A 111,289-nucleotide genomic window follows, 5' to 3' on the forward strand; every position below is an offset into this window, starting at 1 on the left:
ATAAATGATTTTATAGTTGAATGGCTTTGAGTTGCTGGACGTCCTGAACTTCCTGCTTCCACATCTTCCTAAACCAAATTTAAATTTATGCATTACAAATATTTTAGAGTACAGAAGCTCTTCCACAGTAAATTTGTTCAGCCAGCAACAGGTATAATAATGCTTGAAAATACTCCGGAAATTCTTACCAATTGCAAAATAAAACCATAACTATTTTACTGTTATAGAAAGGAAAAACGTAAATCTTCACTGTGATATTAATATCCACAGATAAAAGAACATGAATCTACCGGGCTTCCTTTAAAATGGTGCAAGAAAAGAAAGGTTACCTCATCTGACTGTGTGCTTTCTACTAAATTTGGTATGTCGTCGTGTAAAGTGCTTTCGTCCATTTCGTCTGAAGCTATTCAGCTGTAATTTATACAGATTTAAGTCATATGATAGAGGCAAAAATTATTACTTAATGAAAGGTGTAAAGTAGATACGGAACTTTCATCTCAAATTGTCCGAACGGAATTTTCGTCTCAAATTGCCGGAAATCCTGTGGTGTTCATCCAGCGAGATCTTTCGAGACTCATGTTATTTTCAGCATACAATAAAGGCGGAAAAATGCTGAGTGATACATATAAGGGTAAGGTAATTATGGAATATTGTTGAAGACAGTGAAGTTACCTGCTGTTTTAGGAAGTGAAGTTAGAAATTGGTTAATTTCTAATAGACATAGACAATCTGTTTCCTAGATAAATAATAGATTATTACTGATGAATAGAAGAAATGTTCTTCAATGACTGTTTGATTTATTGTTGATGTAACAGTAATTTCAAGATGGAATTTTTGTTCGATGCTCTAATTGAAGAGTGTGAAAGTGGAGAATAGAGGATAATAATGATCTTTGCAAGCAGAGTCAAAATGATTCTACCGACTGTGCATTATTGATGTCAGTGAATAGCAATCTAACTTTTATATTATAATTTCTTGGTTCTAAATAATGGCTCAACATTGTGTTTACACTGATCGAACAATAACAGAAATATGATGCGTAGAGTTTGAACTATCTGGAATAATCTCTCCATTGATTATATTGTCAGTGGTTGAGTACCACCTTTTGAACCTTTGTCACTCCTACAGCGAACAAATTGTCCAATCAAATTTTGTGGCAGAAAATTTAAGTTATAAATCATTGTTTAAAATATTAAATTTGCTCAAAATATCTATGGAAAAAATTTTGTCGACAACAAAATCTGGCTAGACAAAGAATTTATAAGTATCAACAATTAAGCATAAAAGCAAATGATTTAGACATCCGATTTTCCTTTTTTTGAAAACTTAAAATTTGATAAGGATGTTGGATTAATAAAATTTCTTAGTATATTCCATTTTTATTCAGCTTGGCGAAAAGGATGACTGTCATGCTGAAGTTTGTCACCTGGTTGAGACTGATGGGATGCATTATAGAAATAGCAGTGGGAGTTTATCGTCGAGTGGCACCGGTTCTGTTTAATTGTATTAGAAAATGACTTAAAAGAGATGTAACAGCAAAATAACATTAAACTAATCGCTAAGTGGGCTTTAGTAGCCATAAAAGTTGATAGGTGCATTTAAATGATGAAAGTTGAGTAGACATGCGTTATTTGGCACGAATTTGTAGAAGTGAAGGAAGGGACTTCAAAGCAGTTGAAAGACAGTGTCTAAGACGAATGGTGTAGAATTACCACTTTTCAGAGAAACGGAAGAAAAATCATAATGTGAAGACCGCTGAAAAATGATTTCAGGATGATAAAAGAAAAACGATAAAATGGGAGGTGTCATAATAACGACTGTTTTACTTGTATCGAGTAAAATAAAGGATCGGCTATTATAATATACATATATATATAAACACATACACACATACATACATACACATATATACACACATATACATACATACACACATAAAGACTATGAAACAGGAATTGTGAGGATTGAATTTGGCTAGAATATGTTCCTCCTGATGCTCGACATTTTCTCTCATCTTTTCTCTCCACTTACTTTCTCGATCTCGTTTTCATTCTATTCATTTCACAGCGATCATCTCGGACGGAAAAATCACTGATCACTCGATCACTGCTATAGCATTCCCTCTTGCTTCAGTCCTCAACATTTCCAGCAATGCATATACATTCACAGCAGTTTATATATCTTCGTGCTTTCAACTATAATTAAAGTGTAAAAATTTTATTATGTATGTATGTGTATGTATGTATATTAATTTATGTACATTTTAGAGTGTACTGAAACATATATAAAATAAATACACGATTATTAACTATCCGTGTTTTTGCTAAATTTAAACTGCATTGGGTCGCGATACATCCTGAAAATGATTAAAACCTGTTTCAAGTACCAAATAATCTAGTATGTATACTGCAAACTGTGCTATATAAAGAAATAAGAGAAATGTTTTTTGCTCCAAAAGGTGCTGAAGCATAATGCCAGAATTTTTGAACCTCGATTGTTTATAATTTGAATGGCTTTTATTGAAAATGAAGGCATTTTAAACGTAGGCGTCAAATGCATTTCCTGAGCATTCCGCATTTCCAGAGAGACCTAGTTACACTTTTTTAAGCATTTAATTCAGCATTTTTTTGTTTATTTTTTTAATTATTCAAATTTGATTCAGTGTTGTAATTTGAAGACTTGGTCAACCAACTGGAAGCGGATTCCCCTGAAAATAGCTGTCAAAGAGAAAAGTTCTAGAGCAATAAAATGAATTCTTCCTAAAAAACTCTTCATAATAATACAAGATTCATATAAAATATAAACATAGATGTTTGAGTGCGATGTTCTTTGTCGTTATGACATTATGAAGTAAACTTTAAAAACGATGAGAAATATAAGTGGTACAAATTACTACTAAGTTTCTGACTTTTGAAAAATAGAAATTAGAAATAAAGGTAAACTACAAAACTGTTTTAAGTGATCGCCGCCAAGTCTTTGCTTCTAAAATTTCCAGGACAAACATCCTAACCCACACAGTTTGTACCTTCGTCTTAAGACTAATTTCCCGGAAGTTCAGTAACAAGTCTGACAATTGATAAATCGATCTGCTTTAGTCCTTATATGAACCGAAACGTCAAACCGAATTAACGGTACTGCATAATGCATGAGCATATACATCTGTATACGTCCCGCTGCTTAATAGTTAGCGTTCCAAAAATGTCCCCATATCAATCCTCGTATTTATTTTTTGTCACGGTCCACTGTTATATCAGTGTATACACGCTGATAAATGAGTTATGACCTTATCCTTGAGTACAATATCATACCTCATAACTACGAAAGTGTTCTAAGTGATCGGCATCAAGCTTTTGTTTCCAAACCACGACAAACACTCTGAACATAGTTTGTACTTCCATCTTTTGATGAAAATTATTGTTTCTTATACATATATGAATTCACAAAAAAGTGTTTTGACAATTCAGTAAGTCCTGACAAAAATCATTTAAGAATACTCCAAATCTTATAAAGTTCGTTTACAAGTACGCAACTTGGAAGAATAGGAAAAAAATTAATCCTGAATGAAATGAAATTTGCGACACTATTGAAAACATCTCGGAAAATAACAAATGACAGAATGTACAGATGACCTATTGTAGCATTTTTCTGCTATATGTCATGCTCAAAACATTTTCAGTGGTTTTGTAAAGTTCTCTTCAATAAGCACTTTTTCACTGATGTTTTTGGCATGAAAAAAAAGTTTTATGGGCGACTAAACATTTATTGTGCGTTTAACGCTGAGATCAAATATACTGTGATCTATATTAACAAGGGATTAAAAGCAGCTTCTTGACAAAACTAAGCAAGGCTTGACGAAATCTTTGAATGAAAAACGTGCGATTGATCACATGGCTATCATTGACTACGATATATTTTTTACAAGTTACGAAATGAAACATTATTAACCAGCGTATGTTACATTAAATTCAGAAAGAGCCAAATGGGCCATAAATCATTTCACAATAATGACAAAACTATCGTTGTTAGCATTATTGACTGTAGATAAGAGTAGTATGATGACAGAATCAGTTAGGCGAAACACCATCACGCTGAATTTCACGGAATTTCGTTTCTAAAACATGAAATCTCAAAATAGATCTAAGGTCAATTAACGTGGATGAAAGATCGAATACAAAAAGTCTACGCAAAAAGTGCCAGGTCACTTACCCAGAGTGGTAACATAACGTTCCAAAACATTAGCAGCCTCTTCCAATTTTCTTGTATTTTCATCAATTTCATCGATCTGTTGCAAATATGGACGTAACGACTCATCTGCAAAAAAATTTAATGTCTCTGTAAAGTCCTAGAAATAAAAAAAAAGAAATTTCTTCGATAACCTCAAACAACTACTGAGATACAACAAAGGATTACATCTAGAATTCAGTTGCACGAGCTTCTCTGCTACACCATTTGCCACCTGCTTCATGTCATCGTAACGCTGACTTGTAGCATTATTCATGTTCTTCAAAAGCTTATATTCCGCAATGGTATCTAAAACCCATAAAAAGTGTTAGTATAAGCTTATTTAAATTTATAGCTTCTGGACAATATATTCATCTCCGTAACTGATACCTTCGATTTGTCCTTGAAGATATGCTGCAACTTTATTATACATATTGTCCGCTAATTGTTGAATATGTGTTGTTACAGTCATCGAATCAGGAGTTGGGGAGATGTCTGCACTGGTTGAAACTCGTTCATTAATCATTTTTGCCATATCTTCTACAATTCAGTAATCAGAAATCTCAAACTTGCTTATTCAAATTCATCCAACGAGTAGTACGGTTAGTCACTGGGAGGAAATCTATAATAACTTAAAGCATCTTTCCACAACCGAAACAGATTCCATCTCGAGAACCAATCCCAATGACAGTAAACGAAACCACTGTTGAAAGGAGCCTTTCCAGGTTCCTTTAAAACAACACTGACCGAATTTCTCGAATCATTTTGAAGCAAAAATAACAACTAGTAAATCATGATTCCGAAAGTTAAAGCTAAGTTTCTTTTTCTTTGCATTCCGAGCTAATGTATATCATTGTATTCATCTAAGAATAATATAAAATGTTATAAATGAGGGGAAAACGATTCAACCACAAGACAGTACTGATTAAATTCCGTCATTTTTATGCGACTATTACTGTCAAAGGTAACACTAAAATGATCACCACAAGAAGTTTATAAATCAAACTTAAAAATACAAAAGAACATGGATTGAAATAACCAGGGAGATGGAAAGGATAAAAAATAAAAATAATGGTTAAAATATTACATTCATAATGCAAATAAATCCGCTGCCCGAACAGTAGCTGATATAATGCCTTCATCATCAGGCAGCATTGACTATTCAATTATTTATGGTACAAATCAAATTACAATATAATAAATGTAATAAAAATTAGTACGGAACCAGTGACTAAAGTGAACAAAGTGATACTGCATGATTACGCAGATTTTATACAACAGAAGCACAGAACAAACAGGAAAAGAAAACATGTCATTGAAACCTAACAGAACATCACAGATTAACAATTTCTAGAAAAGTATGAACTTTATGTTACAATAACCTAGATTAATCACATTGAATAACAACTCCAGCTTCAAAACAAACAACGCATAGAATGCCGAAAAAAAAAAGAAAATCAAACACAGAGAAAAAATGAAACCAATTTTTGGCAAGTATGCCCGTATCATTTCATACTTTTATGGAAATCTGTAGGTATTTCCAAGAAATCAGTGATATGTTTCATGAATAGCGCTGTAAAACAAAAACAGTGTAAAATGACATTTCCATATTTGTTCTGACAAAGCTTATTTATTTATTTTTTATTTAGAAATCATGTAACGGAAGATTAGGAAGCCGTAATTTGATTGGATTTCTTCTTAGTGTATCCTGACGACTATTTATCACGGCGGTAACTTGACATCCTGAAAATGAATTCCAAATGCATTTTCTTCCTTTCAGTCGTACATTATTATCGAAGATTTCTACTATAAGAGCTAATACCCTTGAAATAAATTTGACAATTTTAAAATTTTCGAAGCTTCCCACTCCTTCTCATAAACGTGCAGAATAAGATTAATTACCTGAAACTGCCTCTGAATAACTGCGGTTCTTATGTTCCACGAAACTTTCCTTTCCACCAGGTTGAAATTGATTGGTAGTCAAAATCCATCGCAAGTTTTTCTTCGGAATTTCTTCATGTTCAGGTTTTTTCGAAAACTGAACACTTCCATTAAGTACTTTCACCTTAGCATACTTTTCTTCAGTAAGAGCCTTCACTTCATCAGCCTTTGGGAGTGCAGCACTAGCAATGGGAGGAAGTATTGCAGGATTTTTTGGAACGATATCTGACTTGGCCTTATTACACTCCATTTTATGAACCGAATTCTCAAAATTTACTTTTCTTTTTTTTGCAACGTTGTCCAATAACTGGGTCTTGATTTGATACGACCGTTTGATAACGACACCACTGATTCCACTAGATCTTTTCAATAGATCATCCTTTCTATAGGAATTAGGATAAGGCACATACGTCTTCCTTGAATAAAGTAATGATGGTCCAACCCTGGTCTGCAGAGAACTTCGACGACTTCGTGAAGACATAAAAAGTGAAATACGCTCCACACGATCCCGTCGTCCTGATAAATCATGGTGTTTCACTAGCTCTTGACGACAGTATCGCGAATATTCATTGTCCACCACATGATGACTTGCTTCACGATGTGCATGCACTACTGATCGGCGTTCTCTACTTGATGCGAATGGAGAAAATTTTCTTAATGGTCGTTTCGAGTCTGAAATACCACTCATGTTGCGTAAAGACAGTCTCGCCATCATGAGACATGCAATAAAAAAAAAAAAATAACAACTTTTAAAACTGAAACTTTTAGGATTAAAGAATTAACGCACCGCAAAACAAACCTATTACGACAATGAACATTCAATTACAAAATAACCGAATGAAGTTCGTATGAACAGATATACTTACTGAACATTTAGAATTTTATTGTGAATGATAATAAACCGGCTTATGCGACACTCCTAACTCATCTCATGAATATATCCACCCAGCCCCATGAATGGTTCAGATCTAAAAAACGACTTAAATTTCAAAATCGTTTCCTTCTTTCTTGCCATCTAAAAAAGATTTCTGTCGTCTTTTAGGTTTTTTTCTCTGAAACTATCGGCCAAGACTTGACGAACATTCAGTAACAGGAGAGTTTGTTGGCACCTTGACAATGCCATTTTCGTTGGTTTGCAGTATTTTCAAGAGATCGGTAAACTGTATTGTCCTCATTCATACTTCGAAATCACCAGTGTTTTTCGAATTTAATCGAGTACCGCTTTGATATAAAAAATTAGAGCGATTTGGAACACTCCGTCATCCACATTTGAGACAGTATGGAAATGAAATTTCAACTGCATCGTGATATTCATGGCATTTCTTTTCACAAAGATTGAAAGGGAATGGACTACAAACATTCCCATTTCCAATTTTTCTATTTCATAAATTCTTCATTCATTACTCATCCATTCTTTCTTGAACTCATCCCAGAATGGAAATCAAGACACTCTTTGGTGTTATGTTTTGACAGACTCGAATCTTTTATAGACCAATCTATTTCTCGAAAAATAAAAACTTTCCGTTAATATGATTCCATATACCGCTGATTTTTGCACTCACAACGCGTCTTCTGCGTAACAACAATAATAACATCTTCCATCCATCAAGAAGATCTTCTAAACCAACAAAAGTTCATCCTTTGCTATTTGTACTCTGTGCATTCTTCCTTAGTTTCACAATCCAGTATTGTGTTAAGAAGAAAAGCTTCCATATGTTCCTTGAATTAATAATCCTTTAACCTTTATCAATCTTTGTCTTTTTCCATATCCATCTGTTGATGCATATTCCTTGATTTTTTCATCCAGTATTGCTTAAAAGATTATCAGCAAAAACTAGAATAGTAATTTTCATATGCTTAAAACTATACGAATCAATTTTTCCTCATTTTCAGTTTCGTCTGCCTGAGCTTTTAAAAACAATCCCACAATTTTACTTGGGAGTCGATTGTGGAATAGCATTTTTCGTACTTTCAAAACAACCGAAGAAAACTGAGTAGAATCATGTCGCTGAAATAAACTACGGAGCACATATAATAGTGCAACATTTTTCCAATGTGCTGGCGAAAATAATACAGATGACGAATAATTGTAGAATAGATTTCCAAAGATGCAGCGACCATATACCATCAAGCTTATCTGGAGTCTTGCTGTGATGAGATGATCCATTGCTGTTACAATATGGTTGCGTATCCCATCTGTTGGTCCTCTTTTCCATTTCCACTGCATTCCATTCCTTCCACTGATCCTGTTGTGAGTCATCTTTTGCCTCAGTTACGTCTGCGTCCAAGCTTGCTGCTAATCGTACGGCTTCCTCATCAACATCGCCGGAAAGATAAGGCCAATCTTCATCATCACCATATATTTGTAGAGCCATTGATGATGTTAAGCTTACATGATTAACATCGACCCTATAAATTAACCTTTTATTTTCTTTCCTATAATGATTACATAATAAACATCAGCATGTGACACTGAAAATTAACTAGTTCGAGAAAATTCCAGAAAAAAGTAAGCAATGCGGTAGCATTGTAGCATAATACCAATATCTAATCCAGTTAATTTAAATTCAATTAGACATTCGTCACCTATTCTCTCCCTTTCCTGGTGACTGGTTTCCTGACTCTGAGAAATCAGTGTCATCTCCTTCGCCTGAAAATCAAATTTTGTTTTTAGCAGTATTGGAAAAGACTAAAGAAATATACAAAAGTCGGTTCAGACTACAACACAAGAAACATAAACAGATACTAGAAATATTCTTACAGCTATCAACTTCTAAAAAATTTCTGTCGATAGTAAGTTCATCCGTATTTCCCATTCTCCTAGATTTTGCATCTCCATAAAAATCGTTCCGTGTCACATCAGACGTTTTCTCATGAAAACAATATCTAGGAGACATTTGTCTGACACCAGAAAAGCGACATCGTGGAATATTATCATGCTTCTTGCGGTGATTTGCACATGATTCTGATTGCATCCCAGAGTGATGAGTTTTTTGGTTGATCTCTAGTAAATTTTCGCTCTAAAATACAAATAGTCAAAGGATTATTTTTCATCACTGAAGAAAAAATAGGAAGATAAAGCTAATGGTTAAAAGCTTCAGTATAACATCAGTCAATTAATACAATACAGATTATAAGCTAACATATTGCAACTCGAATAAAAAAAGGACCACACCGTGCTAGATTCCAGCGATTCTCCTTCTTCATCAAGACAAATTAAATCATCAAAGAGCTCTTCCTGTAAATACGCATGCGGTACACATAACAAACAAAATCTAGAAGGGATGAATAACAAATATTAATTGGTGATAGATGCTGCAAAAGTGTACTACTATCTTGCAAATCATTAATTTAGGAAATAAATAAAAAGTACCATTCTAAAGTTGAAGGAACTTCGTCCCAGTTATTAGACGACTTCCGGACACAGCTTACAGGACCGTATCACTGTAACAAATCATAATCCAAGCAAAAACAATCCAAACACGAGCCTTCACGGCAAGCATGAAGAAATTTGGCAGCATTACCATTCAAATATCTTTTTAAGGTAGCATCAATCATTCATAAACTATCACTTGTCTACATAACTACAGTACATATAAACACATATTTCAAAATCAGGATCGGATAAATGCAAAAACCCTTACTCCTTCCACAAATTAAACACTAAGACGGAGTTTTGCGAAATGATAAAGATTTGATAAAGATTGATAAAGATTATCATGCGAAATGATAAGAAGGATAGATATGACCGCGAATAGAAGTTTAGAAATTGTTTCACGGAACGGCATGCAGTCATCCATAACATACAAACTTGTATAAATATAAGTATAAAATGAAAGCATTATTAATCAAATAAGCATTAGTTGAAGGATAATATAAAACTTGAACACATAAGAAAGTACATTGATTGGATTGCTGCCTGGAAAAATTTGTCTATTTCCTATTCTTCTGAAACAACAAAATCATCATATATGAAACTTCAGCAGAAGATGAGTCCAAAATTTCTCAGAAGAGTTCCAAGATAATTTATCTAAGTGTTGGCAAAGTTAGATGTACTAAGTTTACAATGACTTCGATTTTGTAAGTTTCATTCTGCTCCTTCCAACTATCCAATCCTTACAGTTTGCTTATAAATAATTACAGAAAAGAAAAACTGCATTCCCTGCAAACCAACCCATCCGAAACTTTGTCCATAAATGGAGGGCAAAAACTGCGTACCATAGACAACGGAGACACATGTAAACAGCGGAAAACACCAATGCCAAAACTGTTTCTATTTAAATCTACCATGCTTAAATGCCCATACATGTGTTTTACACCTATCTTGTGCAAACCGTATCTCATACGGCAGCCTACGGACTTACGGACTGAGGAAATTTTTTTGTTTTCCGACAACACCCACACATGGCAAAAGCAAAGTTCAATCAACAATTCCTTGTTTTTTCACACGCTCCGCGATATCTAAGACCAAACCAAAGTATTGTGGACTGCATACTGCTAAAACAAAAATTCATCCTGTGGAGTGCATAAGGATCAGAGCAATTAAGGAAAAAATAGCAAAGTCCAGGTAAACATCTGATGGAAATTCCTGTTGGGTATCGTCAATAACTTACGTCAGGGTTGAAAAAAATTTATTTAACAAATAAAACATAGAATGTTACCACAATGGTATTGCCGATATAGGACAGAAATCATCCTGCTAAAAATATATTCGCTACATAACCATTTATAGATAGAAGCATGACGAAGAACCACAAGAACAACAAGAATGTTTAAAGACCTAATTAGTACTTTTTTATGAATCATTGTTGAAAAAATGCTAGAACATTTCAATACGACTATGACAAAAACCGGTAAATTTTGTTGGGTGGGTAGTGCACAACAAAAAAGATTGTCAGACAACAAACCGCCGATTTGAAAAGAAATAGCATAGAGGTCGGTATCTGCATAATTATCATAAGCGCAGTTATACAATATAAGTATATTACTAAAACACTTAGAAATTTGAAGCCAAAATTTCAATCAGTTCCGTTGACCGAGTTTTCACCAACACTTACATATTAAAAGACAAAGATCGTTATCCGGTAGATGCCGAGATCATAAATCCACATTGCATTTTTCAGCAGCTTTTTTCTACATATGTAACCACACTGGACCCAGTGGTGGTGCCTTCATCTTACTGAAATCTAAACGCTTATCGAGATCCTCATCCAGTTCACCAATCACTGCTCTGAAAAAAAAAAATCACAGATAGTAATGAACACGAATTACATCAATATGATCTGATTCCAGGATCGAGTTCCACACTTCGAAATTTTGAGTTGATCCAGTTTCCATCATCATTTCCGGAATAACTACATTCCCTTATGCAAACGCTAAGACGATTTATTTGGAGTATCAACAAATCATTATGTTTCCAATCACTATATAATCAGCAGGTCAAAAAGTGACACATCCAACATGCTAACCAAGTACGCTCTTCGGATCACCTTTCGAAAAAATGAGACTCAGAGGGGTGCTCCGTTTTCACAATGTCAAAAAGCAAAAGTGGTGGTCGATGTCGTAATCGAGGGACATCAAACGAGAGAGCAAAACACAAATAAAGCTTCCCCGAAAACTGACAACTTGATCGTACATAAACTTTATTATTACGATGACATGGAAATATGACTACTACCTACACAAGTAACTTTTTCTTTCCACAAGTAGTAATTACAACTAACACATTATCGCCTCTGACAATATATAAACCAAGCGGAATTTGTTCAACGCCCGAGTCTTCACTAAAAACACGTTCATGTGAATCTTCCAGTACCAGGTTGATCGTCTGGTCGAAGCCTTTCATCAAGCCGACTATATTTCGGCCATCACCAGTAATCACCGAAATTACTTTGTTGATGAACGAATCCAATGTTTGTGTCATACTAAAATCTGACCAAAGAGGCAGAACCAAATGAACTGCGAAATGGAACAACAGCGAAGAAGTGAGGAACACTAACCTAATTACAATATAGTTTTAGCTCAGTAAACCGATAAACAATTTAACTGCAATTTCTCAAAACCTTTTAGATGGTATGACTTCCGTTCAAAAGCTAATATGCCTTCGACACAAGAGAAAATTAAATATTTCAAACAGGCATTTAAGAACTAGCATTGGAAATGATTTCCCCACATTGATAAAACGGAGATCATCCTCAAAACATCAAAGCAAATTTTCACACTTCAACACATCCCAACTTCAAGTGACGGGCGAGCCGACTTCCCCACTGATAAAAAAACTGCAATATCCACAATCCTGTAGTACACGAAAGACTGAAATAATCAATAAGAATCATAAATGCTAAGAAATATGAGTACAGGTGAGTCAGAGCTTCTCAACCAGAATTCCGACCATAAATTGCACATATGAGCGTCTCTCATCCCTTTCACTTCAAGATAGCTTTACCACAACCATTTTCTTGAAATGTTTACAGAAAATTACTGAGCAGTCCATCTGGAGCCGCAAGCCGAACCAAGAGTGATAGTCACTGCCCGAAGACATTGCTGTGAGGATTAATAACCTCTGTTAAGAGTAAACAATAAAAGGACTAAATATAACTCTACAACTTTCAATTTATCCAACATCAATTTGCTCCACAACTGACAACGTTAGTAACCATGTTTCACACTATCGACTTTAGGAACAATGAAAGTGTCTCAAAATGAAGCGTTAACGCAAGCAACCAAAATGAATTTATAGAGATAAGTGGAAATATATCCTGGTACAATATAATCTCATTTAAAAAATTACTCAAAAGAATATGCCTCAACAATCCACACACACACACATACATACATACATGCACATACACACATACACACATACACACACACACACACACAAGGATTCAGACAGACAAACATGTACCCACACACATCCACAAACACACACACAGCACACGTACATCTTACACTTTGTGACATGTTAGAACATCGCTGAAGGCGTACAATTCTGCTTCGGATAAAGTGGAACAAAACTTACGAAACAATGCAAAAAAAGCAGTATTGAAAAGTAAACAACACGGGGAGTAGGAGGAGAAAGAATACATCACGTAATGGGGATAACAACGATGAGAGCAAAGAGTACAAGGAAAAATAATGGAAAAAGTTGCTGGACTGAATTCCAAGGGGAAGATGGGAGGAAATACTAAAAGCGGCAAGGAGTAGAATAAAACAGAAGAAAATAAGGCGTAATCAAAATGTTTCACATCATAATATGAAATCAACGTATTGTTGCCTCTTTGTTAACAAATCTCTGGATCTGAGTTAAAAAATAGTGAAACAAGAACTTGATGCATAAATCATTTCAATGTGCTAATACAATATTTTAATCAAAATTATAGGACAACTCCACCATATCTTTTCAAAATCCCACTCTATTTCCTTACCGAAAAAGCGAAGAAACGCTGCATATTAAACTACAGAACGACAAAAACGCTCAGAGCGAAACAAAAAGCATCAAGCACCTTGAGCATGTGAACAATAAACTGCGCACCGGCCTTTAAGCCATTCTTAAATTTAACACTTACATATTCAGTGAAAAAACTGTAGAATAAATTTAAACAAAAAGCTGGGGCTTTAACTAAATCGAGTGTTTAACAGAAACTGGACAGTCCATTTTCCTCGGGAATACAAAAGCAAACCAAATACACCAACAGTTCTGTTTCATGACAAAAGAAAACATAAGAATGGAAAAGAAATGACAAATGGGAAAAGGGAAAAGAGGTAAGGGAGATGAAAAATGCCTGCAGTAATCCAGTAATAAAAAAAAAAAAACTGTACCGCGAGGGCATAGTCAACATTTCCCTGTGGCTACTATACTGATCTCATACTAACACCAGACCAAACACTGGTAGTTCCTAAAATCTTGGAATTTTAAATTTTGGCTTTTCGAAACCTAACGTTCGGCTACGGCACGTCATCTTTTTTGTAATTTTATATTCATGTCAAAAAAGAAGGGGCAATTAATTCAAAAAATAAAAACAACACAATGCAACTAAATATAAAATTTGATTGGACAAACATAAAATGGAAAACTAGAAAACAGGATGCACGCACTTATTTTCTCACTCAAAAATATTCTAAATAAGAAACCGAAATTCCAGGAAACTAGCTAACTGCTCAAAAAACAGAAATAAAAATAATTGACTGACAAATACAGAGATGTTGCGAATTGTTGAAGGCATCGTTGGCTGGGTATGCATTTAATCAATATAAAAAAACTCAAATTTCTGAGAGACAAGATGCAGAAATTCACAACGATACAGTACGGTTTAGTACAACACATAAGCAGCGTACATTAACGCTTTGCAGTGTTAAGATGACTTTGAGAGGTAATACGAGAGACTCGAAGGTTTCTGAAACAAAACTGAAATAGACTGTTATTTACTTCCTGTCACTTTCACATGCTGACACCTAGTTAGTGTTGAAGGAATATTAAAAATTCAAATTTCCTGAAATTCACTAAGAAAGTTTTAAATGTTTGCAATATAAAATGGACATATCATTTTTGCATTCCATGTTTAAGATATAGCTAAATGCTTACTAAGAAAGAAAAAGGAAAACCACTATCGTAAGGACCAGGGGCTTGACCTAAGAGGGTAAAAGGACTTTAAAAGATGTGTGGGTGAACACCAACACTTCACGAAGGCTTACAAGATAAGCGTACAAGCAAACATGAACTCAGCCAACACTTCACAACAGAAATGTAAGAAAAAAGGTTCATAACACCTACTGGTGAAATGGCTGAGATCATCGCTTCAATGCTGTGCATAAATGGAGAAAATATAAGATCCACAACGCCAAACAAAGTGGTTTGATGAAACAGTAAAATTACTGGTACATTTGTTATTCTGGAAATTCCAAAGAAATAGAATGTTTGGGAGAGAGAAAAAAAGAAAGAGTGACTAAATTATTGTGAAAAAATTCGATTTGATTTCAAAAATGCTGTAGATTCAAAACTGAATGAATATGTCAAAAAGACAAGTGAAGCATTATGTGGGATATCTCACTCAAAACCATACTCCAGGATGGTAGCAACAGAGAACCTTTTAAAAAAGAAACAAAACAAAACAAAACAAAACAAAAAAAAAAAAAAAAAAAGAAACTGCATATAGTGAGAGCATTACAACTGCTACAACCACAAATTAGCTTACTGAAGCAAAAACTAATAATTTTGCGACATACATTTCTTCCAATTTGTTAAAAAACCAATGAAAGATGGTACCGTTATGAGGGATATTTTAGAGATAGTTAACTTTTATAATGCGAAGAACTGTTGATTAGTGCTCAATGTCCAAGTTACAGAACTTTTTTATCAACGACAGATCAAAGATATGAATTTGGGAAATCATCGACAAAAAGAAAGAAGACCATTACAAAAATACAAAAACTCTCGCCGCTTTAGTGGAATACTCAGTATTGTTGTTGTTGTGGATAGCGCTGCTGACTTGCCCCACGTTGGGTCATTCCTTGGGAATAAGCATCATAACCGCCGGCACCTAAATTAATTGTAGACTCCATAAATATGAAATCTAGAATTCCGCAGCGTACTAATAACTTTTTCAAAAAAGAAAAAAGCAAAACTCACAATTTGCACGAAAATAGAAATTTCAGTAAAACGCCCTTCTATGTTGCCTATCCGAATTAAAATGAAAAACTCTACCATAATAGCCACCGGCCTGTCCCTGTTGATAATATCCAGCGGCAGCAGCATTACCATACCAGTCACCCCAGCCACCTGCAGTTCCAGTACCCCCGCCATATGCACCAAACGCTCCCATCTGACCCCATCCAGCTTGTCCAAACCAACCATTCATAACACCTGCTCGACCAGCTCCATATCCAGCTCGCATTGCAGCACCACCTCGACCACCCGGGAAACGCTTACCTTGAGGAACAGCTTTCTTGACATCGCACTGCAAATGAGTATAAAAGAATCAACAAACAAACAAACGAAGACAACGGGACGAAAAACAAAAGTGGAGAACTAACATAAAACATTATATGTAGAAAATTAAGTAACCTCGCGTGATCCAAACATCTGTTTTGGTGTAGCCGATGCCCGTTCAGCCGCTTCCTCTTCTTCAAACACAATAAATGCGAAATTTCGTCGAGCTTTTGTTTGCTTATCGAAAGGCCATTCAATATCTTCCACTTTTCCATACTGTTCGAAGTGAGCACGCAGTTCTTCTTCTGTAAAAAATGGCAATTAAATCCGCGGTGGCTCACACTATCCCCACATGATACATACGCTTCGGTCCCACTGACTGATGATGAATGACCCAGTTCGAGATTTGATTACTGTATTTGGAAATCATACGCATGATTATTGACGACACAGAGAAATGAGTTTAAACAATATGAAGCAGTTTGCTTTTGAACTTGGAACAGACTCAGCAGTATAACTGTATCAGAATACCAGAATAAAATAATATCATGGATGAAATATCTGATAATATATATCAACCTGGATGGTCAGCAGGCAAACCACCGACAAACACTTTCTTATTCTCTCGAGATTTTGCTGGCTTAACTTCAACGGTCTTTCCCTTGAGCGATTGTTCTCTTGCATTGAGTGCAGCTCTACAAGCCTCACCGGTTGTGAATTCTACAAATGCAAAGCCACGAGAACGACCCGTATTTCGATCATATTTCACCTGAGCCTGTGCTACCTCACCATACTGCGAGAAATATTGCGATAAGTCTTCATTTGTAACGTCGTAGGCTATTCCACCAACGAATATTTTTCTGTAAATAACAAATCAACGAAAATACTCTATCACATTATCTTGCACTTCCCTGAGGAGAAAGTGAACTAAGAGAAACGAAATAAATGCATACTTGTCTTCATTGCCTTTGCCCAGATCTTTCAAACCTCCTTCGCTAACAGTACCACCATTAACAGTTTCTGAATTCTGAGTTTGTTCTTCCTGATGGCTATCCTGAGTATCCATAAGATTCTATAAAGATAACATGAATTTGTCACATTACCTTTCTAATATATGAGATGTATGTTTCTCTATAGAGAGGATGTCATGCTTTTATCAGCTGTGTTTCACTGCCTTTCATTAATTCAATAATAACCGACAAAATAGCTTGTCAGACAAGGATATTTACACAACTTTGAAAAACGAAGAATATAATAAGTATTAAATGCAAACAACTGACCTGTTTACAGAAGTTATCCAATTACCAAAACTTGAATACAGGATAAGGAATTTAGATAAAGAAAGAAGCCTTATATAAATCAAAATTTACGAAAGCTTAGTCGTTACGGACTATCTAGAAAATACCCTGAAAAAATTGTCATTTTTAAACGAAATGCACTATAATCGACAACGAAAAAACATATGAAGGACGTAATGAACATAAAAACAATGAAAAAAGGAAAAAACTACTGGAAACATCAAGAACACATTATGTGGCTAAGGTTAAAGCCTACACAGCAGCTGCACTAAGCTATGTATCTGATCAAAGCATAAAAAGAAATCCTAATCCATTCTTAGGACTTATTACCTTCGTGCCAGGCTATATTTATTTAATCAAAACTCATACTATACCTCAACACAATTAAAAACTCAAATTTCTAATGTCGAACAGGCGGAAACAGGAACTATCAGAATCAACGCCCTCAAGTTGGTACATGCATCTGTATAACAGACACTCCAAACTACATTGTGCCATAGAGAGTACGACCCACTGCCTGCCTCCCTCTTCGATCACAAGCAACGAAGGGCTGATTTTAATTCGCAATAAGCTATCTTCAAGAAAGGGACAAAACAACAGCATCCAGAGCTTTAATCCAGAAAAATGCAACTAATAAAAAGAGAACTAGAGGGATACAAGGCCAACCAACAAAAAATGATTCAGACACAACTGCTTCAAGAAAACATTTCTGCAGATAGAAAACAAAGAACCAGCCATAAGCACACACTAATTTTCACGTAGAATAATCCAAAAGCAATGTAAAAAATTCAGCCCACCATATAATAAAAGGTATAAAGTGGAACAATACTAAGAATATAAATTCCAAATACTCATCCCAATTCATAACTAGAAAATAACTATTCACTGTTATTTCTCTTATTCTCATCATCTGACCATTTTCATGCTCTGCCTTACCCATTTTTGATTAACCAATGAGATAATCTCAAATAAGCAATCTTAGGTCATGTTAACAGTAATATATAGTGGAGTGAGTCATGGAAGTCACATTAGTGTATATTTAAATAAAAAATAAAGCCTCATGGGTGCTAAAACCAAATATGTTTGTAACCTGACAAAATGAAGACATGAAATGCCGCAAATCACGCGTGCACGCACATAATCAAATGCATGAAAAACCAAAATAGCAATCTTATTACAGTAGAGAACTGGTGCCTAATGAATTATTTCATCAGAGCGCTTACCGCACATTCCATAATGTAAATGCTCCAAAACAACACCAACAGCTACCGAAACTCTAGAATTTCTCACAGATTTATTGATATTATAGGTAGCCTCAGCGTTCACACTAAGATAACCACGATAGAACAGTGTCTGCTCATCAGGTATTGTATCATCTGCCATAGTTTACGTCCTCACACAACAACAAAAACAACACCTTTTCTTGGAACCACAAACACGGTTAAGCAACAATCCAGAACTCCGCTGCGCCTACACCCCGTATACCCTACAACACAGTAAAAACCATACGCAACGCGCTATACACGCGTAACCGTTTCTATCCCACCGTACCCCAAAGTCCTCTGTATGGAACCCGAAACATTGCTTGCAGCTTACTAACACTCAGTTCACTCCTTACCCTTCCGAGCTTGAATAACACACCCACCAGTTATTATTATCTGTTGCTATTAGTGAGCACACATAAGTATGGTTACGTCGTTAGTTCATATCAGGCAAAATCTATACCGAACGAAAACTTCGCCAACCTTCGAGTCATCTCTACGCAACTAATGCCACGTTAAAGGCAATAAGCAGAAATAGCAATCTACTACAGCGGTCTGATTCTCCGCGATGGTGTATAACGATCGTTGCATATAAAAATGTAGGCAGACCTGCACACATTTATGTATATACACGGGCAGACATAAACTTACCCATGCGTTCACACATCCACTACATTCATCTCCATGGTTTGGTCGTCCCTTCTCTATTGTTAATCAAGCTTGTTAAAGAGGAGTAAAGGACATTGGACATTCCAGTGGCGTCAATTGCGAACAAGTTATACGTGTTTGTATACTCTCACCAATTAACGCATCTAACTTGAAATTTGTGGAGCATGACAGTAGAAACCGGAATAAAACAGCTATTCCCTAACCGTAAATAATTCCAGCAAAGACGATCACGACTGACCGATTCGGGATTTGTCGGTTATCCAATGCAAGGTTTTTCTAGCTTTGATGTTCTGACACACCAGAAATAGTTAAACCTTTCCGAATAAAAATATACTATTAAATAAGTCATGATTCCGACACGTCACCGTTCTCTTATTTATATGTGGCTTGGTTGTTGATATATTCAGGCCTACTTAGTCACTGCACGACAACTTCCACACTCAAATTATTGATATGTGAACAAATAAAAAGTGGTTACATCTTGAAATCTGATACTTCCGCAGGAAAGGTGACCATTTGATCAGAGTATTTCTACTATCGGTAGAGAATGACGGTTCGTATATCCCCACTATTGGTGAAAGAATCAAGAGAAAATGTTCATTAATGGAAATACGGATTGCAATGCATTAAACAGAAACTTATGGATATAAACGAATATACTTCCATTAGCATATCTTTATTATATATATGTTGCAATTTTATTAAAACGATTCATCACAAAGCACTTCATCCGTTTCATCCCAGCTGTGGTAATGGTACGGTACGGGATTAATAAACATTCGTTCATCGTACACAACATCTTCTAGGAACAATCCTTGGGGTGGAGCCGCTACCATCCCGGAATTATGGAAATTTTCAGGATTTGGATTGTTTAGGAACCAAATCAAACGTTCCCACTGCAAACGGCCGTAAGCATGCTCGACAATGGTGCGTATCATATGTCTTATCTAAAAGCAATATCAGCACCTTAATATCATCTGAAACAAAGTATAACAAATTTTAAATCGTTCGCTTTAATAAGTTATGAGTTCTCCAATTCCTCTAGGTGAGGCACTGTTATAATGATGTCATAATAATTTTCCCAGTTTCTTCAATTAATGAAGTTTGCTGTTTTATTTACTTCATTAAGTTCTTTGCTTTAATTTAGACTCCTATTTTATAAAATAAACATATACATAACTGCTTCATGTCGCTAGTTCCCTATATCCTTCTCCGACCCTAATCCTCAACGAATAATTTCAGTCGTTATGATGCAAAAAATGTAACACAGCTTACTTGTGATCGCAAAAATGATCTTGAAATAACACTAATCTCGATTAAACTGAAACCGTTAACACCACCAAAACGACTTTCTCCTGCAAAGCTTAATTGTCTTCAGTTCAGTTATCCTGATTTAAGAAAATATTTGATTAAGCTGATGCGTTAGCGAGTGGTATGAACAGATATTTTTTTTTTTCGAAATGTTTTGAAAATCTAGCACGAATTAGCTGCGTATTGCACAAAGCATTAGAATAAGTTTCCACCACAATTTAACATTGTCAATAACTTATTGTTACTGCACAATTATTGCACGAATGATGAGTGATGCAACTCATCGCTTTACTTTTGCACCTTGTGCTGCAAAATCGTATGCAATCTTTTAGTAAATAAATGGACCAGCGAAGTCATAAAAAATATAAGTTACATTTACCTCCAGAAATACCAACGTGTAGCATATGTCTCATCGTCGGAGTGCGACTTTCAGTTCTCAAGCGATTACGTCGCGGATATTTCATGAACGACGCCATATTATGTGTACCATGAAAAAAAAAAGTACACTTTGTCTGAGTTTAAAGTAGAAAGTGGAAATAGTACTGCAACAAATATGACAGAATTTACAATTTTAATGATTTATAATGAGTTTATAATTTAAAAATGATGAAAGATGGATCAAAAATCCACTTGGAATAAGGAACATGCATCTGCGGCCTTCCGCATATCAAAACCATTCGGCAAGAACCACATATATGGCCTTTCGGCAAATTGCCACAACAACGGTTGTTCTGTATTTTTCAACCACTCTTCCTCGTTTTCCGCTATGGCTAATCGATATTTGTATTTTCTACAAGATTTTGGGAAAAAATGAGCACATGTTCATTAGTAGTAGTTTCACCATAAAGTTCAGGAATACACAAACTTCAGTCCATTTACTTAAAATACTTTTTTAAACCTGGTTTAGTTTTCATCTTTTATCCTATTGAATTTCACTAAAATAGAAAACAGATATACCTGTATGAAACATTTCTCCTTGAACAAAAACCTTTTGAGACAGGGTGAAAGTCAAGAATACGGAATGATGTACCAACAAATTCATTGGCCCTATGATTCCAGTCATGTAACAGATTACTTTTGCTCTCATCCGCATTTCTAATAGGAATTTGCATGATAAAAGCGTTTCGCATTGCATGTACTCCCGCATCAGTTCTGAATTGACCATGTCACCACAAAAAAATGAAAAAAAAAAGAAATTTCAGGACCGCCCAACGTCTCAGAGATTACCGAACCACATTTGCAACGTCTAAGATTGCTGAATTTATGTGAACTATTGACAAACGACAAACCTGCTTGATGGAGATATTTTTAATTGCATTCCAATATCTGGAAAAGTATCACGCACAAGTGCTTTCAGAAAACTAAGCACACTATGATTGATACTACCATTAGCAATGGACAAAAATCGAGCACCATCGTAGGATGCCCATAGCAAATACCGATATACTCCACCTTCGCACATCCTTCTGAATCATTTTAGTCAACACGAAGCAACGACTTCATAAACAACCTGCCCAAGTTGTCAAGTGAAAATCCAAAATACCTTAAAACTTTACTGTGCAAAGAATATAATATGTATCTCAACAATTATGGCAATTTCAGGATCATGTATACTGTAATGGTCATTAATGATTTACCTTAGTGGTGTTCACCGAGGAATGAGAGCAACACGTGTTTCAATTCTCACACAATACATGAAATAAGTGATCTTACCAAATAATCGTACTTTAAATGATATAATGATCAGTTTTTGTTAAATAACATACATCGTAATCACAAATGTGGACATTATACGAATATAATAATATAAGCGACAACACATTATCCAACACTAATATTAAATTTAGCAAATATTGGAGGTAAATTAATTCGGATAAAAATAAAACCTTAGTGACCGTAAAAAGTGAAAGGAGGAAAGCACAACCCAAACAAACAAATCAATATTAAATGAAACAAAAATGGCTGCGAACATACTAGCACAGTGATAAAAAAATGCTGTAAATAAACGGTTTTATTAAAAATAATACTTCTTTTATTAATAGAATCTCTCAGGAGAATTATAAGACTAACAACCATTAAAAGGCAAATCATAACTCTTATCAAACCTGTCTTATAAAGAAAAATGAAGGGAAAAAATTCAACAAATTTACAACAGTAAAACTCATAAATCCGTAGTGAACTTGTTATTGTGCAGGCTCCCTCACACTTCAATAAAGACGTTTATCGTAACTGAAAACAGTTGTTAATTACTTCTGCACTTCAAGATTGTTGTGATTATTTTTCTCCAAAGTATGGGTTTTTTTTTTTTTTTTTAGTATGTAAATAAAGTGTTGTTTCTAACAATACAACTTGCTGAAATTGTTGAAAAAATCTGGACAAGCTTACGAGTGCAAGGAATGCACTCCTCCCTCAACTTGAGCATTCGATGATCGACGTTCAAATCTGACTTCACCACGAGCAATACCATTCCTGGAATAACAGTACTTTACTTTTTACAATCATCCAACAATATCCCCTACCGCACAGACACAGATACAAGAGAGTTAAATATTACTACTGCGAAAAATAAGGTGAAAGAAAGAATATGAAAAACAAAATTTGACTAAAAAAAGAAAAACCTGAGTTCATCTAAATTTTTCACACCGATATCCTGAAAGCCGTGTTGAATTCCACGCACCAAATATGGAACGAATTTGTGGATGCTACCTCTATCCCTCATTGTAGCAGACACCCCCTGCGCAACCTTTATCGAATCTGACCTACTAAAAACAAGCTCATTTTTAGTAAAAATATAAAGTAAATAACATTTTTGATGTGAAACGAAAATTTAATTATATGAACGTTTATGCTTCAGACTTCTAGAATGATAAAAATCTTCTAGATTGGAAAAGCAAACTATAATATTTCAGAAAAAAAAAATACCTGCTAAAATACCTATCTTGACTACCGACATTTGCCTCCATAGCATCCAGTGAACCCATTCCACGATAATTTTTAAGACGCACACCGCTTGGACCCCAGAAATATTCTCCGGGTGCTTCTGTTGTGCCTGCTAAAAGACCACCCATCATCACTGTCGATGCACCAAGTGCCAATGCCTGAAATTTCAAATTTTTTCCTTGGAATCACAAAGTTATGCTGAAAAACTGAGACTTACAAATCCATCACAATATTACCTTCGTGATGTAACCAACATCCCTTATTCCACCATCAGCGATGACGGGAATCCCACGAGTTCTAGCGTATTTTGCAACTTGATACACCGCTGTGCCTTGTGCTCGTCCAACTGCAGTAACTGAAATAAGAGTAATACAGACGTGAAAATATCGCTATCCCTTTTATTTAAACACAATCAGCATAATATAAAAGTTAAGGCCTCCTAAGTCGATGATGACACTGTCTCCGAGGAGCACGTACAACAGCGAAGGTCATATGTTTATGAAATCAGATCAAAAATGTACATACCTTCTTGAGTAATACAAATTGAACCACTTCCCATACCAACGCGAATGGCATCTGCCCCAGCATTGATTAGGATTTCTGCTTGCCTCTGTGTTACAACTGAAAATAAAGAAATGTTTTGGAAAAATACACTAATCAAATGTATTATTTCCAGTATCAGACGCTCATCTTACATTGTCGTTAGATTTATAAAAAGTCAAACTTGAATAAACAAAAAACATTATAGGTCCCAAAATATTCATCTGCCAAATGCACACCTTGCAGACAATATCAGCAACATTCTACATTATGCCAAAATGCACCGGAGAGAGAGAGAGATCAGAACGAGACAAAAGGCTATCTTGCTCAAATACAAAATAGAGTTCTCGATATACGATACAAAGCCTCAATGACACAAAAAAAAAAAAAAAGGCTCAAACTATTCCAGAAACAAAAATGTATGATAAAAAACAACATAATGCAACTTGCCATTGCCTGCAATTATCTGTGGCGTCTCTGGATAATTGGTCTTTATCCACTTCAAAAGATTCACTTGATACATGCTGGCACCTTGTGAAGAATCCTACAAATATAGAGACATTCACAAAGTAATGCGGTTCGGTAAACAATGCAAAGATTCAAAGTTCGAGTATAATATCCTTTGCAAAATACTGAGAAATTACATGACGACAAGTAAATAATTTTCGTCATATCTCAATTTCGCCATATATTTGTTTTCCTACTTATACTATTTTTTATAAAACAAGAAATAATGAATAAATACTATGCACATCCCTAAATTTTACAAAAAATCGAAACAAGCGAAGTAAAAATTAGAAATTGACGTGATGAGGAAAACTTTTTGACAACTTTTCTTCCGATTAAGTTTCTTCCGCCACCAACTTAACTCCTTTTGCGTTCTGATATCTCTTGGGAATTTATAACTAATACAATTGAACGATAATCGTCCCTATCTCACAAAGTCATTCCAGATAGCAGAGAATGAATTTTTTAAGTTGATTCCCATAATTTTGAAAAAATATGGTTGTAGAACTGTCTGTAATAGAATAAAGAAATGAATGATTCTACCCAAATTTAGGTAGAACAATTTAGATAGCTATATCCCTGCAGTGTCGCTTCTAGATTTACTCATACAGTTATAAATGTTACCCTAAACATGACTCTTTATTAATAAGACTACCTTTGTGATCCCACGGAAGCAAGATATAAAGAAAAGATGGTGAGCGAAGTCAATGTAAAATTTATCACTTACAATGACAAGAACATCAGCACCAGCCGCAACTAATTTCTTTACCGCTTCTTTTGCGGATTCTCGGGTATTTATAGCTGCGCCCACTCTTAACTGTCCCTTCGAATCGTAAGAACTACATGGAAAATCTCGAGCTTTCTTTAAATCAGTACGAGCTATTAAGGATACCAGTTCGTTTCTGCTGTTCACAATAGGTAGTTTCCCTGCAAAGATATCCGGTTAGTGAAGACATACAAATAGTAATAGGGAACGATATTAGATCATGAAATACATCTAAGACAATGGCTATTTCAAAATTGTTATCGACCATTTGGCCATCACTTCAACAACAAAATGCAATAAATAATGACTTACCTTTCTTCTCATTTTCTAAGATTTTGTAAGCATGTTCTAAAGTTAGATCTTCGCTGCCCGTTATAAGCCGGTCGAATGGGACCATTACTTCACTTATTTTCGTAGTCGGATATTTGCTCTCATCAATAAAATCTACATCACGAGAAGTTACCAAACCTACATTTTAAATACGATTTAAAGTGAACAACAAGCAAACAACACTTGAAGTACAAATAAATTTTATAAAACCAACTGTTTTAAACACCGGCAAAATCAATCTCTAGACACCTAAATTAATTTTTCCTCCAGATGATTCGTCTTGTAAATAATCAAATTTAGATGATGAGAAATTTTTTGACAAAAAGACATACCTATCAGTTGGCCACCAACATGTCCTGTTGACGTAACTGGTGTTCCTGTGAAACCATATTTCAGCTTTATCCTCATCAAATCTAACACTGTATCCATTTCTTTTATGCAATGCGGATGTGTTATAAACCCTTGCTTATAACGCTGCAAAATTTAGGTATGTTTTAATCCTACTCTGGTTATAACAAACAATTCCCAAGCACAACAAAAAATATTTCGTCATTCCTGAAAATATCTAGTCATGTCAATATTTGTGCATAGGTCTCCCTGAAAAACTGCTTAAAATACTGAAATATTGCGAACACTCAAACAATAACAATCTAATTAAAACCTTAGTGAACTACAAAAAAAAAAAAAAAAACACTGATGAGGTTAGAAAGTTAGATGAGCAAACCTCACCTTCACTTTGATAACTTCTTCAGCCTGATCTTCCACGGAGGCGAAATTGGCGTGAATTATACCAATACCACCATGTAACTAAAAAAAAAAAAATGTTGACACTGTTTTATTACAAAGACGTTTGCAGGAATAAATCGACTAATACGATCCAATCTTTATGTTAATGTCGATTACGTCAGCGATTCCTTAATATATTAATAGTCGACCCAATCCTTCTGAACACATATGAAATTTGCATATTACCAACACTCCACTAAAGCCATCCGCTGATTCGAGCATATCCTTAAGCCATACTTACTAGTTAATACTTGTAAAATGATTCCATCACTATAGCCTAACCAGCAAGTACAGATGAAGTTTTAATGTTCTTTCAGAAGGATGACATACTGTTATGCAAAGTTCGACTGAGTCAGATATACAAACAATTTACGCCATACTGAATTAGCGTATATCAGTTATCAATAATCTAAATGGTATCTAACTGCCATAGCAATCGCCATTTCGCATTCGGTTACTGTATCCATCGGTGATGACACCAATGGTGTTTTAAGCGTAATACCACGAGTTAAATGCGTTGTTAAATCCACGGAAGAAACGTCAAAACCGATATAACCCGGCAATATATTGAAATCACTGGAACAAGTATGCTATGAGTAGGCAAATTCCATTCCAAAATGTTCGTTTTCACCTAACCATTCATAAATTTCTCTTATCATAAATTTTTAATTCATAAATTTAACCATTCATAAAATTTTCTCTTATCATAAAATTTTTTTTTTTTTTTTTTTTTTATAAATTTTTCCCTTATTTCTTATAAACATAAGAAAAAAAAAATTTTTTTTTCATTTATTCCTCTAAAATTTTGTTATTATAAAAAAATTAGTCTGAAAGAGAAAAGCAGAAGGAAAATACGAGTACTTGTATGTCAACCCAACATTATTGCTCATAAGTTCATCAATTGTCTGCCCATCTTCATTAATTCTGATAGCATTGTCACCATCCATCTTTATAATCTGCTGTAAACTGTCAAATTTGTTGAAAATAAGCTTCATGTCTTCTGTGAAGATACAACAAAACAAAGTAAGAGAGAAAATACAGGCAATTATGTCCATAACATCGACCTAAGAATGTGAAGATAATTTATTCTTAAATATGGGAGAAACCATGCCCGGAATTTACGGTCAAGCAACAGTAAAAAGGTTGGATTATTATGTTATCCATTATGATGCATATACCGCTGCTCAAGAAAACTGGAAGAAGAAATAAGCAAACCAAGTCTTGTGATCTTGAAGAAAATTTTGATCCCATAAAAAAATCATTCAAATTAAATGTAAGTGGAATGCAGACTAAATTTATAAGTTAATGATGACAAATAAGAAAACACTAATGTGAAATGCTGAAGAAATATTGGATCGGTATTAATACTACATCCAGTAATATCAATACAAATAACGGAAGTTCCTTATGTGATACGCCTAGTCACAAGGAAAGTTGAAGGGTATGGACACATTTCCACAATGATACTTGTAACAACTGATGGCAGACCAAAAACTACAGTTAATTATCGAAATGTGCCTCCCCACCACTGCAACCGGATCTCTCTAGTGCGCTTAACTTAACGGGATACCGGAATTTTGTACTAATACCTTTCCAGAGGACTGGTCACTGTTCACACATAGGATTGTGAAATCATGTACTGCTTCTATTTCGTTAGACGGTGTTCAGGTTGATTGGAGATATAACATACATTACGTCGTACTGAGAGGTCTAACCATTGTCACGGAGTTAGCAGAGATGTCACTTCCAGAGATGTAAGTAATGACAAGAAGTTAGGAGGAAATTATTCGCAAATCCCACTAAATACTCGATTTTACATTAGATATAGATGGTTATGTTACTCAACTTGTTGGACTTAATTACTTGCTTATATATGTGCGATCCCCATATTTTGAAGATAACCAAGACGTTCTAATTGTCAGACATATCTTATGGCTATGGTAAGCGAATACAAAACTTTAGAAGGAAATTTAATTCACATCATGAACTCGTAAGTTGAGCGATATGAATGGATATAACAGCGCCAAGTATATTAATAGTTCTTAATTAATTGAATGTGCTATTATAAACTAATAAAAATAACGTTACATGCTGAACAGGAGCTGAATTTAATGTAATCAATAAGCTTGCAGAGAGGAGGAAATATATTGAACACACGAGTGAAGGGATAGAGTTATTAGCACATGTCAAAGGAGTAATGAGACAAGATTGTTACAGCAGTAGTATTTCTCACTGACAATGCCGTCCGTTATTTCTCTTCGAACTTGTTGCTATGGTAACTTAGCATTGAAAGAGCCGAAGGAATCTTTGTCGCAACGATTCCTGCATTGCTTGCAGTTCCCATGGAACATCAGCATGCGCCCAAAGATCCAAAGATGGCATCATCTTAGTTGAAAACAACTCGGCTGAAACTACCTGCCTCGGGGTCGATGTTAACCATCTGATTATTTGTAAAAGTGTTCAAGCTGTATAAAGTATGCTACAAGAAATCTCAACCAGTCCATCTGCTCTTACTATATTACCTTTCCTGTCTCATAAACCTCTCTAAATACTACACCACTTCACCCTGAATATTCTAATAACAGGGCAATTTCAATAATAACGAATCAGAAACATTTCTCTATTATTTGCTCTCTTTGCAACAACAGAATTACGCAAAGACTTGAAACCACTTCCCTGGTCATGAGGTTAACATTTTCAAAATGAGTGGTCAATGAATTGCATATATATGACCTGCGTCGAAAAAAATTTACCAATAAAAGTCATACCTGCACAAGTGTACATCTATAGCTGGACTTATTTTAATGCAACGAAACTGAATCGGATATCTCCAGGGCAGTAAGATTCCTACAGGAGTGCTACCTTACAAAAATATCTTAAATTATGGAATGAAGTTCTCCTGAATAGTTATCTGCTACATTGGGTAATTTATCACATATAATAACTAAAATATATAATTACTTTACATCAACGGGAACATTTAAATAATGAAATACAGTAGTATATGAAACCAGAAACGTTAAAACAACCAGATTAGAATTAAGTCATCAAAAGTATATGTATACAAGAAAAAAAAAGTCCCAACTTACCTATAATAGAATAGTGGTGGATCCATCACTTTTAAAAATGCATTAAGGCTTAAGAAACTCTGACTTTTCCCAGTTAGATATTAATTAACAAAAACTTCCCTGATTAAAGATTTTACATGGAAGCTAAAGCTAGAAAATTACTTAATATTCAAAAAATGTGTAGAGGAACTTGGCACAAGCATGAAATGGAAGAGAAGTAAAAAAAAAGCCATAAAAAAAAGACATAAAGGGACAGATTCTCGCTGTATATAATTCCTTAATTTGGGCTAACGAATTAAATAATAAATTATCAAGAAAACAAATAATGCAAATAAGACAAGATAACATGTCAAATGTTTGCCACCAGTTTTAGCAACTCGATCCAATTTCCGCATCGTTAAACCAAGCAAACCCTTCGACGCATCGAAATCCGTTTCCATTTCATTTAACAAACGATTTTGTTCTCGTACATCATCACCAATTGCTATTGTTATCTTCTTTAATGCAGCCACCTTCCCGGAGAGCTTCTCAACCAAGGCATCATTACGACGTTCCATAAATATTCCATCGTCATTTTCACCCATCACGTTTACACCATTACTGCTTCCTCGATATGTCATACCAATATACCATCAAATAAGTGAATTTCTTTACAATACAGACAGTTATATCTGAAAATTCAAAAACTATCCATACAAAAGAAAAACAGCAAAACATTTTCTGCTCATTATAGTTTTTTTTTTTTTTTTTCTTTTTTTTTTTCTAAACTGTGCCACATTATCACAACATTCCTACATCGCAAAGAAAACTTCCAACTTTACAACATCAAAGTCTTATAATATCAGAAATGAAAAAATATACACAACTGCCAGAGACTAACCGTGTAAACTGCAAATTAATACTGGAAAGTTATAAATGACTGCATTCCAGAAAATATTAAAAAAAAAAATGCAATGGATTATTCTGAAAAGTTTGAGAGTCACCAAACGCTTACACTCTACTACAAGCAGAAAATCTGCAAAGAACCATACGTGCATAGCATATGCAAGTAAATAAAAGCAAATAATTATTCAACATTTAATAAAATTTATGCTCTTACAATTCATCAAATATAGTAACAAAAAAGTGGTAAAATTGGATTCTAAATCTGTTTTAACAACATACTTTCAAACTCATGTTTAGTGAAACAAAAGTTCAATTTACATCTGGTAAAGAAAAATGTTTTCAAAATTTTGAGTTATCAAATTATTCCTGTAAGATTCCAGAAATTGTGCTAGTGAATATGCCAAGCTAATTGAGTTATTTGTCGTTTGATTTTAATGAAAATAACAAGCTAAAATCAGACACAGTCTTAATAAATATCCATAAAAAATTAGGAAACCGTTAATGTAGTCTACGAAAAGAAAGGCTAATAATTTAACAAATGAAATGGAAAATAACTGATAACAGAAAATACAACAAAGACCCATGTTATATTATTAGCTATACCGCAACATTTCTTCACATTTCAGTCAGGATAAAAAGGAGCAACAAACATATCGTGTGACTCAGCAACATTTTTTAAAATGAGTAGTAATCTGTGATGTAGCTAACATTGGAGAAAGGTTTTTTTTCCGAAATTAGTGCTTAGTTCAAATGAATTTACCAGTTACATCGCTCACGATACCTAATCTGAACTTTAAAATGTTTTCATCATAATCCGCACATATAATGTTACCTACAAGGCATAAATTACAGAATCCATTCTCTCCTTTGCTTCGTTCAGCTTCTGTGCATATGACTTCTCTGCATCGGCGAAAGCCACTTTAGAAAGTTGTCCTTTAACGAAGCGCTCCGTCTAAAATTATACACATTTTAAATTTTCATAAAAAGGAGGAAAGTCTTTCATTATTTTATGTCACGTATTTCTTAAGAAATTTTCTCCAGTAAACTAACCATAACTGTTCCTTCTCGAAATTTAATGGGGCAGATACTTCGAAGAGCGTTAATACGCTAGTTAAAGTCAACCGTTTGAATGAGCGACAACTTGGGAACTGGCGCAAGGGAAATATTAAAACTCCAAATGTTAGATTCCCACGAAATCAACAGGATCACTTAGAGACTCACAAAGTAAAACTTTATATGAAAATTTACGCACTACAGCACATACAGTAAAGCCTGTATGACACTGTTTTGAAAAGTATTTCCTTGGCGTTTCAAAATTCCGGAGATAAAATCTGTTAGGGAAGTTTTGCTATTTTTCTATTATTAATGTACCGACGGTAGATAATGTAGTTTCAAATTCTAGGTTTCATTTTACGTCTTACCATGATGTAACATTCTAATGTACTTAATTTTCTTGCTTTATTCACAAGGACCGAAAAAACACATTATCAACAAAACAAAAGTACTATTAGCAACAAAAACATAACAGTGATGGCAGTTTAGATTTATTTCAAAAGATTAAATCTTACCTGCCCTAAATAATTGTTTATAAGATCCATCGTTAGCTTGTGGACTTTACTGACCTCGTTCAGCTGAAATTAAATAACGACTCGATCACTACAGCTATAATTCAAAAATACTAATTGGTTTGAATTATTTTGTGTTTACTTGCTAGAAGGACACAACTTCCATTCCTTACCACGTATAAGGAATAACACATAATATTCTGGTGAATAAATCAATAAAAAATCTAAAATTATTACAACTTCCTTTAAACAGCTATAAATTAATATGATATATACTCCACTATCTCTTCAAATGCGGTAATTGCGTGAAACGAAAATAAGGAAATACCTTGTCAGATATATCAGCGTTTGTAGATTTCAATTCGCTTTGCAGATCACTGATAGCGTGTCCAACATTTTTCAGATCATTTTCTGCCTTTTTTCTTGCTGTTGTAAATGCAGCCAGATCCTGAAATTGCAACAGCTTCTTCTAAGCTATAAAACAGTATAGTATGAAATAAGCTATAAAACTGCCGCCTCTACTTTTCTTATATGTTTAAAGAACATCAGGAGGCAAACAAGACCTTATTGTTTTTGAATTTGTTTACAGCATCCGTGAAATGGTCATAAATTTTTAATCTATCAGCATGTAGGTCCGTTAGTTGTTCCACCTGTCCCTGCGCTTGCAAGCGACTTTCTGTTGCAACGTCCTCAAAATGCATATAGAAAAGTACAGTACTTAATTTTGGGCTTGCATTAACAAGATGTTGGAAGAGAAATAATATAGAGATAAAGTACACGAAAGTGGGGAAAGACACTTTGTTACTTAACAGCAAAAACTTTAAACAATAAGTATAGACCATAACTGATCAAGGAATTGTAAATGTCATTCATTTAGGCTACGACTAGGAAGACATTTTTACACGAGAGTTTCTGGAAAAGGATCAGTGGAACTAAACAAATAAATCCCAAACACAAGAAAGCCACAAATAAAAACCACTGAAAGTGAACAATTTACAGGTGAGATTGTGAAATCCAGTCGGACATATATGATGACTGCAATAAACAGGGCTGCAAAGGCAGCACAAGCAAGGAATGGTTCTCTCCAAAGCTGCATGCGGTCAAATTCGTAGTGTAACTGCAAAATCATATTGTGATAACTAACATATGAAGCAAAACTACATTACTTCAATCAATGTAAAGCATGTCGACTTGTATTTCCGTCCCATTATGATTCATGGCATAGCTACGAAATCTTCGGAAAAATACCCGAATAAAAAACATACAGTGAACATTTGAATATGAAAGTCAACGAGGTTATCCTTTTCGACTGTGATAACAGGACGGCCAGTGGTGTCCAAGTATGTGAAATGCAACTCATCCGGAAGTCTCGTCACTGGATATGGTGTTGTCAATTTAAAATTCCTGCAAAAAAATATTTGGTGAAGAGTTATAACAACTTTAGTCATTTGAATGCAACTAAAAATCGGGAATCAAAATAAAATTAGAACTAAAATAAGAAGTGTAAACACTTACTTGCTACCTTCTGGTAATATAATTTTCAGCTTCAAGTTTTCAATAACAGCGTCGTCGAACAGATGATCGACAATACGCATCTTCAGTGCAAATTTATTGCCTGATGAATAAAGATACTGGTAAGCTGGAACATTGTAACCGAGTACGTAATCCGTCTTCCATCCACCAAACAATGGAAAACGCGGCTGTACAATTAATTCAACAACATCTGGCATTTTTCGCACAGCTGAAGTAGAAATATTGCCAATTTCATCTCGATAATAAATATCCTTCGCCGATGCTGGTAACAAAGTCTGCAATTAATCCCTTGAATTAAGTTAAAGTATGTAAGGACAAACACTGGGAAAATACATACCTTATATTGAGTTACTATTGGTCTTTTACTGCCCCTTCGATCCATTTGAAAATCAAGACGAGAAAATGAACCCTGAAAAATGAATATTAAAAGATATTACAACATCTTCAGTATGAAAATTTGAACCAAATCAAAATACCTTTAACTCTGCTCCTTTATGGATAACACTGATCGCTTCTTCCACAGCAATATTACCCCAATGTGAAACTTCAATCACTCTGACAACATCAGTTGCTACAACGAACGGAGTGTTGTTTTCACAGTGCACAATAATTTCCGCCTCAAACAAAGTTTACAGTTCAAAAAAAAAGTTGTTCTAACCAGAAAAGGTGATTTTAATGTTTCGATTTCGAAAATTCGTTATATGTAACTAAAAGTCTTACCACTGCATACGGTTTCTGATTTATATATGGACCATAGGTTATTTTGCCATTATCAACTGATGTTGGTAAAACTGTTGTGTGAGATTCAAGTCTTCCGCTAGGTAGAAGTATCACAGTTTTCTCTTGCTTTACTGGATATATACTTGGAACATGGGCATTTCCTTTGTAAACAGCAAACCTAATTTAAAAAAAAAAATCAATTATGTCGCATAAAAAACTTTTCTCTAAAGTAAACGTCAAAGTTCATTTAAAGTGATCGGTACTATACTGAAGGCCTTATCCACCACCAACCAAACTGACGCATACTACAGATTATTTTTGAAAATGTGTAACAATTTTTTCGGTTTCAACAAACAACACACAGTAAAATTCAGTTATGCGAGTAAGAAAACAGTTCTTCGAAAAAACAAGAAGCTTAACAACTTAATGAAAACCTACTGGGATTCCGCCTGAGTGATCCTCTTTGGATGTAATTCCAAATATTCTGTTAGTTGATACTCCACAGTAATAAAAATTTTGCCGTTCGGTGGAAGAGCATTTTGGAATTCAATCTATAAACACAATTTAGGGCACTTTCTTTCCTTAGTTACTTTTCATAGCACATAACAACTAGCAGCATATAACATCCAAACACTGGAAATTTTAGAAAAATGGAATGAAAACCTCGTAGGCCACAAATCCTTTTTTTATACTGCCCTTTTCATGTTTGATATCCGACATTTTCAATTTCGTATCTTTTTTCGAAACAGTTGCAGAAATGTACGCGAGTCGTAAATATTCCTTTTCATGGACTAAATGTTCGAAACTGCTGATTTCCTTCCCACCATCATTTGTTACTTCATATTTATCCGTTACTTTTACTACCTGCAAGAAAAACTCATATATATTGGCAGCAACAATTAAGCTTTTATGTAAACTACTCTAGCGGAAAAAGCAAGTTCTTGTCTGTGATTTTTTTGTCAATTAAAATTATTCAGATGTAATCGTTTCAATAAAAAAGGCTATAATCAGCTAATGGACTGAATGCGGAAGTTCTTTAACATTATAAAACTTTGTTGTAAAAATGCTGCTGATAGTCTAGCGTATGTTCATGCTATATACTGGAAGCAATGTTGCACTGAATGACTGGTGAGCTCGAAAAAAACAAATCAAAATTAAAATCAAGTTGAAAACAGGTACCTGTGTTGATATGTCAATCACTCGTTCTACAGAAATTGTAACATCGCCGGAAAGCAATTGAGTACTATCAACTAAAGCGGAGATAACTTGTAAAGCAAAAAAGTTTTTCCACAACGACATCATCATATTTCTCCAGAATTTCCTTCCCGGATACTAAATTCGTCAGCAGCTAATAACAACAAATGTCATTACATATCAGCAACAAAAATTACGTAGATGATGTGAATTTTAGATAACTTGAAGAAAAGATATAAAAAAAGACCTGTGTTAGCCAAAAATTACCGCTCTACTACTTCTATTCTGTAACTTACATGATTAATTGTCAACGAGCAAACTGTAAACTGGATTAGTTTCCTCTGGTTAACCTGGTCATTTGAAAGACTACTTCCAGATAGGGGCACTGCTAGTTAAATTGATTTACTTTTACTTGCTGGTGTTAGAATTCTTCATGCCAAACTATTATCATCTTAGTAAATACTAAGCAAAACGAAGTGGAGTAGAAAGAAGAGGCTTAGAAGAGTAATGCATGTATCACAATGGTCAAAGGATATCACACGTGACACACACGTCATCCAAACTCTACAATAGTCCCAACGTTGCATAATGGTTATGGGACAGAAAGAGGAGAATGAAAGAACGACGGAAGTGAAGAGAGTGCGGGAAAGATAGTATTGCGAAAGGCATGAAACTGCTGGATAGTAACATGATCAGGGATCATGGTGTGGGTTGGGTCTTTCATGCGGGATTATGTTTGGGAGTCCCTTCCAGAAAATTAAAGGGACTATTTCTGAAGATGATAGATGTGCGGAACGTCTGGTGTGTGGTCGAAGTTTTGATCCCGCTATGTGATAAACTTCGTCATAAAATACGTTTTAGATGTCGGAATAGTTGGATGTGTTATTAATTAGTCTGCTACAGCTGAAATGGGATATGGACTGTTGCTTGCTGCCCAGCTTGCCAGTTATAGCCCTGTTTGTACTGGAAACTTTAGTCTGTTTGTGGGAATGCTTATAAACTATTATGGTTTTTGTTTCCAACAGTTCGTTCTTTGTTGTTACTGTTAGGTTATTGATATCAAAAATTTCAAGTACTCTTCAATAAAAAGTTAATAATAAAATAATTTATGCAGAATTATTGATGGCCATGCGAATTTGTAAGTCAAAAAAAGGAATTGTTGTCCACATTGTGTAGAGAGTTAAATTTGCTGCATGATTCAGAATTTGCTTAATACTGACTTTGTCGGATAAATTGTGTGTTGGAGTTGGAATCGGAATTGGAAAATCATGAATTGGAATTTAAAAAGATAGTTGATTCTTTTCTGATGACGGTTCACTTTTACCCCAAAGAATTTACATCAATTTTTACTTTTTTGTATAAACTGAAAAAACGAGTAAATTGTTTTACTTTCAAGAAATTTTGTACATTTGGAATGTAAAGTGTCCAGTCAAATAAAATAAGCTGATCGTTAATTTTCAGAGAAATTTCTCGCAAATCATTGCTGATGGAGATAATTTGTCCTTGTAGTTCCTGAAACATATGTCCGTGTTTTTTCCAATAAATCAAATGAGTTGTGAAAGTTAAAGATCTAAATAGAGAAGAATTCTAATAAGTAGGTAGCTCAAAGTCTAAAGGAAAATCATCTTTCCCAAATAATACATACGAAAGTTACACAAAGCTGGAAAATTTCATTTTCGAAATCTGATGAGAAACGAGTTGTTGGATTATTCATCTTTTTGTTTTACAATCCAATGAATAGTGAAGGAAAATATGGGGGATGAAGAGAAGACGAGTTTTTCCGAACTGGTACCAATTCTAAACTAGCTGAATAAAATTAATGGTTATGATATAATTATAGCGAATCGAAAATGATACAAGCATCATGGCATTATCTCGATCTAGATTTTCAGTAGAAGACCAAATCCCCCATACTACCAGTTAACCATTTAACTGCGGTACCAGGTAATACAAGAGCTGAGCTTTGCCGCAACTTTTTCCATGATGATTGATAGCAAAAGAAGTTCATTCCTATTCTCTGCCTACATGCAAATTTGCAGTGCTTCAATAATAAGAATTTCAAAAACTACCGTCTTTTAACTTAGCCAAGTTTTAGGCAATGGTGGGATTCGCAATACTTCTCTTTTGAGATGTTTTCTTAGAACGTTATCTCTTAAAAACTTCAAAATTCCCCAGCATTATTAACTATTATTAAAAACGATTCTCAAATACTTCCGAAACACATGTCATATGATTGTATCTCAACTCAATTCTGCTGTATATGATGACAAATTTAACTACTCTAGCACAGCATATCAGCTACCCAGATGAAAAATTAAAAACTTTCAAATATTTATGTGGTGTATCAATCTCAGATGTTAAATTCCTCTCATGATCTTCCTATCTCGACGTTGTTAATAAAAGTTTCAAGTGGTGAATGAGCAGTGGGAGAAAAAGTTTTGCTAGACTGTTAAGTGGAACGAAAAGGGGTGAATCCTGGAATGCCGTTGGCAATGTGAATCCGAGTCATCGTCAGCAAGGTCGATTAAATCAGTAAAAAAGCTGAAAAAGAAAGCAGTAAAAAAGCAAGTTAATAGCAAAATAGAACCGGATCTATCTCGTCGTCTTCTTTTCCCATTTTCTGGTCCATTTTGTGTAGACTTCACTGTCATACGTGTGATTCAAATGAATTATACTAGCTATTTGATAAAACTTCCATGGTTAGTTTGATAGGTAGTGGGAGGAGATTCATATTCTGTATATAAGCTCCAAAAATTTTATCACATAAATCATTTACTTCTTCAACATCGTAGAGAAATATTTCTACCCAATATCGTAGAGAAATATTTCTACTGCAGCTCTTCTCTATGGTCTTTAAAGGAAAAACTCATCTACCTTAGCATCCTTGTTTTTCCCGTTTGTTCTGGATATTCAACTAAAGTTTTGATAAAAACAGATTTCATAAAAAAAAAAAAAAAAAAAACATCTTCATTTTATAGATTTTCGGATTAATAACAAATATAATACACACTTGATTACTGCATTGAAAATTGGGATCTAGCTGACTGGAAGGATTTTTAAATAACATCAAGTAGTAAAGCGTTTAGATAGAGTAATTTCTTCAACGTTTTAAACCGTGAACTGTTGTCTAAACGACATACTTACTGCAGTGCTTTGTTAAGATCAAGCTTCTAAACCAAAGTCGCAATGAGCAGAGGTATGCTAAGCGTTATTGCCCTGTACGTATGCATTGATATCAGCAGAGGATGTTTTTCATCTGGAGTTTGTGATGGTGGTTACGGTTGCACACAACCGGTGGTTCCTGTATGTTCTGGCGGTTGTTCTCCTGGATATGCTTGCGGCCAATACGGCTGTTACTCCAGAGCACGTGCACGATCCTCGAAAATAGTTGATGATGTGATAAACGACAAGCACACAGATGATGCTATTAATGCGGTAGCTTCTTCCCCTGCTGCAAAAGTATCTTTAAAATTATGAAAATTTGTAGCTGAGTAATTGATGTAAATATAAACATTCTCGATAGGGAATTTTTTAATTACTACAACTACTCAAAAATGTATTTTTCAAATGGTACTGAACTTCTTAATTTTAATAATAAACCAAAATCTGTAATTAATCCTTTTTTCTTAAAAAATTCCCCAAATCAAGTTTTTTTTTTTTTTTCTCTAGATGATTAAGATGTAGCCGTGTTTGGTATTCTTTCACGTCATCATTAAGTGATCATCACTCAAAAGGTTGTATTAAAAATGAGCAATTCTAATTTTTCACTGAAAGAGCGCTTTCTGCGAAAGAGTTAGAATGTGAAATTATTATATAAATTGTAATCAATTTCTTTATTTTCCTTCCTTGTAGCGCCAAGAAATAAACGCTGAACAAATGACTAATGAACAGTTCTATGAATGCTGTCTTTATCAACAGCTTCCGGATAGTTGCTTAGAAAAGTGTTCATATGCTACGTATACAAAAAATACTTTGCAGGTAATGATTTAAATTTAAAAATCATGTCTGTTGAATCACATTTTTGCATATTTCATTTCTCAAGGAACTCCGAAACTATAAAATGTGACAGTTCAAATGATTCATTATCAATGAAAGCTTTGATGGTATTAAAAATTTACTAGTTCTAGATTTAGGCCATGTATCTTCATTTTGATAAATGTCCACTGTCAGCATTAGCTGATATATCGTATTGTGCTGCCGGTGGACTGGATCATACAGAATGCTGCATACGTAACGATGTTGCAACAACATTTGCTGGAAGGAAATGTCTCACATTTTGCGACCAAGTATCAATTTTATCTCTGAAAAATTTTAGGATTTCGAGTCTAATTTATGCTCCAGCCCAATATAATACTCTGAATTTCAAAATAAATGATGGGATTTTATCACTTTACAGCGACCTGGAAATGTGACGAAACTAGACTTTTCCTATCTACCCTGCTATGAACGCTTCGAAAATATCAAGAGTTGTTTTATGGAGCATATTGGTATCAAAAATAGACCAGCAACTGTTGATATAGAACTTGCACGAACATTCGAAACTTGAAGACGAAATAAATTTCCTTTCATACTCAGTTTTGGTCAGTAAAAGTCCGGTACTCTTTGAAAAAATCGTACAAACAATTAAAATCCTAAATTCATTTTTCAAACTTGAAACCTTCCTAAAACTGAATTGCTTTGAAACTCGCTCATCACATGAAAACTCAAACAAATTTTATCTATTCTTTCCACATTTGTATACTCCAGTCTCGAATCACAATTGAATACAGTGTTAGACAATTTTGATACTTGTTACTTCACTTTAACTTATTTTAAGTACGCTAAATTTTGTTCACACTACCGTTTTATCAAAGAAATACTGTATTTCAATAAAATAATCGTTCTTAAGCTATGTGACATGACGAAATTTATGAACTGTATTCCACAATGTCTCAACTTTTGATTGGTTTTGCTTCCATTTTTTTTTTATTTCTTGATAAATTTTGACGATTCGTTTTATCACTCGTCAACGCATATATTTCACATTTTCATCCATAAATGCAAAAATGAGACTTACCTAAATAATAAGAATCTATAAATTTCAGTTTTTATATTTATTTGAAATAACGTAAATGTAATTAGATGCGCAATTACAGAGTAATATCTGAATTGTTGAATAAATTTATTATTAGCATAGCTAATGTAAACTGCTAAATGTTTGTTAGATTCACTGATAAACAAAAATTACGAACAGTAAAACTGGACTGCTGGAACTATAAGAAAAAACGAAAAGAAAACAAAACATTAAAATAACCGATACTTTTACGGAGACCACACGTTGAATGATATACATTTAGAATATTTCTGGGATCTATCAGGTATGAAGAGTTTTTGAAAAGTATAAGAAGTCCAGATAATGCATTTCCTTACTGAATTACATGTTGTATATCAATGAGATGTGGCACGAGGCACTTAGTCGAGTTCATTCTCGACATCTGTAACTGCAAACGCTTCTGTTTCATAAGTGGAATCATGCTTAGCCAATATTCTCAACAGAGGCCGTAGTCTCATCCACCACTGATCTTTCGGTAAGCGATGCTCAAAATCGGTCTCTTGAGCCAATTCTTCAACTGGTGTAAATACCATTCTTCGATCCTGGAACAAAGTTTTGCTTCTTAACATATATTTTAAAGATTGCTTAGTAATTTCGTAATTTTGAACAAACTACCTTTAGACCGAGAAGTGTAGCGCTGTCTGCAGCAGTTGCACTAGTTATTCCACTTGACAAATCAATGTACTTCTTTGCTTGAACTAAAATAAATTCTAGAGCGTTTGCAGCAAGTTTCGTACCCATGTTACGATCAAATGGCGCTGGATTACCACCCTGTTGCGCATGTCCTAGCACATTGATTCTGTAACAAAATCTCCATTCCTTGAAACAGCCTTTTTTTAAACAATATAAATGTTTATTTGTAAATATAAAGTTGTAAATGGATGACGATCCATCAGCTGCTATGCTCGCCCTGCTTAGTGACGTATATTCACTTTATAAATCCAATTTTTACACTGATATTCGCAAACTGAAGTTGGCTTTGTCTTTTTTTAATTTTCATAATATGGCTTATAGCGAATAGAACAACTTTTAAACCAGTGGCCCACATATAAAATACTTCACATGATGTAAGGCATTTCTCAGCTACCTTGTTGAGAACTGTCCTCTGCCCTCTTCCGAAAAAAGTTGATTAACAAATTGTGTAGTATAATTCTTGTTAGCCAATTCACAACGAACAATAAGATACCGTTGTACACCAGTGCGCATTTTTCGGGCAATAACCTCAAGAACAAATCGAATCACACCGATATAAATTTGTTTAAAAAAACTAATTATTTTAGATTTTTCCCAATTAAAGTGAAACAATGTAAACTTAGGTGCAATGAAATTTGTGGATTGTATTTTATATTATCTTGAGAAATGACAACTTGCTCTATAAACTTGCTTAGTTATTTCTCTAACAAATATTTTGACGGACAAAATATAGAATGGAGAAACGATATATTAAAAAAATACCTTAACATCTTCAATGATATCGCTGACATTGAACTTCTCTTCAAATATATAAGCATTATCAGCTCCTGATGCAAGAGCTGAAAGAGTCGCCAAATATCCACAAAATCCGCCCATTGTTTCCACAATAAATACGCGTTTTTTGGTACCCGTTGCAGACTGCTTAATTTTATCAATCACTGCACAGATTTCATTAACTGCAGTGTCGGAACCCAAAGAAATCGATGTACCGGGTACGTTATTACTGATAGTACAAGGTATTACGCAAAGTGGGATACGAAGTGATGAATATTGGCTACGAGCATGTGAAAGCATCAAGCAGGAGTGATAAGCCTGAAATATTAACTTTTTTCTTAGTTTTGATTTTCAACTAGAATGAACTGATTTCATATACTTGCTGACAGAAAATCCATTTCTGTCATTTCTGAATTGAAAATCTATCCCTGAAATACTAATTTTATTCTTCATTTTTCCGTTAATTTCATCAAATTTGTTATTTTATAGCAACTGTCATATCATATCAAAATTTCTTCCACCAAATACAATAAGCAGTCAGTTCTTTCCCTCCAGAAATCGAATGATTAAAAAGTACCTCGAAACCTCCGACAATCAATAATCCATGAATTTTGAATTTTTCTAATGTTGCTGCAACTTGGTCCATATTTTTATCCGGTAGTTGTTTCTGAGTACCCAAGAATGACCCACCATACATGACCCAACCATTTACATCTTTCCACGACATTTCCTGGATGCATAAAGATAATTTCAGCAAAGTTTATTAAAGCGAATCAGATTTTCGTTAATGAAAAAAAAGCCTTACTTTTAGATCCCCGTTTGCTAGCCCTTCAAATGAATTTTTAACACCATACACTTTACAGCGACGATAAATACCCATGCGAACGAATGAACGCACTACTGCATTCATTCCTGTAAATCTCATGTTCCATTTGCAATTTTACAATGTTATAATTTCAACAGCTCATCATTATTCGCTACAAAATAAACTACATCAGCAAGATTCATCAAATTAGTGACGATTTGAAAGTTCGATTTATCCTTAATGTAATTGGCGAATAAGCAGTACGAGACTTGTTCCATGTCAGATAATGCAAAAGAACAGACAGTATGGGAAGTATTCAATAAATATAATAGCATAAATGTATCAATAAAACATAAGATAAAACCTCCAGCAGGTGCTCCAACATTTATGACTGCGACGTTGTATGATGATGACTCATTCGATGGCATATTGCTTTTGGGTTCTAATTTTGTTAATAGACGATAAGTTTCCAGGTTTCTCTGAAAGCTTCGTCCCCGTAGTTTCACGGCTGTGTCCCAGTCGTGCGTTTCCATCGCTTTTTGAACCTACAGATGTATTTATTTCTTATTCGTTTTTTTTTTTTTTTTTGATTTGCTAAACAGAATTGTAAAACTGGAAGAGCTGACGATATTTGCTAGATTTATGAACAAATCATAGTTAAAAATTTATCATAAGGTAAGTCCAAAAGTTTTTATAATAATCTATTTTAGTAGCTGAAGACTAACTGCTTGGGTACGATGAACACATTGCATGAGCGGTACTCGAACAATAGCATTACCATCGATGGACACTACACAGGGTTCTGATGCCGGAGTCATTTCCATGAGTGCAAGCACAGCTTCAGCACCCATTCGACATCCAAGAAGTCGATCAAAAGCTGATGGACTTCCACCACGTTGGACGTGACCTAGCACGGTTACACGTGTATCATAATGCAGCTTCTCTTTTATTACATCTTGTACCTGAATTCCTCTTGTTCAAAAACTGGAATATTACAGAATTTCACTTCATTTTTAAGTTTTTTCAAAGAATCACAAGACTTATGGATTAAGCAACAGATAGCCTAACTTGAATTTTTTTGCTAATGGTAGTTCCTTTCAATAAAGATTACCTACCTGACTGGCTGTAATAGCCTTACCATCTCGATCCAGTGCCCCTTCGGCAACTATGATAATATTCAACCGTGATCCTTCCTGTCGCATTACTTGTAATTTATGACACAACACTATTGGCCAATCTACCGGTACCGGCCATTCAGGAATAAAACAGAAATCTGCTTCCGATGCTAATGCAGCTACAAGTGCCAGATAACCACAATGCCGGCCCATCACCTTTAAACATTTTATACTTCACTTTTAGAATAAATAAATTTTAGAAATAAGAGACAGTGAAATTAAAAAATATCTCCATTGGTAAAGAATACGTAATAAGGTACAAGTGGGAATTAAGCATAGTTAGCGAATATGTATTGTAAAATTGATGCGGGCAAAAAGGAAAAATCTTCTTTGATTTTACTTTTGACTTGCTCCTGTAATTTATCACTCAGTTCTTATAAAGAACAATATGTCACCTCAATGACAAAAGTACGTTGATGGCTGTGCGCAGTTGACACTACAGAATCGATAGCATCAATAATTCGTTGAAGCGCAGTATCGGTACCAATCGTCATATCGGTCCCACAAAAATCATTATCAATGGAACCCACAAGGCCAACAATCTGGAAAAGAAAAATTTTTAATGTGCATAGTTTCTCTTTCTCCCTGAAAATTCCTATCTTTTTCAAAAAAAAAAAATGGATGTTTAAAAGTGGACTAAGAGAAAAAACTTGTTATCCAGCAGAGAAAGACAGAATGTTTTGCGATTTGGATGTTATCAGTTTAAATTACAAAAAGAAAAATTATAAATCTGCAAGCTTTTCACTTGAATACTTTTGCACGATTCACTTTCTTGTTGACTTATTTTTCCAGATGCAAACAATTCTTGAATCAAACTTGGCCATTCTTGACGGAATAAATTTGCACCCGTTAGCGAGCCATCACCTGCATGTTAAGTTCACTTATTAAAAAATGAATCTGTTCAGTTGTAAGTTCCTGTTATTACTGAACTATAAAACCTCTGATCGGAATTTCATGTAACGACAAAGCTTTGAAGATAATTTGACCATCAAATTTTGCAACTTGAAAAGTGAGATGAGATGATACCTCCAATGCACACTAAATGAGTAATTTGCTTTTTGATGAGATTTTCAGCAGCACGAAGTCGACCTGGACGTTCACGAAAATCTTTGCAGCGAGCCGAGCCAATTATTGTACCTTAAAGGTATACTTTTGAATTAAGAATGATTTTATGATCAACACAGAAAGAAAATCGTAAAACACACAATAGGTTTTATCAATAAACAACAAACCGCCTCTTTGGATGATGTCTGATACAGAATCCCATTCAGCTTCCTTGATATATTCACCACCATCCACCATACCTTGGTAACCTTCATAAATGAAATATACTCGACAACCAAGGTAAAGGCCCATCCGGACAACTGATCGCACTGCACTGTTCATTCCTGCAATTTTTTTTCAAATTTGTAATTTGCACAACATCCATTTCTGGAAGATCAATTTTCATGCAGATATTTTTCCATAATATTTGATCAAGAATTATTAGTGACACTAAGGACGATTAAATATTATCAATATGTTTTATAATCACAAACCAGAAGCATCACCACCACTTGTGTAGACAGCAATCGATTGTCCTTTATAAAGCTTTGGAGCAATTAGAATGCCCTCATGACCTTCGGTTGGAATTATGGAATCTGATCGAACTTTTGAGAAATGTCTCCTACGAACTGATATTTCCTTTAGAGGACCCAGATCATCGTCATTTTGTACTGCTGCGTTTGCTTCAGCTGGTTCCGCAAATGGCGCAATCGGCACTGTTGTCAGTTGTGTGGAAGATGAAACAATACGTTGCGGAATCGGAGTTGATTCGGGTTGTGTTGCCATTTTCTGTAAGAATCATTAATGTTTAAAACATCTCAATTTGGAAAAATAAAAATCATACTGCAACCAAAGAGCGCTTTGGTTGCAGCGCTTTTAAATAAAATGTGTCGGTCCAATGATTCTAATTATTCATGTGATTTAGTGAGTATTCCATGTAATATACAGCCAAGCAATGTGTTTCTACTTGGATTTTGTGGATTTCGATATGATTATCATAAAATTTTCAGTCTTGAACATTTTAAACTATTTTTTATCTACAGAACTATATTTTAGAATGCAGATTATGTAAGTCTATAAGTGTCGTAGAATCAAAACTGTTTGATGCTAGAGTCATTCTTTGAATCATTCTTTGCAAACTAGTCGAAAATTTTTATAAGAGGAGACAAAATTACTACAAAAAGACGCCGAAGACAGGAGACGAATTCTTTGGCCTAAATTACTATGTAACTTTATGATTGTATTCATCACGATTTTACATATTTTTCCTTATTTAATTTTTAGAATCCGTTGAATGGAAATTTTCATATCACATATCATCTATTAGTTGGATCTTTAGAATCTTAAGTTTCGATTTTCAGGATCTAAAAAAGCGATAAATGTTTACGATTCATCAACTTTACTAATGATGTATGAAGATATTTTGTTTGATTCGTTTAACATGCACACACATATACACCGTACGCATAAAGGAATGAATATAAAAAATACATACTGTTTTGACAACATTTTATGATCGTTTAATTTTAGGAAGTCCTAGGAATGTTAGTCGGTTCTATAAGGCTTATCCTTACAAACAGTTTTATAAGGATACCTGGATTTCCTGCTGCAAGCACTTTATCCTACGGAAGAAGAAATTCCAAAACTCTCAAAATGTGGGTATAAAAACTACACAATGTTATGAGCATCGATCAAATTTAACTGTATGCCAGTTATGAATGAAATATTAGCAATAAAGAAAAGCTTCCGCATAGTAACAACTTCCAAAAATTTACCCTTTCTTCCTGTTTTTGACCCACAGCTTTGGCAGCTCAAAATGAGCAAACTTACTTCAAAATGAAAAAACAAATGGAATATGTTTTGTGATGTTTAATAGACACAATGAAAACAGTAATGAAAGAAATTTTTAAAATGTAACGGCGAATGAATGCATAAACTAGTAAAACACATACTTTAGTTTGTAAACAGAAGACGGAACGTTAGGGTGAAAAAAGCCTAAAAGACCTTGTTGTGTATTACTCTCAACGTCAAAATAGCAGTTTGAAATGAAACATAGCTCTAAAATTTGCGTTCCACCTTACATTGCCGATTGTTTTAAGGGAGAAGAGATAATCTAGAGAAAATGCAGTTGAAATGTTTTCGAACCTAAAGTTTTTCAAAAAAAGTTGTTAAGAAGTATTAGCACTAGGGAAGAGATATAGCTGATGGCTAGATTAATCAGTGAGGCTTTCCGATACTCACTCTCAACTAAATACTTTCGCAGTGTTAGATGATGCTAGAGGACTGCAATGACGTTAGCAACAATGACTTTACTGAAAATCATAAAGTTCTATCACTGGTTTTCATGACAAGGAATCGACAACGGATCGATATTTTTAAAGCCATTTCTTTTTCTCAAAAATTTATGAGATTTTGGCATAAGGAACTTGTTCTGCTATGTCTTTATGAAATGAGTGTCGCAAGGAAAGAATTTAAAATGTGTTGCATCTCACTGGCTTATTTCACATATTGCCAAAAAAAGGATTTGAACGACTTTCAAAAACTCAAAATACTCCAAAATAAGTAGCGATGTGATACGTCATTATTATATGTGTATTTGGGGTTTTCAATACGCTTCTATTTATGAACTCTTATTAATAAGATATCAGTTGGAGAGTAAGATTTTATAAACCGAATCATCCAGAAAAGATCGATGATAGCAGCCGTCACTAAACCATTCCGTTTAAACATTATTCACTGCAAAAAAAAAAAATGAACGAAGTAAATGAAATAGCGAAGAAGTAAGATAAATTCATTAAACTGCTTCTGATATATGAAATTTTGAAGGAGTATTTAAAGCTCTACACAATATTTCGCGGAGAATATTCAGTCATACAATGTCGGAATATGGGCTTGTTACCCTCAAAAATAGATTCTTTCACTACATCAATCGACGAGTCACTCATATGTTCACTTAGTGGAAAAATTCCATTTACATCTATTTTGGATAAATTTTGTAAAGCACATCAGCAATGTAGAAAGCAGCCATTTCATAAAATGATAATTGAAAATTGTATCTATACTCAAACGAAACCTATATGCTTCTTTGTTACATCAATAAGACGAGTTAATGACCATGACAGGTAATAAATTGCTAATGAATCGTCATGATCCAATTATCTATCAGATATGTAAAGCAGTAAATTTTGTCGTAAAAAAAAGGCATCTATATGTTTTTCAAGTGTAAGGTGATGGAACCGTTTTTAATTAACTTAATGATCTCCATACAAAAAGCGTACTGAAAATTTGATTTCCAAAGATTGCTATTTGTAAAAAATTCCGGCAAAGTTTTTGCGGAATTGGTAAAATTGATTCCATTTTGTTAATTGCTGAAATGAGTGTTTTATTGGATTAGTTGGAATGCACGAAACTTGCGTTTAATCAAAATTCGATAGTTCCAGTGAAGACACTTCTCGATAAATATTTGTGAACTCCAAATTTAAAAGGCGTCTTTGGTTCTTTATTTAAATTGAGAACTCTGTTAAGACGTGCATTTTCATGACGTGTCAGATCACGATGATGTGTTGCTGTTAGGTTTGTACATTTGATGGGTAGTCTTTGTGATGGTTGTAGGGGTGTGTGGGTGGGGTTTGGGTAAGGAGTTTGTGGATTATTTCTTTCACTTTTGTACTGAGGCAAGGGGAGCAGGCATACTTAACATTAGACCTCTTTGTTTCATATATTTTTACTTATTATCGGATCAGAAAGATCTCTTATTATTGTTATCATGTTAAAGTCGTAGGCGGAAAGAAAAGGTACGAATGAGACAGTGATGGAAGAGAAGGACAAGTTGTCACCTCGCATTTATCGTCGAATGGAAGACAAAAAAGCTTGGAATGCGTACTGGCAGGTTGTTTTACTTTATTCTGAGATGTATAAGTATATGAAAGTGATAAAGATTTAAGTTCCTTGTTTTTCAGAGATAACATTTTCCTGAGATTGCAGAAATCTGTATTTTGTAATTCTGTTGTTCCTGGAATGTTGGTTCTAGTTATATTATTCTATTATTTCATTTCAGTTGCGGAAGCTCGAAAGTCAAGGGAGCTATTATATCCGGCTTTTGTACTATGCCCATAAAGCAGTAGATGTGCCGGTTACGTGGTTCAGAGGTATTTTTGATATCAGCCTAGATGAAAATTATTGTTTACACGAACATTGTAGCATATTTAGCTTGTCATTTTTGTTCTTAACTATAAGCGTTGTTTTAGAGAAGATAATAGAGCCAATGAATGACAGATATCGTTCACCGTACTATCATCGTAAGTTGAATCGAGTTCCGGGGATTGATGATTGTGCTGTGGATGATTTGTCATGCTTTTATGAAGCCAATACACAATTCCGACTTGACAAGTTAGTTCTATAACTACCTTTACATGAAATTCAATCATCAGACTTAACAAATATTTCTAGTTCTTTTACTTTCCTGTTCACTTTATGTTTTAAAAAAAATAGTAAAGGTTGGTCGACCAGAACATCCTGGATATTCTTCGCCTACGACTTTCCAGATGTATGGATTACAATGCTCCGAATTTTGTTCCGTGTGCAAAGGTAATTTTTTTCAAGGTGATGCACGTGATTTTGACGCTTACTGAATACGGACATTAGAATTCGTTTTGTTCTGACAGTTTTTTGAATTCTCCTGTAATAAATAATAGCTTTACTTACATAAACTGATACGTAAGAGTAAAATTTTTCAGTTAATAGATGATGTAGAAGAGAACGAGTTAAATTTCTTCATAAAGTATGGTGAAATCGGGCAGGAGGGTGATGTTCGAGATGCTTACATGAAACAGAAACATCGAATGATTTGGGAGAGACGACATCCAGAAATAATGAAAGCACGCGCAGAAGCATGCGAGGTAAGTACTAACATTTGGTTGGCATTTTTCATTTTTCTTTCGCTGTGTGCAAGTGCTTCTTACTATATACCATACAAGTAGTCGTGTACGCGCAATCGAGATTAAGGAGAGAAGAAGGAGAAAACAGAAAGGGCTCATTTACAGTATTATAAAAAATGAAGTACTTCATACTGTTCTGTCAATGAAGATTTTGAAAATCGCATTCACTCGTGAATCTTCATGCAATTTTTAGGAGCACAAAAGAAGAGTTGCTAATGGCGAGTTCGATTATTCTTTCTGGAAGAAAGGCTTCTGGCACAGCGATAAGAGCAGAATGGAGATGCCTAATGTTGTCCATCACAGCAAACCGAGCATTGAAGGTGACAAACCATTATCGTTTGACTGGCAGTTCTACAAGAAAGCTAAAGATGACCCGGAATTCCTACAAGAGGAAAAAAAGAGGCAAAGCAAAGCAACAATGTTCGGTCCATGGTAATGCTAAGGTGAATTGTTTCTCAGTTACATATTGGCTCCATATAGTGTTTAGTTGGTTTTTTTTTTTTTTAATACCTGCTGTGTCCCCCAATTTTTTTTTTTTTTTTTGAAATGATTACTCGATTTAGTAATGTTTAGATTGTATTTTCGGAAACTGTTTTTTGCAGTTTAGGAAAGGTTGTCTGTCTGTACACTTTGGAATTCGAGGATGAAAATACCAAATGAGTGAGAAAATTCAAGCTGAGAAGCGGATATAGTTTGGAAATTTTCCGTTTGATGTAGTTCATATAAGCGGCAGTTCTTTACCTTGACAAATAGAGACAAGTTAAACTAGTCTGCACTCTGTCATAGTTGTTAATGCAAGGATTAATGTTCTAAAATGTACACGCCACAGTTTTATTCATTGTAGAATATTTGCTATCAGCTATTTAGTACGATGGGGAAGCATAATTTCTAAATTTCTGCGTTGTACAATAAAATATACATTCACTGCTCAGCATGTAAATTGTGAAGTACAGTATTGTTTTTGCTCTTCAATTCAATTAAATTTGTGTAAAAACTTCACTTCCAAAACAAAACAAACAAATATTGTCGAAATGAAACAATATACAGAATACTTAGAATTATTCAAACTTTATCACCGGGAACCCAACTACTGCCAAGTCCGAAAGATCTTAAAGTTCAGTGGTACCACTGACTTTCCCATTTTGTAGCTTCTGTAGTTTGCGTTGCGGAGATGCTGCAGTATGGTTCTGGAAGGGAAAAGAATTTATAAATAGTGAAACTACGCAATAGACTTATTAGCACGTGATCTTTAATACTGTTCACAAATAAAAATAAAAGACACCGTTGAACTGTTGGAACTACTATTTACGGTAAATATGACTTTACCTTGAAAGAACTCCTCTTGCTACGCGCAAAGATCTCTTCGTCATCAGCTGAATTTTCCTCCTTGTTACTATCTTCACTTCTAGAGTGTTTGAATCGAAATTGATCAATCTTTGAAATTAATCCAGGGAAACATTTACGCATCACATCGATCCAAGCATTTTGTAACATCTCACAACTGAAGTAAATTACATATCACTCTGTAACAAATAGCTGAGAGCGAAGTGTACACAAAATCTCAAATACATCCTAAATTCCTTGCTAGTATTACAAGTTTAGACCTCACCAATTCAGTTGTCCGATTGTTGCCATCCAATTTTGCTATTTTCGAGCGCAATGGTGACTACTCATTTAAGCTAAGTTTTTCCGACATAAGCCCCTTAACTCACTTGTTATCAATAGGTTTTGCACCAACATGAGGATGTTTAAGCGCCATATGAGTACGAACATGAGCTGCTTCACTACTAGTATATGAGCATTCCGAGCACTGATACTGTTTCAGATGATAATGCCGCTTAGCGTGATTCATTAATGAAGAAAGTGATCGGTAGTTCGGCATCATTTTTTGACAAAGCTGTAATAAATTTTCAATTAAAAATGAAAAGACGTGAAGTCTTCCGAGTTACGAAGAAAATATGACTGTCCTTTGCAAAGAGATGCGAACCTATGAAAGAATTGCTAAACCATGCAACTTCTCTTACAGAGAATAATAAAAAAAGTCTTATTAAGTCCTCTTCTATAATCTTTCCTTCCTGTGTAAGGAAAGTTGAAATTAAGTCAGACGAAAAATCCATACCTCACATCGAACGTGATTTCCGGTATCAGTACCAGTTTCATTTACTATAGACGTCATATATCCGCTAAAACTCAAAGGTGACAGACTATTTCGTTCCTCTTTTGGTGCCAAGCTTTGAAACTGTGTTAACATTTTGCTTTCTTCCTCATCAGCTGCAACTGAGATTTACCACTAACCATAGTTTAAAATGATTAAGCAAAGCAGCAACCGTTGGATATCATACACGAGAACTTTGAGTAGGATGTGTCACTCACGTACCTGGTGTGTCCGGGAAATATTTATGAAGGAACATGACAAGACTGCTACCGGGCTCCAATACTTCAACGTTTACATCGGCCGCAATTTCCGAATGTTTCAATGTGATATGAAGACGTACTTTCCACTTCAAAATAAATGTGGTCAGTAAATTATAAATAATGTACCCAAGTAGTTAGGAACAAAAAATTTGTACAGCGTTATAGCTTGACAAAGAAAAAAGAAAATTTAATGCGTTTATCATGAAAAGAAAAAAAAAATGAAAGGCACTAATCAAAGATTACAACATTTTGAATCATGTGGAAATATCGGTCTTATTCTTTTTTAACACAAGATGAAGTAAAACCTCTACCTGATCGGCATTCTGATAGCCACATTCCTCGCAGCAATATGGTATGCATTCTGTTTTATGCACTTTATCAAGATGTTCAATAAGTGCTTCAGCATTAACACGTTCACCGCATTCAATACAAGCATATGATAAATCATTCAGACCCGTTAACATTAAATCAGCCGAACGATCATTTTCTCCGTTCTTGGATGTTGAAAACTGGAAAGAAAAAAGACAACCGTACTGTCGGAGAAGACTTCATAGTCAAGAAACTGTTATCGTAAATTTAAGACAAGAATCTTCCACATTTCCAAAATGAAGTGAAACATTTCATTTCTTGTAACATGAAGGAACACCTTGGAATAACCCGGAAAACACTGGTCCATCAGTAGATCCCACTGATTTTGCATTTCCGGCGTAAGTGCATCCAACGGTTGACTAACATGATCCTTATGATTATGCTGCATATGTAAGCGTACCTACAATTTATCAGTACATTTTTGACTTGCTTTTCCTACAACATCATATATGTTTGCATCTGTAACTTGCTTACTGCTATCGAAAACATCTAGATCCAGTAGATGGAATAATCTGCATTCTCATTTTTTATTTTGAAGTTGAAATATATTTCACATATATATTTTGTACACGAAAAAAAGTTAAAGAAAACTAACTTTGGCCATTTCATTATGAGTGTAAATGCAATAAACACACTGGAACTGTTTAAGCGATGCATGCCGACGGACATGGTTAGTTAAATTTGATAATCGACTGGACATAATTTTGTTCTGACATAACTGACAAACAGCATACAATGACGGGTCATCATTAGCAATCATCCGTGATCCACGTGGTCGAGCAACAAACGGTATAGGTGATGGTATAGCAGTTGAAGTAGCCAAACCATGAATGGAATTAGAGCTGGACGATGCAGGAGAAAGATGAGTGGTATGATCATCGGTAATAAGCAACTGGGAGCTGTTGTCATCCGAGGATATCACTGAATCCTGTACGACCACAGTGTTCGAAAAATGTGTAAGATCAGAAACAGGGGCCGCCGTTGCATTAAGCACAGGGAGAAATGCATTTTCACGAATTTCATTCACAAATGACACTTCCGGGAAACCATTGTTTAACTGGAAAGATTTAGAAGTCAGATCGTTAATTTGAAATAGTAAAAGGAAAGTATTAAGACTAAGGTAGCGAACATCTTTTTCAGCATAACCAGTAATCCATGCAGTGGAAAGCATGAAACGATTTATGACTTCATACATTTAAGGATTAGAATGCAGTCCGTTCCCGCCTACTTCATACTTCCATACTTAATACTTGCACATTTACTGGGTAATAAACGACAGCAACTGCTTCCTTCCCCGCTCCCGATATTCCCAATTCCGAAATACTGTAACAATATACGAGCGAGCTGAACAAGAATTCCAGTCCCAAATTCAAATGAGGAGAACCGCGAGGACCATTTGGGGTTGGTCACATCCCTAACAAAATCGAAATATCTAATTTCGTCTCTGTTCTGTAGCCAGCGGTTTCTGGAGTGAGTAAAAACAACGATTTTTACAACAGAAATGGGAAAGATCGGAAAAGAAAAGATATGAAAGATTTCCTAAAGCAAAAAATTCCGCTTACATAAAGGGAAGACTTCAAATAAAGGAGCACAGATTGGAATTAAATAGAAATTAAAACAATTTTTAGAAGAATCCTTGGAAAAGGAGATAGAAAGTGGGATATGAAGGTATTGGGTCATACCGGAATTCCTCAGAAGTCATGACTCTTCCGGAAGAAACTGAATTCAACAAGGAGAAGAGAGACGAAGATCTTCAAAACACCAAATTGTACAAAATCCTGAAGATAGAACAAACCCGAAAAAGAATGGAGCAGCGAAAAACGCAATATGTGTTTCGTTTCTTCTAAAGCATACGAAAAATAAATAACTTTAAGAAACTTTTTGCGGAAAAAATTACGAAAAAATTACCAGTAAACTGAAAAGTTTGATGATATCGCCACCTTCGGGGATTCGTACAATAGCAAAATTAGGTAATCCAAGAATATCGTTAGCAGTGGTCAAGGGTTTTTGATGACCGGTGGACGACTGCAGCGCTGCCATCTACAGGTATCCTGCTGTTCTGTGTGAGGATAACAACAGCGCAAGTATGTTATTATTGTACTGCAGTAGCGTGTTAATGCCTGCTTGCCTGCGTGCGTACGTTAGAAAAGAAAGAGCAGGGGGAAGGGATGGGGAATGCGGACGGATGCGGGTTGCTCTCACCTCTATTTGTGGGGGGAGGGGGGGTAACATTCTGTCCCCCTATTCTACTCTGTAGTTGTATTCCTGCATGCAGTCCCCATCCTTCCCATTGCGCTGCACTTCTCGATTCCATCAAGCGCAAATCGATGGCCGAAGCAAGTTGCTAGACTGCTACTGCCCCTGCTACATGCACTCATAACTGCAGCAGCAACACCAGCACTACTTGGGCAGCAAAAGGGCGCGTGCAATGACTGCGCAACCTGCACAATCGTTTCTACGGCCCACCCTGTTCAGATCCTTTGTATGTCTCTGTGCATGCATGCATGTGTATATGTCTGTGCGTGTGTGTGCCTGCCCGTATTATTGTCGATTACAGCTCATGTCATTTTTTCCCAATGATTACTGCTCACAATCCAAAAGTGGCCATATACTGAGATTAGACATACTCCTATCAATACACACACATACATGCCCACAATCAGGCATACTCGCAAACGCATGTACATTAGCCACTTGCTCACAAAGCACGCATGTGTACCAACACATGCATATAAACACCTACATATGGGCGCGCATCTACACATAACACAGATGCACGTACATTGCATGTAATCATGTAATCGTACATATAGCAAACGTGCATGTGGATATACACAGCTATACGTGTGTGTATGTTCACACACATGTACATGCATGCACATACATGCATGTAAAGATGAAGGCTGGCTATATGTACGCAAGGTGAATGGGACTAGACTAGCGTTTCTATGTATTATTAGAAACTCGGGTAAGATAGTGGATTGTTGGCATGTCTTGGGAAGTTCACGAAACTAACAGCTGTTTGTTTTAATCATCGATGACCTGTGAACCAATAATAGGTGACAACAAACGAGTAAACATATACATGATTTCCTATGTTGTAGTAGCATGGAATACGCAAGCAACACTCTGGTACTGTCTCTGTTCTAAGATATGGATATATTTAGACTTTGTCCCATCTGGGAATTATTTGAATGAACTGCATGGACTGCACAGTAACTTACTTATTTCAGGGAACATATTCATTGCTTCCCAAATTAGAGATCTTTCATTTTTTCAAGGGAGAATTATGTAAGGTATCGATCGATCGATGTGTAAAACTCTCAGTCATTTTCCAATGAACAGAAAGAGTGGATTCATAACAATGTTGTGCATTGTCCTCTCTACAACTCACTTTCCTTGTCACGTAATGAGAGCTAAAATTTCGTACATATATGGAAAATTCGAAACTTTTCTTCAGCATATTCAACTGATTTCCTCCTGATGGTGCTAAAGTAAACTTCAAATATTAAATCTTGATCAGTAAGCAAGTGCATAGGCTATTTAGATCACACAACAGCGGACAGTCCCTCATTCCTTCCCACCACTTCCTACCCTCAAATTTGATTTCAGACCTCCAACCACATACTTCTTTAGGTCCACATATTTATCGTCAACCACAAGTATTGATTGCATCGATCATGCTCACGATATAATTCTCCAACACCATTTTATAACACTAACTTAAAAAATTTGCGAAACCAGACTTTCCCTTCCATCACAATCCTTTTGTGTTGCTGTTGTTACCGAAGGAAAACCAAAATTATAAGAGTATTCGTTTTAAGGAACTGAAGTGACCCGAAGTTGCCAATGTTTTAGTTATTTTTTACGTGAGCTGATCAAACACCACCGATTATCAGTAAAAGATTTAATTGTTGCGTGACATGAAATTTATCCAGAAATTACATTGTTTAAAAAAGCAATTACTGAGGAATGAAATATAACACAGTGTATAATAACAAGCCTGAGCATGGCTAACCGAGTATATATATATTCTTCTCAGAAACCTAGTTACACTGGTTGGTAGTTGCACAGGATATCAATAACAACGATGGATTTTCTCCCCATCAGAAGCCTCGTACAGTCTTACCACAATTTTACCTGACATTTGATAAATATATCACACTACCGCATGACACAACCACTGGCTCATTTTATCACGGCTGAGAGTAGGGTAACAACAGTACGTCGAGTAACCAAGATATAAAAGGGAAACTGGGTTCTTATAATCATGATCACTAGACTTTTACCAAAACAAGAAGCCTGCATTAGATGTAATAATATGCGTCAAGCATATGCATCGGGAATGCAAAATTAACTTTCTTACGGGAGACCTCAAAGGGATAATGCCATGTCGTGGAATAACGGAAATAATGAAAAGATTGGCTGCTATCACTTACAATGTCCTAACGGAAATTTTTAACCATCATGAAATTTTCCTTTGAAGTTACGGTCAGATTCAGTGGAATTAAAAATTCTTTCAAAGCTTGTCAAACTTCAAAATAAAAAAGCATGGAAAACCTGGGATACGCTTTCCGACCAGATCACCCATAAGCTAAATATATCAGATCTACAGTTACTTCAAAACACTTTCGCATATCACATTTAAAAAATTATTACAATACTGCGCGCATATATATATATATTAAGACATTGCATGACACTCTCACTTATGGTAACGCTAATTGAGTAAAAACAATGTAACTTGTTTCCATTTCATATGATTCCACAGTGCGCGTTTGCCTTACGCAAATTTTGAAAAGAACACCAGATCCTAGTAAACATACAATAACATCAAACACGAAAAATAAATAATTAAAACTTGTAGATAACTCTAAATCGGACCTGCACAGTTTTTTAAATAATGATTTGGCACAATGAAAAATGTTACTAGTAAAGTCAAACTTGACAAACGAAATCATTCATGAAAGAACAATGAATAATGAAAAATACAAGGCAACTCTCTAGATGATGTAGTCAGTGTAGCTGTCCGGATAAATGCAGTTTAAAAAGTATTCAAAAAATAAAGTACCGAAATGCACAGATCCTATTACCTATTAGTCCTGTCAAACAAATGACTAGCCGGACTAGTCGTAATTTCATCCAAAATTCCACGGCTAGAATTTGAATGCTCCCTTCATTTTAATCCACAATTTAAATTAATTTTAATTAATTCAATCTCCCTGAAAATTTCAATCACATATGGACTTCTGAAATAAATTTTCAGCTGCAAGAAACATTAAACAGAAACATCACTGGTAAGTACGTATCGTCAATTATGAAACTGAGAAAGAATGGATTTAAAAAAAAAAAAACTTTCTGAACACACAAAAAAAAAAAAAAAATACTACGGACAATGCCATACTAATAGAAATCTTTGGCACAGCAAACGGAGCAACGAGAAATATGTGGTGTAAAAAATCACAATATACAAATGCCCCGTTGCAGTAGCAGCAGTAAAACATGCAATCACAGCTAATAATTATGACACATAATGGGGACCACCGGCTTTGAAGACAGAAACGAGGACAATTCTGAACTGGATACGTTTAATGCACACTTCTTATGCACCTGTACCAGTTAACGGATTCTTGAGCAAGAAAAAGATTTAAAGAGTTATCCGACAAAAGTCAAACATATTCGTTTGCAATGTTGTGCCCTCTGTAATAGATCCATCTGGTCATATTCAGATGGTTTTCCTTGTTCTGAAGTGTTAAAAACAAGGTTAATAAAAATCTCTAACTGCTTAGTACGGTGTGTTCCCCAGTACATAAATACATATTTCACGTGATCACATATGGTATTTATAAACTAACAAACCCATCGTAAGCAAACACGCCCATTACAATAGTTCGTATTTCATATTTGCATCATTCATCAAAACAACTACAAAAACTTTAATTAGTCTCTCAAAGTTATGGGATTATTATCAGGCACTGAAATCCCACATTCGATTACGCTACACATCAATTAAATAAAAATAAAAATATTGTAACACCTGACAGGGCCAGTTTATATCTAGCGGAAGCGACTAGCTAATGGAATAACGAGTACATGTTTTATATATATAGTATTAAAATACAGAAAAGCACCAAACGGAATGAGCAATTTGTTGAATGTAAAGCTATGGCAAGAATCGAACCAGTTTTACGAAGATAAACTGGAAGATATTAGAACCATCTTTCTTTTGAAGTTAATACTTCACTGCGTTGAATCAATTCCACTGGTATCCATATCCGGTGATGGTGAAGGTAACATCATATCCAACCAATCCATAGCAATGTTCTGAAACTATAATCTGATACATTAGAGAACTGATCGAATGAAGCAATAAAACGACAAATACATGTCTAAGAAATGTATCCGCAATGCTGTGAAAGAAATCCGAAATCTTACCTGATCCACGATTTGGTTGTGACCAAAGGATACAATTAATGGATCACTTTGGTTTGATGCCCGCTCATCTATATTATCCACTTTCTCATTATGAACATTCGGCTAAAATAAAAGTCTTTATCAGAAGTATAACATTATGAAAATTATTTACAACACCACTATTTTTCTCACAATGGGAATTCGAAGACATACTAATTTACATTTACAGTCAAAAGACCGACAAAAAATTAAAAAATCACACTGTTAACTATGTATTGCTCAGCAGATTGTGAACAAACCGATGTTGTTGGTATTGCACAGTCATGCCGGAACCAATCATCACCTAACAGTGTTGCTAGCTCATCTGATCCATAAACTATTCCTGCACCAAAATCGAGATTGTCTGATTTCAAATCATTAGCACCTGCTAAAAAGCAAAAAAATTAATTTACAAGTTATAAATAATCTCACTACTTTCAGATTTGAAAAAATGAAATTAAAAAAGTACAGGAATGGACATCAGTTGAAAATCTCAACTCTATTACTGATGATATTTAAGTTGAAAACTGTAAACATCTTAATTCTTTTTCCTAGCTTATTCAGCATGCAAAAGTCACTGCTTTAAAAAACAATTCGTCACAGAACAAATAATCAGGCGGAACCTTGGTCATCACGCAAAACATCCATTAGATCATCGAAGGCTTGGTTTTTCGAATACTGGAAAGTTTGCGACACATCAACAGCTCCTTCTTCGAATACTTCGACAAAATGATCATCGATTATACCATTCTGTTTCGTGCTGTAAGGTGTCGAAGTTGGCAGAGTTTTTGTCTGAAAAGAAACCAAAAAGAATAAAAAAGGTGTACTTCATTATTAACACAATTTCCCAACAAAATAAACCGAAGGCCAACATCAACTGGATATCCTGCTTTATCTGTTCTTATGCAACTTTTCTTATCCATTTCTTTGACAACTCTTAATATAACAAGTACAGGAAATTTTTGATAAGCTTTAAAAATTATTGGACGAGAACTATGGTATTGCTGGTAAGTAATCTTACGACGTAAGGTTGTATAAGCTGGTCACAACTTGGCAAAGCGGTAGGATTGCTGCCACCATTGCTTTCATTTCGACAACTACCGCTTTCTTGTTGCCGAAGAGAGCTGTATGTCACTTTCTGGATTTGGAATTCTTCAGGAAAACAAGACGGCGAAGAAACCACGTTTGTTTTTGACCGTTTTTCAGCATCACTTTCCATTAAAGCTTTCGAGGCATTCTCTAACACCTGTTTGAAAATCTCCTCCATATCTACACTACCAGATATTTTCTCCTGTGAATCTGCATTATCAGTCCTTGCTCTGAAGAAAGAACAAAAAGGAATTATCAGACAACAGAACATTCCCACAAGCCGTCCCATTATAGTAGAACTCTTCTGGATCAGAAACATCCAACAATTACTTCCTTTTACAGAATTAAGATTTTTAAGAAAAAATAAAGTAAAATAAAAGCACGAATGAGTACAACCTGTCAGACACCTTTTTATGAAGGATTTCTTCCAAAATTAATAAGCCACTACATTTTACTGATGCTGTAAAAGCAAAGAATGTTTAAGGACTCGCCTGTTAACATTATTCTTTTTGCGACTTTTAGGTTTTGGATAAGGTGTGCCTGTTGGTACATAACGCTGTAGTTCATCTTCATTGATAACAATGACACTGGCTTTCTGCTGCGATGTATTTTGAATTGATTCTATTGCTATATCCGCCAAAGAACCACACTGATGTTGTGAAGTGCCGACTGTTACTGGTTCAAGGGTATTCGAATCTATTTTTACATTGTGTTGTACTTCCGTTTCACAACTCTGATCCTTACCGACTTGTGACGCTGCAGCCACCACAGCCTGAAAATCTTCAATCCTAATAATATAAAACAATATATATATATATATATATATATATATATATATATATGAATCGAATATGATAACATACAGTATTGCATCAGAAACATTATTTAGCACTTAAAATTATCTACAGGAGGAAAATGGAAATAAAGAATGAGCAAAGATGCTCAAAAGAGAAGAAAAAAGAAAAAAAAGAGAAGGAAGACGATGACCCTCATTATTTGCTTTAGCACATAGTAAAGACATTAATGCAGTTGTCGTAAAAGAAATTATAAAAAAAAAAAAAAAAAAAATAATAATAAAACACACATGACTTCTTTCAAGCTGATAACGCCTCAGTAATTGGACAATAAGAAGTGCAGTGCGTGCATCTTGTTTGATCAAACGTACGATATCTTGAACTGCTTGTTCAACATGCAGTTCTTCCTGCAGTTTCTCTTCTGTTGAAGCCAAATTTTGTTGCTCTGTTATTTGAGCCTGAAAATAATCTACATGAAAAAAACTGGCAGATCAACTTTATTTTAAGCTGAAAAGACAATAGAGAGAGAGTAACAGTCACCAAGAATGTATCATACTGTGCGAAATAAAGAACTTTGATTTCATGATGAGTTCGAACTTTTTTTCAAACTTCGTGTAAAGTTTAATCCAAGAAAGCAATCTACAGAAGCATAAAAGCAACTTACAAAAACATAAAAGCATCTTGTCGGAATAATTTCGAGAACTAAAGTTCGAAAAGTCTGGTAGGAAACAAACTAGCCTGCATCTGCTGTTGCTGAAGTTTATGTTGCAAGAAAAGTTGTATGTGGAATTTATTCAGGTGTTTGATATCCAACTGATTGAGCCACATATCTGCTTCAGACTGCTGCTGATTTCCTTCTAATTTGGCGTCTTCCTGTCTTTTTGCTTGCTGAAAGCATTACTCATGTCATTAATTCACATTAACAAAAAAAAAAAGTTAAATGAAAGTTGCAATACTACTTTAATAAACTTTCATCCATATACTGGTTAGTAATGTAGTAGGGGCTTGAAATATCCGATGAGTAAAAGTTTGCTTCCTGACTATATCACAATCTTTTTTTGGATTTTGCAAATCTTCGGATAAAAGATAACGTTCTAGCTTTTTGTTATGGCTATTTTTATGCCTAATTAAAAATTCATATAATTCGTTACACGAAATTTTTAACCAGAAACCTGTGCTTTTTTAGCAGCAAGGATTACTTGCTGTTGATGCTTCAGCTGCTGTTGCGACCGATGCAGCTCCTTCTGTAATTCTTCAATTTTTCGTTGCTGAAATCGCAACATTTCTTCATGAATGGACAGTGTCGTTGCAGATAGCCTGTAAAAAAAGGTTTCGGAAAATCATATCAAACAAGAATGCCGTGTGATAAAAACATCTCCATCTCAGTCTATATGGAATAAATCTATCTTTGCTAAATATTGTCACAATAAACTCAATGTTCTGGCAAATACTGAAAAAATCTGAAAAAAATCAAGAGCGCTTTTGAATCTAATGAAACCACCTATAATTAGTGTAAAGTAAGGGAAAATCAAAAAGCTTACAAGGCGGTTGTATCACTTGGATCAACATGTGCAGGATACTTCTTCACGGTTACTTTTTCAGAATTATTTGGTGGCGATGGAATATCCGGTGAGCTACCACTGGCCGAATCCGCCATAATGGGAGAGCAGTGAGGCTGTGCAGATTGCAGCGGTGGACAGAGTGCATTTTGTGATACTGATGTTCCATCCTGAATGTACTTTGAATTTCCTACTTTCAGCAGAACATTTCAGCATCAATGTCAATCATATCTGCTTCAAAATGCAGTGGCATCATAATGCTACAATTAAAAACTATGTCAATGAATTTATGGAAATTTAGTAGACTACCAGCATCAAACAAACGCTTTAAACCATTATAACCGAATACCCTTCCCTCTTGACGATCTTCAGAACAACAAATGTTCTCTTCAAATAAAATTGCTGTCAGTGATTAATCAGGCACTCTTAATACGTATGTTATTCACTTACTTTTTAAACTACTTTTCCGAGAGCAATTCCTTCAAAATCACCGATACAAAAGCACAGCGAGTAACAGTTTCTCACTACAATTTAACAATATTTATACCACTCAAAATATTTCCTTTCTCTCTTAGTTTGTAGAAAAAGCAGAGAGACAGAGAGGAAGAGATATAATTTTTCAACTAAATTCGCTGAGATATAATTTCAACTAAATATATTGCCATTTTTTGAATAGACACCTTTTCAAGAGTAAATCTCTAAAGCAATGACTGCTATAACATTCGAAAAAGTGACTAGTGTTTGACTAATTTTCCTCAAGATTTCCAAAACATTTTCTCAAAGATTTTTATTTGCTTTATTCTGCTCAACAGAAATGGATAAAAAAAGAGCTTATGGTGCACTACATTCAATGAAATCTTTGCAATAAATGGAAAAAACAATGATAGACTATTCCCAGCTTTTATTTACTAAAATTAAGACGGCGTGCGTTGAACATATATCCTTGAAAATCTCGGAAAATATTTCCCGGGTTGTTTGAACATTGTTCATTTTCTGCTAGTCTCACATCACAATGAAAATATTCAGGTACTCTTTTGAATACAATATACATAAACACTATTTTCATATCACACACACAACAACATTCACCTTCCATAAATAGCAGTTACCTTTAAATTGTGTCGCGTAATATTATTACATATAAGGAATTGGTTATGACAGTTTTGTTGCTTTACAGTAGGACGTGTAATTGATGCAGTTCCAGCATGCTGAATCTGTGCTTGCGTCTGCTGTTGATTGCTATGTGTTGGTGTTCCAGCCACCTGATGTGATACTCCTGTTAATCGGTGATCCGAAGTAGTAGATCCAGACAGACGACAACTAAGAACTGGATTTCCTGGCAATGTGCTTTGTATCAGCTGAGTTTGCTGCTGTTGTTGTCCAGTTTGCATGACGTGAGGAGAAGCTTGTTGTTGCAGCTGTTCAACAGAAGACGTTCGCACCAACGTGAACTGAAAATAACAGCCTTGCGAACAAAGAGGAAAAATATTCAATGAAATATGGTGCCAATATGGAAATTTCAATGCGACAGAAACCCTTTCCCATCATTCCATCCCTCAAATATATTATCTAAAAAACTTTTTCATTTAAAAAATTTCTCATTCTAAAGAAAACTGCTTTTAAAAGATTTTTGCCAAAAACACATTTAACGCACTTGTCCACCTGAACCAAGCTGTGCAAAACTAAAAGTAGGTTCTGTTTGCACTTGTTGCACCATATTTTGTGACAGTTCTGTAGTGGTTGAGAGTAGCTGTTGTGATCGAATACTGCTGGTAGATTGGATAGTACCGTTTAGGGTGATATTATTCGTGAGCGGATATTCGGATGACATACAACAACATTGCACACTGTGCGGTACTGTTGCTGTTGCAACAACAGAGCCATTGGCATCCACAAGCTGAAACAGAAGATGTCATTAGTATTTCGGAAACAATCTCGAAGGCAACAACCTAACCAATCGTTCACATCGAACAGTAACTCACGATTAAATAATCATGAATACAAATTGCCTGCGTTGCACACCTTCTAAGAATAACATACGTATTACCAATCGTGCATTACCAAGAGTCTGATGGTATTTGCAGCTGCCAAACTTTTTCCAGTGACAATTAACAGGTAAGAAGGTTGGATAAAGTAAAAGAAACAACAGTATTTGTCTGAATAAAGTTTTCAGCAGATATCCTATCATACACTATCACAGTTCCTACACCACGACAGAAGTGATTTTATCAAGTTCTATCTGAAATAGGTAATAGGGAAAAATACATGCAAAACTTGGTGTTGTTGTTGTGCTGGAGGCAATTGTACGGCAAGAGAGTGCTGCTGCGCTGATTGAGTCCGCTGTACCAAAGGTGAAATAGAATGTTTGTAAGCATAATCACTGATAACATTACTGATAGGAGGTAACCGATTCGACTGTACTGCAACATCAGGAGCTGGAGACGAGATGGAAATCAAGTCGGATGATGAATCCATTAACGTAACTTCACTACAGTGATTCAAAATCGATTCCTCGTATGGTCTTAATCGTTCCAGTAGTTGTGGCTTTGCACCGGAAACGGGCAACTGACGCTTTTTGCATTCATTTTTGAGATCTTGCACTCGATAGTCTGCAAGGCGGGTTTTTGGCTTTTCATTATCACTCATAGAATTAACGGTTCCAGATGAAATCCCTGAATAACTGTAATTAGCACTGGAACACTGACAACACTGCTGATTTTCTAGCATTTGCTCGGATATTACAGACTGCACTCCATTGTGAACACAATCCGTACCAACTAACGAACTTTGAGTAGATGCTGTCACGCAGGGTGATGTTGCGCTCGATGTAGCACATTCCTCTGGACAATGCTGTCCTTCCTCTTCCTAGAACTCATTTCTGTACGAATTTGGTTATTGCACTTTTCAAATTTGAACGAAAAAAATCGTACCATACAACAGTTAAAATCAGTTTGTTCATGTAGCATGAGTATCTTATAACTTATGTTGTGCAAAGTTGTTCCTTACCCTATATTATTAGATGCATTTGCTAAACGTTTTAAAAGTCAAACAATGTAAAACTTTTAGGAGTACCTGTGAGGTGCCGAGGGCTCGGGACTCTTCAACCTCACGCTGCCACTGTAAGAACAACTGTTGCTGCTGAAGTAAAAGATCGTAGCTACTCTGCATTTCACGCGTATCCTCATTCTTCAAAAGAAAAACATATCAGCCTGTTCAAGACAAGGATATTTATTAGTGAAGGTGCATTTCGATCAATGTTCTCCACTGCTAAATGTAGTTCCAAGGATAAACATAAGAAACCTGAATAACTCTTCGATTCTTTCATGCCCAAATAGAGAGAAATAAAAAAATTTTTCAAATCCAGTTTAAGGGAAAATCCTCTCTAAACTCTGCGTACATTTATGTCATATATTAACTGTGTCGGCTCAGTACTGGATTTAATCTAATTTTCATCTTTAATAAGCAATATAATCTGAGCACACCACCAAATCTCGATCCACAATTTCTTTTTTTTCTTTTTTATAACAAGAAATTCGTGAAAAAAGATGAATAACTGTTCACTAACATTAAATAATGAAGCATTATCGCTAACGTAAGATACACCATGAGCCACCAATGCATCATTTATAGTTTCCGCATCCTGAACAAATGGCAACTAATTAAAAGCCATCGTAACTAATGTTTACGACTCTTTCAAACATGAATTCTTTAATCTGTTACAGTTCAATTTCTTTCTAAAGAAATGTAATCTGCTCACATGCAACTCATACTAATTTAGCCATGTAAAAACGCCTTAAAATATACTGTTGTATTATACACGTAATGAGCTACATCTCTGACCACCAATTTGTTTATAAATTTCACCAGCAATAATTAATAACAAGCATACTTGATAATTTGTAGAAGCAGAATCTTGCAATTTTAACTTTGATCGAGTATTCGGTGATGGTAATGTTTGATCATATGGTGTTCGATACTGCGAACTTTTTTTACGAACTTTTGATTTGGTCAAACAAACATTTGGTAGTTTTCTTTGATAAGCACAAGCTGGTGCCGCGGATATTACCTCCATCTCTATTCAATTATTATTATTATTTAGTGACCACAAAACACATCCGAATAAAAAAACTTTAATGAGCGAAATCAAATTAAATGCTTATTAATAAGCTATCTTTGCATACTTCAGACAAGAATGCGATTAAGAAAACTTCTCCAAAAATTAAATGATAAAATTACCCGATTGCTTCTCTTCGTTCTCAACCTCTTTTCCTTGGGTAGTTTTAGTGAACAATAAGCGGCCCTCTAAAAAGAAAGAAAAAAGACTTTGAAAAAAACATTCAAATAATCAAAACAAAGTTTGCCATGTTTGGTTGGCTGAAAGCAATACGACGATTTTTCAGTATAATCATTCTATAAGTTTTACCACGTTTTTAAAAACTTTCAAGCTTTCCGAGCATAGAAAGAAACTAGTGTTACAGTTTGAACAGCGCAACCATCTACAGATAAGATCCAAAGTCAGCCTTAAAAAAAAACCTTGTATTGCTTGCTCCAGCTCCGCATCAGCTTGTAAAATTTTCTTAGTAATCAGCTCGAGTGGACCAGGTCGATGTTGCAATTTTTTATTCAAATCGTCTTTCAGCTTACAGCGTTTCAGCTCCTCGGCCTTCCGCTGAATAGATGGATCCGCATTAGACGCTATAATACAGCATTTAATTGCTATAATTTCATTTTTATTTTTCCTGAAAAGTAAGGTTTTAATATGAAACAGTAACAACTCAGCTAAAATGTTTCATTTATTTCACTAATCTTGAAAGAAAACTGCATAAAAACTGTTACCCCACTAAAATCCATAATAAAGTGAAAAAAAAAAAAAAAAAAAAAACAATAAGTACTAGCTCTGATTTTGGTGATGAATATATGAAATAATCTGATAGAATCCACCAATAGACCTTTGGAATTAGACTACAGCTAAAAGTTGGAAGTTACGAACAATTAAATATGAAGTTTCACAAAAAAAATTTGAATATATTTTCACTGGAGAACTCGAGTACAACTAAAAATTCACGTTTTCTTCACCGGTCCAACCAGGAGTGAAATTAAAGTTCTAGAAAGAATTGAAGATTTTCAGTTTAGTCCTTTTCATAGAAAAAATGAAAAATGGACAAAACTAAATCAAAACTACTTAAGTAAGCACTTTTCTCTCAAACGTTTACGATAAAGAGTAAAGAGGAGAAAACTTGTCTAGTTATTAAAGGATATATGACATATCGATTAATAACAAGCAGATATAAAGTGTAAAAAGAAAAAAAAAAAGCGGAAAATAAGATTCGTAAATCTAAAACTTGCAATAAACAATACAACAATGCATTAAAATCAAATTATATTTTTCATAATTTAACAACGCAAGAAGTTATTTGAATAATCTGTAATCAAATTCAAGGTAACAGCGGTATTTTTGTATAGCTTAAACAAGTGTGAATCAAAGATGAAAATTACCAGTAAGTAAGATGTGCTGCGTGACAAGCTTCTGTTTGGAGGGGCGCTGTTCGATTTTCCGTTTTAAAGCGTCACGTTCTTTTGATCGCAGAACACTCTTTCGCCTATCGCCTCCGTCCGCTGAAACATAAAAACTTGAAATATTGTTAATTTGTTTAGAAACGCAAAATCGATAATTATTTGCTTGTGAAAACATGAGTGGTGAGAAGTGATCGCTTTCGAAAATCTATACGTTAATCAGCACAAGGTGAGGGATGAATTCCGCTTAGTCAATTGCTTTGTGGAAAATAGTTTGAGACAATTTTCGGATTCGAAAGAAGGACAAAACAGCTTCACGACATTTTTGCATTAATGTATCGATTTTCAAAAGCGAGATTCCTACCAGATATATTAACAATATAAACTGTAGGACACAATACGAAACTACGAAAATCTTTCGTTACAATGATCTTACCCTGGCACCAGTAAAAAGACACAGGTGCAATCAAGATATATAAATAAGAAATGAATATTAACTCAATTTTGAAGTTAAACTGATCAAATTATACACTCCACAGGTCAGATATTTGGGATATTTAATCATGAAAGAACTCTTATTATCATCACGCAATAAAAAAAGAAAACAAGTTACTAAGTTATCTTGCAAACAAGTTAAACAAGTTATCCTGCATCATTCAGATCTACTTCACTAAACGTTCCACTTTAATCAAAAGTTCGCAAATATTAATTAAGTGAGAAGTAAGATAGGTCACTGAAACAGCTGGGAAGATTCACTTCTATGTTTCTATAAAGTTCGACACATTCGAAACAAAAGAGAATGAAATACATGACTTTTTTTTTGTTACGAAAACAGATCAAATCGGAACATGGTATGGCATATATCCCCTATTTTCTAATATCACTTCTCAATAATCAAATTATCTCAAATAGATTCGGATTTCGTAACAAGGTAGAAAAAAAAAAAAAACATCTATCCATCTATATTGATGACAGCGAAATGAACCGTAAAATAGAAACGAAAAAGGATGTATTAGAGAATGCCGAATCTTCCTGCTGAACTGAAATCAAGAAAAAAAAATCTTTTTGGCAATCAAAAACCTATTCAATACCGACGACTATTTCTTCCTTCTTCTCTCTTCCAGGAGTGGAAGGAGAGAGAGAGGGAGAGAGATATGAATAGAAAAAGAGAAGAGGTGGTGGTGCTCTTTGGGTAATTAAACGACAGCTTTTAGTAGGCAAAAAAGAAAAGCTAAAAATGCTACACTGTCAGAAGCAGTTAGGCTAGTTTTCTTTTGGAGAACTTAAGCAAGAATTTTTCGGAAATTGATTCGGAAACTTAAATTCCAATTGTTACAATCTAAAAATCTGTCCAGAATTCATTAATGCTCAATAAGATCAATGATTTCTCATCACCACTTCCATTTGATAGCATGTATGTGAATATTTGAGGAACAAATTATTTATGTGTAAGAAAAAATTATATGTAGGAAAAAAATTGAGTAACTGAATAATGGTTTCTAATAGGCAAGAAGAAAAACCCTAAAAATGCTACTTCTTCATTAGATGCAGCTAACTTTTCTTTTTAGAAGACTTAAAACAATTTTTTGAAAAAAAAAAAATCAAACAAAAATAAAACAATCATATTATTTTTCACGTATAAATATAACATTCACTATAGCATAAGTATTTTACTTAAGTGAACCCAGATCTTTAAGAGACTTCTCAACCTATGATGATTCTAGCAACGACAATAATTTATCACGAGAAATATCAAAGATGCTAAGACTAAAGTTATAACGAATCAAACAGAGAAATTGAGAAATTTAAAAGAAATTATTACTCACCAAAACAACGAAAGAAAACACATTTTAGTTTACGATGAAATTATATACGTCAACATATTCAAGAAAAAAGGTGAAATTATAATCATCAAAAAATATGAATGAAAACTCCAACCCGTTCTTTCTGAACCTATCAAATTACAATACAACCAGCAGTCATCTTTATGTACTTCTCTGTTTTCTTTAATAAAGAAATTGTAAAATATGGAAAAACAAGTAATGGATCGGTGTCATCCTTTCAAATCGATTGCTTCTAACAGTGAAATAGAACTGTTCAGATATGCAATATCAAATAATGAAAAAAATCAGCAAATAAAAACAAGTGCATTCTTCATAACAGGAACCCATGTTATACTCACAGATTAACTGATTTGTTCTCGTACAAAAAAACAAGAAATTTTTGGGAAATGAAGTCCCGTTAGCTTCTGAAAATGACTGCATAAAGTTAGTGATTATACTAGGAAAGATTTAATCGATCAACTAATAAATGGAACTTTTATATCATTGTAATCTCTTACATAAAAAAAAAAAAACGAATACGTTGCTATTTCCTAACAACAGTAGCTTGTATAGACAGTTCACAAATTCTGCATGGAATCTACCTAAAGGTGATAAAATACGCATTTGCTCCTATTCTTTTCGTTAGAAATAAAACCAAAACAAGATAGAAATTTATCACAGGATATCAAAGCGCTGATTCCGCACAGACATGCTTCTGTCTCGATGATATGCGTACCTGACATAACACATGCCAATGGATCGTCTTACAAATAACGCGCAGGGGAAACAGAATGATGTTTTACAAAAACTAGATGAGAATTGAATCGTACGGAATCGAAATCAATGAAATACAGTGTACTATCCCATAAATGAATTGCATTTGGCTTCTTTATCTTCATATCCAATAAATATAACATTATAATAACAGCAATATCCACTCTCACACACTCAACTGTTCCCTAATTTATTAAACCTTACCGATCTATGTAGATCAGTTTCATAATATAAAGGCTCACCACAGATTTTCCGTCACTTAAACTACTTTACTTTAATTTTCTATCTGATATTAGTCACCAATTTCGTTGTAATCTTCCGTCATCCTAATCACACTTTTTCTACAGTAATTTGTATCAGAAATTATACTTAATGACCTCACCAAGAACTAGATACTACTGAACAGTTCGTATTTTTACGTTCAGTAACAAAACAAACGTATTACTACTCAGTATCGGAAACGCTTTTTTATAACCAGGAAACACATACGACCATTAGTACTACCACTTATCACTATTACCATCACTCCACTATCAGTCACTACTATTACTCTATATCCACTGTAATTAAAGATGAAACCAGCAGAAAGATGTAAAACAAAAATCTAATTAATTGGATGAAATGCAAATACTTTAAACATTAAAAAAATAGAAAAGCAAGAGAAAAAAAAAAATCAAAAAAAATCAGTGATAGCACATAACTGTAAGAAACGAATCAGTTGTGAAATATGGCTTCATTAATCATAGCACTGAAGCAGAACCGATTTATGGCTAACGGAAACCGAAGGATTTTCTCATCCGCCTCTTATAACACTTTTCATCGTTCATAACGATAAAAAATGATCTTACTTGATGGAGCATAAGCGAATGTTTTCCAAGCGACGTTCTCATAACTTTATATTATCCAACTTCACTGCTTGCATCTATGTGTGCTTTTGCCACAAAGCAAAATCAAGGAACATATGGTAAAAATGCAAAACTAAGGAAAGTGCCACTCTTTCCTTTTCAAATCTTACATATTCAGTTCCAGGAATGGCACGATATCAGTAAATTCAAAGAGGTTACACTCGACAAAAAAGTTATACAACATTAATCTTTCTTTGAAATTCTCACATCGCATAACAGCCAATCTAATTGTTTTCAAATTCTTATTTCCATACTAGTATATTCTCTCAGTTCTAAAAAAATCGAAAAATCAGAAGAGCAACAAGATTCGTTACAAACTAATAACTATGAGTTTTATGCATCTCCGCTGTTGCAGTCTTGAACAGTAATCAGAACAGCAAACTACTAGCTGGTTTAATACCTCTAACAGAATAACAATAATGATATGAATCCATATCACAATATTTAACATTTTCCATTAATAAAATTAATTCACTCTTTCATGTCAACTCGAAGATTTTATTTTAAAGTCAGTGATTACGCTCATGAATAATCCGAACACGACTGGTCCCCGAAAGTGCAAAAAAAAAAAAAAAAAGAGTCGTAAAAATTGAAAAACCATTGCATTCTTCTATACTTGGTCAAAAAATGGTTATGTCGATCCACCATGAAATATTTACTTATAGATTAGGATTAAACTGGCAGTAGAAATAACTGTTTTCCCAAGCTTCAGTTAAAACCGAAAGGATGTTGTTGAAGAGTGAAGTTAAAACCAAATCATTCGTACCGTTTACAATGAAGGTACAAATTACTTAATTTGTTGAGCTTAATAATGAAGCTAAATTTTGCGCAGAAATAAGTATAGCCAGTAAAGAAATGAAGTAAATTCAAAGAATATGTTAACATTGTTTTGTTTAGTAATATGATATCATCACTAATAAATGTATTGCGACAAATAAATGCACGATCCTTACTGTTCCATACATTTTATGGATTCACTGGTTTTATTATTTGTAATAATATTTGAAGTGAAAAGAAAAAAAGGAAAAAAAGAATTCTTTTCGAAATATCATTAAAGATAATGCTGCCAAATTCATTCAGCCTCTGTGTTTCCCTAATTCATTAAGCAATTAAAGATTTTAACAAATGCGATGAATTTCTGGAAGTATATGGAGACTAAATTACCCGAGAAATGAAGAAACTTAAATATCAGAACATATAAATGGGATACAGCCAAAGAACACATGTTAACGCTGTTTTGGCTGGTGAAGCGAAAAATCAGTCCGGACATGCAAGCGTAGTATTGATGGTTCTCAAAGCTTTTCAAGATAAAATTTTAGATTTTTTGTATAGAGTGCAAATCGTCACATATGTGTATAAGCGTGCTTCGTGACCATGAAATGCGGTTTTCTTTATTCCACCCTCTACCCCTCTCTTCCTCTCCGTTTTTTTTAAATTCCTCAAAAATAAACATTTTTCATTTCGCTTATTGCTACCGTACTGCAAAAAAAAAAAAAAAAAAAAGAAAGAAAAAAAGAAACAAACATCGATTACAAAAGCTTACTATAGATTGAAATATGGATGGAATGCTTTTATTTCTTTAAACAATCTTATATTCCTTTCTCATTTAACTCTCTCTACTTGCCCTCTATATTTCGCACAGATTTTCTTTCGGTCTATTCAGTTACCTCCGAAAAAGTGCAGAAAATTACCTCGCGATATATGCATGTATTGTGTTGTAGTCGAATATTATTTAAGAGTTCTAATTTTAGATAGGACTACCGGAAAGAATCCGAGAATCAAGGAAATATTATGACGAAAACAATGGACCAGAGAGCCAGATTATGAAAAGGAAATTCAACAGGTTAGCTTACCCTACTGGATAAAATTTGTAATAAGGGAATAACATCAGCCAGAAACACATTGGTCACAGGGGGATCTTTCTAATATTTTAAACAATGATAAAAAAAACATAAATAATGAACTGATGAATTCAATGTAAGCAGATAAGTATAGTAATGGAAAAACAAAAAAAAAAATAAATAAATGGAACAGTAGATTTGTAACAAAACGAATTGATGTAGCAAATGTTTTGTTTGTTGAATTGAAAGAAAAGCGACCGTAGAGCGGTGACAAAGACAAGAAAGAGGAATGATGACGGCAAGAGAATGATATTTTATCTCAACTCAACTCATTCCCACATCTTCCACCACTTAGCTCTTCGTGAATGGAAACGATGATTAGAGGTATGTGCACAGGGAGAATGCAGTAGAAGACACATACACACGAGCACACAACGAAACGACCAACTACTTGGTAAACAGGAGCAGTTGCTCGAGCTCAATCATTTCGTCTTTCATCTCCAGCTCCATCCTTGCTTCTGTGTTTGTTTGTTAACAACCCTAACGTAAAACTCCATCCACGTCGATCAACAACAGTACATCCTCATAACAGATGAAACCATACCATACCATACCATACCGTACGTAACATAAGCCAAATTAAACTTCCATTCACAAATTCAAAATCTTGATACCTAGCTCTGTGTACCACTTCTAGTTATTACTTTCATTACCAATTATTATCTACTTTAAGATGTTGTTAAAGGAATATGGTAAAGGTGAACAGAATTTCAGTTCTTTTGAAAATAATTCGATGTCAGTATTAACCCAGCTAGTAGTATACGAAATAAATAGATTAAAATAAAAAGAAAAGATGGAAACTAGCGGAAAAACAATAACAAAACAAAAGTTTACTGATGGCGTGCAATGGAAATGAATGCTTTTCCAATGTTCTAAATTCTGCCATTATTCAATTTGTTACACAAAGTAAAGATGCAGCTGAGATAGGGTATAGCTGAAGGTCAACAACTATCGTAAGGCTGATCATCAACCCCCAATGCGACAATTTTTAAATAATACTGGCGAAACGATAGAATCAGTGCTATTCAAAAACTACAAAACAACTTTATATCACTTCGCAAAAAATCATACGGCTGCTCATATTCCGGATGCAATTAGTGATAAGATAAAGTTCATAACCAATGCTTAGAATTTAAAGTCAAATGGATGCTCGGACGAAGTTCAAATCCGAAATGACATAAATCATCAAAACAACAAAGATGAAGAAAAAGAGTGGATTCGCAAAACTTTTTCGAAAACTTATTACTTGCCGTTAAGCCTCATATTGCTAAAAAAAAAAAAAGAAAAAAGAAAAAAAAAGATAAATTTGCCAGAAACAAACAAAGCTACACGAAAAGAAATCTGAAAAAAATGTTCCAGCTTGACTCTCGAGAGCTTATATTATCCCAGGAACCGGGAAAGTGAAGTTACTCTCTTGTACAATTTCAGGTACTCAGATTAATTCATGAATAAATGAGAATTTCCTATCGATCACTGAGTTAAACGTTCTACTGTAACTTCGTATGTATAAGTTAGTAGTTAGCTTCTTTCGAGTTAACCATATTCGGCCAACTTTTATATCTTTGCTCATCAAACCCAGATAAGATTCGGAAAGCCCAATTCCAGAAATGGGTCATATTCCAGGCTTTAAAAGTAAAGGCTTGTTTGTCCGAAAGCATGCGCATGCTCAATTACTACAAAATGCTTAAAAGAAAGCGGTAGAAATAATAAAATTTTTTCTAAAGTATACAAGTGGAATTTGAAAAGGATGCTATGAGAAGGAATTTTACATTACGACTGATAAGCTGAAATCTGATAAATTTTTAGAAAATGCACCAGCTCATTACAACGAAAAAAATGCGCAACAACTGTCGTCCGTTGTGTGGGGTCCACACTGCCACAAAATGATTCAAATTATCTGAAATAAACAAATGAATCCAATCATGCTTGCAATCCCTCTAACTCCCGCAACGGATTAAACAGCAGCAGTACCCTTTAGGAAAACATCGTATTTTCCAATGAATCATATAGATATGCACACATCACACATGAAGCAGTGCCTCCACTTACGTCACAACACTTATTCTTCTGATCGCATTTCACACTATTAGCTCGACCCTCATTTCCTGTTGACGACATGAAAGTATTAATCTTTAGGCAAAATAATCATACACATAGGCAACCGGAAGTCTCATATTTTGCTAAATCATGAAACAATAACTATCAATTCAAAGACCGGAAGTTTAAACTACCCTTTTAATTTCAAAAAAAAAAAAAAAAAACACAAAAAAATAAAAAAATTCAATTTCTATTAAACCACTACCAACATTCTTCATCATAATGTAGCTGTTTACTGCTACTTAATACTTGGAAATGATGATAAACAATAAGCATTTTTCAACACTGTAATCTGATCAAGTACAGTCATAAGTGACTTCTACTACACCATTTATTCAATAACTAAACTCCAAGCAAAATAAAACTATTTAAAATGCGCGACTCATTTCATTAATAAACTTAGGCTCTAACAGCATTATTTGAAGGAGATTAGAGAGATTAGAAAAGCTTATTATTAATCAAAATTCTTCAACTATAAATACCACAGTAATAATGCACCGTAAAAAAAACGACAAATTGAAGCTTCCTATTCTATAAGGATGAGAGGGAAGGGAGGGGGAGAGACGAGGGAGAGATCAATCAATGTGTTCAATGCTATTTGATTTCTGATGACAACTACTGTAAAAATTTGTATATGTACAAATTGATTAACAATTACTATACAAATAGAACAGTGCATGGAGGTTAGAAACTAGTTTTCGAAAGCTTTATCATCTCCCTAAGTTTACCCCTACTTCTTTCAATGTTGTAACAGAGAAACCTTGAAATTCAACCTTTAACTTAATTTCTCCGAAAAGCTGTAACTCGTATTTCTATCTACAAAACTACCACCGCTATATCTACCTTGCTTTAAAAGAAAATTTTTTTCCATAAAAAAAAAAAGTGAAAGTATTACCTGGAAGAATACCACGTTGTATAAGATATCCCTGTGCTGGACGACGTTCTAGCTTCATTCGAAGAGCTGCAAAAGCTACTTTTGCAGTTTCTTTATCTCTCTTACAAAGATATATATATATGTAAACTTAAATGCTTTGAAGTTCTACATTAATCAATTGAGGAACGTATAATGTCGACGTATTACTTTACCATTCAACGAATTTTCAAAATACAACTATCGATATATACACATGGAACATCACCCTAGTTGGTCAGAATACGACAAAAAGAAGTAGCTTCTGCCATAAATGAAACAGCCTACAATTAAACAACAAATAGATAACTGGAAATAACAAGATAGCGTAAGATAATGACAATGCTTGACGCAACCTTTTGTCTTGATAGATGTATATACAAAATAAGGAGAGATGACAAGAGAACAACTTCTTCACAGGGAAAACAAGCTTTTTTTCGTCCATTTTTTTGGTAATTTCAAACAAACCATTCCGATAAGACACCAGTTTTTATTTTCCTTCGCACTAAATCTCACTGTTGGTTTCAATAAAGTTACTGATGATAAAAATGAAATAGAAAAGCAAACACAAATGAAAATGTTAACACAAAATTTTAAAGCTAATGAACAGTTAGTATCAGTAACACACCATACCACAACATACACACACAGATATACATATTGATCTAAACAATTCTAAACAAAATGAATAAAATGCAAACCATTCTTTGCATTGAATAGATTTAAAGTGTATTTAATTGCGCTTAACATCATTATATATATATAATTTTATATTGTACTACGTTTTATTTAAAGATTCATAACATCGCTTTTGTTGTAAGTATTCAACCTTATAGATTTCGGCTGTCAGCAACAGCAGTAAGTAATAGTTTCTGTTAATTTAGATTAAATTTTCAATATCTCTGTGTCTGCTCCCAGTCGCTTGCGACTCACCATTCTGCCAAGAAAGAAAAACTGCCTTCCATCACATGCTGTTCTCTAAATTACTCAGAAAACAAACAATATGACAATAACGATTTTATTCATAGGCTGAACCGTCTCCATGTTTTATCCAGAAGCGACATACCACAGGAAACCTAGATATATCACAATTCCGGTCATTTACTAAACAAACGCCCCAACAGAAATGTATATTACTTGAACACTGAATGCTAATTCAGGAAAAAGATAACAAACTTGGCACATTAAAATTTTTTGCAGTGATGAAAAGGGATTCGAGATAAAAGGAAAAAACAAAGTAATTAACATTCTGTTGATCCAAGCAATCTTGCACATAGCATCAACATTAATTTTGGTCTCTAACAGTTGCTACACCAAAACTTATCTTCAAGTAAAATCCCCGATATTACAACAGCGAACAAAAAGCTTAATTCTCTTAATAATTTCCGTTCCAAAACTGGAAATGGGATGACTTCATAGATCCCACGATATTATCTTTTAGCGTTTACATTATACAAATTCCTTTCAATGACAAAAAGTGAACGAAATTCGGCTTGATGTCTACAGAACGTCTAGCATGCCTAGCGCTTCCGAAACAAATATCTCGCCATGATTCAACAGTAGTAAGTTGACCCGATACTGAAACCATAACATATCTCAGTCATATTCAAAAAGGTTAAGAAATTCAATGTTCCAAAAACCGTCCCCTTATTTCTGTCTACTTCAGCAAAACGGAGAAAGAGTAGAGAAAGATGAAGCAGTGTCAAAAAAATTCCGAGGAGGGAAAACGTTGGAAAAATTGTCAAAAGAGATATCAAACGTAAGATCTGATAGGCTATTCGAAGCTTTGGAAATCCTTTACTTTACTTGAGCTTAGATAATGTTTCATAATTTACTTGATATTACTACGATTTTAAAAGATATCATGAGTCCCTATACTACTCTATGATTTTTTTTTTTTTTTTTTAAGGGTTTTTTTCTACGAAAATTTGTCGGAGATGATGTCTTGTGTCACTCCTAATAACGTCAAACTTCTTGAGTGTATAAACGTCACAAATGACATGATAGTAAAGATTAACACAGCTTTCCCATTTAATTTTAATGAATCTCAGAAAGACAGCATTAAAAGAATGGTAGGAAAGGGGACTGAAAACATAGGAAAGAATAGAATAAAGAGAACTGGAATCAAAGCGAAAAAAATGATCGGACTGCAGCATTAAAATATAAATATGTAAGGACTGTAATTAATACTGCAGTATCGAAGAAAAAAAAATTAAAGTCATGAAGTTAAAGGAATATATGAAGGCTAAATAAAGATAGTACATTGGACATTCAAAGTGTTGAATATTTCCAACATTGTCCAACACAAGAAGCAAAAGAAAATGTAAGTTCAAAAAAGCTGTTAACATAACGAGGAGTAGTGGAGTAGAGAGCAATGACTTAAGTTTAATCAATAAAGGAAGAGGACAACCATAGTAAACTTCAGGTATATATAATTTAGGTAGATGACGAGAAGTGAACAACCCCTATGTAGCATTATACAGTTCTCCATGTCGAAGATTTTTCGACAGACATGTAACTATAACCTTACTTGACTTTGTTTTATAATTCTTGCTGTTTTCTCCACGGATTAGAATAAATGCCTTATTTTGTTTAAAGTTTCTAAAATTTTAAACAAGACCAAATACTGATTGTTACCTTCTCTATTGGAATCCATATTTGTTTGCAGACTTTGGGCATCTACAAAAATTGTGCGTGGAATGAATTTGGTAGGGATAGCTACTGCAGATTGTCGAGCAACAGGAACAAGTAAAAGTGGAATAGCTTCGGATATATTGGTTGTTGACGGTTTAGGTTCTATCCGTCGCCCTATTGTAGCCATCGATGAGATCATAAATAAGCTTGATATCAAGCAAATTAGATCTTTAATTCCAATTTTAATTCCTCGAACATAGAACCTAGAAAAGGAAACTAAAATCAATGTTGTGATCTGTCACTTTTATTTCAGAGTATGCGAATTTTAACTAGTCTAGATTACTCAGCAAATTAATAGTGAGTATTTCAAGACGTCCAGTAACTTGATGAGAAATAATCCAGATTAGCTGAAAATTTATCGGAAAGAAAATTATAACTTGTCGTCACATAAACTAATACTACAAAATAACACTTTTTGTCAGCACAGCGGCATTGCACTATTTGTTATAATCCCCTCTCTACCGGACTTATCCTACCTACGACACTGCTTTGCAACACTGACCCTCCACATGACTTTTCCGTTAACACGCTTCAGGACACTCTGCTGGTGCTTGCCGCATTTTACTTAAACCGTAAAATACAAACGCAAGAATTGCAGACCACAACTGCCGAAAAGCATTTCCATTACTTTTATATTTTTTTTCGCAGAGTGGTTAGTGTGGTTGGGATTCTGGTTGGTCATCCCGGACTGTTATCGGAATAGTTTCATGTTTGTAATACATTCCGCATTGCAGATCTGATGGATTCAGATTTGTACATCTTCCTGTGCATCTTCAATTTATTTATTCATATATGTTGTGGTGCAGAATATGCATATACGATTGAGGTGGACGCTGGAAAACATAATTGCTTTTTTCAAACAGTCAACAATACACATCACAAGTTTATGGAAATTGATTATCAAGCAAGCTTCTTTCCTTTTTTGTCATTTTTCAAAAATATTATCTGTGTAACTTACGAATGGAATGATAATGGTTGTAGATGTATTCATCTTGGTTGCAGTTGTCTCTCTACATGGAACTTCGGAATCCAGTAGGTAAATTAACTTTTTTTACCGTAAAGGTAAACAAAGGAGAAAGATTATGCAAATGAACTGATCACAATTAAATAAGGTTTCAGGTGGTTGATGGTGGCGATTTGAATATCAATTTTGTGATGCTTTTTGGTGCCAAAATTTTGCTACAAGAAACGAAGAAGGTCGAGGGAAGCCATAAGTAAGGTTTGCGTTTCATCTGTGCAAATAAACTGGCCATCATCAGATCGCTAATTTTCGTTTATACGTCTTCCTTTTTAAATTTTTTTGCAATAACTGCTAACTTGTTTTTATGAAATGGTATCACTGCTGAGCTAAAAGTGATTGAATTCATCCAAAATTTAGCTCATGGCTGCTGGAAAATATTATTGGAGAGGGGTCACGGAATGTTTTAATTATTTTAGAAGTATCTAATATCACTGATAATAATTGATAATATTGTTAAAGGTTTTCCATGGAGGAATCTGGCGACTATCAGCTATGTTTCGACAATTCATTTAGCTACCAAACACGTAAAGTTCTCTTCTTTGAACTTTTTTTATTAGATGAAAATGGAAGCTTTGATGAAACAAATATGGTTGAGGAGTTCGGTCCTGTAAGGCAAGAATACAGTGGACTTGGTTTCGAAATGCAGAAATTCCAAGTATGTTCGCTCATAGTAGAAAAAAATTAGATTTAAACTGCTATTAGATTTTAAGAAAAAAAATGGACTTTAAAAAAAAGATTTAATAAATAGTAAGTCTGTGACTTCACTGACTGGTTTCCTTAAGACCGACTTGTTGACTTTCTTGATGCCACCTTTTGTTTTGCCATGTATGCATCCTACTCATACTTCTTTAACATTGCTTAGGACTGTGCAGCAGAGAAATGTGAAATAAAACATAGCATTTAAAAGTATATTACTTCACTTCAAATGAGTATTTATAGTCATTATTTGGTTTCTTTCTGTTTTTATGTAATTACAACTTATTTTTATTTTTTCTAGAAAAAAACTGGTAGAAATGATGTATTCCAATTTTAGAAGGCATCTAATAACATCAAAAATCTACTAAATAAAATCGAATATCATCAGTCGCTGTTGCGAGCTTATGAAGCACGCGATCGAGCGATAATGAATGCTAATTTCGATCGTGTAACTTTGTGGTCCGTAGTCAATTCTATCATTTTAGTAATTGTTGGTTTATTACAGGTATTTTTTATTATATAATTTTACATGGGTACATATAAACTTTTGTCATTTATAAACTGCTGTTATTGCAATGAGAGCATCTTGCTATCACTTCATTTTATGTACTGTGTTTTTCAGGTGTATATGATAAGAAGTTTGTTTGAGGATAACTCGAAGCTGGGGCAATTATTAAGGCGGCAGCATTTTTAACATATTAATATGCACCTCTTTTCATGTGATTAATTCATGATATAATAGTAACTATGTTTCTATTATAATAAGGAAACTATGATACTTATCATAATGCGTGCTTAATATCGTTTGTTTCTATGTAAAATTGTAGGAGTTTATCAGGGACTGATGATGGACAAAAGAAGGATAACCCAGAAAGGGTTAGGAATAGAAGAAATAAGGATTTTCCTGAAAAACAAATATAGTAATTACTTTTGTAAATTGATCTCTTTTCACATATTGATTATTTCACCAGCAACTTTGGTACGAATGAATGATAAAATTCTGATTTATTAGACTGATTTATTTTTCTTGTTATTTGCATTCTATTTTGAGGTTGGATTATTGCGATCTCTGTTACAGCTGCGGTCCAACGAATAGTGTTTAAGAGTTCATTTTGTTACATTTAAGAATCCAATGTGTTTTAGGTTTAGTTAGTATAAATAAAGTATTGTGTGCATAAGGTTTTGAATATTGTGCTTGTTTCATAACGCATAGGAAAGGTAAGTTTTATTCATAATTCCTGCGTTATGTATGAGTGGTTGCTTTCTTAAGCACCTGAACGTAGACATGTACCAGCGGGGAAAATGGGAAAAATTTTAAAGTATTAATATTTTTTGATTAATGGCATATATATGCTTGTATTTTAATTACTGGTCATTGCGGGTGGCGTACTCGATATTACATTCTCTGTTACATCACCGAAAGGATTGCGTTTAACTAATGATTTGAAACATACCATAAGTTTGTCGAAAATTAATTCAAGTTTTAAAATAACGCTTTACCAAAGTTCAGTTAAGTAAATCGGCTGTCTTAACATATTTTCAAACTTAGATTTTTTTACTTAGACCTCTCTACCAAAGGAACTAACGAACCTTAGAATTTTTGTTTCTTACTCCGATAGGGAAAAAATTGGATTAGCAGAAAAATTACTGAGCTTGTTAATATTTCATTTGAGTATGGCTGGTGCTGGTTGTGGTGACTACTTATTTTGTTAATACATTCAGCATCCAGTCGGATAAACGGATTTTTTTCGATTTCTTTTGGATGCGCAAGGTCACTTTCTTGGAGGCTGTGATCAACTGATCAACGTTGGAACAGAAGTTTTGCGTACTTTGGATATACATGTCGGACATTTTCTGTATTTTTTTACTTAATCCAAGGTACCTGTATTTTACTTAATGCAATACCCATCTCTGCTTAATTGGTTGTGTGTTTTATTGTTTCCAGATAACTGTTTTAAGAGTGGTTTCTCATTTTCAGGATGTGACAATGAATGTTAAAAATAATTTGAATATTGTTGAAAGATTACAAAAGCAATATGCAAGCATAGAATTGACTGAGCGAACTGCAATTGAACACAGTTATGAAATGATAAATTTCTAGAGCATGTTCATTTGTTTGTCATGCTGATTGCCCTCTCTGTTTTATATGAATATTATTGAAAGTGTAAAGTTGGTTGATATGCTATTGAACTGAATGAAACTGTTGAATGAATATATTTTCAGATTTATATGATGATGTCTTTTTGAAGGAAACTCAAGGATTGGTCTGATCCTACGAAAAGGTCGTTTAAATGATTAATTCGTATACTTAAATCAGATATTGTCCATGGAGACTGTTGCTAAAGTTGCTAATGTTTGAATTCAGACTGAGTTATGTAGTGAAATATAGTTCATTGTTCACAATATGTGCCTGTAATATTGTTAGTTTTCTTTTTCTTGCTTATAATTTGCGCAGAAGATGTTTTCGTAAGAGCTTCCATATGTTCATTGGGGCGCCATTCCACTGCCGTTCATCCATCTTTTGGTTGCTTATAGTACTGTTGTACATTTTCAACCTAATTTTCAAATTTTAAGGCTTTCGGATATATATCTAATTCTTCTATTATCTTTATACAAATTTAAGACTAATAATGTATCCAGAAGTTCTTTCACATTCTTGCGTTACATATTTATATATTCAATTTTATTTTTGTTTGTATTTGGTGCATAAAATCTCGAAATATAACAAATCACCAATGCATACATACATAGCAAATGCAGAACTATTAAAATTCCATCTCCCAAAGCACTCATTATATTGACTGTTTCATATCTATCAGCTAACATAATGTATTCCTAATATTACATATGCATGTAGCTGGGAATTTAGTGCAATAGCATTATCGGATTGTACTTTATGTTCAAAAAAAAAAGTGCGAAATTCACAGTATTTACAATGCAGTTATAAAAAGCTGGGGAAGATATCACATGTTAGGTTGGTTTTTTAAAAGTTAGCGGTAGTTTACCCGATGTTTCCATGGTGACCACATACAGTAGATGAGAATGGACATTTTATAAAAATGAAGTTTTTGTATACTTATAGAATCATTTTTTTATCTTGTTTCACTTGTTCATTTTATTATAAAACTAGCTATTATAGAAAGTTTTTTTGGGTGTCTAGCGGTTCTCCCTACACAAAGAATATATGGGATCTATATTAGTATAAAAATTTTTTATGCATTTAGACGAATCAGGAGCTTATTTCAACGTTTAATTCCGACAGATATGGACTCTTCTAGAAAGACGCTATTAGTAATTTTGAATGTTCTTTATGTTTGGCGATTATTTTTATAAAGGGTATTCATTAGTCAAACTGGTGTTACGGGTGATGACAATGATGATTTCATACAAAACAGTTATTAAACATGCTAGCACAGCAGTATTTATATTCTTGTGCTTCAGAAATAGAAAATGATGTCAACATCAAGACTGTATACATCGGAGGGTTATGATGACTCCTATAATATAATCTCCATTATTGGTCGGGGTGCATTTGGTGTCGTTCTGAAAGCAACTCATTTCCAGGTAGGTTATTAACCAAGAAATACAGCAAATTATCACTGTTGAGTAATAAGGTTCATTTATCTAAATGAGATTTATAATTTTAAATGTATTTCAATTTTTCACAGTTTGTAATGGTTTTTGAAATCTCTCTCCCCTTTTATGGATGATTGAATTCTTGTATATTCTTTATGGAATCTTTAGACTAGCTCAATTTCATGATTTGGGACAATGGAAGTATAAACTTATATACAGGATCCAAAATGGCTAGGTAGTCGAATATTGCGTTTTTTATAGAGCCATGAAGAAGTGGCTATTAAACGAATACCGCTGAAACGAAACAGTAGGAATGAAATTGCACTTATTCGAGAAGTGTTCGCCCTTCGAAATGCATATCACAAAAATGTTATCATTTATGAAGCAACATGAATATCCCACCATATAAACTCAATTTTTCGATCACCCAGAAACCGGGAGATCTGATTTTTTTCCTTTTCTTTTTGTAAAGCGCCTTTTTATTACTGAGTAGTAGAATTGTTTAGCAGGCAAAGTATGAACTGTTTAATAAGCAGAGCAAATCATATTTCTACTTCTTAATAAATTTTTTCAAGTTTTCGTCATAGATCCTTACCAACTTTAAAAGCAAACGGTATTGAATTGTATCACTTCGATTAAGGTTGTAAGATTGTTCGATGTAATATTGAATACGGATACGATTTCCCTTATAATGGAGTATGTCGGGTCCAGTTTGAAACTGGCAATTGAGGATTTTAATCGTCCATTAAATGATGAGATTCCTCGATATTATATGTATCAGTTATTTGTCGGTTTGGATTATCTGCATAGTTTGAATATCATGCATCGGGTGAGCTATTAATTCCAGAGCGAAATTGCCTTAAAAAAGGAAAAAAAAATGAACAAATTAATAGTGCTGTGTTTGGTTTAGTAGGGTTGTATTAATTTGTATAATGTTTGAAGGATTTAAAGCCGGATAATGTATTAATTACGTCGACAGGATTACTAAAAATTACGGATTTCGGACAATGTTGTATTTATGTATCAGACGATCTTAACCGAAATTACGATTGCCAGGTAAGAACAATGGACAAAAAAGGGAAAACTTCTACCACTATTTATGTGTTTTTATTTATTCGACTAATTACTGCAAAAATTTAAAGTGGTGCAATGCTGCGAAACAATAATTCAGCAGCGCACTGTGTTAATATAGCTTAAGTCAGATATCTGCTTCAGGTAGCATCCAGATGGTACCGCGCACCTGAATTATTGTTCGGTTCGACAGCTTATAATCCTAAAGTAGACGAGTGGGCTTGTGGCTGTATATTTACTGAGTTTTATAATGGTACACCACTATTTGCGGTACTGCTTAATTGTTATAAATAATTATAACAAAATGAAACCGTGCATGGAATTATTTTGCTTTTACTGGAAGATTTAAGATGTGAAACTGATGTTAACGCGTTGAATTGAACTTGAATTTCAGTGCGGTCTGATTGCTTGAATTTAAACTTTTTTGCTATATCTTTAATCTTTACTGTGATGCGTTATAAATACCGCGGCATCATCAGAAGAACAGCTAGTGAAATATTTCGTTCTAATTTCTTAGGATTCGTTTTGTAATTAGATTCTAGCATCGTCATCTCATGAATTTTGGAGTTCATAATTGAAAAGTATGTTGAGAATTAATTATTTATTACAGGGTAGAAATGATATCGAACAAATAGGAAAATTGATGTCGGTACTTGGCTCACCTTGTGAAAAAGACTGGGAAGGTTGGAATATTATGCCGGATTATGGTGAGATCATTTTTAAGGATAATAAACCGGTGGACAATTGGAAATCAGTAGGTAATTTCCTCTTTATTCTCAGTTCTCCTCATGGACTAATATAACTAGATTAAAAATGGACAAATTATTTCGGTAAAGCAGTGTGAGCATTTACTCGAGATATTAGTATTAGTTAACTTCATACGATCTTTATATCACATTCCGAATATAATTTTTAATTAAAATTTTTTTCATTATTCCTTTGTAAGTGTTCCATGCTATTACTTCGACCATCATTTGACGTTTTTTGGAAATCCTTATTTTGTGCTCAAAATTTGGATATGTTATTTCACTGAAATTAACTTTCAGTGCCATTAGCTTCCGAAACATGTCTTTCACTACTGCAGAAGCTTATCGTTTACTCAACTGAGGAACGTTATTCAGCAGAAGTCGCCTTGCAGCACGAATTTTTTATTGTCGATATACCGAAACAAGCACCGTATATACCACCTCCAATGAATCTTAAAATTCCGCAACATATGGATCCTATTGAGCTTGATTTGGACTAGTTTTGCTCAGTACTAGTAGAGTTGTATCCTTGCTCGGACATGGATTATCATCAGGGGAAGAAAGAGAAGCAAAATTCTAAATTCTTATCACAAACGATATCCGTTTCTTTTAGTACCATTTTTGATTTGGTACAATAATGTTTGATATATTTTATTTTATAAGATTCTATATAAACATAGATGAGATCTAACAACAATATAGCACTGTTAAGAGGTAAATCAGGTAAACATCCGAAGATTTGAAGTAATTCAGTTGAATTTAATTTTATTCCATTCTATTCAACATAACAGTACTAAACAGGAAAAAAAGTGGAAAAGATTTATTTTCAAGCCTATACTTTTAACGCAGTTATTGTAATTCTTAGGACTGTTGAAACTCTTACAGGAAACAGTAACCATTTTTCAATATGCCTCTTAAGAATTTTCATCCCCAGCACTGGTGGATGAAATGCTGAGAGAATAAAAGTTGGATGAGAAAAATAATATGTTTCAGTTGTTTCCTTCAGATAAAAATTTACTTCCCACCGAATCCTGCCATTGAATTGAGCGTCGACTGAGGGATGTGCTAGCCTTTCGCATCGGAGGTACGGGTGCAGCATTTTTAGATTGTAATGTTGATACTTTTTTCAATTTTCTGCTTTCTGACCGCCTCATCTGAATTTTACAAAAAGTTTAGGAAAGTTCTCAGCATATATTCTCTAACTTTTAGGACACGAAAATCTTCGTGTCATTTATTTATGCAAAAACTAGATGCAAGAGAAAGCAGAAAACGCCATTTAGTGAAATGAAAAACTTACGAAATGGGAAAGTAATATGTGCATAAGACGGCGACGAAAATGCACTGAACTTGAGCAAAATAATACAAAATTAAGAACTTTTCCAGTGATAAGCAATGAGTTAGCGATGCTAACTGTTATTAAGAAAGGCCGTGGGTTCTCCTTAGATATGCCAAGTGTTTCCCAAACGAAAGGTATTAGAGATGGTGCCTGAAATCACATAATTTTTGATAACTGTATTTATTAAGAATGTCTTGTGTTTGGATTTTGTTTTTTGGATGTCGGACAAAACTGTTTCAAAATTTTCGTAAGGTTGATCTAATGTGTAACTATTAAAACAATCGAATTTATTGAATCTAAAAATGATTGGAAGCTTACATGTGTTATGGTAAAACAGGTTACAATTGCCAATACGGTAACAGTTACTTTCCTCTCCTGTCGTTGCATTATTCCAGTATCATTACAACTTCGTAGCATACTGCAATAACGGACATATATGTCTAAATTTATTTTAAAATTTGAAAACAAAAAACTCTGGAGATCTTTTTCCTCTATTCTTTTTTATCCAACATCATACATTTTATCCTATCTCTCTTCCTCTCCGGCCCTGTTTACTCCTTCCTTCTTGATCAAGAAATATGATATGAAACTATACCTATAATCACTGTTATTACTGATGCTACGATTTCGTTGTATTACAACACGATTACGCATCAAGTAGATGAGTGATACGTTCAGGAATGCAACAGCAACAATAGGTACTAAGATAACTGTTATCAGTTGTAAATACTTCCCATAATGGATATACTTTGTCAGTGCATTACCATAGAGCTTATTACCAGTCCAGTTATAATCTATCTACAATTTACATTGTATTTCATTATTTTAGTAAGTCTTAAATTTAAAATTTGATAAATATACGGAGAAAACAGGGAAACCTTAGGATAACAAAAAAAAGACTTTACCAAATCAACTAGATTTATTTTAAAAACTTTTAGCATTATATTTCTTCAGAACTATGATTTCTAATAATTTTAAGTAATACTTTGAAAATGTTCGCAATACTTTAAAGATATTGCGAGCAATTAAACTTTTCAGTAATTAAATCTTAGCTTTAATCAGCTGATGGATTCAGCGAAGCAGTTTCCCTATTACTATCAAGTGAAAAAGCTGATAAACAGCCATTGCAGTATTCATCTTCGTTATCTGCTATCAGTGGAAGACGTGTGGCACTGAATATAATTTAGAAGCCGCCAAAATATTTGGCTTCTAAATCCAATATAAAAAATTTGAGTAAAATGGCAAAGAACAAACCGGTCTGACGCTGCCCTTTAGTTGAGTACCATTGCATATAATGTATATGCTATATTTGTAAGCAATGTGATGATAAAATGTGATCACAAATGCACCAATGAATATCGGTATAATGATTAGTAGGACACCTTTTTCTTTCCATTTAAAATGGGCATGAACCGGTGATCGAATACCAATGAATCGTTCTACAGATAAGGTAAGCACCAACCTGAGGATGAGACGCAGATAATATTAACAAAGTCAGAGCATGAATATTTGATGCTTACTAAGTTCATTTCACATTTTTGAGATCAATTTCTAAACACTGTATAAGACATATTATCAATGAAAATATTAGATAAGAGCATAAATTAAGAAGAATGAAAGTGAAGTAAAAATGTGGGAAAATGTGTTAAAGAAATAAAAACAAGAAAAATAAATATTATTGATAGATATAATATATCAAGTTATATTAGCGGTCAATCGAATCATAGAGTAAGCACTAAAGTGAATGAAGGAAAAAGCTCTCCTCAGCAAATAAACTGCTCCCCAAACAATCATTCAGCAGATAGAACATAAATGAGTATTGGTATAGATTTATGAATGTTATAACTGAAGATTACGAAGTACGACTTATTTCCATATCTCATAGTTTTTAACAGCTCACAGAATAAAAGAAAAAAGATGAAAAGTGACGAAAAAGGACGAGCCAAGTTGCCGCTGTGGAGAAGAAATTTGCAAATGCATTTAATTGCCGTTTGCTAACATAGTAAAAATAGCGAAATGTATAGCTGCGATATGCGATTTCAAAAGAGGCCAACGAATGCGGTAGCATGCAAAATAATAGAGCTAAATCCGCAAATGCCATTGCTGATAATAATGAATTTGTCTGAAAATACTGTCTCATATTTGAAATGAAGAAGAAATGGATATGTAGTTTTGAATTCATATCAAATATCCAAAAATTGATATATATGTATAGATGAAAAGTTATTAAAATTCATATAAGAAATATGGAAATAGATAACAAAAAAAGAAGAAAAAACCGAACCTTTGAACGCATCCCTTTGCTGAGTAATACGATGAGATTGATAGAATTACCGGCAACACCAAGTATGAATTGTATAGGAAACACATAGTGTTGCAAGAAATTATCCAAATTGCTATTTGTCAATAAAAGCTGTTTGTCTCTGAGACACGAAGTCCCCAGCATCAGAATGCCGAAAGACAGTAAACGTGATCTCTAGCTAGTTTGATCCTTCGAATTTGCTAAAAACCAGTTAAAATTTCCTTAGCTAGAATCGATAAAGAGAAAATAAAAAGGTTAATCAAATCCACATTTGTAATTGAAATTCACTGCATTGCAATATTTCAACACTGTTAAACAAATTAACTCATTGTCATAACTTTACTGGAGGCATTGTTAGATTTTATGAAAAAATGTATCGTTAACAAAAAAAGAAAGAACTAACACTCACTGAAACGAAATGAAAAATAGGAAACAATGCTAATAAATCGAAATTAGTTGTAATAAATGAATAAATACGTTTTGCAATAAATGAAGAATAAATGTGCAAAATACATTGGTTAAAATGCATGAAACTTGACCGTTGAATGTTTCAGTATTAACACAGCTGCTGCAGAATTGTTGACTCGTTCACTTTCTTTCGACCTTATACAGAAATTTCTTGAATATGACTAAACACTTTCTCATTTTAAACTCCTGAAAAGTTTACCTGCTTTCTTCAATCTTGTTCTATCTAAAAAACATGACTTTCCCAATGGTTAAGTATATTTTTACTTTCCAATAGTTTAGTATATTTTTACATATGGTAACAAGGAGCATCTCAAGAAATAACAAATCTACAATTGAGCAACTTTGTTGTTTTAGCTATCTTGGTAATTGCTAGCTAAATATCTAATTTCTCTTTAATGTTAGAGTTTAGTTGTTTCATTGATTCGAAAAACTCCAAATATTTTTGTAAATTTCTAGAGACAAATTCTAAATGCCGCATCATATCGCTGATAGTTTTTTTGAAACGGAGTTATAAAAGATAAACAGTACCAAAAGAAACAATTTACCATTAACATCACCTAGTTTTCAACAGACAATCAGCTGTTTTCTAGAATCATTCCATGTTCTATCGAGATCAGTTGAAACTGTCAAATTTTGATGTTTAGTTGTGATAGTCCAAAAGTTATTCTCCACCTTTTAAGTTCTAAGACAAAATTTGGATATGCTTGATACAGCTCTGACTATTTATTGATAGGCGTATAGCAATGGTTTTTTACCGACGTTTCAACTACGTTCTTATCAAGAAAGTACACTTAAGTCAAGAAAATATTTTTTAATACCATAAATAAAAAAAAAAAAAATCAATTGTTATCTAAGTATCATTTCTGGCTGCATTTTACAAAATTTTTTTTTCCATGAATTGGATATTAATGAATTGAAACTTTGCATGGCACAAGTTTATATATATATATGCACCCTTTTCATATATTCTTTTTTTCGCTACTTTATAATCACAGATTTTTTGGGGAAGCAGTTGTATGGCTCTATGAATACCATTAAATTTGATCGATTTGCTTTTTCTCTCAGAAATTATAAAAGAAATTATGAAGCTCTTTTACAAAAAAACAAATATTGACTACAGTATTACAAACATATTAGTGTGAACTAGCCTGATTCAGAATAATGAATTTCGTGATTATAAGTATAGCTGGTGGGAAACGAATTGCTGAAATAAAGAATCAGACGAACAATCTATAAGTTAGTTCATTGTTGAATAGTAATAAATCTTGACTTGCTCGTTTGTTAATTAAAGTACTATCTGAGATTGCTCAAAGGTTTCAAGTATACCGGTTGACAAAGCCGTTATCAGTCCAACAAATCTTTTCCAAAGTATTTGGGAATGAAGCATGATGGATTTGTTTTAATATTCTATAAATGTATGGTCATCTATCATCCTATATATCACTCCATAAAAACTTTACAGCATTTTCTGTTGCCGACAATTGCAACAGTTTTTATGTTTCAAATCATTCTTTCGAAATTGTTGCTCGCTGATATTGGAGTTTGAAAATCATAGAAACATAGTCTTGCAAGGGACAGAAATAAATCTCATGAAATGTGAAATCCTCTAAAGATGTAACCTAATCCATTAATTACCACTGGCCTCAAACTTACAAGTAAAGAAATGCAATAACGGTATGTTTTATAGAATTTGGTTATAAAAAATAATGATTTCAGAGAAATATTTGGATATTTTTGCCTAATTTTGTTTCCAAAGTTTTTTCTATCTCGAAAGCAACAATTTCCAACTGTGTGACAAAAAGTGAGATGGTACTTGCAATTATTTTCCATATTATTGCGGTAGTTTCGCAATTTTTCTCCTGTTTGTCCCGAACATTTTCTTTTTCTTTCTGCAAAAGTTCGCAATTAGCAACTCTTTAAATAGCATGGAAAAAATACAAAAGAGACAAAATTAGATATTAAGGACATTCCAATGAAGCATGGACGTGACATTTTAATCTGTCACAATAAAAGGAAAAAGTGACATAGAGTTTGATTAACATAAAAACAGTTCAAAAAAGAAAAAGAGACAAATAAAAGGTGGAATTAGAACAATAAAGTGAGGCTAAAAGATACGGAAAATTTTTTTGAATATAAAAATAAGGGTATGGAAAAAGTAGAAGTTAAAATGAGGGAGAAGTGCTTTAAAGTGTTCATGTCAGTTATATTCGCAAAACAAAAGATTAAAACATATGCTGTGTAATTTGTATATTTACTTATTGTAAGTAATATGGCAAAGAATAGACCGTTGAAGCAAGCACTAAACACTTAATAATTCTAGTAGTCTCTAGTCTGTAATGTTTCTAGTAACAACAATCCTGATGGATACTAATTGATTAGATTTTTTGATGACTTTCAAAGAAAACTCATCACTGTAAATCTAAGCATCAATTTATTGCTTAAAAAATAACAATGTCAAAGTTTCAAAGAGAAATTCCAAAGATTATCTGTTTGGAAAAAATGAGAAAAGATGAGTAAGGGAGATCGCAATTTCGAATTTTGTTTAATGTAAACCACTTTATTATAAGAACCACTTATATTGCCTTCCCCATACCATTGCACTCGATATATGATGCTTAAATAGAGCGATCTTTCTTCTTCTTCTGACCTATAGTGACGTCCTCCAAAATTTTAAAGTTTTAAAAGATGAAAGACTAAGTTGGGAATAATTGACATCAGAAGCTGGCAGATATCGACAAATTGGTAAGTTTTACTAACAATTCTTGCGTGAAAAAATTTTGGATTAACTTAGAAGTAGTTGATAATCTTATTTGAAATAATAAAAATTTCGAATGGAATACGGTGGTATTGCAGAGTATGTTTTGTGAGAAATTTTGACTTTAGGAGTCGAAAAGAGAGGTCCACTATACTGAATCAAAAAATCTTTAGAATGAAATGGATATGTCATCCTGCATAGCACAATTGAATTGATTTGATCTGTTTCTTCCTGTTTCTTTATTTGCCGAGGTTTAATGCGCGTATCTAGCTGAAAATATTTTCCCACTCCCACAAAATATTGCATTCATTGCAGCAGAAATTTGATACAATCAAAACTTACGAAGCATTAACACACTCCAGTTTCTAGATTTTGTATAAGAATTGTTATAGAAATTAAGATTTTTTCTTGAGTCATAAGAGAACTGCATTTCAACATGTATTTTGTACCAAATTAATGAATTTTTTATTCTTTCTCGGTTTCCTTAGCTTGGTAAACAAATATAACTGATTTATTTTTTATCAGTGGAGTTCAGTTTATTTTAAATCTCTTTAACAGGATGTTAAATGTAATTTTAAGGTTCATTTACAAAAAAAAAGACAAAACAAAGTTGAAATTTAACTTGAGCACCACAATTTCAAACTTAAATCACAAACCTTATGATTTAAAAAGGAATCAGCGTATTTTGATGGGCCACTTGGCAATTCTTAGTTCCTCTTTCTTCTGCCTATTTTTTGAAATACTTATGCTCCTAATTTTGCATATTGAAAGCTATTTGTTGTACTTATAGCATAAGAAACTAATTTTGAATAGTTATAGACGGAAATAAAACTTGAGTTGGTGATAAAAGGAATAAAATAAAATAAAAGTATGGAAAAGGCAATAAAAGAAACAAAGTTATTTAAGAGATTTAATAAAAAAATTAAAGTAGTGAAAAATCCCAGACCTTCATTATAGTATAAATATCAATTAAATTATATTCTTGAAAAAATAATTTTCTTCAAAAAGAAAAAATTGTAAATAAGAAGATTTCTTACACAAAAGTTTATGGGATTTTACTTCTCCTTATGATTTAATATTTAAAATTCTATTTTCACTGCAATGCTAATAAAGTTATGAGATTCAATTGAAGAATTAAACAGGTTAATAGTAAATCAAAATTCGAAACTGAATTAACGAAAGTCTAATGAGGATTAAAACACAATTCGGTGATCTAACTTTACATTAAAGCAATGCGATTATGAGATAGTTCCAAAGAAAGCCCTTTATCATTGTGATTTATTCTGGAATGCGAAGTCAAATCTTTTCTAATTGTTCAAGATTTGACTTTTTTCTATTTATCAGTTTGACAGGTAACATCAGCAAAAATCTTCGAATTTATTGAAACCATGTCTCACTGAGTTCAGACTTTCTGATGCATTCTTATTTCATTATAGGATCACTTCAAATTTATGTATAAAACGTAGTAGATAGTTGTTTATATATGAAATATTTATTCATTACTAGAAATCAATAGCAATAATCAATAATAAGTAGTAAATACTTTCCTTGTCACTGAAAAGTTTTTGGTACTCCGTAATGTAACACGAGAAGGCAAACCGGAATGATATTAAAACAACGAAAAGATAATCAAAAAATAATGAGCTATTGGATCTCCTTACAAAATTAAAAATAAATTAAAATTTCAATTGCTACCAATCATCATGGTGTAATCATTAATGTTTTTATCAGTACTGTCTCAGTGTTGCTAACTTCAAAATGCTAGCATTCTACTAGCAATGCGATGAAATTCATTAGCAAAAAATCAAGAGGAAAAGTTCTTTTAGGTCCTTCTAGAAAAATTTTTCTAAGACAATGGATAGGAATTAGGAAATAATAGAGATGCAACAGTGTTCTTTGGTTCTACTGAGAAAAAGGAAAAGCAAGAAAAGCGATCTAATTGTAAGAAAATAGCAGTGTAGACTTGATGATATATGGAACCAGGGAAGGATAGAAATATCTGTTTTTCAGAAGAAGGCAAATTTGAAAAGAATTAAGGTATTCGAAGGAAAGAAAACAATTCAGGAAATGTCAAATAAAAGAAGTCAGGGGACAATCATGAAATTTCCAAACGACATCGCAGATCAAACTAACAAATTGGATGATGATGATGCTCTTCGAAAGGTTTGTATTTTCTTAGAGCCAGTTAGCCCAAACTGATGATTGTCTAGCCTATAAGTAAACAAAACTCTCATATTACCTACCACTTTCTTCTTCTTGCTACCCACTTTTATTTCCTTGTTACTTCATTTATACACATGATTGAGAGATATCAAACAAACTTTCATCGATCGAGTATTGTTAAACTGAGCTTTGGGAATACAGTGTAAAGTATATTTTACATCGAAATTTTGGAAATTGAAAAACGATTGATTTCGGTTAATTTAAAACCACTTTTTGTTCATCTTTTTTGATGAAAACCAACTTTCACTAAAAATTAGGTAAAATTAACTGTTCGAATTTGGTTGTTCATTACAAGCGAGACTAGGTGAAACTGTTCACCTGCATATCAATTCTATTAAGTATATACTTGTTAGGATTCATATTTTTGACTCATAGAACTAAATTTTTGATTGTGATACCAAGTTCGAAGTGAAGGAAAAGAAAATGATATCGAAATTTGAGGCACTCTATAATTTGGTATTGATCTTTGCAATCATATTCAACAGATTAATAAAATTCGTTGCAAACTGAAATTAAATAAAACCACTGTCGGGCCATATCCATTAGCAGTTCTACTTAGCCTCAGCAACATCATTAAGAATCTCTTTTAGAATCAGTATTTTGGCTGAATATTTTTACAGCATAGCAATTAATCTAATATATACCTTCTCTTTCAACCAAAGGTTGGATCCGAAATTCTCTGTTTACTTAACACTTGCAAACTAGTTCATATCATTTAGGAATGTATTTCTCTTTTTTGCAATTTGCTATTTCAGCTATCTCATCCTTAGCTCATTCTCTCACCAAATGATGAATGACATTGTGCAAAAACTGAAAGAGTCTATTAACTAACGGTGTAGGCATAGTTGTTATAAATGTTCATACTGGAAGGAGATGGAATGAAAATGTAATTTGTGGGAGATCATGCAATGATGCAATCTCTCATAACAATACCATATGTTTGTTTACAGGAGATTTAAATTTTGTTTAATTAGTGAGTGGTGTAAAAAAACCTACTACTGCACCAATATTAGCTATTTGTGTGAGAGAGAGAAAAAAAAAAAGCAGAATTAAACCTGCTATTTTTGGAAAACTTATGGATGGAAATCAATCACCTTCAGTAATTGAATCAGCTAGCTGTAAAATACTCGTCTAACTGTTATGTGATTAACAAATACAAGAGGAGAAGTTGTACTGGAGCAGCACCTGCTAAAAAATAAATGAGCCTTAAAAACTTGTCTATGCTTGCCCGAAAATAATAGATCCAGAAAGCTATTTTATTTTGGGCACTACTATTAGTACGGTCCATTTCAGAATTGAAAAGATGGCTTGCAATATTTTAAATTTTGGATGACTTCAACAAGAGGACAGTTGAAATAATTGGGAGTTGAAATTAAATAATAATCAAATAGGTAACTAAAACAAACATCGTAACAAAAAAACATTGTGCAGAACTTTTTTCGAAAACGATCTTGTCGGGAATAAGTGTGCATGATTCCTACATTGAAAAAAATAAACAAATCAGAAATGAGCTATTTTTATTAATTTTATTAATGCCCACACTCCTCAAAAAAAAACTCTCAGATTTCTAACTTTTCTGAAGTAAAAATTTGTTGCTGTTTTGATTGAAATATGTAGATAATTATTAAATGACTATACATCTCTATATCTGTATCTATTAGAGAAAACCGGAAATACAGCATTTTGTGAATAAAGAATCAGAAATTTGTTTTCTCCTCACTCCATCTATCATCAAAATTACCTGCTGAGACATTACGTCAACAAAAACTTTTACTCTTGGTCTTCTAAGATTAAACTAATATATCTGTTATTGCAATTAAATTAAACCCAACAATTTATAAATCGTATTAGTTTTCGCTTAATTTCTATTTTATTAATTCAAACATGCTTAATTTGTGATTATATAAAAAATTCATTTATTCATTATATTTGCGCACAATTTTCTATTCTTTCCGTAGAAATAAACTTATCTCTAATCTGTCACTTAAATAGAAGAAAAAAGTGACGTGGTACCAATTTTATTCATTATAAAGTAAAAATACATTGTAAATAGTTTAGATAAATGGGGTAACTTTACTTGTACTGTCACAATGGAGCCAAGTGCTTTTGTTACATACATCAAAGACTTACCTTACACATCAAGGAATGATAAAAATAAAATGTAAATAGAGATATGAAGAAAAGTTACATGAATAAATCAGTAAATGAAGAAAGAAGCGAAGGATTTCTATAAATATACACATAGATTTTTACACAGAAAATCTTAAAATGACGTGGTGATCCATAAATGAGATTTAAATATATCTACAAAGAATTTGATTAATTGTTATAGAACAACACAAATACGCACTACGTATAATGGAAGTAGTTGGTCATTTCACATGGTTAGCTGCCTTCCAGTTTTATTACCATATATTAAGATGATTTCAGACTAATCTTTAAAATAAACAATGATTTTTGCCGAACGCACGTCGCAATGCAAGGACGGTGGCAGATCAAATATTACCTCTGAAAGCATGATTTTATAAACTTATTAAAAGATGAAATATTTTCAGGAATAGATACCGATAAAGTAGCCTATATCCAAATAAGTCTGATAACACTAAACATTTGATTCAAATTTTAAGAACAAAGACAAAGATATGAAATCAAAAATTTTTTTTGAACTGATATGCAAAAATCAAAGAAAAAGTAGATAAAAAAAGCAAAATATTCCACACAACATACCTTCGGCTTTACATTTACCAAGATTATATCGGTGTTGTTTGGCAGCTCTCATCAGCAAGAAACATAGACTTCGAATATTTTGATCAATAGGTATCACGTCAAACATTTCAAGGTGATCATCATCAACAGCAAGCATTAATGTTTGGAACAGTGAATTATCAGCATGAGTGAAACATCGTCTAAAACTTTGGCTGAAGCATAAGAAAGCTGCATCCCAAGAATTTGAAATTACCAGAAATTACCAGAATTTATTGGTAAACTATCAAAATTCAATCTTTCACTGAACCAATAGCAGTAATAGTAGAGAAATAGTAGAAAAACTGAAGATAAACATACTCAATATCGCTTCCTACTCGTAAATTATCTCGATCATAAACGTACAACCGATAAGCAAATGATTGCTTTTCAAGTTTTCGCCATGTCTCATCCCAGTAAAAATCAGCCGGAATATCTTTCTGCAGTAAACTTTCAGGATTAGGCAATCAGATTCTCTAACAGGATGAAATTACAAGTTTCAATGATAGTACTCGTCAAATGATCGATGATCGAATTAACACTGATTTACAGCAAAAGGACGAAAAAATTCTTTTCCATATAGAGTTATAAATAGTAGTGAAAGGGCACAAATATAGATGTATCGTCAAGAATTGTTCCTTTCTCTGCCTTTTTCAATTAATTTTTTGTATCAGTAAGAGCTTGGAGTATAAAATTGATTTAAGGTTAGGCAAAAAAATGACATGGAAAAGATGAACACATTTATCAGCTATCAATGAGTAATCAAAATCAAAATGAAATAAAAACAATTCTTTAGCTGGATATATTGTTGACCAAAATATATTCGAGAAATTAGATAATTACGAACCGCTTCACATGAATTATAATTGTAACCATCAGCATCAAGTTTGGAACGATTTTGCCAATCTAATTCGTAAATGAAACGTTTCACCAAATAATTTTTATCCTTTAAAAAAATGTAAAAAACTGTTTGATAGAAAGAGTTAAAATATATAAGCACATGAAATTTATGACTAATCTATCTATACAAACTTGTGTGCATTGTTTCTTAAAACAACCTGTTCGAGGCTTTTATTGCACCATTTTTTGATCAGATGTGATTCCAAAATTTGTTTAGCTGTCGGACGTGCTGATGGATCCAAGTTGAGCATTGTATCATTCAGATATTGCTTCAAATTTCCATCACCGCTTTGTGTCATTCGTACACAAAGTTGCTGGAAATTCCACATCTCGATTAACTGTTTCATAATATTCAAGAAGAATCTGTTTGACCCAAAGACTGAAATATTTTACAAAAGGACAATAGATTTATCCATAAGTAGGATGGAAAGTTGAGCCACCATCATATCATTAATCATCCATCGAAACGGCATTCTTTTTTCTTCCATTTGGAGAGCGAACATGCGAGGTAAACGATGCCATTTCTCATTGGGGTAATAGCTGACCATATGAAGTATCAGCACACCCAATGACCAGATATCCGCTGAAGTCGAATAGTTCTTATAATCTGTTACGGTTGTCACACGTTTCAAATTATACTGCTAAAACAGAACGTCAAACATTCCCTTCCTATATTTTTAAAACTTCAAAAGTTTCAAAAAATTCTCAGCAAACAGTACTTTCTTCGTAATAGAACGTTTTAAGTTTTTATAACAATATGAATATATCGAACTGTTCATAGGTCACAGCAAGCAAACAATTAAAATATGTTAACATATAGTAAGAAACTCAGCAACTGCTTGAATATAGCAGTACTACTGCTATATTCCTAAAGACGCAGTATATGAACATTGTTCAGACAGGTGTCATGTTTGGTATCATGTTTGCTATGGAAACGGCGACACTTTTGAAGTAGCTCCTCTCTAACTTTGGGGTAATAAATGGTTGACCTTTTCAGCACACATATAATCAGGAACACCATCAGGGGTGCGGCATCTTTCAGCCAATCGTTCGCTTACAATCATCCGTGAATTGATAAAATTGCTCAGTTTGACAGTACCACCACGGGTTAGATAAATGTTTTCCGGTTGAATATCACTGAAATAGTTTCACTTAAAAACATAAAATCCTTTCAAACTTTGTTGAAAATGAAGAGGAGAAGATAAACTTATGAATAATATTTGCATCGTGAAGATAAGATAATGCTCTGCAAAGTTGCCGGACAATCATTGCAATGATGCGAATATTCATCGGCTAAAAATGAAACTTTGTTTGCTGATTTGTTAATTATCATTACTGAATAATGCAATTTTGACATAAACTCATCGTTGTGTGGAGCACATTTGTGGAAAGTAATTCCGGAGATTCCGGAATCCACATCTTCCGAAGTAGTACAACAACCTTTCCCTCCTTATCACGGCGGTATTTATCAATTAGTTGTTCTAACTGGTACAATCGAGGGAGAACCAGTTGTAAACAACACGAATGCTCTGTGACTACTGTAGCATGAGCGTGCATTACATTCGAATGACGAACTCTGCAACCATTTCAAATTAGCTTTGCTTTAATTGGAATTGATATTAGTCTTTATAGTTGACAGTATTGGCAGTCTCATGTAAATGTAATATTTAGCAAAACGAAGGTAAACAAATATTCTGATTTAAACTCCACAATTGATCGATATTCCTGCAATAGTTCTAACATCTTTCTAGAGATAACATTGACTGAAGGTTATTACCTTCGTATAATTCTATAATCGTTAGTTTAAAAGTGATACCTATTCAGAATGTAAACTTCCATAACTATTCGCCGTATGAGTCGAGAAATCCTCTGTTGAAAAGTCTCCCTTATATCCCACAGATCATACAATATGTCATCCAAAATAGCACCAATACGTTTCGTTTTGATGACGCAGGGCCGAGGTTCCACATATGTGAAACCGTTAAAGGCTGGATAGGATCTGGCTGTCACAATGGAGCTGTAGCGTCCTTCAAAAAGCAAATCACCTAGAATGAAGACCAAAGACAGACATTGTCAAGTAACAAATAATCGACATCTTATACTACTCATAGATAACACTGAAACATTTGCAACCAAACTTTATTTATTCCCATCTCTTCTTACATAATTCATTGAATTATCAAAGACAGGAAATCTTCGATCAGCAAACTTTCGACTAATCAATCAATGGCTATTTGTTACCTGTGGCGTACTTTTTCGATGTAATTTCAGTGTGCCATTCATCACGAATATCACTTCGCACACACTGAAACGATTCCTTCATCGCTCTGGCAAATTTAGCTCTGATTTCATTCCTTTTCATCTGTTCAATGCCATCTAACGATTCATTAATCTAAAGTCACTGTTAACAATTATAAGCTAATTTCTGAGAACATGGGTAAGGAATCTTAAGAAAATCATTTGTACCGTTGATTGGTTTCCTGGAATCTTTTTGATTGGAGTTTTCGATTGCTGTGATGGCAAAAACTCTGGCATTTTTTTTGACAGGAATAGTTTAGTTGCCATTATCTGAAGAAATTTATTTCAACTTTATTAAGTTTTGCACCGAAAACATGAAAGTTTCACTCTGCAGGCAATAAATAAACACTACTCAAGAAATTCTTCACATCCACCAAAGTTTTTTTCCCGATGGATTGAAGACTTACAGATTGGCTATAAAGCAAATATTAGTTTAGAACAGTTTTTCTGGTTATTTATTTTCCCTGAAAAATATCAACCCTCCAACTAGAAGATCACCCAAAGATATTTCATGCAGTCCAGAACTTATAAAAAAGCTTTTGTAACATCTAACATTGCGTATTATCAATCTTTGCTTGCGAGAATTCTCTTTCTAGTTGTATGATTCATATTTTATTCCCACAAATGTTGTTTGCATCGAAAAATGCACCATAAGGTACATTTATTACCTCTATGATATGTTTGAATGATATATAACTCATATAATGGCAGTTTTTTTTTTTTTTTTTTTAAACATTGAAATGCACAAAAATGATAAGGCCGTTTTTAAGGATCAATTTGGGCGGATGTACGACAGTTATATGTTTTATTTCTTATGATAAATAAAGCTTAGCGCTGTTTCAATCTTTTTCAAGGACAAAATCATTTGTTTATACAATTATTGATTTACTTTTTCAGTTGTCTATAATGTCTTATAATATGAATTGTACCAGAATGGATACTGCTATGGATATAACCTGAACTATTCTACTAATTAGTATAGAAATGCTTTTCATAAGCTTCTCATACGGAAGAAAGTTGAAAAAAGTTCTCCTTAATATTAAGTCTTTTAAAATTATTTCCAGATTACAATCTGACTGATCAGACAGATACCACAGTCTCTTTCAATTCCGAAAAACAGTGAGGTTATTGGTCAGTTGTCATCAGGAATGTGAATTGTTGAAAAAAACAGGACATACACTGAAGTCATAATATTGGTCACTTAGGTAACTGATTATGTTTGACCATGATAACAAAGCAAGCAAAAAAGATGCATTACAATTTTGACATGTCTAATACTAAAATTTACTGTTAACTAAAATTCAATTTGAATCCATACAGCCTTCTAAATGCTGCTTTTCTAGAATTTAAAACGTATGCTGGCTTCATTGATATAACAATGGTTGAATAACAACAAGATAAAAGCAAAATACCAGTACACGAAAGTCAACAATATTATGCTTTATTGTGGTAGTTGCGTAAATATCAGACATCTGGTAACAATGTCTATTATCACCAGTCATTGTGATACCAATAATGGCAAATCACAAAACAGGATTGAAAGTAATGTTGCATTCTCCTGGATGACTACATACTTTTCTTTCTTTGTCTAACATCATTTGCATATTTTCGCTTCTCAAATGTCCATCATTTTTTAGACCTCACAAAACAATTCCGAGAATAACAAATTAATAAATTCATCGAAATCTTTGTGAACAAAACTGCATCAATAAAAGTGGTGAAAAAGGGATAAAAAGCGGAGTTACAAGTGACCCATTAAATTATATAAAACTTATTATCTTCCATTGAATGAACATTCACATACTACTAAGCCAATGGTAAAATTTCATACACGTGTATTTGAATGTACATGAGTTGTCACATGACAGGTTTTCAGAATTTATGAGCAATTCTGATCAAGACTTCAATAATTCAAGATTTGCTTCCGTCTATATCGAAATACATCGAATTAATAATGTGTACGGAAGAGGAGAGATAACTATGAGAAATGGTAAAATTATTGAACATTTCCATGTCACGCGCTATTTGTATTGATTATTGAATCTTCCTTATCAACAATAATCCTTCTCACGTACGCTAAATAATTTCCTAACATTTGCCATTCTAAGAACTTCGAGTTAATAGAGTGAATTTTCCCCTTACTATTAGGCCATCGTCATGCGTTATCCAGGTACCACTACTTGTCAAAATTAAGTTTATTGTTTTTATTTCATCCAGTCACGCTTAAACCAAGGTAACCAAGCAAACTGCCAATTTGTGATAAGGAATTGCTGGTGTGGTCAGTTTTTATTATAAAGATTAGTTTAGGAAAGAAGAAGGAAAGGAAAAGGTAATGTCAATAATTTTTGATTTATAGATGCCATTAATCTTTCAGTTTGATGGAAAGACCTCATCACGTTTTACCTAATGACACTTTTTATTTTTTATTGAATTAACTCGCATTTCAAGTTCACATGAAATGAGTAAAAAATATAAAATTGGAAAAAAATGGAGACCTAAAACTATACAGAGTTCTAGGCTAGAAGTAGTTCACTTACAACTCACGACAATAGCTTTCGTATTAAATGGAGAATTGTTATTCAAAAGTATGGAAAACAATCAGAGCAACGGCAAAGCTTTACATAAAAGCCACTTAAAAACAAAAAGTATTTAATCCCAATTTTGATAAAGTTTACCATTGGATCGTAAAACTCTAGAATTGTAGTTGGTACATCATTAGCTCTAAACTTGAAATACTAGCTATATTCCTAAAGTGAAATAATAAATAGTTTTAAACCAGCTGACGATTTTTCCATAAATTTCCATAGACAGACTTTCCTACTCTCACATTAATGATACGAATTGTCAATTATTAAGTAATGCTTGATGCTGATAATGCCGGTACACTTTTCATTGTAATATTACACTTTTATTTATTTCCCATACTTTGGAGGCTTCAGATATGGCAGTAAAGAAAGTTGTCACCTGACTAAGATTGTTTTGCTAATGCCACAAGTCAGATCGAATGAGCTTACTGTTGCACTGAGAGCTGAAACATCCATAAGATCATCTGATCTCCTTCAGTGATGATAGAGATTAAACTGTCACCCAATTTCAACAGTTATATAACAAGATTAATATAATGTTTAAGCTTAAAATGCACTTTTTCCAAGTAACCTTTTCATTCCAACTCTCTCAGAAGGAAATTGAGGGTGATCAACAAGTAGCAAATACTTTTAATTTATATGTTTAACTTTTTTGTTTCTCTTACTTATTTAATGAAAGGATATATGGTTAAAATCTGAAAGTGTGTCTTAGCGCTTTAGTATCAGAAAGTGTGAACTTCAAGTGCCTTGTAATGTAATGAGGAAGAAGAAAAGGGAAATTTATTCCAAAAAAAAAAGGAAAAATTTAGTCAGTAGGATTTGACTATATTATCATAGATAATAGGCATCTCGAATGATTGGATAATGGCTGTTGATTCAATCTTCTTTATACCTATTCATTATATGTATTACCTAAAGCTAAACTTTGAATTCTATTGTAAATACATGCATGTACTTTAATTCATCGATTTGTTCAGATTGTAAATCAAATCATTTGAATTTCTATTTCAGTCTTAGGATTTGATTTAGATTGGCGGCATTTTCATCTGTACGATTTGAACACCTCAATTATACTAAGGTATTAGCTGGGTGTTGCAAACGGTTCCTCTTATCATTCCTAATTCTAAACTCGTAAGATAACAACAATTTATCACTTATTTTAATATAATTTCTTCTCGCTTTGCGTCTAAATGACGGTGTCTAAAGAACAGCATTAGCAATGCATTTTTTTTTACGAAATAATGGATTTCATCCTTTATTTCAAATTTTAAGTTATTCAATGTTTACCTTACTGCTACTTGCTAATTACACTTTTTTGACACGCGTTCTTTATTTTTCCAGATGGATGTTACACGTCCAGTTGAATGAATCGTTTTTAGATCGGTTTAAAGAGCACGGTAAAGTAGTAACCTGTCAGAATTTGAATATAAAAGTTGACTTTTGCTAGCTTCTATCTTATGCTTAATTTGTTAAAATAGAGTAAAAGTAAAGAGAAATAGTAAAAAAAGTAAAAAATAAAAAAAAGGAGTAAAAAAATAAAAAAAATAGAATAAAGGAAAAATATGGTACAATTTGCGAACGATGACTGTTTACTTTTTATAATTGTATTGATCCTAAAAATCAAATCTGTTTTTTCCTTCTTTTTCTTTTTTTTTTACTTTTTATACTCCTTTAACAACTTGAACTACTTAAAATTCAAAACTTGATTTCTGTGAGACTGAATTTAAATTATCAGTGTTGCATTTTGCATTGATGGCCGAAACAGTTCGCTTCCGTGTTAAATTTTTATTTGGTTTATCTTTCAAGTAACTAAAAAATTGAATTTGGTGAATTGATACTGGACGTATAATTAAACCAATATGTCTGGCAGCAAGATTTAGGCATTACTGGCTTAATTAATGTAATCAAGGCAAAAAGTTATCTTCTAAAACTTTTGCACATTTTATAATGTTTACATGTTTTCAGTTTGACGGCTATTTGACATATGCGTGAATCTCAGCATCTTAAAATTTCATGACACATTCAGTTTTATCGGCTTTTCCGCCATATTGTTCTACATTAGTTGGAAGTGCAAATTTTTGCTTAAATCGAAAAAAAATACACGCAGAGCAACTGCTAGTGGTAATAAAATTGAAAACAAAAATCACTAAAGAAAATAAACAAATAAGTTTAAGTTGAAACATGCTACTATGACTCTGACGTGACCTGAGTGGGACTATTCCAAACTGGCACTATCATATCCTGTCTCTCATGGTTTTCTTAGCCATAAATAGTTATCAGTTAGGAAAACAAAGATCTATATTCAACTCATAAGTCGCAGTTCTGAATAGAACGCGAAATTAACACATAAATTTTAAGATTTCACTAGTTCAACTTCTGTGTCTTCGTCTCTTCAGGCAATACGATTTCATTTGATAGCTAAGACGAGATTACAAAGCAGTCACTTCTTAGCAACCATACTGAAAACATATTGTTTAGATTTCACTAAAAATTTAGTACGGAACAGGTAAGGAAGTTGTTCAGATTTTGGGAAGACATCGTTGCGCTACGTCTCATCGAACGGCCAGGAATTAATGACTGGTTAGCTATAACGTGACAGCTCGGTTTGTTCGGGTGTTCCGTGGTTGATGTTTACTGACTCTCATTTTTTGTGGTATGTTCTTTCTTCGGTATGTTTGGTGAGGGTTAACCAGATCCTGTTCGGGGATAGATTTGAATTTGATTTCGTGGATTCTAATAAGGAACTGTGCCTATGTTGCCTAGACAAAGTGCGCTAAGGAATATGAGGAGGAGACACTAAGTACGTATAATTTCAGATTAATGGTAATGATATAGTAGGTCGTTATTTATGGATTTATTTGATGACATATTAAGACAAGCAAGCAGTAATACTAAAAATGCGAGTAAAGAAATCAAGAAGATCGATGAAGCGCATCAAATGACCAAAAAATGTATGAATGTGCGGTTGGCTGCGGAACGGAAGCAACTGAAAGTTGTAAAGCCTCCTCTCGAAAAACCGAAACCGAAAGTATTTTAGATTATTCATTATTTGTTCATTTGTTTTTTATATTTTAGCTTTTCTTACATTTTCCTTTGGACAAAATGATATCTGATAGAGTATGGCACTTATTGAGTTTTTTTTTTTTTGATTTTAATTTCATAAGTCCATTTCTTTGGATGAAGCAAAATCTTACCGAGAGAAGTAATGATATTATTGTACTTGAGCAGGTCTTCTCCACTTTTTCACTTTTTTAAGAAATGACATTTTGCTGGGAGTGGAACCTAAATAGAATGAATTAGCGAACTGAATGAATTTTCATTCACTGGAATTTTTCCTTGAACTTCTCATTGATTCCATGCAACATATTCCCACATGGCAACAGAAATCACCCCGAACAGTCTCAGTCCCACTTCTGTCTGTGCGATGTAAGACGTCCTACTTCACCATCTGGTTAATTACATTTTTTTCTGAGTTATAAAATTTGCGTAACCGACGGACGGCAGTATCTTCGCTGCTGATCGAAGCTTCGGAATTAATGCTTAATCACGACTCAGCTGTTGGGGCGGTGGTATTTACGCATCTTGCTAAAGTGATTAGAATAGATTATGAAGCTGATTTTAGCCATATTTCATAATCACGCATTTTGGTGGACCTCATTATTCTTGTCGTCCTTAGTTGCTTTAAAGCTGTAGTGTTATCTGTATGGTCAAATTTTTTATCTTACGCTTTTTTTTTTTCTTAAGGATTCTGTAGATAGATAGCACTGAAGAATAGTTTATGTAAAAGTGAATCTGTTTGCATTGCATGAACTAAGTTTTCAGTTTGTCATTCCGAAGAAAAAAGCGAAAGAAGATTCGGTTGTTGATAAGAGCAGAATAGTATTATTTCTGAAGAAAAGGGAGGAAGAGAAGCGGAAAGCTTTAACTGAAAAAAAGAAGCAAAAAGAGGAGCTTATAAAATTAAGGTTGCAAAGTTATGGTGGAAAGGTTAGGATTTTTTTTTAATTCTGAGGAGCTTCATCAAATCAGAAGTGCAATGGTTTACTTTCTGTAACTCTCATCTGGGCGAAGGAATTCGTATTCGTTTCTTTTGAAATGATTGGATTCATTTTTTATTATTTTTTTTTTTTTTTCTTCAGGCAAATAAAAAGCTTGCTAAGCAGTTTGGTAGCACTGCAGTTGAACTACAACAAAAATATGGTAATGATCGCGAACACGAAGAACACTTGAAAAGGCAGCAAATCAAAGAGAAGGTCAATTTCATGTGTAACTGTATAATTGATAAAAACTGTGTTAACTGTTTCCCTACATGAGGCAGTGTTAGTGAGTTATGCGGCATTTAATCTTTTTATGATGGTACTACCAACACATGGGTTCAATTGCTCATCCTCGGTCTGTGAATTGGGTCTGTCTTGCCTATCATTAAACCATTTAAGTCGATTGCTAATCTAATCTTATAGTTTTAAGTATAAGTTATTAAGAAATGTGGCATTTGCATCGGAATGTGTAATATATAATTATTGATTTATATTCATGAAGTCAGTATTTCTTTATGAAGTTCTCCCCTTTCTATAATGTGTTCTTTTGAGCACACTTTTCTGTGTCTCTTCTGTAGGAAGAAGTTGGTCGTCTCAACTGTAAGTTGCGTGGAACTGTTGTGAAGGCTTTGGAACGGAAGAAGGTAGTTGAGAAAATAAGTGCAGAATCTTGCGGAAATGGTCCTTATAGAGTCTACATTAACAAAAAGAATACTTTGAGACATTTGACGTGAGTTCATTCTATCTGCGTATATATACTATATATCTAAGCAAGTAATAATCTTAAAATGCCGTTTGCTTATTTTTTTATTTATTCAATATTAATTTCAGAATCTGCAAAAAAATTCCGAAGTGCTTTCGTGTTTTAGGAAGGAGGATTCTCCGGGGCCTTCCACGTCTTGTGTCTTGGAAAGTAAATCCAGAAAAATTGATGCGAACATTGTGGTTAAACGTCGCTTACCTCCATCAGAGTCAAATTTCTTCTCCTTAATGAAGAAAGTTGGTGACATTCATTGTAGTGGAACTAGTTTCGTGTTTCAATATTCAGTAAAATGTCCAAAGTGTTATAAGTATTACAATCCTTGAGTTTCATTTAATCCTTGATATTGGTTATTTTTGTGAATGGGAAGAACATACAGTGATAGATGATGCGGATCATTTGTATATGCAAAACTTAACATTCGGTCGAGCTCAAAATGCTATAGCTTATAAGTTAACGAAAATTCTGAATGGGGAATTCTATTTCAGGCAGAAGCAATCCGGAATGGCGAAGCATCCCCTAGCCCACCACCGCTTTCCACCCCACTTCTTTCAAAAAAAAGTGGGCTGCTTCGGCGAAACATTAAGGAAATTAAATATCACGAGGGCAAATTAAAACCAGCAACTGAGACCAATAAGAAAACTTTTGCTGCACAACGGAGGTTTATTTTTACTGTTGAATAGTAAATAAAGTGTGATGCATAGAAGACAATGTCATTACGTCATATATTTAGTTCTAATGCTACAAAAAAGATGAGTGATATTCAAACTAGTCATGACGAAGAACAGAAAATGCGATCTTCTGCATCTTCTTTTAAATCCCCATCACGGCGGTATCTTCCAGGAGATATCAGGTTTGTTTGAATTAATTTTGCTTCATATCCGATTTTCTAGATTTTTAATGTTTTTGAATCGTATTCATTTGGTCTAAATTTTGATTATGTCCTGACTTTATTATCATGCAGGTTGTTTCACTGAAGTCAGTTGTTTCAGATATCAAAGACTTCCTCCAGAGCGATCTCAGGCAGCTGTCAGGGCAGGTGGTAATCCAGCTAGTTTACCAAAAACTAATGTGAAAGGATCTAATACTAAGGATTCACATGCAAGGTGAAAATATGGCGTGCTGATTTTAATTAATTTGAAATAGTTTTTTCTTCTATTAGATACTGTGCGTAACTTAAAATGAGAATCAGTAAATAAGAACAAACAGGATTGAATTTAGTATTCTTCGGACTTCATTGATGACTTTTGAAATTTGCAAATAGAATACTATTGTCTAAGAAGAGGAGTATGTATGGAACTACTTTCGGAGTAATTTCTTTTTGAAAGCAAAAAAATTTCCAGTGGGTAGCCGATAATCGGCTGCAGGTTCCATCGAGACAAATGGTGTCGCGAGAGAAATCATTTCCTCGTTTAAAAGCCTATGAACGTATACGTTTAAAGGAACGACGTTGTTTAGAAGACTATCTTTCCATTATGACTTTATGTATTGAAATCAACCTACTCTATAAATATAGTCTGTATTTAGGCTGCGTCGACTAGGAGAAAATGATGATTTGGTTGAGGATATTGATGATGAAGAGTATGATAGTGACATGGATGACTTCATTGATGATAGCGAATTTGATGAACATCTGAAACGCGGCGATTTGGAAGAAACATTGCGGTATTTTTCATGCTAAATATTACCATCTCGTTTCCAGTTGCATACATTGTCTACTTTATAAGATTTTTTTAAATTTTACACCTCTTTAAATGTTTTTGTTCTCAACTGTTATATTATTTAAGATTAATAAATCCACGCTATGACAAAAATCGTTGGAAGTTAAGGGAGAGGATGATTGACGATCGTCACATGGAAGCAAGTTATCGCGATATTGCTCGTGAGGAGAAGCGAAGTTCAAGAATAGGTCTAATTGAAGACATTCGAGAAGCTCACTGCGGTAAAAGTGTTGCGTTATGATTTTATTCAGTGAAGTGTTACTGTGCACAGAGTACTATTTTACGGTATATTTAGGTGGTCTTTGATATTATATAATTCGAATGGATCATATACTGTGAAGTATATATGTTTCACTTTTGCTTCCGCTTCATAATGTTAAAAATATTGTTATCTTTAACCTAGTGTCTTCCCATTATTTTTATTTTATCACCATCTGTCGAATTTTCTATTATTGTATGAGTAAAGTAAATAATTCGTTCCTGACCAAGTGTGGAATATAAACATGTAAAGACATGAAAGTCCGAATATGAGGTCTCATTTATATAGCGTCTGAATGTATGATGAAATTATTCCATGCTTAAAAAGATTGAGTCTTTCTGTTTACTTTATTTTGAGATTTCATTCTTTATATTTCTTTTTACATAATTTTCTTCCATGTGCAACATTTCTTCGTTCTGGGAATTTGTTCCTGCAAAGTCGTGAAGAAAAATGAGTGACTATTCTATTATTCATTTTCTACCTTTGAATACTACATGTGAGATTTTCTGAAT

General features: G+C 33.8%; 21 protein-coding genes across 26 annotated transcripts in view; 6 read left to right on the forward strand and 15 right to left on the reverse strand.

The window, feature by feature from the left end:
- Nucleotides 1–392, reverse strand: part of Bma-unc-96 (Uncharacterized protein) — a gene marked incomplete at both ends in the record, with an annotated part of 4,196 nt that extends 3,804 nt beyond the window's left edge. The window contains 2 exons of the mRNA XM_001897666.2: nucleotides 1–68; nucleotides 330–392. The exon at nucleotides 1–68 is cut by the window's left edge and continues 78 nt beyond it. Coding sequence (XP_001897701.1) covers nucleotides 1–68; nucleotides 330–392 — 131 coding nt within the window. The remainder of the gene's footprint in view (nucleotides 69–329) is intronic.
- Nucleotides 393–4,064: 3,672 nt separating this feature from the next.
- Bm7102 (Uncharacterized protein) lies at nucleotides 4,065–4,756 on the reverse strand (the record flags this gene model as incomplete). The annotated part of the gene is made up of 4 exons (XM_001897665.2): nucleotides 4,065–4,111; nucleotides 4,207–4,311; nucleotides 4,411–4,530; nucleotides 4,612–4,756. 4 exons carry the CDS (start codon nucleotides 4,754–4,756, stop codon nucleotides 4,065–4,067), a joined length of 417 nt encoding a protein of 138 aa, XP_001897700.1.
- Nucleotides 4,757–5,866: 1,110 nt separating this feature from the next.
- Nucleotides 5,867–9,538, reverse strand: Bm18137 (Uncharacterized protein; the record flags this gene model as incomplete). The annotated part of the gene is made up of 7 exons (XM_043074554.1): nucleotides 5,867–5,964; nucleotides 6,124–6,834; nucleotides 8,288–8,571; nucleotides 8,749–8,812; nucleotides 8,924–9,182; nucleotides 9,338–9,400; nucleotides 9,536–9,538. The coding sequence occupies 7 exons, from the start codon at nucleotides 9,536–9,538 to the stop codon at nucleotides 5,867–5,869; spliced, it is 1,482 nt and encodes a 493-aa protein (XP_042930488.1).
- Nucleotides 9,539–11,295: 1,757 nt separating this feature from the next.
- On the reverse strand, nucleotides 11,296–12,085 carry Bma-lsm-8 (Uncharacterized protein; the record flags this gene model as incomplete). The annotated part of the gene is made up of 2 exons (XM_001897662.1): nucleotides 11,296–11,392; nucleotides 11,886–12,085. The coding sequence occupies 2 exons, from the start codon at nucleotides 12,083–12,085 to the stop codon at nucleotides 11,296–11,298; spliced, it is 297 nt and encodes a 98-aa protein (XP_001897697.1).
- Nucleotides 12,086–15,615: 3,530 nt separating this feature from the next.
- Nucleotides 15,616–17,156, reverse strand: Bma-sqd-1 (Uncharacterized protein; the record flags this gene model as incomplete). Its single annotated transcript, XM_001897661.2, has 5 exons — nucleotides 15,616–15,701; nucleotides 15,866–16,118; nucleotides 16,226–16,395; nucleotides 16,670–16,950; nucleotides 17,044–17,156. The coding sequence occupies 5 exons, from the start codon at nucleotides 17,154–17,156 to the stop codon at nucleotides 15,616–15,618; spliced, it is 903 nt and encodes a 300-aa protein (XP_001897696.1).
- Nucleotides 17,157–20,020: 2,864 nt separating this feature from the next.
- Nucleotides 20,021–21,106, reverse strand: Bm14794 (Uncharacterized protein; the record flags this gene model as incomplete). Its single annotated transcript, XM_001897659.2, has 3 exons — nucleotides 20,021–20,266; nucleotides 20,595–20,674; nucleotides 21,010–21,106. The coding sequence occupies 3 exons, from the start codon at nucleotides 21,104–21,106 to the stop codon at nucleotides 20,021–20,023; spliced, it is 423 nt and encodes a 140-aa protein (XP_001897694.1).
- A 142-nt stretch (nucleotides 21,107–21,248) lies between these two features.
- On the reverse strand, nucleotides 21,249–22,092 carry Bm7101 (Uncharacterized protein; the record flags this gene model as incomplete). The annotated part of the gene is made up of 3 exons (XM_043074555.1): nucleotides 21,249–21,420; nucleotides 21,588–21,782; nucleotides 21,920–22,092. The coding sequence occupies 3 exons, from the start codon at nucleotides 22,090–22,092 to the stop codon at nucleotides 21,249–21,251; spliced, it is 540 nt and encodes a 179-aa protein (XP_042930489.1).
- A 745-nt stretch (nucleotides 22,093–22,837) lies between these two features.
- On the reverse strand, nucleotides 22,838–27,446 carry Bm5924 (Uncharacterized protein; the record flags this gene model as incomplete). The annotated part of the gene is made up of 13 exons (XM_043074556.1): nucleotides 22,838–22,859; nucleotides 23,016–23,099; nucleotides 23,249–23,392; nucleotides 23,553–23,728; nucleotides 23,807–23,925; nucleotides 24,096–24,191; nucleotides 24,561–24,654; nucleotides 25,345–25,544; nucleotides 25,696–25,851; nucleotides 26,046–26,187; nucleotides 26,443–26,520; nucleotides 26,925–27,075; nucleotides 27,361–27,446. 13 exons carry the CDS (start codon nucleotides 27,444–27,446, stop codon nucleotides 22,838–22,840), a joined length of 1,548 nt encoding a protein of 515 aa, XP_042930490.1.
- Nucleotides 27,447–28,779: 1,333 nt separating this feature from the next.
- On the reverse strand, nucleotides 28,780–30,151 carry Bma-nbet-1 (Uncharacterized protein; the record flags this gene model as incomplete). The annotated part of the gene is made up of 2 exons (XM_001897657.2): nucleotides 28,780–28,904; nucleotides 29,914–30,151. The coding sequence occupies 2 exons, from the start codon at nucleotides 30,149–30,151 to the stop codon at nucleotides 28,780–28,782; spliced, it is 363 nt and encodes a 120-aa protein (XP_001897692.2).
- Nucleotides 30,152–31,284: 1,133 nt separating this feature from the next.
- Nucleotides 31,285–35,575, reverse strand: Bma-ribo-1 (Uncharacterized protein; the record flags this gene model as incomplete). 2 transcript variants are annotated; one of them, XM_001897656.2, is made up of 13 exons in its annotated part: nucleotides 31,285–31,404; nucleotides 32,021–32,083; nucleotides 32,346–32,465; nucleotides 32,581–32,706; nucleotides 33,015–33,134; nucleotides 33,283–33,421; nucleotides 33,533–33,825; nucleotides 33,888–33,959; nucleotides 34,027–34,167; nucleotides 34,271–34,448; nucleotides 34,709–34,821; nucleotides 34,934–35,134; nucleotides 35,450–35,575. In XM_001897656.2, 13 exons carry the CDS (start codon nucleotides 35,573–35,575, stop codon nucleotides 31,285–31,287), a joined length of 1,812 nt encoding a protein of 603 aa, XP_001897691.2. The 2 variants fall into 2 exon arrangements, with proteins under 2 accessions (XP_001897691.2, XP_042930491.1); XM_043074557.1 differs by lacking the exon at nucleotides 35,450–35,575 and having other exon boundaries at nucleotides 34,934–34,990.
- A 3,075-nt stretch (nucleotides 35,576–38,650) lies between these two features.
- Nucleotides 38,651–40,010, forward strand: Bm2710 (Uncharacterized protein; the record flags this gene model as incomplete). Its single annotated transcript, XM_001897655.1, has 4 exons — nucleotides 38,651–38,923; nucleotides 39,317–39,442; nucleotides 39,598–39,750; nucleotides 39,861–40,010. 4 exons carry the CDS (start codon nucleotides 38,651–38,653, stop codon nucleotides 40,008–40,010), a joined length of 702 nt encoding a protein of 233 aa, XP_001897690.1.
- Nucleotides 40,011–40,915: 905 nt separating this feature from the next.
- On the reverse strand, nucleotides 40,916–45,833 carry Bm8557 (Uncharacterized protein; the record flags this gene model as incomplete). Of its 2 annotated transcripts, XM_001897654.1 has the most annotated exons (14): nucleotides 40,916–41,098; nucleotides 41,172–41,355; nucleotides 41,644–41,777; nucleotides 42,012–42,341; nucleotides 42,601–42,753; nucleotides 42,829–42,935; nucleotides 43,193–43,373; nucleotides 43,554–43,790; nucleotides 43,944–44,159; nucleotides 44,399–44,545; nucleotides 44,749–44,867; nucleotides 45,030–45,140; nucleotides 45,236–45,391; nucleotides 45,542–45,833. In XM_001897654.1, 14 exons carry the CDS (start codon nucleotides 45,831–45,833, stop codon nucleotides 40,916–40,918), a joined length of 2,550 nt encoding a protein of 849 aa, XP_001897689.1. The 2 variants fall into 2 exon arrangements, with proteins under 2 accessions (XP_001897689.1, XP_042930492.1); XM_043074558.1 differs by lacking the exons at nucleotides 44,399–44,545; nucleotides 44,749–44,867; nucleotides 45,030–45,140; nucleotides 45,236–45,391; nucleotides 45,542–45,833 and having other exon boundaries at nucleotides 43,944–44,156.
- A 3,025-nt stretch (nucleotides 45,834–48,858) lies between these two features.
- Nucleotides 48,859–50,420, forward strand: Bm4587 (Uncharacterized protein; the record flags this gene model as incomplete). Its single annotated transcript, XM_001897653.1, has 6 exons — nucleotides 48,859–48,936; nucleotides 49,105–49,195; nucleotides 49,295–49,436; nucleotides 49,544–49,634; nucleotides 49,784–49,945; nucleotides 50,178–50,420. The coding sequence occupies 6 exons, from the start codon at nucleotides 48,859–48,861 to the stop codon at nucleotides 50,418–50,420; spliced, it is 807 nt and encodes a 268-aa protein (XP_001897688.1).
- A 673-nt stretch (nucleotides 50,421–51,093) lies between these two features.
- On the reverse strand, nucleotides 51,094–54,808 carry Bm5027 (Uncharacterized protein; the record flags this gene model as incomplete). Of its 2 annotated transcripts, XM_001897652.1 has the most annotated exons (9): nucleotides 51,094–51,171; nucleotides 51,311–51,485; nucleotides 51,697–51,881; nucleotides 52,104–52,255; nucleotides 52,362–52,485; nucleotides 52,711–52,908; nucleotides 53,046–53,168; nucleotides 53,364–53,825; nucleotides 54,677–54,808. In XM_001897652.1, the coding sequence occupies 9 exons, from the start codon at nucleotides 54,806–54,808 to the stop codon at nucleotides 51,094–51,096; spliced, it is 1,629 nt and encodes a 542-aa protein (XP_001897687.1). The 2 variants fall into 2 exon arrangements, with proteins under 2 accessions (XP_001897687.1, XP_042930493.1); XM_043074559.1 differs by lacking the exon at nucleotides 54,677–54,808 and having other exon boundaries at nucleotides 53,364–53,528.
- Nucleotides 54,809–59,008: 4,200 nt separating this feature from the next.
- Nucleotides 59,009–79,420, reverse strand: Bma-pqn-62 (Uncharacterized protein; the record flags this gene model as incomplete). The annotated part of the gene is made up of 21 exons (XM_043074560.1): nucleotides 59,009–59,092; nucleotides 59,204–59,305; nucleotides 59,482–59,609; nucleotides 59,845–60,013; nucleotides 60,243–60,540; nucleotides 60,802–61,082; nucleotides 61,395–61,562; nucleotides 61,843–61,992; nucleotides 62,277–62,421; nucleotides 62,646–62,833; nucleotides 63,773–64,114; nucleotides 64,318–64,560; nucleotides 64,929–65,528; nucleotides 65,736–65,849; nucleotides 66,229–66,303; nucleotides 66,553–66,737; nucleotides 66,900–66,965; nucleotides 67,197–67,358; nucleotides 68,160–68,279; nucleotides 76,573–76,638; nucleotides 79,225–79,420. 21 exons carry the CDS (start codon nucleotides 79,418–79,420, stop codon nucleotides 59,009–59,011), a joined length of 3,882 nt encoding a protein of 1,293 aa, XP_042930494.1.
- Nucleotides 72,881–73,051, forward strand: Bm8559 (Uncharacterized protein; the record flags this gene model as incomplete). Its single annotated transcript, XM_001897649.1, has 1 exon — nucleotides 72,881–73,051. One exon carries the CDS (start codon nucleotides 72,881–72,883, stop codon nucleotides 73,049–73,051), a length of 171 nt encoding a protein of 56 aa, XP_001897684.1.
- Nucleotides 79,421–80,020: 600 nt separating the features above from the next.
- Bm4919 (Uncharacterized protein) lies at nucleotides 80,021–81,692 on the forward strand (the record flags this gene model as incomplete). The annotated part of the gene is made up of 5 exons (XM_043074561.1): nucleotides 80,021–80,185; nucleotides 80,401–80,495; nucleotides 80,762–80,957; nucleotides 81,336–81,503; nucleotides 81,621–81,692. The coding sequence occupies 5 exons, from the start codon at nucleotides 80,021–80,023 to the stop codon at nucleotides 81,690–81,692; spliced, it is 696 nt and encodes a 231-aa protein (XP_042930495.1).
- A 2,756-nt stretch (nucleotides 81,693–84,448) lies between these two features.
- Nucleotides 84,449–86,891, forward strand: Bma-dyf-18 (Uncharacterized protein; the record flags this gene model as incomplete). Of its 2 annotated transcripts, none has more annotated exons than XM_001897646.2 (7): nucleotides 84,449–84,562; nucleotides 84,836–84,943; nucleotides 85,215–85,403; nucleotides 85,517–85,630; nucleotides 85,790–85,915; nucleotides 86,256–86,403; nucleotides 86,692–86,891. In XM_001897646.2, the coding sequence occupies 7 exons, from the start codon at nucleotides 84,449–84,451 to the stop codon at nucleotides 86,889–86,891; spliced, it is 999 nt and encodes a 332-aa protein (XP_001897681.2). The 2 variants fall into 2 exon arrangements, with proteins under 2 accessions (XP_001897681.2, XP_042930496.1); XM_043074562.1 differs by having other exon boundaries at nucleotides 86,256–86,399; nucleotides 86,692–86,700.
- Nucleotides 86,892–87,380: 489 nt separating this feature from the next.
- On the reverse strand, nucleotides 87,381–90,023 carry Bm5391 (Uncharacterized protein; the record flags this gene model as incomplete). The annotated part of the gene is made up of 7 exons (XM_043074563.1): nucleotides 87,381–87,545; nucleotides 87,689–87,877; nucleotides 88,046–88,145; nucleotides 88,323–88,525; nucleotides 88,982–89,189; nucleotides 89,671–89,849; nucleotides 90,012–90,023. 7 exons carry the CDS (start codon nucleotides 90,021–90,023, stop codon nucleotides 87,381–87,383), a joined length of 1,056 nt encoding a protein of 351 aa, XP_042930497.1.
- Nucleotides 90,024–97,906: 7,883 nt separating this feature from the next.
- On the reverse strand, nucleotides 97,907–101,682 carry Bm8560 (Uncharacterized protein; the record flags this gene model as incomplete). Of its 2 annotated transcripts, XM_001897644.2 has the most annotated exons (12): nucleotides 97,907–97,983; nucleotides 98,203–98,381; nucleotides 98,539–98,657; nucleotides 99,065–99,163; nucleotides 99,276–99,431; nucleotides 99,558–99,758; nucleotides 100,107–100,254; nucleotides 100,325–100,410; nucleotides 100,558–100,693; nucleotides 100,934–101,162; nucleotides 101,359–101,509; nucleotides 101,584–101,682. In XM_001897644.2, the coding sequence occupies 12 exons, from the start codon at nucleotides 101,680–101,682 to the stop codon at nucleotides 97,907–97,909; spliced, it is 1,680 nt and encodes a 559-aa protein (XP_001897679.2). The 2 variants fall into 2 exon arrangements, with proteins under 2 accessions (XP_001897679.2, XP_042930498.1); XM_043074564.1 differs by lacking the exons at nucleotides 100,107–100,254; nucleotides 100,325–100,410; nucleotides 100,558–100,693; ... (1 more) ...; nucleotides 101,359–101,509; nucleotides 101,584–101,682 and having other exon boundaries at nucleotides 99,558–99,665.
- A 5,166-nt stretch (nucleotides 101,683–106,848) lies between these two features.
- On the forward strand, nucleotides 106,849–110,759 carry Bm5571 (Uncharacterized protein; the record flags this gene model as incomplete). The annotated part of the gene is made up of 10 exons (XM_001897643.2): nucleotides 106,849–107,028; nucleotides 107,823–107,987; nucleotides 108,140–108,253; nucleotides 108,616–108,767; nucleotides 108,907–109,036; nucleotides 109,286–109,458; nucleotides 109,531–109,650; nucleotides 109,790–109,903; nucleotides 110,325–110,462; nucleotides 110,585–110,759. 10 exons carry the CDS (start codon nucleotides 106,849–106,851, stop codon nucleotides 110,757–110,759), a joined length of 1,461 nt encoding a protein of 486 aa, XP_001897678.2.
- Between the last annotated feature and the right edge of the window lie 530 nt (nucleotides 110,760–111,289).

The sequence above is a fragment of the Brugia malayi genome (assembly GCF_000002995.4).
Source record: "Brugia malayi strain FR3 genome assembly, contig: Bm_v4_ChrX_scaffold_001, whole genome shotgun sequence".
Classification (NCBI taxonomy): Eukaryota; Metazoa; Nematoda; class Chromadorea; order Rhabditida; family Onchocercidae; genus Brugia; species Brugia malayi.